We start from the raw sequence: 141718 nt of genomic DNA, 5'->3' as shown, positions 1-141718 counted from the left end.
AAGCCAGGTGCATGGGAGGACTGGGTGGGCCTGTCCAGGTGCTTCCAGGTCTCCATCTGTGGCCCCAGCAGTGGGCGTGAGGTGACAGCTCCCCTGCAGGGGCCTGAGGGTTCATCCGGGGACCTTGCATGGCACCCGGTTCTGCACGGTGCTGGAAGCTGCTCTCTGGTCTCAGTAAAGTGGAAAGCATGCTGGGAAGCCAAGTGCCCGAGGTTAGTTACGGAAAGAATTGCTACACCGTCTGGGAGCCGCTAGCGGTTTTCCCATCCTGCTCATCATGTCTGAAAATGATACGTGGACTGCACTGAAAATATCCCAGACATTCCTCTCTGCCTTAATTACAATCATTAGATTTGGAGAAAGGCTAGCGATGGGTGGGTTTTGTTGGTGGTGGTGTTTTCATGTTCTTTGCTTGGCTTTCATAATAAGCTAACTGGGCTCTAGCCCACGTGGACCAGAAACACTGTGGCCCCTTCCTGACCCAAGGACTCCACATCACATGCCGAGGTCTCTGGTCTGGGGTCCAATAGCCCAGGATGTGTACGGAGAGCCCCAGGAGATTTCAAAGTGAGCCCCTACTTGTAAGTGAACTGCTCCTCCCCAACCTTGGTGCTCCTGACCCACCATGAGTGCTCGGTAACCGTGAGCTGTTCCTTGGTATCATTATTAATAAATTACAGAAGATAACTTCTCCTTCCTTTGTCTGTGTCTCCCCACGCCCCTCTCCAAATGGCGGGGTGCCTTCTCCCTCCCACACCACCGTCACGGGAACACAAGGACTGACATTAGCCCTCGCAGGTATCAGGGGGGCCTCCGAGGGTCGGTGGGGGTGGAGAGCGTCTGTGAGCTCCCTTAAAGTAAATGGCACGATTCTGGGCTTATATCACCTTCTGTGGAGCAAGGGCCATGGCTTTTCTCAAATTTGCAGAGTCCAGAAGCCCTGAGGCACTGTGAGGCTTCACCCCGGTTCCCAGGAGCTGGAGTTTCTTCCCTCGGACACTGAATTCCTATTATCATGCTAATATGTTAACAGAGTAGCGTTGCTCCCCACAGGGAATCCTTAACCCAAATTAATCTGCAGAATTAGAATAAGAAATGGGAAGGCCCCTGAGGGCACCGCTTGGACCCTGAGGATGTGACATCTCATCTCTGGGCCTTGGGTTTTCTCCCCCATCAAATGAGGACCGTGACTGGCAGGGTGATGGCAAGTCCCCATTTGCAGGAGAGGCTGCGGTCATGCATTTCGTCACTTTTAAGGCCCCCTCACTCTCAAGGCAAATCCTTTGCTTCCTCCCTGGGAGGGCATGGGGCTCTGACCCCAGCAGCTCTGATTCAGGTGCCTCTGGGGTGGATTCTTTCAAGGAAACAAGAGGAAGCAGTCTAGAAGGGAGCACTGGGAGGAGGGGTGGTTCTCTGAGCCTGGCTTCTTGGACTTGGTGTCTCCTCCAGGCTTCTCCTTCTTCCCCCACTGAAGCGTCTACTGAGGGCTCAGACCAGGCCCTGGGTTCTCTCTTAACTCACTTTTGGCAATACTAGTGTCTCTGTGAGTGGTTCCCACTGGTGTTGTGCAGTTCACAACCTGTGCAGCAGTGCACGGCGGTCCTGTGCATCTGAGGTTCTTAGTGACTGCTGACCTTTTAAAATGTTTAAGTTGTGAAATGTAATATGCATCAAGAATGGTGCATAAAACACCGCTGCTCCCATTAATAAATAGTGGTAAAGCATATATCCATGTAATCATCACCCAAATCAAGACATGGAATGTTGGCCCAGGAAGATCTCCTGGCTCCCTTCCACAGGGCATCCCCTATCTTGACTTTCAGGATGACTACTTCTTGCTTTTGTTGATGCTGTTGCTACAGTGTTGCCAGCCAAATGCACGTCCCTAAACACCATACCTGAGCTTCCCAGCTGCTGGGAACAGGATACAAACTGAAGCATGCCCTGTGCATTCCGTGTCTGGCTTCTCTCACTCAACATTACATTTGTGAGATTCACTCACGCGTGTCGATGTACTTTCATTCATCTTTATCGCTGCTTAAGTATTTCCTTGTGCGAATATACCATCCTTCGTGGATCTACTCTACCGCCGGCGGAAGTCTGGCTTGTTTCTGGCTCTTGTAATCAGGGTTGCCATGGACAGCCTTGTACACACGACCGGGCGCGTTTATGCACCAGCTGTATGCCTGCGAGTGTGAAATCAGTAGGTCGTGGAGAATGTGCACGTTCAATTTCAGTAGCTAATACTCACCACGTCGAAAAGTAGCTGGAACAATTAATGTGTGTTTCTGTTCTACAGCCTCAACAGACAGCAGATGATATACAATTTTTGCCAAACAGCATAAGTGCAAGGGGTATATTCCGGTATTCCTTTCACATTCCTCTGATGATTAATGATATCGTGCATTTTCTCTTGTGTTTATTGGCCATTTACAGATCCTTCTTTGTAAAGTGTCTGTTCGAGATGTTTGCCCTTTTTTAAAAGGGGCTATCTACCTTTCTAAAAAGTTTTTTTTACTTGTCGATTTTTTAAAGTGTTGGTTCTGGCGGTTCTGGGAATGCAGGAGGAACAATAGAAATGACCATCTTCCAGTCCCCTCCCCACCCCCTTCCTTAACCCTAGACTCTCCATAGGTAACCCGATACCTATGCAGGAAACAGGAGTATCAGGAGCCCCCACCGCATACCCTCCCATCACCAAATATGGATGTGAGCCCATGCCCTGCCTTGGCCCAATAAAAGACCCCCACCGACTCCCTCCCACTGCAACTTCCCCCACTCCCCTTTCCAGAGTTGAGGAACCTCACCCGAGGGTACCCACCTCCTCCCGGCACGACTTTCCTGGCTCCCCTTCTCCTGAGCCCTGAAACCTCCCCGGAGACGCCTTTAATAAATCTTGCCTTGCGCCCGCCTCCTCTGGTGTTGGGTTTACCTCGCCTGCGAAACTTTACATAAAGTATTGCCTCTCCCTCACGCCCCCGCAAATCGATTTCCAAAGCACCTACTTCTCAGTTAACCTGCCTTCTCATATTTGACTTCAGACCCTGGGCTTCTGCACGTGTGGCCTCTTACAATTTGCTATCGGCAGGATGGCCGGATGTGAGCATGAAACCCGAGCCTCCATATGTCAGTCCCTCCATAAAACCCCTCCTCAGCACACCATACAGGAAATGATCTCTTAGCCACGGCCTGAAGGCCTGTTTCTGCTGGCCTCACCGAGGACGGCCTCAGCAGCTTTGGCACGTCTTCTGGCCCAGCAACACCAGAATGCTGATCTGCCGGCAGACGCCCGGGGCTGCGGTATGCTGGTTCACTAGTCTCTACACCGGCTACTCGGCCCTAGAATATACCTCCAGCTTTTGAAAACCAACATTATTGAAGTTAATTTGCAAACAATAAAAAGCAGCCGTTTTAAGGGTAGACTCTGGTGAGCGTTGACAAATGTGTAGGCCTGTGTAACCACTATCCAAAAAACAGAGAGAGAACATTCCAACACTGCAAAAAGTTGCCTCGGGCCCCCTTGCAGCAAAACTTCCCCCTCCCAGCGCCTCCCACCCAGCAAACTCCAGTGGGCTTTGCGCTTCTGGATTCCTGTTCTAGAATTCCACTGACATGGAACCATCCTGGTATGTGCTTCTTACCTTATTTCCCTTATTTTGCTCGTCCGCATCATTGTCTATCAGCACTTGCATCCTTTGCAACACTGGAACATCCCTTAGTGTGGAGATACCACAATGTCCCAGCCCTGTCACCTGCTGATGCACATCTTGGTCTTTCCTGCCAGGGACTACCAGGAAGCAGCTAGGAACGTGCTTGACGAGGCGTCTGTGTGGCCATGACTTCCTCGCCCGGGGGTCACTAGTGGAGAGTTCAGTGCTGGCATCTATGTAAAGTGTAGGCTGACCTTCCTGAGAAGATGCTGAACTATTTTCCTAAGTGTCTGGGTCCCGCCAGCAATGCCTGAGCCGTCCGGGTGCCCACACGGTCAGTACACTTGGTCACATTCAGGATGACTTTAGCCATCCCGGAGGTATAAACTTACACCTCTTTTCACCAATTTTAATTTACATTTTCTGGTGACAAAGAGGCTGAGAGCTTTTCATGTGCTCACCAGACACTCGTCTATCTGTTCACGCATCTTGCCTATTTTTTTTTTTTTAAGATTTTCTTTCTTTGACAGAGAGACACCGAAAGAGAAGGAACACAAGCGCGGTGGGGTGGGGGGGCGGGAGAAGCAGACTTTCCGCTGAGCAGGGAGCCTGATGTGGGGCTCCATTCCAGGACCCTGGGATCATGACCTGAGCAGAAGGCAGACGCTTAACAACTGAGCCACCCAGGTGCCGGCACCTTGCCTATTTTAAAAAATCAGTTTGTCTCCTTTGATTGGGTTCTTTCCAATATATACTGTTCATATTTTCTCCTAGTCTGTGACTTAACTTTATTTTCTTAAGTGTTGTTTTTTGTTTTTTTTTCTTTTTCTGAAAAGCAGAAGTTTTAAATATTGAATTAAGTCCACGTAGAGCTGTTTCTTTTCTGCTTTGCCTCTGTGTCCTGTGAAACCTTTGCTGACCTCAAGATCGTGGATGTTTATTCTATATTTTACTCCAGAAGTTTATACTTTTAGCTATGACTCTTAATTCTGTGGTCCATTTCATATTAATTTTTGAATATGTTATAAAGTGAGAATCAAAGTTAATTTTTTTCTTTCTTTTTTTTTTTTTTTTTGGCATATGGATGCTCAGTTGCTCCAGCCCTGTTTCTGGAAAGACTAGCATTTCTCCACTAAATTATCTTGACACCTTTACTGAACGTTAATTGACCATATAAGTATGACCCTATTTCTTGAATCTCTACTCCGTTCCCTTGATTTATATGTCTGTCCATATGGCTGTATCACACTGTCTTGATTATTGTGTTTTTATAGTAAGTACTGAAATCAAGAAGTGGTAAGGCTCCCACTTTGCTATCTGTCATGGATCCATGTTTGTGTCTGTCCCCCAAATCCGTATGTCGGAACTCTAACCCCTAATGTGATGATGGTATCCAGGGGTGTGGCCTTTGGGAGATAATTAGGTTTAGGTGAGGTCATGAAGGTGGGGCCCTGGGGACTGTTAAGGTTACTGCCCTTCACCAGCGAGCTCTCTCTCTCTAATCCCCCCCCCCCACTCACCAATCCCTGCTCCCACCCCACACCCTGTGACCTTGAAATTCCCAGTCCCCACAACTGTGAGAAACACATTTCTGTTGCTTAAACTACACAATTTACGGTATTTTGTTACAGTAGTGCCGACAGACTAAGATACTTTTTTCTTTTTTATTTTAATCACTTTGCCTCTTCTAGGTTTTAAAAAATTTCAAGGTAAAGTTTACAATCAATTGTCAATTTCAAAAAAAAAGTCTGCTTGAATTTTGATTGGAATTACATTGAATCTGTAGATGGCTTGGGGAAGAATTAACATGTTAACATGGAGTCTTCCAGTCTTTGGACAAGCCATTCCTCTCCGTGTACATAGGTTTTTATTCCTTTCATCAATGTCTGGTAGTTTTCCCCTGATCAGTTCTTGCAAATATGTGTGCAAACATACGTATATTCCCCAATATTTACATCATATATATATGTATGTATATGTGTGTATATGTTTACTATGCTAAGTATATATAACTATGGTGAATAAAGATATATCCTTAAATATTTTTTTTTGTGATGCAATTTTTAGAACCTTGTTTCCCCTTTGTTTGTCGTGATATAGGGCCAAATGGATTTTGGGCTACCGATTCTGTTTTCGGAGAACATGGGAAGTTTGTTTATTTGTTCTAGCAATGCTTTTCTAGATTTCTTAGGATATTTTTTTTAAAGACTTTATTTATATATTTGACAGACAGAGATCACAAGTAGACAGAGAGGCAGGCAGAGAGAGAGAGGGGGAAGCAGGCTCCCCGCTGAGCAGAGAGCCCGATGCGGGACTCAATCCCAGGACCCTGGGATCATGACCTGAGCCAAAGGCAGAGGCTTTAATCCACTAAGCCACCCAGGCACCACCCTTAGGATATTCTTTATACATGACCATGTCGTCTGCAGATAAAGACGTTGAACTGCTTCTTGTCCAATTTGTATGCCTTTTATTTTTCTCCCTGTGTCTTGTCGTAGTGGCCAGGATGTCCAGTGAAAAAGTGACTGGAAATGGTGAGGATAGATGTGGTCGTTACATTCCTGTACATGTTTAGGTTTCACATTAACACTTTGATTGATTGGGGTTTTCTGGGAAGCCCCTTTATCAGCCGATAATGTTTCCTTCTATTTCTACCTTGCTAAGAGTTTTTAACATGAGTGGTGAGTTTTGTCAAAAGATTTTCGCTAATCCACTGACAGCATAGTACGTTCTTTTTCTTCTGTCAATATAATGAGATATCTATTGAGTTTTTGAATATTAAACCAACCTCACTTTCCTGGGATGAACACCCGTTGATATCATCCTCTTTACATGTGCCTGGATGTAATTTCTTGAAATTAAAGATTTTTGCACATACATTAATGAAGATGTTAGTCTGTAGGAAGTTTTGCTTCTCTATTTGTTTGAACTCCACAGAATACTACAGGGTTTTGTTTTATTTTTTTTTTCCAATTGAAACAGTGAAGTATCTTTCTATTTTTTTTTTAAGATTTTATTTATTTATTTGACAGACAGAGATCACAAGTAGGCAGAGAGGCAGACAGAGAGGGGAGGGAAGCAGGCTCCCCGCTGAGCAGAGAGCCCGATGTGGGGCTCAATCCCAGGGCCCTGAGATCACGACCTGAGCCGAAGGCAGAGGCTTAACTCACTGAGCCACCCAGGCACCCCTGAAGTCTCTTTCTAAAAGACAAGATGAAAAGAGTTTATTTTAAGTTTACTCATATTTACCATTACTGCTATAGATCTGAATCTCTGTATTATCATTTCCTTTCAGCCTGAAAACCTTGAACATTAAACCTTTCTAGTATGAACCCACTGGCTCCATGCACTCTCAGCTTTGGCCATCTCTAAAAGTGATTATTTCCCTTTTTAAGCATGTCATCCCGGTGTCTTCTGTCTTGCATTGTTTTTGACGAGACATCTCCGGTGGGTTTTCACTTTGTTCCCCGGTATGGGGTGTATCTTCCCTTACTCTGAATGTTTTTGAGATTTTCTCTGCCACTGGTTTTCAGGAACTGGGTGTCAATGTGCCTTCGTGTGGTTTTCTTTATGTTTATTCTGTCAGGATCTGTGAGGCTGCTTAGACACATGGGCGTAGTTTTATCACATTAGCACATTTTTCAGCCTTTACTGCTTCAGATTTTTCCTGACCCTTTTTCATCCCCTTCCAGGACCCCAATCATACATACATTGCATGTCTTGGATTTTTGCCCTCCTGGTTGCTGCAGCTTTCACAGTTCTTTTCAGGCTTTTTTTTTTTTTTTTTCTGGGTTTTAATTTGATAATTTCTACTTCTGTATCTTCAAATTAACTGATTCTTTCTTCTTAAGCATTTAATCTGCTGCTAAGCTGATCCAGAGACTTATTTTATGTCAGATTTTTTTCAGCTTCTAAAAGTTCCATTTGCTACCTTTTTATATCTTCTTCTGTCTTATTATTTTCATATTTCCTTGTCGTGCCCTTGAACATATTTACAATGACTGCTTGAAACACTGGTTGATAACGCCATCATCTCCGACTTCTGGATCTGTTTCTATTATATGTTTAATCATGTAATTGGTTACATTACCTTGCTTTTGCACATACATAGTGATTTTTTACTGGATTCTAGACATCTTGACTATTACACTGTTGAACGTCTGCATTTTGTTACCGTTGAGAAAACACTGAGTTTAGTTCTGGGTGCAGTTAGGTCACTTGTGGATAAATGTGATCCTTTTGGGACTTGTCTTTAACGTCTTACAGGACAAGTCTGGAGTAGCCTTCAATCTATGGCAGTTCAGCCTTACTAATGAGACCTAACTCTGGCGTGTCTCTGGAGTGTCGCAGATGGTAAGCCACTCCACTCTGGCTGATCAGAGTTCAGGATTCCAGGACTCCTTTGTGGGTTTCAGAAAATACTTGCTTTGCAGGGTCTTGGTAGTTCTTAGAAATCTTACAGAATGCCACCCTATGCTCCTTAGTATTTAGCAGTACACTCCCGAGAACCTCTAGGCAGATTTCTTGAGCTTTTTGTTTCAACACGACTCTCTTCTTTCCAAGTCTGAGCTCCTAGCAATTCCAGCTTCTCTGTCCTCACCTCAGTGAGCCTGCTCTCTGCTTGGCTCCTTTCCCTATACCACAGTATGGGAAATAGCTCTGGGGAGATAACAGTCCCCTCACTTATAGCTTTTTTTTTTTACAGATTATGGTCCCATACTGCCAGTTCTCCAATGTTTCGTACATTTCATCCTGTTTTCTAGTTTCTCCTTATAGGACTGTGAGTCTGATACCATTTACTCTAGATTGGTGAAAGCAGAGATATATCTTCCTGCTCACTCTTGAGTCCGTAAATCCAGCCCAGCCTTTTACTAAATGTCTGGCTTCTCATCTCTAATTACCTAGAAGACATCTTCTGCCCTGCCATTATCTCTGAGTCACGTGTTCCAAGTGAATTCCTTATCTTTCCCTGCCCATCTGCTTTTCCTTCTAGTTTCCTTTTGTTTGCTAAGCTCAAAATCTTGGTCATCTTTAAACATTAACTTAATTGTCCATCTCTTTAAAATCAATTCCAGTTTTAAGCCATGCCAATTCTTCTCGAAATATCTTTTAAATCCACTCTTTTCTCTCTGTTTCTACTTCATCCTTACTGGGAAAGACCCTCATCTTCCCAATAATAGGTTTCTAAATGCAACTGTGTGAGAAGGCTGGGTGATATCATGTATGTCAGAGGCAGAGAGAACCCCACAGTGGTCAAAAGGCTCTTCAAACATCTCCAGTCCCCTCCATATCCTGTGTCTTGGGTACTTGCAGGGCCATATTAATCCCTTCCACAATGTTCTCTCATCTTCCCTCTTACCGTTCCCTCTTCTTGGACCACTCTTCTTCACCCCCCACCAACTGTATTTTGCTTCTAAACTTCTACTCATCCTTCAGTTCTCAAATCAAATACTCCTTTCAGAAAGCCTTCCCTTCTCTCCTCTTCCACAGATGATGTTGGATGTCCTCTCCCTGGGTTTCTTTCCCTGTGGAGCGTTCATCCTGTTTCTCAGTTTCATAATAGTCTACATCCTCCATTGGATCCTAGGATGACACTCATGTGCCCCATGTATTCCTGGTATGGCTACAATCACCATCCTTTCATCAGTGCTTGGCACGGGATCTGGTACCGGCAGGGTGCTCAGTACATATTTGGCGAATAAACAAATGGCCAGATAATTAAACAAGAGTGATGTTTACATTGTAGGTTCTTGATCCTATCAATGGATCCAAAGGAGACTTAGAAACCCATAGAAAGTCAAAGCTATAAAAGACCTGGAAATAAATCAGTTAATTTTCCGTTCAGTACATGTGTCCCTTTGCCACTTCCTAGTAAATAACCAGATAAGCTATGTTGAACGCACTTGTGATTGGGAATTTAATCTTTGTCATAGCAGCCTGTTCCATTTCCAGACTATTTTATTGTGTCAAACTGCACCAGAATTTTCTTCTACACAGCTTGTACCCATTGGTCTCAGTCTTTCCTCTGAATCTGTGGGCAAGGGTTATCTTATATTCTAATAATAGTTATCAAGCATCTGAAGACTTCCTGTAGCCCCCAAATCTTCCTACTAATGACAATGATAATCGCTCTATCAGCTGATATTTCTTATGTGTTTACCTGCTTGTTTGAACTTCACAACAATCCCATAAGATGGTCCATATTATTGGTGCCATTTTAGAGATGAGGAAACTAATGATCACGGAGGGACCACATAGAGATAAAGAGAGATGGATGCCTGAGGAACCCCAGCTGTTCTGGCTTCCCAGCTCAGCTCCAGACACATGAATGAGGATCTCGTAGGCTTCCGGGTCCGGCCACCATTTGACTACAGCCAGGTAAGATGCCTTGAGGGACAACCATCCTGCTAACCAAAATGAGTTAGAGATAAAAGTAAAAGGAGCCTTTTTGTTGTAAGTCACTAGGTTTGGAGTGGCTTGTTATAGAGCAATAGGCAGCCACACCATGACCTCATCATGCACTTCTCCTTCGGCTCAGAGTTGGTATGCATGAGGTACAGGCACAGCATGTGCCACCTGCTGCTGCTACCATCCTTGAGTACTACCATGTCCGTGATAGACACTATTCCCTGCTCATATGGTGGGTGGGGAAGGGGGATGAAAAGACTAGGATGGTAGAAAGGAGCCTGTCCTATCTGGTGCCTTTTGAGGGTCAGGGCAGCTTCCCACTGACAGGAAGCATCCAGGCTTTGGGGACCCCTTCACCTGATTCTCCTGCATAGTGTTATCTTACCCCAGTGTCAGAAATAAGAGGAAAAGCCCCATCTTATCTGAAGAGTAAATGGGATTGATGAGATGCCAACAGAAGGGCTATAGCAGTAAGAGATAGGACACTGATTTGGCCATTGTCCCACCATATTTTCAGAAGTTGATGTTGTAAGGTCTTGCTTGGGCAGATTCTCCTTCTGGCTCCTGCTGTGTTCAGCCCAGAATCCCCAGCTGCAATCCCCAACATGACTGTGTTTCTGGAACACAGCCAGGAAAGAGTGCAGAGAGAGGCTCTCTTTCCCAGGCACCCAGCACCAGGCCTCCCAATGCCTGGCAGGTCAATGTGTATGTTTTTGGTGACATTTGACATTCTTACACCCACCACCAGATGAAGCCCAAACCTTAATAAAAGGGGAAAGAAGAAATCCTTTTTTGGTAATGAGTTCCCCCAGTCAGCTCTCAGACTGGCACAGATGACAGAAGAATGGCTTTGAGAGAAAACCACAGGTCTAACCATAATTGAAGTAGATCCAGAGAATCTGGTTGCACCTGAGGAGTAAGAAGCCACCATCAAGGGGAAGGTAGGAAATACCCCTAAAATAATTAGACTTTATTTTTTACTGAATAAAATATAGCTTCTCCTGGTCATCAATTTCCAAAGAACTGTTCTTTTCTAGGCAAAGAGTGAATTCAAGGGTGTTCATTCCCTGGGTGGGTAGATGAAACAAAACCCCAGCTGTTTCCCAAGACTAACACAAAGACAGGAAATGAATGGGTTTTGGGGGCTCTGTAAAGGTATTTGGAGCCACTGGAGATTTTTGTCAGGAAATATTTAAAGCCAGCTTCGTGATGGGCAGAAGAGGAGAGAGAATGGGCAGGCCAGTGATGGATGGGTGAAGGGCGGTACAGCTTGATCAGAATGATGCAGGAGGGATAGAGAAAGGTGGTTGCAGAGTCATTTCTGAGGAAGACAGATAGCCTGTGGAGATAATGGGTCTCCCCAGTGATGGGGCTTGGTGAGCCCCTTGCCTTCCTCAGTGGGCAGCCCCACAGTCTGCTCTAGCCCCCTCACCTCTGCTCACCCGTACATACCCCAAAACCCTTCTTTACTCACTAGTGCATGTTCCTTCCTTCTCTGTGGCCAGCCCCTGCCAGGCGGAGATAGGAGTCCCAGTAGGTGGTGGGGTGAGAGGTAGGCAGTCTGGGACAATGGGGCTTTCTGGGTCTGCCTGGATCCCTGGTGTTTGTTTACTCCAAGATCATGCCAAAAAACCTTCCACCTCCACCCAGCCCCACCACCTTTGGGATTTGTACCTGATGCAGCCTTGTGTGTGGAAATTTCCAGCACAGACAGCTAGCTTCCTGGTAAGTACCTCAGATGGCTGTGGAGACAGCTCCATGTTCTCTTCCTCCCCTGGACACTCCCCCTGGGCCATGGCTTTGCCTTGGGTGGCCCTTTCCCTTGGCTGACTGCTTTCTTGGGTCTCATTTCTCTCCAACCCACTGCATCCTGTTCCCCAAATTCTGCTCTGTCCTTATGAGCCCTTTGCTCAAAGCCCCCGTGGTTCCTCATCACCTGAAGAAATGATGCTGTCCCAGTAGTGTACCTATGGCTCACCTGGGACAACTTCCCAAAGCAAAGCTATCTAGTCTGAATGTGAACTTCGTGTGCAGGTGATCCAGTGTGTGACAATTGAATGTGTCCCCCTGGTTCTACAGAATGAAGTGTGAATGTCTGCATCCATCCTTCAAGGCCTGGACCTATCTGCATAACCTCACTGAAATCAAACCCTGGACAAACCTCTGCAGCAGAAGTGCCTCCTTCAGGTTGCCTCATGTTGCCACCATGCTGGGAAGTCTTCCCCCTCACCCTCTACACATGGGAGCCATACTTTCCCTCCAAGACTAAGTTTTATCTTCATTTGGATTCCCTAGAAACCAGCCTGAGGGGGACTTCTGTGCTGATGCCTTATTGGAGGGGGTGGATTCTAGAAGTGCGACAGTTGGGGTGAGGGAAGGGAGGGGATGTGGGAGGGAAATGAATGCAAGATGGTGGTGAGTTATCATGTTGGCCATACAATGCTGGCCGCAGCTTCCCCAAAACACACAGTGAGGTTGCTTCATCAGCTAGGGCTTCTCCAGAGACACACTGGGGGAAGAAAGGAGAAGAATTTACCCTCCAGACCCTTCTTTCCTTCCTTCTCCCATAGAGTGTTAGCTCCTGTGTTCTACTAGCAAACCTCGGTCAGGTGACCTAGAGAAGCAAACAGTTGGGGTGTGGCATCCTCACTCCTGTTGGACCCTCGGGTCTCCCAGCACCACTCATCTGTAAATTTCATGTGTGTGAAGCACATGCTGTCTTGGACTTCACATTTTGATTCCATCTGACTCAGTTTCCCTTCAGCATCTGTCAGTGAGTCTTCTTCCCAAAACCTACAAGTCCTCCAGGAATGTTGGTTGAAGACCTCTCCTCCAGAGGACTTCATGCGATCAACAAGTGATATTCTGGAGTGGCCTCCTTGGCAAGTGGCTTAGCAGAATGGTAAGTAGATAGGTGCTAGAGTAGGACCAGGTCAGCATGCATGATCGTGGACAAGTTACTCACCTCTCTATCTCAGTTCCCTCATCTGTAAGACTGGGATGGCACTGAAGCCTCCTTCCTAGTGTGGTTGTGAGGGGTAAATAGGGCAATGCTAGTTGTTGTGGTATGCTTGGTGCTGAATCTGTGGTTAGGGAAGTCTCTGTCCCTCTTGTGGTGGCACCATGAAGGAGTAGGAGGAAATTCAGGTCTCTTTGGAGGGCTACAGGCCCTCTGGCCTCAAAGCAGTTCCTTCTTTCCTTCCTTGCTCCCAGCACATTCCCCCACCAGGATACATGGGCCTTCTTGCTTCTACCTGATAACAGGACACAAAAGGTGAATGCCGACCATTGCAAGATGCTGCTCACTTTGGGAGCTACTTACACCCTTACGGGGTTGGCAGAGGCTTGATTGCCAAAGAGTCCTTCGTCAGCAAGACTGACACATCGACTTTGATGCCCTTTTCAGAAGAACAAGTAGACAATTCTGATTTGTAATTGAATTATCTACTACCGGGTTGGACTGGAAGGCTGGACTACAGGCTGGAAGAGAAGATGTGTCCAACATGGAGATGGTCTGGGGGCCAGAGGAACCCAACTGGGAAAGGTTGGGTCTGACTTGGCGTGTCTCTCTCATGTTCCCCTGGCTGGTTTACCCTTTCCCCTTGGCTCCTGGCCATCTGAACCACCTTTCTCCCCAAATCACAGGAGACAATTCTATGCCTGTTGTCATCCCAAGGGAAAGCCCTGGTGTCATACTTCCCATCCACCATGACCATGGAGCTCCCCTCTACATGCCCTTCCAGATCGACTTGTGCTGGGGTTTCCTTGGAAGATGCAGAACTCCCCACTGCTCCCCATGCTCTCCAGTACCACATCCTTCCAAGTCTGTTTCCTGTGTCATTGATTCCAGAATGAGATGTTCATTTGCTCTTTGAAAGTAGCATTCGGAGCCATTCAGACAAGCCTTTCCAGCTCAGATAAATCACTAAGAATGGAACGGGAGCTCAGAGCTGTTTTTCATTGAGAGGAGCCCCAGTCTGCTGGAAAACACCCAGGGCTTCCCAACTGAAATACAACCTCCTCCTTAATTTCATTCCACAAGCCCCCTGCCCACTGTCAGTTTGATTTAAGCGGTAATTCAGTCCCAAAGTGAGCAGCCCCTTTCAGCGGTTCTCATTACTTTTCTGCATAATGTTATCATATATAAAGACCTGGGCTGAGGGACACTCACACCCCAGCCATTACTCATGCATAGTGCCTGGTCTGGGAACTTGGCGGGGGTCTGGTTTAGGGAATCAGGTGTCTAACTCATTCTTGGGGGGGGGCAATTGTGGTCTGATTTCTTCTCTCATGGGAAGAATAAAGCTTAGCTTATAATAGCACTTCATTATTTTTTTTCTCCATGACCCAAAGCGATATAGTACATGTAATGGGGGCCCCTTGCTGACTGGGGAGGACACACAATACCTCAGGTCACAGACTGAACCACCTCAACACAGAACAAAGACTTCCATAAGACAGGGATGAAGCATTCTCAAAATGCTTGGGTGTCCTCCTGACTCAGCTGCTTTTGGTGATGACAAGCCCTCCAAGCCTGGTGGTATTAATGAGATGAGTTAGAGGTGGTTTGCGTTCGTAGGAAGATCTAGCCATGTACACAGCTTATTCAGTGTCATTATCAAAAACCCATTATCTTGTAGTTTTTCAAAAGCTCTTATTTTTATGGAAGAGTTCTCAGTGACCACACTCTGGTTGGTCGTCTGGACAGCAATCAGCAGATGTCTACACAGCTAGCTCTTGTCAAGATGCGTTGTCAAACCCAAGAGAACAAGTGAACCGACCCTAGCATCTCCAGCACCAAGGAGAGCTCCGGGGGCCTCCTGGATGGGTGATGGGGAAGACAGGCAAGAACCAGAGCAGCTCTTAGAGACCCACTCTGTGCGACAGCTAAGACACAGTTTCCTCCGCACCATCTCACCCCTGCCTCTGGCTCTGGCATCTCCAACCTCACTCCCCAAACCCTGCAAGCCTGGAACCCTGCAGCTTAAAAGGCCAGAGATCTGACTACATCATTTCTACCACATTCAAAGCCCAATAGTTAGGAAGCACAGAGAGACGTGGAGAAGAGGTTGCACAAAGCACAGGGTCTGGACAGAACGGGGAGGAGAGGGTCCTTCCCCTATCCAGACTCTCTTGCCTAAGGTGAACATGTGGGGAAGAGCACTGGATCACAGGCAAAGTTAACAAAAATGTTTGCCTCCTTCTGATCAGGGCAGCAGATCCTAATGGGGTGTGCTGTGGTGCTGCAGGATGGAGTGCACGGGAGAAGAAAGGGAGCTCAGAACGTCGGGGACGAAGAGAAAAGAAATAAGGAACCACAGATGCAGACACAGGGAGGAACCAGGCACATCTCCTCGTTGGCAGCTGCTCCCTATGCAAGGTGATGGATTCAGAGTCTCCCTTTTTCTAAGTTTTATGACCACATATAACTGTGGCAGCTGCTTCACCTTTGTCTGGCAACCTGAAACAAAAACAAAAACACTCTTCTGAGGACAGTTACTTTAAAAAGGAAACCGTGTCTCCTTCTGAAGCCCAGCTGGGTCCCCAACTAGAAACCCAGCTGTCACAGAACAAAAAGGTGGGGCCACCACTGCTCCAGTCTTCCCTTGGACCAGCCCCTAGCCTCACAGGGGGAGAGGAAGGAGCTTGAACCTCCTTCTGGACTCACCAGCCAGCCTCCCTACTCTTTCTTAGGGCAGATACAGAACAAGGAAAGGGAGCACAGATTTCAGATTAATGGTGGCATCTCTCTCTGACTCCCCAGTGCTCTGAGCTAAATTATGTCTCCATCAAATTCACATGCTCAAGTCCTGGCCTCAAGTAGATCACAATTAGACCTTATTTGGAAATAGGGGTACTGTAGCTATAGCGAGTTAATATGAGTTCATATTGGAGTGGGGTGGGGCCCTAAACCAAAATGACTGGTGTCTTAATGAAAAGAGGAAATTTGGACACAGATATAGGCACACACACATGCACACACAGGAAGAATGCCACAGGAAGATTGGAGTTCTGCTGCCACGAGCCAAGGAAAGACCAGAAGCCAGGAAAGCAACCCGGGTCAGATGTTTTCCCAGATGCTTCTGAGGGAGCAGTCTTTCTCCTCCCTTGCTTCTGGACTTCTGCACCCAGAACTGTGAGACTACAATGTCCTGTTCTTCTAGGACACCCAGTGTATGGCACTTTGTTCCAGCAGCCACAGAGAATCAATAGTCCAGGGTCAAAACCAAAACCCAAAACCAAACCAAACAACAACAACAAAAAACAAAGCAAAACAAAAACAAGGGAAAGGGAGCCTGTGCTTCCCTTCTGGGGGTACCTCAACTGCCTCCTGACCAAGTTACTGTTTTAGGGGTGATTCAGTGTGGAGCAGTCCCGGGAGCCAACCGCGGTAGACCAGATGTCCTGAATGGCCAACATCCAGTCTATCTGAAATTACACTCTGAGCAAGAAGGCAAACTATAATTCCCCTAAACAGGGTTTCTCAGTATGGGCACCATTCCCATTTGGGGCCAGATCGTTCTTTGCTGGGGGCAGGAGGACTGTCCTGTGCATGGTGGAGGTGTAGCAGCATCCTTGAGCTCTACATGTCAGATGCCAGCACACCCCTCCCCAGCTGCAGTGACAACCAATGCCAGATGTTTCCTAGGGTGCTGTGGGGGGAACAAAGTCCACCCTGAATGAGAACACTCTCCTAAAGGAGCCTATCACGCTTTTTTAGACCCCATGCTCTTGCTTCTGAAGCTAATGCATGAACTAGAGAGCCCCTGTAGGCTGTGGGATCTAGAAGCATGCAGTCTTTCTCAGCCTGGGTCATTCCTCTGTCTGGTTTTGTAGCGGACCCAACACATACCTTCGATTGTTAGACTCCTGAATTGGTTTTCTTTTGAGGGAAGTGACATGGGGATCCCCAGCTTCCCTCAAACCAATGTTCCTGCCTTCTTGGTCCAGAGTTGGTGGGGACACTTGCTAACTAGATCCTGTGTAGCTCATCACATCCTTGGGATGCTCAGCCCATCTTCCCTGAGCCTGGAGGGAACCCTCCCCAGCCATTGTCCAGCACCAAGAGGCTTCTACTGAGTTTGTATGTTTGGAAACCCATCACAGTCAACTCTACCAAATTCATTCAGCCATTTTGAGTCCCCACATTAATTTTCTTGGCTTCAGTTCAAAAGCAAGAGCTCTAGGCACTGGGAAATGGATACTAGAATCCCAATTTCCTCCTCTCACTGGTGAGCAAATTGAGTTTATTTTAATGGTATCCAGTCTGTTGATTTGTTTAAATCAATTAAATGACCAAAGTGGTATTGTTTTTTCTGCTTGTTAAAGACAGTTATGTATCCCATTGTTCAATGTGTCTCAGGGCATTAAGCCCCTCACTGATTCAGGAGAGGTTTTACCTGGGGAGCCCATGGTCACTTCAGCCATCTGCCAGCTCACAGGCTCAGAAGCAAATGGAAGCTCCCAGGGTCTAAGACAAAGGCACCACTCCAAGCTAAGACGGAAAGGAAGCTTGTGTGTCACCACGGGTCCTATGTGCTGGTGAAGGCAACATGTAAATTGTCTATCGATTCTGCAGGGGTTATGGGATGGGGCCAGGAGACAGAGTGCCACCTGCTTTCCTGAGCTAATTAGGGGGAAAGAATGCTCACTCCCAGAGCTTTCATTTTTGCCCTATCTGCGTCTTTAAATGTTTTCCTTCTAAAAGAATACAGCTGAGGCCTTCTTTCTCCACTCCGCAGACCTTTGGCGGGGGTCCTGATGTGCATGCCAGCTCTTTTGTGTGGACTGATCCCTAGGACTGACTTCCAGTTTCAACCTTCTTGTCTTTCTGGGTCGGGCCTTGGCCTTGGCCATGGTGTCACCCAATGAAGAGAACCAGAAAATTTAGCAACAAGTTCATTGTGCCTTAGACACATTTCTCTGAGGCTGGGTGGAGTGGGTGTAGTCGTGGCTGAATGGGGGTGGCCTGGGTGAGATCCTGGGTCCAGCATGGCCCCAGGCATCCTGGGCTAGAGGCGGTTCACAAGCTACATGTCCTCATGGTGTCTTGGTCTGTCCCACCCATTAAATGGGACACTTGATGATGCGTGTGACTTTGGTGGTATGTTCAAATAATTCCAAATATGTGAAAATGCATCAGACATACGGAAAGGTGCTTAGCAGATGCGGAATGCACCGGGGCTGAGAAGCATGGCTTCAGGGAAAAGAGGCCACTTCTGTTCTTGCTTTCTTAGACTAAGCCTCAGTGCTGGCTGGTCTAGGGGTGTCCCTGGGGGCCCCCACTGCCTGTGGTTAAGGACTGCTGCTCTGGCTGCAGGACCCTTACTCACATAGAAACGGTCTCATCTGAACCTGTCTTTCGCCCTCTGTGAATTCTGTGCATTCTATGCATCCCCTGTTTCCAATAATGGAAGCCTTTGGAATTTCTTGCCTGGGCACAGACACACAATTATAAGCTTTGGGCCCCTCTTTTCCCCAGGAGGTGGTTTCCTCTGCAGACGTGAGCTGGACTCAAAATGTTCATATGTTCATAGAAGTCCAGTGGGAACGCCCAGCCCTGCTCTTCAGATGCTTGCGGTCTCAAGCACAGCCCTGGGGGGTGGTCTCTGTTGGTCCAGACTCAGGTATACCCAACCCCAGGACCCACACGGAGACCCGGAAATGTTTTCTCACTCGCTGAAGTAGGAAAGCTTTGTCTTGAAAATAATGCAGATCCAGGGAGATTGGAGAATCTGTGAACGATGGCATAGAAACACGCGTGCCCATGTTCTTAGAGTTGATCTCAGATAATATTGGTAAAAAAAAAAAAAAATGAACAAATAATTTTTTTTTAAAGCCCTTTTTGAGGTCATGGCCTCAACTCATGGCAATTCTTTTCTCATACTTTTTTTCCATATTATGTTTTTTTTTTAATAGCAACATCAGAGTACTAAATATACACAGGAAAGTTGATATAGGTGTTGCATGTACAATGTTTTCCAAATACATTGCTTTGAGATACAGAAACAACTTAAAAAAATCTGGAATAAAAGTTCACCTGTATGGAAATCACACCCAGCCCCCCACCCCCACTCAAATATATCATGTCATTTCTGTTTATTAACATGATTATGGTATGCATTTAAAGAAAAACACAACAGTAAACTACAATAGTTTAACTTTCAAGAAGGTGGCATATAAATACGTTTATAAGGACAGCTGTGGTATAGATATATGTATAACACTCAAACAGGGAGGCTTTCGTTTTGCTGTTGAAAAATAACAAGTGCTCCATGTAAAAGTATAAATAAACAGTTAACAGTTTATTGTATCAGAAAATAATTTAGGAAAATCAAAATAAAAACCAGCTTTACTATACATGAGGAAAGGGGGAAAAATAAAGTTCTACAACATTTAACTTAAAACCTGTGAAAATAGGCCATTGTGGCCTTCAGCATTTAATTTCTCGTCCTGCGGTTCGGGTTCATGGTCTGTGGACTGTCCAGTTCCACGGGTGAGCTGGGGAGGAGGAGGAGAGAGATGGGCTCGTCTTTAGATTTATGTAACTAGACCTGGCAAATTCAAGCATTATTCAGACGCACTAGGAATGTGGAAACTGGAAATGGATCCCTCTGTTTCCCAGCCATGTGTCACAAAGACGCCCCACGTGAAAAAGGCAGCCAACAATCTGGATGTTTCTCTGGTTCTTTTGTTTATTCCACCCCAATGCCCAGGTACGCCCAACGGCCTGATGACGTGAGAGCAAAACATCCAAAGGGTTGACTGCCTTTTCCTCTCCTGGTGGCACTCATGATCGACGGTGAGTTGAGTCAATGACAGGTTAAACCAGAAAAAAGGCATTCAAAAGCTAATTGGATTTTTTTTTTGTTTCGTTTTTTGTTTTTTTTTTTGTTTGTTTGTTTGTTTTGTATTTTGTACAAAACATACATAGGAGCCAGATTTGTCAACTCTGCAACCAGGGACGGATCTCTGCAACCGGCCCCCAAGGGTTCAGCATTGAACAATTTCCATAAGTGAAACGACAACAGAAGGGTTTCGGATATTTCCCTTCTGTTTGGTTATTGGTAGTTTCTAAATGTTTTGCAGTAAACATTTACTCCTTCTGGGGAAAAAATGTAAAAATAATTTAAGAATATCATCCATGCTTCCTCCGATGTCCAGGTTAACACTCTCTGGGCCCAACTCATGTTTGAGAAGAGTCCTGATCGATAGCACGGGCAGGGAGACTTAACCTCAGTCACAAGTGAAGCAAACGTAAACAACTTAAGCGACAAGCTAAGGTTGTTAAGCTTAGGGAAGGCTTTGTTATGTTCTGCTTTTCACGTGAGTCATTTTAATGGAAGGGAAACCGAGTCTGGATTCCAGCACCCGCCATCTTGCTTTTGCAGGGAAGGCAGGAGAAGAAAATGATCCAAGCGGGGCTGCCAGAAGTAACGGAAAACAAAACAAAACTCTAGTCTTTAAGAAAACAACTACCTTCAGCTCAAGGCTGGTCACGTGTTTCCCCCAAATCTCCTTTTCAGTCTAAAACTTCACAAGTTCCCACATGTCCCTTTCACCACAACCGGTGAGTGTTTCAGGGAGGAACAGATGTCATGGATGTTGTTCTGTCTTCCCACCAAGCAGTACAAACACGGGGGTCTCTGAAACATGCCCTGAACCTCAAGCCACTCCATGTCATCTTGGGTTGGGAATTCATCTTTAAGGATCAATTCTACAGTCAGTTGACTGAGGACCAACTTTGCTAAGGCTCTTTCACCCTTCTGAGGAAGCAAACCCAATGCAAATGAAAAGCAAACAAAAGGTCTATATTTTAATGTGTCTGTAAGTCAGGACAGTTCAGATCAAGGAGTATGTGACCAAATGTGGGATCTGCTATGCCTGCTGACTTTTCAAAACCAGCTGTCTATGCCTGTCTTTAATGCCCTTCACTGGGAGAACAGTTGTGCTTGTATGCGGAAGTGGAGTAGTACCTAAGAGCACCTTAGACCCGTCCTCTCCAGGAATTCCATGTAAGTTCGTGTTTTCCTGCTGTAAACTCATCAAGAGAAACGCTCGTGTTGCCTTGTAGACCTTAAGTTGTGGGCACTCACATAATACATTAGAAATCAGTATGTGTAAGAGAGAAAAAGCTGAGTGGAGTTTCCAGACCAAAATAGACTTTGGAGGCAGAGGGTGAGGGTCCCTTCCAGTGACAGTAGCTACTTCACATGCCGTCACACCCTTCCATGGATTTCAGCAGCCTATGACTTCAGCAAAGCCCCTCTCTCCTACTCCTGATGGTCCCCCAGAGTTTGGAAATGGAGGTTGGATGTTATAATGGCTTTGAGATTGGCCCTTTTGGCTTGTGATGATTGCAGAGTGACAGACGGATGGTTGTCTTAGAAATGGGACAGTGGCCCAGGAGGGTGATATATGTTTGCCTTTACGGTTCCCTGAATAATGATTTGAAATAATTATACGAGGGTCCCTCAAGGGGTTCCCTCTTTCTGGATGTTTGTAGCCACAAGTCTCCATGGTACGTGATGGTGCCAAAAAGTCGATGCTAGGACTGCATAGTGTTCTTGCTTCTCCCATGGCTGAAGTTCTCCCTGATTCTCTGGAAGCAATAACTTGCCAGATCCAGCAAGACTAGAATGAACTGATGCACAAACTGACAGTTGCCAGCCCAAAAGCTACTAGCATCAACACTAAAGCATTTATTGCAGAATTTCAGAAATCTGATGAAAACTAACCACTGTGACTGGCTGAGTTAATGTCCACATAAGAACGAAGCTTCCAGGGATTTGTTATTTGACGTTGCAGATACTTAGATGTTGAGTTATGTGTGAAAACCCGGGTCTCCAAGGGGTCCTATTTTAGGAGCGAGACCACCTGGGACAAACCTAGTTAACTTTCATCCAGAATTTCCTACGATCAGATCCTCTGCATCATTCCCATCACACACTACTCAGCAGATGTTTTGCTGTGAGATTCAAGGTCCTGGCAAGAGTGAACTCAGCCCCAGAAGATGTCTTAGCAACTCTCTTGTTATATTAACCTATTTGATTTACACTATTCATGGCCCAAGTGTGTTCTGATTCTACCCAACACAGAAGAGATAACATGACTATTTATATACCCACTGACCCTCGCCCCACAACTCACTAGCTGTTTGAACTACACCCATCCAAGTCCTCATAAACCCATATGTCCCAGATGGGCAAGGCTGGCCAGTTTAAACCACATCTCTTAAGCTGACGTCATTCCATACATGACTTAGACCTATGGATTCATTCAAAACTATTCCCTTGATTCTGGGCACACTCACTCTTGGAGCACTTAGCAAGCACTCCATCGAGTGGGAAATGTAATGGGGCTACTGGGGAGATATGTTTTAGCATTCCAGCTCCAACAAAGACACATAGCATAACCAAGCTGACTATTCTCTTTGGACGTGGACATGGGTTGGGCACTTAGAAGGGTGGAGTGTAAACCTGTCACTGGCATGGGTCTGAAAATCCATGGAGAGAAGCCCCCTCGCCTCCATGCCCCTGTTGTCCATGCACTGCTGCCTTAAAGAGCCCACGAGAAGCACCTGTCCTCTTTGTCCTGGGTCGTTGTGACACCTCACGGTGTCACGGCTTGCCGAGCTTTCTCATCAGCTGCAGTCTACGTGTTGAACCCCTTCTAGCCAAAGTGAAATGGAGTGGAGGGGAGTGTATGCAGGCACATGAGAGCCCGGCTGTCTGTTCTGGTGGGATGGCTTCTCTGATTCAGGGCAAGCACTGCTAAATGGTCCTTTGGCAGAAGGGGAGGTTGTGCAGAATTCAATTCCTAATCAGGGTTCGCCTGCCCGCAGTGTGACCAATTTGAGTTCCAGAAATTGGCCACCGTGTACTTGCTGAAATCTTTCTAGAATCACTTGAGGTCGAAAAGTTGACTTCTGTTTGCTTGCTGGCCGGGGTGACCTAAACAATGGTGGTTCTCTGCCTACACCTCTATTTACCCACTCCTTATACTCGAATGCAAACTCTAACCCCAGGAAGGCAAAACCACGCACAGCCACGCTCCACACTTTTTGGAAGGGAGGGCTGGCAGCACATTTCAAAATGTCAAACAACTATTGAATACCTCACCAAAACCCCACTGAATGCAGCGCTGAATGCAACGGACACACAAATCTTGGCACGGAGCAGGCGTGAAGAACGGGTCCGTCTTCATAGCCGGAAGCACATCCATGAACAATAAGTCAGGAAGAATAATCAAGAACTCTCAGATGGTGAGAGTTTTGCTCATTTATGTGGGCTGTGCTATTTACATTGGAAAACAAACAAACGATCAAAAAACAGTATGGCATAGCAAATTGACAAACTGCACCAAAATAACCATTCCAAAATTACATGAATCATGGCGTGTTTTGGAGTATCTGCTTCCTTAAAAGCAGATGTTGTTTAAGTGCGTGGCTAAGTGTGATCACTATTGAGGGGAAGCTTTGGAAAAGGCAGCTGCCTACTCTTCTCTCACCGGGAGGGATGACTCTGCCCTGCGAGCTGCATCTCTGTCCTTGGACTCCTTTGCCTTCCTTGAGAATTGGTCGACTTGACAATGTACCTGCGTGCTTGGGAAGGGGTCCATGGAGAGAGGCAGGCCTTGGAGGACAGCAAAATTCATCTGCTTCCCCAGCAGGGTCACTCCCTGCTAGAATGATGAGGGTTTTGGTAACAAGGTGGATGGTTTGTAATGACCGGGGCATCTCCTCCTTGACACTGCAATGCATTTTCACCCAGGAGGTAGGAGCAAGTCGTCCTTATTCTATTCAACCCAGACCAGCCCTCGTTAAGCAAGTGACAGTTCCCGGGAGATGTGGACAACCCCTCTTCTCTTCCTGTTATCACTGTGCCCCATTGTCTTCCTATCACGTATCCCTCTCTCTGGAAATCATTATTCTTTGCTTCTATGTTAACTATCTGCCTCCTCCCGGAGTAGAAAGTAAAACCCAGGAGGGCAGGACCATGTGGCCAACATGACAGGAGTTCAAGTCTTTGCACGAGCAGATGAATGACAAGTTCTGGCAAGTCACAAAGAATCACTTCCAATGGCATTTGTAAGTAGTGTCTTCAGGAACCACGCAGTGAAACAAGAATGGCCCCAGTGCCTTCCCCACTGTGGTGTGTGGGGTGACTCGTTGGAGACAGGGCAGAGGGAAGACAGCTCAGGGGAGTGTCAACACTCACTCGTGCTGGGACCTCCCTGATGAGACAAGATGATGGTCACAATATGGGCAAAGAAAGGTGTGTACTGATGCCCATGCACTGAGGTGAAAGTCATGGGAAGACTCAGCCTGACCCAATAGGGCTGCAGGTCCCAGCCCTGAACCTCAGCCCTGGCTCTTCATCTTATCTCCTAAGAGACTGGATCAGCCCAGCTTCCTGAGCTGCTGATGATACTGGGCCATCTGGGAGAAGAAGAAAGAAAAAAAAAGAGGAGGAGGAAGAGGAGAAGGAGGAGGAAGGGGAGGAGGAGAAGAAGGAAAGATGGATCAACTCCGTGGGCAGCAAGAGTCAAAAGGAGACCTTACAAGGCAAAAGGGTCAATTCTCTGATATGTGCATTTCTTAATATGACAAATGGGAATGGGCATCCTCACACAAAATTCCTGAAGATTAAAGCCTATGCAGAAGACTGCCTGATGTGGGAACGTGGCTGAGACGGAGCAATGTATCTGTGAGAAGGAAGACTGAAGTTGTCAAGGTCACAGGAGGAACTACCCAGTTCCTGGGGGTGACATTCAGAGTTGGTGGGATTTGCTGTAAGTCCAGGTTCCTAAGTTTCAAATGCTCCGTGAAGGACTGAGATGAACACGTAGTCAAATGCAGCCTGAGATGTCCACCCAAACTCCGGTTGGAGAAGGACCAGAAAGATGTGGGGGAACCAAGGCGTTCTAGGTGTTGTCTCCTTCCTGCACAAGAAAGACACTGGTTGTGGAGACTAACAGCCCTCTGTCGTGCCCGAGGGGTCCCTCCACTTCCACACCGCGTGTGGGCAGGCTGTAACCAAGCAGGAAGATGCGGTGGGCACACGGCCTGGCTTTGCCCTGGACGCTGCTGGAATCTGAGCCCGACGGGGAATGACCAGGAAGCTTTCCCGGCCGAGCCTGGGGCCCCTTTCCCTTGGCACTCAGAGCTGGTTAACCAAAGTAATTACACCCATTGTTTCAACCAGATAAAAATGACAAATGCACGAAGACTAGAAGTAATTAAGTCTAGAAAAAGACCGGACTGGACGTCAGAGTGCCCAATGCCCAGCCCAGCTGCTCCGAAAGCTTTAATGGTAGACCATGGACAGAGGTCTGCGTGCAGCAGGGTCACGGCCACGGATTTCCGCCACCGCAGGGATGAGATGGAGGTGGACGGAAGCTGGGGGACTCACCAAACTACAGCGCTCTTCCTCCGAGTGCTTTTCTGGAGGGACAGATAATCTACAGCTAATGTGAGGGCCTACTGTGGCCGCGGAAGGCCGAGGAGAGCAGAGGCCAAAGCGGAGCTCGGCCTTGGGCTGCAGAGCGACGGCCTGGCCACACCGCTCCCCGGACACACAGCGTCGTGCACGGGGCCTGACTCCGGGAACGCCTGTACAATCTCACGTTATGGACCTTCTCACGGGCAGAGCTGAATTCCTAAGGCTGCTCGCTTTCCTTGACGAGCCCCTGTGCGGAGCTGATGCCTCCACATTTCTCGGGGACCATGGAAAAACCAGAATCCCTACATGCACACACTCCCCCGAGCATTCTGGAACACTAGCCTTCCCCGAGGTGGGTTTGTCCTGACAGATGTCAACTGCGAGCAGACTCCCTGGTGGGGAACGTGCGGGCACCTGTCGGCTATGTGTGTGGCGCCCGGCCCAGCCCGGAGAGCTGGCCCAGTGGGCGGTGTGTGTCGGGGGGACTTGGTCACTTTAAGCATCCTTCGAAAGCTGGGCGTCCCGTGGTGCTCTGGAAAGAGGTCAGGTGTCGGGAGTGCAGCCCGAGGCCCGGGGAAGGGGCTGAGCAGCAGTCCGACAGGAGGTGTGGACGCCAGACTGTGGCATCATCAGGAATCCCAGGTTCCTGCTGTGGGTGAACAAACAGGCCCCCTGCCGTCACCTCCTCCTCAGCCGGGCTCCCTGGAGCTCAGGGTGTTGGAGAGCAGAGCGCAGCTTCTGTTGCCCCAGCGGGCGCGGACAGCCCTTGCCTTGCACTCACACCGAGCTGTGCCCACCTGAGTCAGGAAGGCCCCCGCGCCGCCTCCAAAAACCCGCAGGTAATGAGATGCATGAACGGGGTGACGGATGGAGAGAGGTGAGCCTCCCAGCGCCATGCAGGGGAGCCCCGGCAACCGGAGACGCCAGCGGCAGGCGTGTGCCGAAGCTTTGGGGGAAAGTGACAACACCAGATCCAGCCCCCAAATCGGGCTTCCCCACGGGCGGGCGATTCCCAACAACACAGACCTAGCACTACGGTTCCTTCCTCCCCTGGACTCACTTGGTCTCCCACATTCCAAGAGGCGTGGAAGCACATTTCAAGGTGTTGTACAGGGAGACGGAGCCTGATGGAAGAAAGAGGTCACCAGCCTGGCCAGTACAGGGGCTCGAGGTTAGCTGCCCACCTGACCTACAACGTTCTGATCTGGTCTACAGGGCATTTCACGAGACGGGTTCACACACCCTCCCAGTGAAATCAAAGTCACCCGCGGGCCATTCATAGAGGGCAGGCCACACACATCGAATTTGGGATCCCTGTGAGGAGAAAACAGCATCCAACGGAGCCTCCCGTCACTCACAGGGCACAAGGGTGCACCAGGGCACCACTGGGGAGGGAGCTGCGCTCCCCAAACATGGCAGTGTTTCTCATGAATCACGTGTGCTCGTGATCCCCTCTCCCGAGGCTTCAGCCTTGAGCCCCTCTTTCCACTGGAAAACCCCACTCTAGGATTCTTGATGGCAAAAACACAGATGTTGGCCAACCAGCGCTAGCGAGAGACAGGGTCTTTGCTCCAGTCCTCACCAAGATTGTAAGCTGTGCTTGGGCTCTAGAGAGAGCAGGAACCTGTCCACCAACATGCGTGAAATGAATGTGGGGTGCACTCCAGGGCACAGCCCCCGTGGGAGTAGCCTGGGTCCTTTGCACACGGACTTCTTTCTCGTTTTCCAACAAACGGGGACCCTCGTAGATGTCTGAGTTCTGTTCTGACATAGGCACACACATTATAAGGATAGATTCCTTTAATTTTTGGAGCTGGAAAATTTTCTTTAATTCGGTCTACGCTTGTATAACACAAAGATGGTTAAGAATCCGCCCCCCGCCCGGGCTGACGCTCAGCCCATTTGTAAGCAGCCGACTACGTACACGTGTGCGTGGCTGTTAGGTAGCTCCTTCAAACAACTAAATGGGAAAAAAAACAAGGTCATGTTCATGCGTCTCTCTCTCTCCCCCTACATGCCGGTCTGTAAAACCACGGCATTCTCGATTCTGGCCTGAGACAAGAAAGTCTACATCTAGAGCCACTCACCGGATACCAGCCAATGTAGGGTGTCAGGAGGGGTCGGTCTGCAGGGTCCCGGCTGTCCCCGGGGACGGGCGGCAATGGGAGGCCAGGTCACCGGAAGGGATATGCTCACTCGTGGAACCGCGTTTCCAGTGTAGGCGTCTCTATGCGTGTGTGCGTGTGCGCACGCGTGTGGGCCCGTGTGCGCGTGTGCCTGTGTGTGTGATATGTTGCCAAAGTAGAAAACAGTTTATTCTGTTCATACTAAGCATGGTAAATAAACCAGGTTCTGTAACCAATAACATTTTTTTTTAAAAAGGAACATTGAAGGTCTTCAAAAATTGCTACAGTACAAAAAAAGTGTGTGTGTGTGTCTTGTGTATTTAATATTTATATATGTATATTAACCAGAAATAGCGACTCTATTGGAAGATTCCCACCCCTTGTTTCAGTCAGGTTTCTACACGTGGTTTGCTTGGCTTCGCCGCGGTCACCAAGTCCTTCGGGTCACTACATGGCACATAATGGTATTATTGGCAAAGGTTCAGAATCAGTCCAAATCCCAGGCTCCAGGAGCTTCCTGTCGGCCTTTCTTCTCCGTCTGCAGCTGCTTTCTTGCTTTGCTTCTCTCTGTCCTCCAAAGACAACTCTAGCAGAAGGCAGTTCCCCCATAGGCACGAGCATTTTTATAAAAATATATTTGGCCTATAGCGTCCTGCTCTTTGAGCTCCCCACCGGCAAACTGAAGCGGTAGGCATGGGGACCCTCCCCGTAGAGAGTCTAGATTAGGTTGTGTGTGTGTGTGTGTGTGTGTGTGTGTGTTTAATCTTTTTTTATTTTTTTAAATGTTTTTTAAATTATTTTTTTACAGGTTCACCAACGGAATCCTGTGTGGAAAGAAAACAAGAAAAGATTAACTAGCAGGGAGGGGGGGGGGGGGGGGGGGGGGGGGAGGGGGCGGGGCAGATGAGGTCTGCGGCCCCTCTAAGCCTCCATGACCGAGCCCCAGGCTGTTTGCTGGCTCGCAGAGGGCAGGGTCTCCTGCCCTGGGCACTGGGGACTGGAGTGCCTGCTGGGATTCCCAGGGACCTTGTGCTAATCATAGTCACAGATGGAGGAGCTGTAGCTTCTACATCAGGAGTGGGTCTGGGGCTGGGACCACCCCTGCACTCACTCTGCTAAGGGGGCCCTGTCCCCCAAGCCTGCAGCGGACTGAAGGCATCCAGCACCGCTGCTGACTCCCTTTCCAGCTTTGACCCGCCAGGAGTGGAGGGGACGCCCACCCCACTCCTGGATGGTGGGAAGCCATGGGGTCCCCTTCAACCCCCTGGTCAGCTGGAGGCTCCCTGAGGCTGGGACTCGGAGAGGTGAATGGATTGCATCAGAAAAACTGACCCGGGGGCTCCCCAAGAGGTGATCTTGCTGAAGAGGGAAAGAGGGCGCGTCCCTCCTGCTCGCAAGCCAAGTCGGCTGACTGCAAAGAAGGGCGGCCCTTCCCTAGCCCACAGGAGCGTCAGATGATAGGAACGCCAGTCTTCCTGCCTCGGTGACGGACCCCAGGGGTCAGCATCTCCCCGACAGCCAGAGAGCTGCGGCCTTTCTGGGCATGGCTAGGGGTGTGGCAACACGTCATGGCTCAGCCTGGAGGCACTCTTGCTGGAAGGACGGGGCACGGTTTCTCTCTGCTGTCACTTGGAGCCCCTGCAGCCCACAACTACAGGACACGAGAACCCTCCCAACAGTACCCAGGGGGAGGACGCTGCCCCTCCCCTACGCCGGTAAGACAACCAGGCAGGTGACACCAATTCTGAAATGAAAGCCAGAAGCCGCGGGCTGGAGCTCTGGGGTGTCCACTGCGGCTCCCGGCACAGCGGCAGGACTGGCCCTGTCCTAGTCACCGGCAGAGCCCCTCGGAAACACACTCCTGCACTGTCCGCACCAGGACAGTCTCCTCCACCAGGTCGGGGGCGAGGAGGCTCGTCTTCTCTCTGGGAACCCCCCTGGCCTGGACAACAAGGCGGGGCCCCCGCTGCCTCCTCACCTTCCCCTGTACCTGCACATGACACACTTAGCCCACCCTGACGTGGAGCGTCCACGCATCTCCCATGGCACCATGTGCTCTGCTGTGGGCGGGGTGTCCCCCCGCGTAAAGAACCCGGGTGCCGGACTGCCCTCCGCAGCTTTACTCCAACGGAGTCTGCCCCTGCTCACCGCCACTTTCCAGGATGGGACGGGGTGGGGGGGTAAAAAACGAAGCCATCGAAACGGAGAGAACTGTCCCTCCTGGATGTCTGTCCTCACTCTAATTTTTGGAAAGCTAAAAAACGTGGAGACAAGTGCCCCCTGACTCCGCCCACGCGAGCAGCCAAGTGCAGAGAGCCTGGGAGGAGAAGGGGCGCCACGGGGTGGGGGAGGGGCGGGGGGTGCGTGTCTTGGGGGCTGAGTTCCAGTTTGGGACGATGAGGGAGTTCTGGAGACGGGTGAGGGATGCCCGACGTCGTGAATGGGCCTGATGCCAATGGACTGAATCGCTCAGAACGGGGAAAACGGTCCATTTCATGTCCGTTACGTGTTACCGCCATTTTAAAAGTTAAAAAATATACATAAAAAATATACGGAGACACAAAAGCCTGTGCCTGGCGACTGCTGGCCCAGGTCTGCCAGCCCGGGACCCTGTCTGGGGGGAGCAGCGCCCCCTCCTCGCCAGCAGAGGGTCCTGGGTTGGAGCACCAGTCAGACGGCTGTCCCCTCATGAAGGGTTTCCTGAGAGGACTGTCACCAGGCTGCTGTCCGATCCTTTATTCTGATGGTAACCACACCAATGGAGGGGGCAGGAGCTGCCTCGCCCCCTCTCTCGTGCCCGCCATCTCATGGGTGGTTTTCCGTTCGAGGTTTATGTGGCCACTGTCCCACCTGACGTCTTCAGCGCCTCTGACCGGGACAAGGTCCTGCCTCCTCGCCTGGCATCCCTCCGCCTCCAGGTTCCATGTCCTTCGAGGGTCTGCAGACAGTCAGCTCCCTGGGGAGGCCTCCCAGACATCCCCTGCTTTGCTAAATGCAATCTCTGTTCATCCTTGTCTGTTGGAGCGCGCTGTTGTGGGACTTCGCAGGATGAGCCAGGTGGGCTCTCCTCTGAGTGTGTGCACGCCCACATGTCATCGCAGGGGTCACGGGGTGCCTGCTAGGTCCGCCCAGGCTCCAGCTCTGTGCCTTGCCCGGAGTGGGCCATCGGTACTGGATATCGCTTGGGGAAGAGGCGACCGTGAGGAGGTCGCCTTGTCCTCGGCCTCTGAGGCTGACGACCTCCAGGTGCCGCCGGCAGGTGGGTTAGGACGGCCGCATCCGAGCACTGGCGGAGGGGCCCTCGCGCTGCCTGGGGATGGAGCCTCTTCCAGACCTACGGGCATCTACCTGTACCCAAAGTCCCAGGATGAAAGAGGCAGAGGGAGAGGGGCAGGGAGACAGCTCCCACTCTGTGCCCTGGAGAGCCATGCTGACTCTGGCAGAGGCGGAGGGGTTCTCTGCAAGGGGCTGCGGCCAGGGCGGCATCACCCCTTCAGGCCAGGAGCAGGGGCACGGGGCTACCCACGGCCACTTTCCACGTCTGCCCGATGTTCCTGCTACTTGCACCCAGCTCATGGGAGGGCCTGCGTCTTTCTGTTCCCAAGGCTCGGTATATGAACCTCTCGGTGGGGCGCTAACCCTGAGAGGGACCAGAGAAGCAAAGGAGCGAGTGCCGCCCCCCGCCCCCGCCACCGCCCTGACCTGGCTGGAGAAACATGGTGCAGGCATCCACACCTGGTCCCCCGCCAGAAAGGGGAGCTGTGTGTTGCAAAGTGGTCTGAGAGATGGGGACCTGGGATGAATTCTGACTCTGGAGAAACTAGTGCCCTCTGCTGCCTGGAAAGAGATCCTGGGCTCGCCTGGGCCCCACCGGCCGCAGACCACACATGTCCCAGGCTCTAAGATCAGCGTCTGCTTTTGCAAAACAGACAAAAGCCTGTGGCAAGAGCTCCCCGAAGCCAGGGGCTGCAGTCAATGTCCTGCGTCCTGAAGGGGCTACTTTGCCACCAGGTTTTCTTTGCAGCTGGTGCTCCGCTGAGACAGACGGGTCGCCGACGTGCTCTGCACGTTGCTTTGAACACGGCGTTCCTCTGAGTTGTGAAAGCTTGGGTATTCTGTTAATGTGTTTTTTTAGAACAAAGCGGGAAGGCTCAGGTGCTTTTCTCGGTTTTTATTAGTTATGTCTTCTGTGTGTTTTTGAAAATAATAATAACACATGATTTATTTCTTACTGGCTTCAGACGCGAGAACTTTTATTACTTTTCGGGCTCTGTTGGGAATAAAGTGGCCTTGGCCAATGCAAAGATCTGAACACTAATGAGGTTTTCAGGAGTTTACTTGTTGGATGAAAAATGACAGGAAATTAGCCCGAGAGCCAATGGCAGACGCGTGTCCTCAGCCCCTGTCCTGGGCGTGCGGGAAGGTCAGAGCGACGGGGTGCCCCTGTGGAGGTGGTCTGTGTCAGGAATTTGCCGGAATCGACGACAGAGGCCGGATCAGGGAGACCGGGTGGACGTCTGCTCAGGCTATGGAACCGGTGTCTGGGAATGCAGGCACCGCCAGCTCCCTGCCCACAGGGCAACGAACGTGGCCACTCCGGGTCCCCCCGTGTGCGTGGGGTCAGCGTGAGCAGACAAGATGGCATGGCAACAGCGTCCTCTGTCATCGTTAAACATGCATTTGGAGAGACTCAGCAGCCATACAAGAGACAAACACCTCCACTGGCTCTTCAACCTTAATTAAATGTTTTCGTATTAATTGGTATTTATTTAAGGGACAATAAATACCCTAGTAAATCTGAGCCATCTTCCTTGCCTTTCCCCGCTCGATGCTCCTGTCCAGGCATTAATTGCAAGAATCAGGGATACTTAGAATCCGAAGGCTTTCCTCGCAGGGCGTGATGAACGGTCTTTCCGGCACGCGGTGAGGAAACCTGCGAGCATTTATCAAAGGCTAACGAGACTGTGTGCGGAGCCCTCCCGGTCCGCGTCTGCGGGAACAGGACTAGCGCTCCCAGGTGTGGCGGCTGCACCTGCGGGACTCAGGCGGTCCTGTTGGCTCTTCTCAGCTCCCAGACGGCCCGCCCCGGTGAGGGGGTCAAGCTCTTCGGAAGAAGCTGTGTCCCCTCCTGCGGACGGGGGTGGTCCTGAGACTGCTCCTTGGACAGCCTGGCAGGTGGGACGCAGACACCTGGAGAGGAACGTGGTCCAAGTGGCGGATGGGGAGAGCCCACAAACAGAGTGTGGGGTCCTCCAATGCCCTGTGTTGCTAGAAGAGAGAACTGGAACAGGAAACCTTTCTGCAGCAGAGGACTCCATAAAAGCTCTTTTCTACTATTTTCTTTTTTTTTTGTTTTAGGCTGGGCTGCGGCTCCTAGCTCCAGAGTATGGCTGAAGAGGTTGGTGGCTCGGGCTGTGGGGCACGTGGGAGCTGGTCTCCTGCTCTGCAGACTTGAACTGAACGTCCCAGGATGCCAGTGGACTGGGAAAACTTACCGCCGGCTGCCACCGACTCTCGTCTTGGCCGGGACCAGGCTGGGGATGGCACAGGGCGCAGAGGCATAGCGCGGGGGCGGGGTGGTGGCTCTCTGACGACGGGCAGAGCCAGGCCACCTTGGACTGACCCGAGCAACCTGACCTCAGGCAAGTCACTTAATGGCTTCGTGCCTCAGTTTCCCCTCTGTAAAGCGGCGTTCCTGGGAGGATGGTAGGAGTCCCCAGATGTAAAGAGGGCTCCGTAAGTGCCCATTAGGGAAAGTCTACATTAGGGAAACTGCTCCCCCCCACCCCGCCCCCCAGCCCCTGCGCCTGGAGCGAAGGGCGTGTCCGCCTCCAGGCCCGGAGCCTGAGCTCTTGAAGGAAGGGAGCAGAGGCCATGACATGCAGGGCCACATCAGTGTCTTGTGTGGTTACACATTTTTAAAGTCCTAACAGGGATGCTGGCGGTCCTGGGCACCCTGCAGAGGGTTCTCTGAGCCGACGGGAACTCTGCAGATAGTAAGCAGCTCCTTGTTGCTAGAACTCCCCAGGGGACTCTGCTCCGCCTTAGTGAGGTGAGTCACGCTGAGGCAGACAAAGGCTCTGATGGGTGGACCACGCGGCACCTCTGGCCCTGAATTGTCGGGGATGCATCAGGTCTCACCTAATTTGCCTGCATGGTCTCAACGAAGGCCTTTTGCCGGGGGAGGGAGGAGTGCTTTCCATTCTCATCTAATCACATTTCTTGGCCCGACGGCAGAACCTCATGCAAGCTGGTCATTTTGGCTTCAGGACAGGAAGCGAGGGCTGGAGATTTGATTTGGAGCCAACACCTGCTTCATTAGGGCTGGAGGAGGACTGACCCGTTCACTCCTATTTCCAAAAGCTGTGAGCTCCTCCAGCCCTGGCTCTGTGCGGCGAGCCCGGCCCCCGAGGGGCACATGGGTGTCCCCAGGAAACACCTCCTACCCACCCTGACGATGACTTCTGCGTGAGAGGGCGGCGGGCAGAAGGAAGAAGCAGTATTTTCAAATACCGATAACGCAGCCTAGAAACTGGGCTCCCTACTCAGGGAAGGGATGTGATGTCACAGAGCGTCCCCGGATGAGACAAAAACGAGGATCCTTAGAAAACCCAATATCAAAAAGGAAAACAAACGCAAAGAGCCCAGAGCCCGGGTTGCCTGTACTGACTGCACGCAGACTGTGTACAGTCCTGGGGGCAAACGCTTTCTCCCCCAGCAGCCCGAGTGTTCTGGAGACTCGGTGCAGAAGAAAGCAATTTAACGTTAGCATTAAAGTTAATATCACTGAAAGCAAACCAAATGTTCCCATCCAGCAGAGCGTGGAAAATTCATCCTGTTTTGGTGCCGGTCCCTGGCTTCATATTAGTAGATGTCTCAACTCTTCCTTTATCATTTCCCTTCCTATCTCTTATTTTTATATTCCAAAATTGTATTTTAATTCTACTTCACGTCCCCCACCCCGATGTAGAGACGTCCGATGCAGGGGTGATGCTCGCCTGCATAGCCCCCTCCCGGGTCTCCCTGGGTTTTCCTGGTGGCTGGCTGCTCCGGCTGGGGCCTTCCCCGGGGGACGGTGCTGCCATTCCTGGTGTGTCTGTCCTCCCTCCACGGGGGTTATTTCTAACAAGTACAGCAGAGAGACCACAAGCCCAGCCCTCCAGGCTTGCCCTCGGGGCAGCAACACCATCGGAATTCCACCTTCCATGTCCAGAAGGGCTCCCAGTTGTCCCAGAGTGGAGGAGGGGGAGGGGGAGAGGTGGGGAAGGGGAGGCAAAGAGGGAAAAAAAATCAATCGATGTCTATAACGAGAGGTACGTACCATAATACAGACACGTGGCGTCTGCCCTGCCCCCAGGAGGTAAACAAGACTTCCGCCAGTCAGCAGGAGATTTCAAACCATTTCTCAGACACAAAGGCCACAGGAATAAGGTGCCGATCAGAGGAGGAGGGTCTGTGGCAAGCAGAAAGATGGGCTTGCGTGCGCTTGTGCGGAGCAGCTGACCGGCGGGCCGGCTAGCGCGGCCGCCCAACACTGGCCTCTTGAGCCGGGAAGAACCCAGAAAGGTAATGCTCAGCCCGGACCCACTGGCCTTCGGCGGGAAGGGGGCCCTCTCCCTGCGGCCCGCTAACACCCACGTGCACCCTGGAAGGCCTTGGAGGACACGGAGCCTGAGGGACAGTGTGCAGAAGGAAGCTGGTATTCCAGATCTTAGTTTTTTAATTTGTGGGACAAGCGCAAAGCTTGGGGTCTCCCCCCTCCAGGGGCAGGGATCCCGCCTGCTTTGCTGCACGCCCACGATGGAGTGGGCGGGGCCTGACTCCTGAAATGGGGCTCTTGGAATTTGTCACTTTTGAGACCAAAGCTACCATGTCCAAAGGCCAGGGAGAGCCAACAGAGCATTGCCTTAGGCAAAAAAGCAAGAACCTGTTCCACCCAATGCTTCTGAGCCAGGGCTAAGGGCGCTGGCAGTGCCCACCTTGCCCGTGGATGGGGCAGGGCCAGAGGGGCACCAGGGGGAACGGCCATGTGGCCGCTCAGCATCCCACCCCTTCCCCCAAACTGAAGCACTGGTTGGCCAGGATTCACATCCAAACCAACACACGCGCCCTCCGTGAAATGGTTTGAAATCCTTTCGCCAATTCTTTGTGCACCGGGCCTTCTGGAAGGCTGGGATGCCACCAGGAGCTCCCCAGACGTGACAGAGTCAAAGCAGCATGGGCCGGAAGGACAGTCCTGAGTCCCTGCTCTCCACCCTCCTGAGCTGGGAAGGGAGCATCCCAGGGAATACTGCGGAGTCCAACGTAGAGATGCAGCGGGGGGTGGTGGGGTGCGGTTAAGGCAGACCCCCATTCTCACAGCCAGGATGAGGGCCCGTTAACCATGGGCACCACAGCTGGACGTCACCCTGAGTCTCCTCGACCCTGGTTCTGGGAGGAACGCTTGCGGGCCCCTGGGGCATTCACTCCTCGCGGCTACTCCTGCCACTGACAGGGGGCCCCTGGCGTCCTCCTGGTTTCCTATTCGTTTCTTCCTAAGATGTTTAAGGGGTTGGAAACTTCTCTCTTTTAAATTTACAAAATGGTGCATGTGTATGCTCCCTTAAAAAAAAAAATAGCTTATTGATATTTTAATCTAATTCCAGATAAACCCCCGGAAGCTGACTCGAGGGTTTCTTAAATGTTCCCAGGGATGGTTTCAGGGCCATGTCTTCTTTGAAGGATTAACCAAGATTAATAAAAAGGAGCATTTAATAATCAGGAGTCTGGCTGGTATTTGATATTTTGCGAGAAGCGCCGCTGACATCTTCCTGATGGGCGTTCAGAGAGACTGACAGGGAGCGTGTTGATAGCGGAGGCCCAGGGCTACCAGCCAGACAGGACGCCTGCTCGGCCTCCAACAGGTGGTGTCCAGGGCGGGGAGGGCCTTCTGTCAGCTCCCCGAGGGTGCGGCCTGGAGACGACTGCGGCTGCTGCGGGTTCTGTCTCTGGTTGGTACAACACCTCCTTCTGTCTACCCCGCCCCCTCCTTTTGCCAGGCCAGCCGTGTGCACTTGCTCAGCCCCCTAAGGACCCATGAAGGGTGCTCCCGCCCCCCAGGCCAACAGCGCCCGGTGACGATGCTGGGACGTCAGGGTCTGGCCCAGGCCCGAGCTTACCGGTTCCCGTTAAACGTGGATTTGTACTCAGCTGTCGGGTGTAGCGTCTCGTCGGTGTACATGGGCACGGACGCCCGGACACACTCGTGGGAGCACTGCAGGGTCTCATTATAGGCCGTGAATATGTCCAGGCTGCTGGGCACCCGGGCGGGGGTGAAGTCCGTCAGGTTCTGGCAGCTCTCCTCCTGCTGGTTGACCTTCCGCTGGCGGCTGTTCCGACGTGTGCTCCCGCTTTGGGCGCAGCTGGAAGACAGAGGAGTCGGGCTGGGGGTGCGGCGGGCAGGGGCCGGAAGCCAGCACTTAGACAGGGGCACCTTCGTCTCCAGGCATTAATTATGCGTCATTTCATATTAGATGGTAATTCCCAGCCTCTTCACAAAGACCAACCACAATGAAACAATCAGCTCGCTCTCTCTCTTTCCCTGTTTTGTTTTTTGTTGTTGTTGTTGTTGTTAATAAAATTTGAATTTTAATGTGGCCATTATCACAGGGCAGATGAAGAAGAAAGTATCTGAGCTGTGTTATCCCAGAGCTGAGGCCTCGTCTGCCGGAAGGATGTCAGCCGGGCAGTGGTGGCTCAGTTTCCCCATGAAGGGATGGGTACAGGTGGGGCTAGTCTGGTGGCTCATTCTGGAAGGGGCTATGTAACCATCATCGGGGAGAATTATTACATGGGGGACCCTGCGTCCTCAGCCCTGCCCTTGCCCAGGCTCCCAAGCTGGAAATGAACACGGATTGTCCATCCTTCACGGCCATCAGGTCCGTGGGGAGATCTGGTCTGCATGACCCACAGAAGCTTCCCTGTTCCTCTGGACCACACAGCCCTCTCGGTACCACCAAGGATGGACATGGGAATCCTGGCCTTGTCAGCCAAGGGATCTGGGGGAGCGGGCCATCGGTGACCTCTCCCAGTCACTTCAGCAAGTCACAGGAGGGATGAGTGGAAGTCCCATCCCAGTGGAGGAGAGCAGCTAGGAGGAAATTTGGGGAGCCCCAGCTTGGGGAACCAGTTCCCCTTCTCGCCTCCCTGCTGTGCTCAGAGCCAATTCAGAAGGATGTGGTCGTGACAGGCGAGGGTCCATGAGCCCACCTTCCTGCAAGTTACGGACATGCCCTGTCTCATTTTGCAATGAGAGGAGCCCTGCTTCCTGGTGCAGAAGCCCCACCCCATAAATTAGGGTGGGAAGAGAAATGCAAAAGCCAGGGGACACCCCCCCAAGGTCATGGAACATCCTCATCATTGCCTGGGTGGTCATCCCCAGAAGAACTCTCTGAGGCTTTGCTGCAAACCCCAATGTGGGAAACCAAGAGGGGACAGTGTCCCCCATCCCCTCTGCAGGCTGTCAAGATGGTCGATGGCATTTGTCCAGCCACACATCCATGGGATCCTGGGCCCCAGAGTCCCTTCTTCTGCCAGGCCCTGCCCAAGATGCCTCATGGTGAGTTTAGAGTTGTCCTCATCACCGCTCCCAGAAAATGCCCTGGGACTCGGGTTTGCTGGCCTCCGGGAGGCCTCACTTATTTGCTGTGAGGTCTGCTTTGGAGCTGTGCCAGTCCCCACCCTCTCAGCTCTGCTAACCCAGGAGACTGGCTTTCTCTCGGATCGCTGTCATCGGGACACTGGGGAGCAGCTGCCACCCATCAGCCCCATGTGACTTCTGACCACCTCCTGCCGACGACCGCGGGATGGTCTGGGTGTACTACTCTACAAGGAGTCCGACCTCCTTGTAGAGGACACATTTGCTGGAGGGGTGGCTGCGGGCAGATGGGGCCTCAGAGGCGTGTGTGCGGCAGAGTCACCCGGCAGTGCCCGATTTTCCCTGGGGTGTAGCAGGTGTGCTCACCTAGCAAGGCCAACCTCAAAGTAGGCCAGTTTCCAGGAGGAAACAGGCAAAGACCAGCTACCCGGAGAAAAGCAATAACCTAGTTCGACAGACACTCAGCGGCCGCAGGAGGAGGGAAGGGTTCAGTCCGAACACGGCCCCTACACAGCCAGGACAGCGAGGGGTGGGCGCCGGCGCACCCAGGCCGCTGGCGTGTTGGGTGGGCGGTGTCGACAGGCACGCGTGACGCTGACACAGGCTTCGGAGACCAGAACATGGGCTGCCCGAGAAACTGTGATGAGGCGGGGATCGCTCGCCTCCTGCGGGGAAAGCCATGGTCAGGGGCACACCCCGTCCAAGGCCAGTGTCGGGCAGTGTGGCACCTGCACCGGCCAAGCTGCCCTGGGGCTGAAGACGAGTGGGCTGCACCAAGGCCACGAGCTGCCCCCGATTCTCTGGCCCAGATGAGGGAAACAATGCCCTGGGATGCGAGGCAGGCCCCGGTCTGAGAAGTAGGAAACACTCTGCGCACACTTCCCGGGGGACCCCCACAGCCCCCGTGTCCAGGCCAGAGGGGCCGAGGAGCCTTACCAGTTTTTTAAGACAAGAGTTGTAATCAGAGCAGCTATGACCATGATGAGGGAGACAGTGATGGTGATAATCTGATGGACAGCCAGACCTGGAAAAGAGGAAGGGGAAGCAGCCATGAGACCCGGGCACGAGACACAGGGACCCAGGAAGGGCGGGCCGGCTCCTGCACACTCAGGTCTCTCCTTCCCCACGGCAGGTGCCGGCAGGAGCTGGGTCCCCTGGAGTCCATGAAGGGAGGCCCCGGCCCTGGCATCTCTTGGTTCCCCTGCTGTCACCAAGCCCACGGGCAGCTGTGTCCTTTCCTGCACCTGCCAAGCCCTTCACCTGGCCCAGGCAAGCTCTGGCTGAGGCACACCCCCGGGACCTGTCACCCTTCCTCCGCCGGCTCCCACCTGGGTGGGTTCTCCGTTCTGAGCACTAGGCCTTTGAGTGGGAGCAGGTTTGGCCGGATCCAAGAGGGGCCAAAGCAGCCCAGGATTTGTAGGGAAGGGAGGAGAGAGTGGACAAGTGTTGACCTCCTGGCAGGGGTTCACTGGAGGAACCTTCCTCTCTCCAGAGTCCTCTCCCAGCGGCTCATGGCCTGTTGAGGTTCCAGGAATCAACGATTTGGGCCTCGCAGCTGATGCTTCTCAAAAGCCTGGAAAGGGACCTGCAGTCTAGCCTCTCTGGCCTGTGTCTGTTGTGTGTGTGCACAGGGAAGGAGGGTGCAGGGGTGCCCTGCGGGGGGCAAGTCAGGGACAGAAGCAGGGCGGCCTGAGACCCGCCTGAGAGTTGTCTGGGAACCCCACACGGGGAGAACAGAGGCCCAGGATTCTCTCCTACACTGTCCCTCCGTCCCCACCCTTGCACCACCTTCCACTAAGCACAGAGGCAGGGGTGGGAGGTGAGGCTCCCAGCTCCGGTGTTCCACCAAGGCTATGTTCCTCCTGACAAAGCACCTGTCACATCCTTCCTGGAGCACGGACACTGGGGACATGCCCAGCAGACGCTGCTGGTCCATAAAAGCCACGTGCAAAGGCCCTGTCCTCCTCCGATCAGGAAGATCCCTTCCTACCTGAGGAGCTGGGCCATAAAGGTCCCGGGGGTGGGGGAGGGCTGCGGTGAGCCCTGCAGCGGGCAGCACCTTGTGTCACCAAAGGGCTAATTTCCCCGTGTCCTCGCACCTGTGAGGTGTAAGCACTTGCCTCTCGCCACTGCTGGAGTCCCCGGCAGAGACCCACCTGCCACCCCCCGAGGAGCCCAGCGGGTCCCTGGGTGAGAACGAGCGGGTGCACGCGGCCCGCCGTGGAGGATTTCGGAATGTGCGATTTTCCTGGCGGTCTCCCAAGGACACAGTCTCGCAAACAGATGTTACCTCTCCACTGAGTACGATCCTCGTGGGGAAATTGCTAATAAATGATTCAAAGTTGGCATGGCCAGAAAACAAGCTTTCTCTTCCTGTTCGCCCGTCTTCGGGGCTATTTCTGCTGGTCGTGAGGGATTCCCATCCTGAGCCCACAGGATAAGCACCACCAGGAAGACAGGAGAAGACGTGGATGTGGCGGAAAGCCCTTCAGGTGTTCCTTCATGCCCCGACTCCAGAGCCGTTACGGAGCGCCTACTGCATGCAAACGCTCTCCGCTTCGACGAGCTCGGCAGGTCAGCTTCCCTAGTGCCCGTTTCTTCACTTGATCTCAGCCAAAGCCTGAGAAGCGATCTAGCCCCCCCCCCCCTTTTATTAAACGACAGCATCTACTGCTGGTTCTGGCCCAAGAAAGGGGCCTCGTCACCTTCATACCCACCCCAGTCCCGCACACCCTCTAACACAGCCGCCCTCCGACTGTCGCTCTGTGGCTGATCACATTTATACCTGAAAAGGAGAAAAGAAAAACCAGCGGAGCAGCGAGAAACATAACGATAGAGTCCCAAGCTCTGCCTTATTCTGGAGGCGCTTCTCCTGCCTTTGGTGTGAAACCTCCTCCATAGAACTCACCACTTGAATTGTGGCGGAAACGAGAACTGGGTTAATAACCAGGCAAGGTCACGGGCTACGCGTTCCGGGACTTCTTTGTGCGGGACACCTTGCCAAGCTTCCCCTGTGATCCGTCGAAACCATCAGCAGCAGCAGCACTTTCGCACCTGCCTGACCGACGAGGAGCCTGGGCTGAGGAGTAAAGCGACTTTCCCACCGTCGTCCGGCAGAGCCAGGACCAAAGGCAATTCTCTGCTCTGAGCCTCCAAGAAAATCCAGCATCGGACGCCCAGCTAACCCATCTGTAGCTGCCTCCTGGTCGTCAGACTCGCCAGAGGCGGACACCCGAGGACCCCTCCCGTATTTGACTTGCAGGGCAAACAGCCTTCTGCTGCAGCGCCTGACCCCCGAGTTCTGACGGGCCCCTGGGCTCACGCATGGGAGATCCACAGTTACAAGAAGATCTCATAGACCCCATGCTCATGACGGTGGGACAAGGATCAGGCCTTTTGACATGTGGCAAGAATGACACTTGTAAGCAGCAGGTTGGAAGACAGGAAACCCATAAGGATGACTCCTGGCTTCCTGTCTCAGGGAGGTGGGCTACTAAGCAGAGGACAGAACAGCATGTGAGAAGCGGCGTCCTCTTCCAATCATCTGCCCGTTACTCAGTCCTCCCCGAGTGCCAAGAGTCCTTTCTTCATCTGCGAATATCCCTCAAGTCTTTGTGTGGACGCCGGGTGAGTGAACCTTGCTACGCAGGGCCAGAGAGTAAATATTTTAGGCTTTGTGAGCAGTGTGGTCTCTGTCGCAATGTCCCAATCCAGCCATTATGGGGCAAGAACAGCCATGGATAATATGGGAAAAAATGGGCGTGGCTATGTGCCAATAAAACTTTATTTATAAAAACAGACAACAGCCAGATTTGACTCACAGGCTGTAGTTTGCTGGCCACTAATTTAGGTGAATAGCTGAGTGTTTGCTTTATAAATTAAATAGAATATGTATCTATTTTGAAAGATTGATTAAAGCTGGGATTCAAACTGCAGACTTTTGGTTTCTGAAGACTAGAATCTTCCCTCTCCATCATTAAAGGTTTCCTGAGTTCTGAGAATGTCACCAGCCACTGCCAAGGGGATTTCAAGGACAGCCACTGCCTCTACCGTGGCAAGCCGGACGCTCACAGTCAGCAAAGGGCAGCTCTGTCCTGCTGGCTTTGTCCACATGAGCCTGGCTTCAGAAAAGATCACTTCGTGTGACAGTTTCCTCGAGAATCCAACGAGACAGGATTCTTGATTTTTGGAAACCAAACTCCAGGGAGAATTTTATCAGTTTAGTCCCTCTAAGGACCCTCAGAAATATTTCAGCCACATGTCTTTCAATTTTCTCCATTAAGGTTGAAAAGGAGCTGCATTTTGCAAAAAGACAAGAACGTGCAGATCTCAGAACTGGTGTGTCCAGCCACTGGCTCTCCCTGCCCCATACAAATGGTGGGGTTCTTAGGAGGTTATCCCCCCTGATTCTCTCCCTCCTCACTAACTTCTCCCAGCGCTCACACCTTCAACAGTGTTCCCTCAGGTCGGGTCCCTTGTGGACATGACACAGTGCAGGTGGGAACATCTGTCCCACAAACCCTACTGACCCCGGGCAAGGCAATGCTTGAATAGTGTCTACGCCAGCTATCAGGCAGGCCGTGACCGGTGAACAACGATGTCACTGGAGGGAAGGTACACCCAGGAAAGGGCAGAAAACCCAAACTTCGCCTCTCCATTTACAAGGTCAGTACCAAATCCATCTTCAAATTCTCTGTGGTTCAGTCATGGTCCCAGAGAGCACCGCACGCCGTGGAGGGGTTCTTACTTCCCCTTCCTGACAGGTGTTGCCGCTCCTGCTAATTTAGGGGCTCTCTCGGCTCCTGGTAATTGCCACTGTATACTAATGTGCGAGGAATCAGCTGCCATCCAGGTAATGAAAAATTATACCTGGAATGATGGATGGGGACAGATGGATTAGCAAAGTCTGCATCAATCAATAGGGCTTTTATGGTTATATTTGTGGGGGTTTGTAATAAGATCAGGTCCTAGAGATTGATGGGAGCTGGTAATCCATCTCCGGGGCTGGATGACTTTCTCATTAAAAGAAGCCGAATCGAATGCGGGCCACTGTCCATGGCAAAAACCAACCCGCCGAGAGCCTTCTCTCCTAGCGCCCGGGGCGTGTGCGTGGCGCACCGCGCTGGTGCGCTGGGACGGCGGCAGGAGCGATGGCGCTGGGACGTGCTGAGGCAGAGGAACCTCGTAGCTCACCGCGCGGTGCCGGGACCTCATGTGCCTGCACCCTGGGAACCAAGGACGGTGACCGGTGAGTCCAAAATTGTCTGTCTTCACGGGCTTGAGGGGTGAGAGGGCACAGGGGGTTCCCAAAGAACCAATCACACGGCGAAAACAACATTCCTTTTCCACAAAGGCTGCAGAACGCTCGCTCGTGGCACGTCTCTAACGGCCCGGGGAACGCGGGAAGCTCGCCGCGTGTGCTGCACGACACCAGGCGGTCTGGCCCCGCTCTCCGGAGAAGGACGCCCTCTGAGGCTGGGACTTGTTCTGAGCCACTGGGCCACCTCCTGGGACAGGGAGCTGCTGAGGGAAAACGTGTCTTCCCAAACCAGGGTGTTCTCAGAGAAACAGGTTAGTGTCCGGGGCGGGGGAGACGAAGGAGCGTGTCATTTCCTGAGGGACCCTGCCCGGTGTTCCATGCGGTGGGGGGCTGGGGGGGCCCAGGGCCAGGACCCCGTGAGAGCAAGATGCCTCCCGCCGGACGCTCTTTGGCTTAGGGCAGGGCTCTCCCGGACAGAGAAGAGAGCCCCAGCCTGGAAGGAGCTGTGCGAACACCTCGGGATAACATGGGGAAGGCGAAGGTGAGTCCTCGAGACATCCCCCCAGGGACTCACGTCAGACTGTCCTCAGCCGGCGACCGGTGGCCCTATCTGAGACACCTCTGGTGGTCACACAGGGAAGAAGAGGTCCTCCTGGCATCGAGGGGATAGAAGCTGAAGACGCCAGCTCTGTCTTCCTGTGCACAGGACAACCCCATAAGGAGTGACCTGGCCCCAAACGTCATTCACTAACAAAAGGAATGCGTGAATGACACGAGGAGACGGTCCCCATTGCAAACCATCCAAACTGACTTGCCGCGATGCCATCCCCGTGTAGCATGTGGGCAGTGGGTCAGAAATGTCCGGATCACAGCCCCTGTGGCCACAGAGGTGGAAAGCAGTCCTCTGCCCATCAGGTCCCGTTCTCCCTCCAGCCACCTCCTCCTTGGTGACGAGGCACGGCCGGCGGAGGGCCTACAGGACTGAGTCGGCCCCCATAAGGGAGTCAGGCACACTGGAGGGGTAGCAGGTGTCCCGCATTGTCTTTGGCAAATTTGTTTATAATGCTCCCCACAACCTCAAGCAGAGATGCTCCCCATTTCCGCAGGGAGGTTAGGGGACTTTTTCAAAGCTGCACGGTGTAAGGTGGGAGGTCCCCAAGACGACCTTCAGGTTCAAAGATTCACTCAAATGACTCGGAATTGAGCTGTTGCGCTCAGTCTTGGTTTACTACAGAGTAAAAACAGGATTAAATCTGCACTGGGACGAGGTGCAGGGGGGAGGGTCCGGGAGAAACCAAGGGTGGTCGTACCTCCAGCCCAACCAGAGGTGGAGTGGATGCCCTGGGGCACAAGGCCACCACCATGAGTCCCATTATTAGTCCAAGACACTCTCATCAGGCAAGACACTGATCTCCCAGGAGCTGGGCTCAAGGTCATTTCTTTGAGCAAGGATAACCCTTTCCTGCTAAGAAAAGCAGTGAAGACCCGGGAAAGCCATGACTCAAACGCAAGCAGGTTTGCTCTGGGGCCATGCCTTGAGCTGGTGTCGTGCCCGACCCACTGGAGAGCAGTGGTCCTTCCACCCTGGGGAGATGGCCAGTGGCCGTGCTGCTATGATCTGGAGAGAACGTGGGGGTCATCATGCACACCTCACTCCAAAAGGGTCTCCAAAAGGGACCTGAAGTTGGGCTCGCTCCGCCAGCATCAGGTCACTAAAGCTGTCCCACCCACAGGTCAGCCACATCGAGGAGCAAATTCCTCCAACGAGGACAACCTTCTCTGCCTTTGGAGACTCCCCTGCATTGTAGAGCCCGGTGGGGAGACAGTGGGAGCTGGGGGCCAAAAAGATTGCCCAGCGGCCAGGTCCAAACCCCGAGCAAATGCACCGGGGGCCGTGCAGAGTTTGGGAAACTCCACCCACACCAGTGGTGCTGTTGTCATCATCTTATGGGTTGAGCTGTGTCTCCCCAAAACTCCCACGCGCAAGTCCTAACCCACTGACTTGGAATTTCCGGAAACGGGGTTGTTGCAGACGTGACTAGTTAAGATGAGTTCATACTGGGTCGGCGGCCCCAGCCCAGCATGACCGGAGTCCTCATAAAAGGGGCCGATTTGGAGACACACAGGCCACAGGGACAAGAGCGAAGTTGCGCTGTCAGAGCCCAGGATCCACCAGACGCTGGGAGAGGGGCTGGAACACCCTTCCCCGGAGGCTTTGGAGGGCGCGTGGCCCGTCCTTGCTCTCCTCTTCTGGCCTCCACAAGTGCGGAAGGCGGTGACTCTCCGTTGCTGAGCCCACCGACTCCCGGTGCGCTGTGATGCCAACCCTCGGGACCTCACGCTCCTCAGCCGACATGCTCTGTGGGGGCCCAGGAGCTATGGGGGGTCGGTCAGAGTCACGGAGGCCCATGGCCCTCCTTCAACTCTGCAAAGCCACCGTCCCCCACCCAGCTGACTTCGGCCAGCCCGGAGACAGCTGGTGCCGGCTCCTGGGAGCCCAGACCCTGGGCAAGTGACCTGGTCTTCCCCCCACCCCGAATTATGTCCACCTGCCCCACCTCAGAATAGGACCTGATTTGGAAATAGGGTCTTCAGCGGTTTAATTAATTACCTAAGCACCTTGAAATGAAATTGCCCCAGATTTAGAGTGGGTGGTCAGGGCAATGGCAGTGTCCTGATAAAACCCTGGGGTGGGAACAGAGAAACGTGGAAGAAATCCATGTGATGGTGACGCAGGGACTGGAGGTGTGTGGCCATGAGCCCAGGACCGCCAGCAGCCACAGGACCCTCTCCCAGAACCTCGGAGACGGTGTGGCCCTGCAGGCGTCTCACTTCTGGCTTCAGTCCTCCAGAAGCTGGCAAGAATAAACTCCTGTTGTTTCTAGCCCGGGGCTGTGGGACTTGGCCCCCGGCGGCCCCAGGGGATTTGCACACTTGCTTTGTCTCACTTGACTCCTCTGCAAATAAGATCCCAGGAGAATTTATTTGGAGGCCGAGGGAACATCCTTAGCCGCAGGACCTGCACACAGTAGGCCTCTGCGCCGGCGGGCGTCCTCTCCATGCTGCCGTGAGGATGGGCCTCGGGAGACCTGCTTCCCCTCCTGCACACACACAAACCTTCTTGGACGGATGCCATCGGGACTGAGGTTTTGTGTCTCTCCCAGTCCCTGGGGTCACCGACACCACACTGAGTAGGAAGGCCTGGGAGCAGAGCTCCCAAGACTGCAGCCTGAAGGCCAAAGGCAGTGCACCCCCTGATTCTGTAACTGAAGCTTTATGGGCACATGGAATGTCTGAGGCTGCTTTGGGGCTACCAGGGAAGGGCTCAGTCGTGGGGCCCGGACGCCTAAAATATCTGCTCTCTGTCCCTTTAGGAATGAGTTGGGGGCCCCTGCCCCAGAGGTCCCCGAGGATTCCAGTGGTCGCTGCTGTGCATGCCTGGCAGAGATGGGGTTGGGGTGGCTGGGGACAGAGAGGACAGGCCCTCCGTGGCCCTGCTGCCCCCGCCTTGTCTCAGGGCCTCTCCCCCTCCGTGGGACCACACACACAGTCAACCCTCGTGGAAAAGGGTGCATGTGGGATCTGCATTTCTGAGCTGAATTTGACGGCCAGGAGGCCAAATGGAGGCCCAGGAAACATGCCTCCCACCTTGGGCCTGGAACACCCCAGAGGCTAGGTCAGACCTGCTCATTCATAGGCAGCATCATTTCTGAGCAGAAAGGCGGGTCCTGGGTGGAAACCCAACCCCTCAGAGAGGAGGAGATGCTCGACTTCAGGTGCTGTGAAAAAGCGTGAGCCCTGGGGCTCCCTCCTCGCCTCTGCCTCTACCTCTCTCTTGCTTTGTTTGCTGCCCCCTCCCTCCCATGCACGGGCATGCACAGAGAGGCACACATGCACACACATGCACGCAAGCCACCACACACACGCACACACAGGCACACATGGAGGTCAGAAAAAGCACACACATGCGTGCACACAGGTCACACAAGCACACACATTTGCATGCACACACATACACACATGCGTGCACACGCGGGCACACACGCACACACTGAATTTATTGCTCATCTCATTCAAGAGCAGACGCTGCTGTTGCTCAGCTTTGAGCTCAGTAGCCGATATGGAAATGACCCACTTCTCTCACTTAACTCCCAAGATCACTGGGACGTTTCAACAAAGGACGGCAGGCGAGGAAGGAGTGTGCATGGAGCCAGCCTCGCTCCATGCTAAGGAGACGTCAGGGGCAGGGGAGGGACACCCCATGGTGCCCCTCAGCCAGCACTTCCGGCCGGCAGAGGGGCTTCTGCTCTGGCAGCAGCATGGTCCGTGGGCATGGGCGCAGTGGCCAGGGCTCTGGGTCCCACGAGTCAGAGGCTGGATTACTCACCAGCAGCGCCCGCGCCCACCATCAGGGAGGAGCCCGTGTTCAGCCTGCACGATGGGGACCGGGCCACACCCATGAGCCAACAGTGCAGCAGCCCCCAGCCCGGCCGCCTCCCCCGCCGAGCGTCCTCACCACCTGACCTGGGTATTCCCGTCCCGAGGAGGATGTGCCGGTGCAGCCGTGGCGCTCCCAGTCAGGACCCAGTGCCCCGAGGGTGCGCCGAGGGCAGAGGCTACTGCGACGTCGCTGGTGCGCGGGCAGAGGTTGGCCCTGAGCTCGTCGGGCCGATGGCTCCTTTGAACTTTTGGGGTCACAGGAGACTAGGCCCAGGCCAAATGCGGGAGCAGGGCGGACAGCCTCAATGGTGGAACGGCGGCCAGCCCAGCTGAGCTGACCCACAGACGGCCACTCCGAGCGCGTCCTCCCGCAGGCGCTCACCCTGAGGTCCGGGGCTGTTTGTTACGTGCCGTCGTTGCCCGGCCCACAGCTAACTGACACTCTCCCTGAAGAGGGGAGGGGACGGTCCTCCAGGCAAAGAGAAGAAGCTCTGTGGACGAAGGTCACAGGAGACTGCCAGGGGGGCCTCATGGCAGGACGGCTTGGTGGCTTCAGGTCCCGAGAGCTCAGAGTGTCAGACGTCACCGGGTGCCACAGCTCACTCCTGTGCTGTCAAGTCCCACGCAGCTGCTCATGCTTGAGCCACGGTCTCAGGGTCTCCCTGTGGGAACCCAGTTCTGACACGTGGGAGGAAGGGGAAGGGATACGGGACAGACCGGGTTTTCTTGTAGAGAAGGGTTTAGGGAGGCGGCTGGGGCAGACTGAATGCACCTGCCTAGGGGAGCTTTGATGGACGCAGGCCGTGGCCTTCCCTGGGAACCCTTCACAGTGTCCAAAGCAGGAGTTCTGTGCTGTCCTTGGAAGCTTAGCTCCCTGCTCGAGACTCCTGATGCATGAGTTTGAGAACTGTCCGGTCAAGAAGCCTGATTCATGGAGCTGGTGTGACCCAGCACCGCGCGGACAGTCCGACGCAGGCACTCTCCCCCTGCAGCGCGTGCGCGTCTGAACCCCAGCAGAGCTCGCTCCCCACGGAGCTCGGTGGCACACAGGCTCAGGGGAGGAACGACCCCTGTCCCCCGTCCTGAGGGCCTTCTGTCCTCAGCTCCCCCAGGGCAGCACCCACCTGCTGCCCCCGTGGCGCTCAGCAGGCAGTTGTGGGGTGGAGAGAAGAAACTCCACTTAGGATACCCAGATCTGGGGCAGCTGCTCCTTGTTGCCTGGCCCGTGACTTGGACAAGCCCTGCCTCGGTGGTCAGAGGTCAGAGAAGGGCTGTCCATGATGCATGTCGATGATGAGGTCCCCCAGCGCATCCCGGAGCACTAGTCCTGGGCTCCGAGCCGGGTGGCCCCAACGTGTAGAGCTGGTCATTCCTCCAGCCACCACCAAGTCCCTCCCCGCTGCTGGTGTCTGGACTGGGGCCCCGTGCTGGCTGCTGCTCTGTCTGCACGCCCAAAGCTGGAGCTCACCACTGCATCGCTCACCAATGGAGCTGTGGAGACCCATCAACGGCCACCTTCCAGCGACGGGGCAAGCTCCCAGTCCAACCTCCGGACTGACCAAGTCTGAGGGGCAGGGGGGAGGTTCCAGCCTGGTCTCTTCAGAGCACTGTGCAGCCTGCAAACAGAGCCCCGGGGCTCAGCCGGCGGTCAACTCTGCCCTCAAAATTCACTGATGGTATGGACGGAGCCAGCAGGAGGCAGATGCCGATCCTGCGTTCCACTGAAATCCCTGCAAAGCCTTCAAGTTTGGGGAAACTGCAAGGCAATTCTGATGGGGGGGCAGCGTGGCAGAGAAAGGGAAACGTGGGAGTGCCCACCAGCTTCCCACAGGGGTGCTCTGAGCCCTTTTAAAAGCTTCCTGGTGGGGAATATCCTTAACCCCAACAGCAACCACTGGTTTTGTGCCACTGACCGTCATTCTATTAAAACAGTCAACCGGCAAATAGATGCATTTAACTGGCCCAATATTCCCTCCCCGACCCAGAGGCCCTGTGCAGCCCTCCCGTTGCCCTCGGACAGTTGTCTGATCCCCCTTATCCCACTGGGAGGGGCCTTTGATGAGAATCACAGCTGTCCTCACCCCCAGCTCCAAGGCAGGGCCACCTGGAGGGTCAGCTGAGAAGGGCAAGACATGGCAGGTCTGGGCAGTGGTGGCTCCAGGACCAGGTCAGGAGAGGAGGAAGGTTTGCCTGAGGGGTGGGAGGTGCAGGGGAGGGGTGGTGTGGTGGATGATGGAGGCCGACAACGTAACATCAGCCTTTGGCTTTGGTGTGTGGTCCTCACGACATCCGAAGCCGTGTTGGCAAGTCAGCCTTTCAGGGCCCAAGACTCAGGCCCCATCAAAGAGAGACAAGCCAGAACCAACAGAACATCCAAGCTCAGCCTCGGGGACCAGAAGCCGGGAGCTCCCTGTGAGTTTGGAGAACAGGAGAGGCACTGTTCTCCCACCCCCAAGAGGACAGCCATTTGGAGTGGAGGAGGCGTGTGCAGGCTGCAGACAGAAACACGGCTGAAGCCTTCCGAGGAGGAGGGGGCTTCCGGAATGACAGAGACCCAGTTTCCAGTTCTCATGCTCCCAACCTAGTTGGCTGAGGAGCAGCCTCTGGGGCAGGCATCGGCAGACGCTCCCTGTGAAGGGCCAGGGTCAGCGGTTTAGGCTTGGAGGTCTGTAGGGTCTACACCGCAACCACTCACCTCTGCCGCTGCACCTCTGAACCTGCCACAGATCCAGAAAAAGAAATGGGTGTGGTCACGTCCCAGGAAGACCCTGCCTGGGGCCACTGACATTCAAATTTCAAACAATTTTCATGTGTTATGAAACACCATCCTTTTGATTTGTGCTACCTCTTTAAAGAAAAAACAGATTTTATTTATTCATTTGAGAGAGAGAGAGACAGAGCGTAAGCAGGGGGCAAGAAGAGAGGGAGAGGGAGAAGCAGACTCTCTGCTGAGCAGGGAGCCTGATACGGGACTCGATCCCAGGACCCTGGAATCATGACCCAAGCCAAAGGCAGACGCTTAACTGACTGAGCCACTCAGGTGTCCTGATCAGACGCTGTCTATAGCTTTTCATTCACAATGTCCAGCACTGAACCGAAGTTTACCGGGCACACCAGGGGACAGCAACAAAGGACAAAATCCAGGAGGAAAGAGATGACAAAAGAAATGCTCTCATAGAATCACCAGGCATTGGTGTGATCAGGTGCAAGCTTTAAAATTCAAGGTGGTTAATATAGTAGAGACTAGATTGTAAGAAGAACTTCCAGAGGGAATGGAGGCTTACACAGATAATAACATCTTACACATAAATCATGTCTATGGACAATGTACATAGGTCTAGGTAAATTTGAAGAAAACAGAATCGATTCCTGCTAATTGCTGTGGGATGGGCCCCGGGAAGCTGCAGTTCCCTTTCTGGGTCCTGGTGTCCCCTCCCACGTCATGAGTAATTCAGTCTGCATTAGTGGTCCTCCAACCATCCTCCTGAACCTGGACACTGTGCTTTCAGGAGCCATGGGAGACTTGAGGACAGTTTGGGGTTCTCTCTCCCACCTTCACTGTGCTGCCCTACTTCAACCTCTTCTCCGTACCGGGGGGAACAAGATTTCCCTAAAAAGAACGGTGAAAACCTTTGGATGGATCAGTGTGGGGGGCCTTTCCAGCAGCAATGACGCATGATTCTATCAAAGAAGGAGGTTTGTGATAGGCTCCAGCTAGACTCTTCAGAGGAGGGAAGGGACAAGCAGGAGGGGCCCCTGAGGGGGACCTGTCTGGTGCCAGAACAAGGGCCATGTGGCCAAGGAGCCACAAGGGGCTGATGAGCTCTTTGTGGGCCCCCCTGAAGCCTCCCTCCTCCCAGTGCTCCCGCTGTTGTCTCATGCCTTGAGTTTGCCATTTTGGTCCTGGTTTTATAGATGTCTTTGAGAGGCAAACTCCTTGTAAGAATAAATCTTTCGGGTGACAGTGTAATGGGGTGGGGTGTGTGGGAAGGCGTGGGAAGTCAAGATCACTTCTTATTGGCTGAATGATTCAAAAAAGCAAGAGAACCTTGGGTCCTGATGCAAGTGGTGTCGCTGAGAAGCAAGGGACCACGGGAGGCCAGCGCCCCCACCCCCAGAGGACTCCATGCAGAAGCTCTATTAGGCCCTGCTTATGTGTCTGATTTACACTCTGCAACATAATGATCCTATTAGCTTAGCACCTACTATGTGCTACATGGACCACAGCCTTCCCAGCTTTGTAGGATGTGAAATATGGGCTCACGGTGATTGTCCTGTGCTCCCCCCAGGCCATCCCACCTACCCTCAGAGCAAGGGTTACCATCTCTATGCCGACAGCATCTTCTCCTGCTGGGACCTCCCACTGGCTGCCCCCACCCCGTCTGCTGGGGGCTTCCCCTGGGGTAACTGCACCTCCAAGCACAAAGCAAGCCTGCTCCTTCCTTGCCCCCCATCCCAGTGTTCTTCCTCCTCTTCCCCGCTCCCTTCTCCTCTTCCTGCCTGCTCAACTCCTCCCTTCAAGACACCCTTGGCTTTACCCTCCTCATGTGTCTGTGACAGATTCCTCCATGCACTGAGCCCTGGACTCTGCACAGTGGCCTTCCTGGCTAACCTGCCCTGTCTCACTGTGGGCACTGCCAGCACCACCCAGGGAGATGGCAGGCGCATGGCACGGGATGGGGGTCGGTGAGGCCCAGTCCCGTAGCCAGGCCCCCCCCCTTCAAGCCCCTCAGGCCCTGTGTCTCCAGTCACCTGTGCACCCGGCTTCTGGCCAGGGCTGGCTGTGTGTCCGTGCCCAGTGACCCACTCTTATCATTCTAGAAAGGGATGCGTGCTTTGCAGAAGGCAGGGATGCTTCTTCCCTTGCCTTCATCTCCGCTGCATCCTGTCCTCTTGGACAAAGTGTCACCATTTGGTCTGCTCACCCATCTGTCTTCGGACGACAGGCTGGATCCTGGGTGAAACTGGGGAAAAGACCCCAGGCAGAACATGCAGAGCTGTGAGGACCATGGCACACGTGGCTGGGGGTGGGACCCTTTCCTTCAGCTCCCACAGATCCCAGCACCGAGGCAGAGCACGCTGCCCCCAGGCTCCTCACACAGCCCACTTTCTGGAGCCACAGGCAGTCCCAATGCTCACTCCCAGTCACCCCACATGCCCTAGGCTGTGATGGACCCAGATGCCAAAGTCCTTCCCAGGCCACACAGTGCTCGGCCAGATCCATAACCATGTCATCCCTGGAGGACGGTGAAGAAATGGTTGTGACCAGGAAGAAACAGGTGGTGTGCAGGAGAAGCCCCTGGGGCACTGGCATGGGAAGTCCCCTGGGGGCAATGGAGGGCTGCCCTCGGGACCCCCAGCCGGGCTCCAGAAGTGGCCTGGCCAGCGCCAGCTCGGGGACCCTGGGCAAGGAGATTGGCGGACCATTAGAGACTTGGGTTCTAGAATGGGAATCAGGAAAAGCTGTTCGCTGTCTTCCTCACCCCTCAAGCCCAGGTCAGGATGGTTGGGGTCTCATCCCTGCCTCCTGGCTGCCCCATCAGATATGTCTCCTTCTCGCTGGGACCACGGACGGCGCTGTTGGAGAGGAGCACGCACATCATTTCTCCCCCTTTCCTCCCTGTCCAGCTGTCCCTCTGTCTCTGTCTGACCCTCTCTCTTAGAAGTCTGGATCCCTTCCTCTCTAGTCTGGTCAGACCAAATGGGGGCTGCGAATCCCTCTTCCTGAGGTGACAGCAGGGGTCCCGCTGCAGGGAGGGAGGGTGAGGGGGTTTCACAGGCGATTTCTGAGCTTTTCTGGCCCCCCCGCCCCCACAGCACAGGCCCCACTTCAGCCCCATCCTAGGGGACCCACTTGTCCCAGCCGGCGGGGGATGAGAGCTCTGCCGGTAATGGCAGGGACTGCCAGGTATGCCGTTCCTGCCAGGCTTTCTCGGAATCCATTTTTAAAAGAGTTATGAAGGTGGCAAGGGCACCTGTCAGGTCCCTTTGGCCACTTCCTGTGTCCTTCTTTAGCACAGATTCTCAAGGGCAGGGAAGCCGTCCAGCCTGGACAGCGTGACGTGTGTCCATACCTCCTGCCTCCCTCTGCCGCAGGTTGTGCACGCACATGGGCAAACACAAGCACACGCACATACAAACACACCCTTCTTACACACCTGACCCCCTCTGCTGCAGGCGTGTGCACACACACCCTTTCCTTACACACGGCTGCTGCACTCCCCCCACAATTGGCCGCTGTGCCCCCTGTGCACACGCCCCTGGTGGTGAGGGGGACCTGCCAAATCCTGTTGTACCTGGACTGCCTCTTACAGCTCACACTTCCCACACCTCCCTCCCTCCAGGTCACCCGTCCTCCGTCCTCCGAGAACCTGCTCTGGGAAGGGCAAATTCAAATGCACAGAAGCACCTGCGGTCCCCGCGGGGCCCCACGCCCTGGGACTACGGTGTCCCTGCCTCCCTCCGCTCTTTGCAGAGGCCCCATGGGTGGGGAGTCAGATGCCATCTCTGCTTCCCAATGGAAGACCACGGCTGCAGGACGAGGTGACTTCTCCAGAGCCACCCCTCAGCTGGAGCACAGTGTGGCTTGCGGGTGCCGCTGGGCCCCGTGCCCGTGGGAGGCACAGGTGTGGGGCCTGGAGGTGTCCTGTCAGCTGCTCAAGCTCCCCCGGGTCTTCATACCCATGCTGGGGATACCAAGTTACTGGGACGGAGCTACCAGGAAGCTCTGAGGCTCAAGGGCACAGGGGAGGGTGGATGGGGGGGCAGGGACATGTGAGGAGAGCAGTGCTGTCACCCGTTGTGAGGGCCCCCCAAGAGACGGGCTGGAGTCCCCACCCCGGAGCCTCAGAACGTGACCTCATTTGTACACAGGGTCGCCGCAGGGGTGATTAGGTGAGATGAGGTCACATGGGGGCAGGGAGGCCTCCGGTCCAGTGTGTCGGGGGTCCTATAAGAACAGGAGCAGACACCCAAGATGCACACAGAGGGCAGAAAGCCACACGAGACAGAGGCGAGGACAGTGTGACTTCCAGGACCCCAGAAGTGGAAGAGGTGGGCAGGATCATCCCCCAGACGCCGTAGGGAGCCCAGCCCTGTCCACTCCTGGGTCCCAGACTTCCGGCCTCCAGACTGTGACAGGCCAATGTTGCTCCCAGCCCCCAGCACGCAGGGCTGGTCACAACAGCCCCAGAGGCTGACACAGCAGTGAAGACTGGGTTCTGTGGGGTCAGGGGGCGAGTCCTTATGGGAGGGCTTGTCCGCGGCAGAGGCCGGGCTGGACCAGCACAGCCTCACCCTGCCCGCCCTGCGGAGCGAGAGCTCTCCGTAGACAACTCGCACCGTCTGTACCAGCAACGCAGGGACCACGGGGATCCAGCCCCCTCCTGCCATGGTGTGTGGTCACCGCCGTGCACCGCTGTCTCCTCTGAGACGCTAAAGGTCACCAGCTGCCTCCCCAGCTCAAAGCCCCACGTGTGGGCGGCAGCTTGGCCAGACTGGGCAGAACCAAGCAAACAGACAGCACAGAGCCTGCTGTTCCTCGGGCCGGACCGCCGCCCCCGCTGGCGCCCACCGCAGCACAGAAACTCTGAAGTCTGGAAAGCAATGGAAACAGTGTGTGGTGAACACGACTGCTTCCATCCCAAACCATAGATGTCTTTGCTGTCATGGTGTCAAATGAGCTTGGGAGCAGGCCTGGCGGGGTCAGCGCTGGCCAGGTGGGTCCCTGCGCAGAGGGTGACAGCCCGCCACCGGGTGCTGGGCAGCGCAGGTCCCATGGGGGCCGGGACCCACAGCATTGCTCACCGTGTGGTGATAATCTCAGGGAGACACACTCCACTAGCAGGCCCGGAGAGTGGCCCAGACGCACCCGAGTCCTCACTCCCTGGACTCTGAATGTGACCTTGTTTTGAAGCACAGATTCTGTTGGTGTCACAAGCTAAGGACTCCATCCCCGGGGGACTTAGGGTGGGTCCTCAGTCCCATGGGGTGGAGACTAGAGTGGGGACTAGGACACACAGAGACACGGGGACAGAAGTTGGAGCTGCGCCCTGGGACAGGAGGAGGCAGGAAGCTTCCTGGTGGCTCCGGGAAGCTCATACGTAGACTGTCATCTTCACTGCACAGGGAGGACCCGTCCAGGTCCCCTGTAGTCCCGTAAGGGGCGGAGGCCGTGATAGACACAGCTCAGCCTGATTCCAAAACTCTCCCTCTCTCCACGCGTGCTCAAGTCCCAGCCAGACACCGAGGGAGGCCACTCAGCCCAGCAGCAGGGGACTCGGGAGGCGGACACTCTCCCAGAGAATGTGAATCCCAGTACCCAGTGGCCTCCGCTGGCTGGGCTGCACCTCAGATCCCCAAGTGATCCGCTTACCCTGGACGCCAAGCCAAGCAGAGCACACGCCTCACAGCTCTCAGAGACGGCCTTTCGTCCCACCCTCCATTCGGGGAGCTCTGGAAGCTACGAGATGAGCGTCACTCACGACAGAGCTAGACCAACGCGGGAAGCTGACTGGCAAGGGAGGGTGGCGCATGGGTCTGGCCGAAGGAGGCGGGGGACCCCCGAGGGGCGCTCCCTCAGGCTCCCTGCCCAAGGCTGTGCTGAGCTTTCTTACCGTCTCACCAAGGCACCTAGACCTGTGTGTGCTGCCATCAAAGCCGGGACGTGGGGGAGGGACTCCTCCCAGAGGCACAGGGAGCAGCCAAAGCCTCGTAATGGGGGGAAGAAGACAGCAAAGTCGGGTCACCTGCTCCTCTTGGGCAGCGGGGAGCCCGCAGTCACGCCCCAGTCTGCTTCAGCCCCAGAGCCCACGCCGGCCACTTCCGGGTGCTGGTGGAGCCAGAGGCCCTGGGGCAGTTAACTTAGGAAATTGTCATCCCAGACTCTCCAACAGACGCCGCGCTTGAGCATGTCTCTAATGACCATTGTTGTCTAGCTGGATCGCGTGTGATTATTTCAATTCCAGCTGTGCAGGAGGAAGCGCAGCTGCAAGTCCCACCAGGACCGCCTTGCTTCTTCCCTTCCTAGGACGCTCTAAGGGGCCCTCTCCTGGGCGTGGTGGTGTTGTTGACCCGGGATAGAGGAGGTGCAGGTAGGGTCTGGACCCCTGGGTCCCTTAAGAGCTACCGAGGGCAGGATTCGGGGCCCGTATAGGTCGGCCTCTCTCCCATAACTCGTAACCCACAGATCTTACTTCTGCTTTTGGTAACTCTTCATGGTGCCATCACCACCCCCGAGGCAAAGCACTGTGCTTGGCTGGCAGCTGGAATCTGTGTGTGCGCACGGTGTGTGTGCTGCATGTGGATGGCTAAGCAGGGAGGCACGTGTGCCTAAATGCACACAAGTGTGTATGTGTGTGCACACACGTGCCTGTGTATGTTGCATGCATATGGCCGAGCATGCCAGCGTGCATGCGTGTGTGTGTGTGTCTGCATTCAGATCCAGCCTCCGGCTGAGCTCAGCCAGGCTTGTGTCCCCTCCATGGGGCCTCTCCCGTGGCACTCAGCACATGCTCTCTGACGGAGCTTAGTAATAGCTCTGTTGATTGATCCATTGACCTTGGACAAATCACTTAAATTCTCAGCCTACTCATCTGCTAGAGGGGGAAAAATGTGAGTCCTTTAAAGATCATGAAGCATGATACAAATATAAGGATTACGTGTGAGGCTGAAAACAGGGGGACGACCACATTCAGCACTTGGAGCCAAGGCTCCTTCTGGGCTAAACCCACACACAAGGGGCTGCACTGTGCACTCCAAAGCTCTGGCCTGGCCTCGCTGCCCTTGACAAATGACTCAGGCACGCCCAGGGCCCATCTGGACTCAGATGTCCCTTGAAGTCACAGTGGCACTAACCATGCGACTCTGTGTGTCCTCTCCCCTACGCCCTGACTATAACCCCTCTCAACAGCCCCCTACCTGTCCATACAGACCCCATTCCCTCCCCGTGCCAAAATGCAGTCCCAGCCTCGCGCTGTGATTGTCCAGGGCACGCCGCAGCCCCAGCTTCTCCTGTAATTATATCATCAAACCTGAATCAGCACATGAGCCTTATTGAAGTCAGGAGGCCAATTATTCCCCAATCAATTTTGAGTAGGTAGGTCAGGAATTGTTCTTGGCGAGACCTCCTATAGATGAGGTTGAGCCAACCTGACCTTCACTTTGCAAATCTGTCCCAGCTGCATTGAGCATTTAAGGGCTCAGGTCAAAATTTAAAAGACAAATTCACTGGGGGGCAGGGAGAGAAAGAAATGAGGAAACCATTCAGGCCTATCTGGCTGTGAACTCTTGGCAAAGCCTCTTATCAGTTTGATGGCCTGTGGCTGAATAAATCAATGGATGGATAGATAGATGAACGGATGGCTGGCTGGCTGGATGAGTGGATGGATGGGTGGATGGATGGATGGATGAGTGGATAGATGGGTAGATGGATCGAGAGATAGATAGATGAGTGAATAGATGGATAGCTGGATAGCTGGATGGCTGGATGGATGAGTGAATGGATGGGTAGATGGATGGATGAGTGGATGAGTGGATGCGTGGATAGGTAGATGACTGGATGGATGGATGGATGGAAGGATGGATGGATGGATGGATGGATGGATGGATGGTTGGTTGGAGGGGTGGGTGGTTGGATGGATAGATACATGAGTGGATGGATGGATGGATGGATGGATGGATGGATGGATGGATGAGTGGATGGATAGGTGGAGGGATGGCTGGATAGATGGATAGATAGATGAGTGGATGGATAGATGGATGAGTGAATGGATGAGTGAATGGATGGATGGATGGACGGATGGGTGGACAGATGGATGGATGAGTGGATGGGTGGATGGATGGATAGATGACTGGATGGATGGTTGGTGGATGGATGCATGGATGGATGGATGGATAGATGGATAAATTGACAGATGGATTAAAGTATGGATAGATACACAAAAAAAACTGGGTGAGTGGGTATTCAGGAAGTGTAGGCACAGATGACAGCTGTGGCTTCCACAGTTTGCTTTTGGTGCTTCTGTACCTGAGCTGAGCTTTCTGTTCTGAATTTCCCACAATTTTATATGTACCCTCTTGCCCTTTAACTGCCTACTTTCCCCAGTCCTACCTCAGCCCCAGATCCCACCATACATGGCTCCATCTTGGCAAAGCTGGATATTCAGATCTTTGCTTTTACAATCTCTGTCCCATGTCCTGTGTCCAAAGCTGAACTTAGGGAGGAACTGAAAAGGGTGATGGGCTTTTAGATGTTCTGATTTATTTTACTTTACTTTGTATTTTGAAATAATTTCAAACTTAGACAAAAGGAGAGAGGATGGATAGAGACCCCTGCCCCAGGTTTGCCAACAGTCTCAGCATTACCCAATCCCAGACCACACGTCCTGTTTGCCAGCTTCTCCTAGACTTCTGCAGCCTCAGCACTACAGAAGTACCAGTCATTTGTACATTTGTCCATGCTTCCTCATGGGTGGAGGGTCAGAGAAGGGAATCCATGAAGCCAGGCTGTGTTCTTGGGGGCTCCTACCAGCTGGAGCATATGGGTAACCTGTTGCCTCCTGGGTGGGGTCACTGGGAGTAGTGGGTCCCAGTCATATCTTCCTGCAAAGCGATATCCCCTCTTTGTGGAAAGAAGTATCTTCCAGGAGACAGCTTGAGGTGTAAAGGCCCACTCCTGGCCCAGCTATCACCCACTGGTTTTACTGCCCGTTGGTGTTTCTTGCCTGACTTAGTTGCTGTGATTTTAGTGGGGATTCATCAATTCTCCCACACTGGTGCCATTACCAGGCTCCCTGCTGTCCAGAGGGTCTTCTCCTTGTCACGTGTTTACTCACTCAGGGATCCCTACTCTACTCCTTGGGTCACACCTCCATTCTTACTTTGTGCCTGAAACCACCTCCGATTCCTTTAGCAGGGGCCCCTGATGTTGGCTTCTGGTCTCTGGGCCATGTCCCCAGGGTTCTTCAAGTATTTCCTTCCTTTCTGGACAAGATGCTACAGGCCTGACTTGTTATCTCCCTGCCTAAGCCCTGGAGTTGGCCACTTCTCCAAAGAGTTCTGGTCTTTTACAGGGAATGCTGGAAACCAAGGCCCGAGTGTTCGTCACTTTCCTTGTTCCTGGGGTGTCTGTTCCTCAGGCCCCTCCGTTGGAAAACCAGGAAACATCTCCATGAACACGCATCTGAAAACCCATGAGTGTGCACCAACACTGTGCAGTGGGTTGAACAGTGCCCTAGCGCCCCCCCCCCCAAAAAAAATTCATCTACTTGGAACCTCAGTTTGGAAGTAGGGTCTTCTAAGATGAGACTGAGTTAAGGCGAGGCCATATTGGGTTAGGGTGGGCCCCAACTCCAATGACTGGCATCCTTGTAAGAGGACAGAACACAAAGACTCACACTGGGGGTAACGTCATGTGAAGACAGAACTGAGGTTGGAGGGATGTGGCCGCCAGCCAAGGGACGCCTGGAGCCCCTGACACCGGAAGAGGCAGAGCAGGATGGTCTCCTAGCACCCCAGAGGGAACCCAGCCCCGCTAATGCCTTGGTCCTGGATTCCTGGTCTTCAGGACGGGAAGAAAATACAATTCCGTTGTTTCAAGCCCCCAGCCTGGAGGGTTTTGGTGCAGAAGCCCCAGGAAAGCAATATGACTTCCAAAGGCAGCCCCACACCATGAGGTGTTTGCTGGCCCTCGCTGTGTGTTTACTGACCCCCTGGGAGCGGCCATCCATCCTCCCAGCTCTGCCAGCCACTGCCCTGCTGTGATGTCCTCCCGGGACAGTGGGATGGCCTTTGGCTTGCAGGTGACCCTCCTCGGCCGTGGGGACCCCTGGAGAGTCTCTGCTCAGATGCTTCCTCTCGAGGATGAAGGACAGGCCGGAAGCGAGACGCCCCTGGGCCTTACACTGCACGGACCTCTGCCAGAGCTTTTTTCCCCCTTAATTTGAGAAAATTGTGATAAAACATACACATCATGTGGAATCTATCCTGGACCATTTTGGGGGCACCGTTCTCACCCGCAGATCTCTCCTCATCCTGCACATCCAAGGCTCTGCCCCCGTTAAACACGCACCGCCCACCCCTCCTCCGGTCCCTAGGTGCTCACGTGCCCTTCTCCTCCCCGTCTGCACGGACTGCCTCCTCTAGAGACCCCAGCGGGGCGGACTCCTATGGTATCTGTCCTTCTGCGCCCGGTTCACCCTGCCCAGCGTCCTGTCCTCACGGTTCCTGCGCGCTGCAGGGTGAGGCGGAATCACCTTCCTTTCTTTGTTTTTTGTTTGTTTGGTTGGTTTGGATTTAAAGACTGAGTGATATTCCATCATGTGGCTCTGCCGCATTTGGTTTATCCATTCATCCGTCGATCGGCACGTGGGCTGCTTCCACGTTTCGGGGGCTGTGAAGAATGCTGTGTAGACGGGTGGACACGCATCTGTTTGAGTCCCTGCGTTCTGTTCTTTTGGGCAAAAGACCTGTCAGAGTCTTTTCCCCTCCGGAGACGAGAGTCTGGGAGCTGCACGGGGATGCCCGCGGGGCTGGGGGCCCGGAAGCCCTCTCAAGGGTGGGGGCTGGGGGGCCTGGCATGGGGGTTGTGCGGCAGGGGACCCCTACCCTCAGGAGCCGCTGGGAAGCCAGACACCCAGGAAGACACCCCAGACTCCGGCTGTGAAGCAGAAGGAAACGTGCATTTGACTAAATACACAAGTCAGGGTCGGGGTCAAGGGCTGCTGCATCAGCCACTTCCACGCACAAAGGAAAATGGAAAAATTAAAAAACAAAACAAAACAAACCCCAAGAACAACCGACACACAGCAACTCAGAATCTGTTGCCTCCTCCCGTCTCTCAGATGGCGTCTTTAAAAAAAAGAAAACGCGGTAAGGGTCATGTCTGTGCAGCGAGAGAACATGAAAAATACCAAGAACCATGTGAAATACCAGCCAAGATGACTAAGTCAGAAAAGACTGGATGCAGATTGGCTCTGCCTCCTGGGAGCTGACTCAAGAATCCGTTCAAAATCAAATTAACTTTTTGACTTATTTCCCCAGAAAGCTCGAGAAGGCAGCAGCGAGACCCCGGGTTCACATTCTCGCGGGGGAGACACAGAAGCGTGGGGACCCCATTGCAGATGCATTCCCAGAACCGGGCTCTAGGCTGTCCCCCGCCGCGGGTGCTGCGTGGACTGGCTCCCGAGCGGCGGCGCCCGTGGCCCATCACGGCCTGCCTCGCCAGCGCCCCGGGTCATTCTGATCTAGGTGGTACCAGGATGCACCCTGGTGAGGAGGGGAGTCTGGTCCCCCGTGAGGGAGGGGATCGGACAGCTGTGCCCTCCCCACGTCTCAGCTCTGTACCCGGACGCATCTAAACACTGAGGTGTGCCCCACTTCACGAGCCCACGGCTCGGCGGGACCTCAGCGTCCTCCCTGTCCTTCCCCTGGGCCTCCGTCACAGTAGACCCTCATGAGTCACAGAGCTGCGTGCGGGTCCTGCCCACCTTCCCCTCTGCCCTCCGCCTGGATCCCAACAGGCTGCCCTGGGCCCACGCTGCTTTGAAATACAGCAGCCGGCAAAACCCCTCAGAGCAGCAATCAGACCCCGTCTCTCCCCAGCTCAGACCTTCCAGTGGCTTCTCCTGGTCTCTAGATGCCTCAGAACCACCCCCTGTGCTGGCCCTTACCACCCCACTCACACCTTCCTCTTCCCTGCTGCCCCACGCACACAGCCCCCGTGCAAGCTCAAACACACTACAGAGGCCTCCTCAGGCCCTGCCCCCACATGCCGCCCCGGGGGCTGGGTTCTAGGCTGCCCACTGGGCTCTTTCTCCGGATTGCTGACCAACAGTGCGTACCCACATCACAAGGATTAGGTGAGGAAAGAAACAAATCTTCAGGACTGAGAGGACTCTGTCCTCGGCACCAGGGAAAGGCTCTCGTCTCCCTGGGTGCGGACCCTGCAGGCGGCCAGAGTCCAGCCAGCTCTGGGACGCTGTGCTGTGGGTTCCGGCCAGAATGCAAATGGAGCCTGACTCCTAGTCCCCAGCTTAGCTCCCCTGGGCCCGTGGACACAACCAGGCAGCTGGTGTCTCCCTGGTTACGCCCAAGCCCATGGACACGGGCCGCAGAAGGCCAGGACCAGCACCCTAGCCTGCCTCCCCCCGCAGCACACCCAAACCAACGGCCATACCCCTGTGCATCTCACGACAGTCAGGGTGTGCGCCCCTCCTACCCCACCCCTGCCAGGGGATCAATATGGCTCCATTTCTGTAACAAGACATGAGAAGCTGGCCGGAGGAGAGGTGGGGTCGGCTAGGGTGCCCTGCAGTGGCAAGGAGCAGCAGAGCTCCCCACGGCCCGCCCTGGGGCTCTGCCTTCGAGCCCCCCCCCCCCCACCAGGCCTGGGCTCCGATGAGAGCCCCTGAGTCTCAGAAGCGCTCCCTCTATCACTCCAGCAGGAACTACCGGGAGGAAGGGGATAAGCTGCGCTCAAGAAACAACTTAGAATAACCCTGTTCCCTTCCAACCATGCAAAAATGGGCAATAATCCCTAATTGCCCAGTGCACATCACCTGGGGTCTGGCAGGCTTATCCTGTCCTTCCCAGGACGGCTTGACCAGAGCAAACCCACCAACCAGCCCAGGATGAAGCTCCCGGCCTCATTCCACCACAAGAGCCCACCCTTGGACACCAGGGAGGGACCCAGGGGGAGCCCATCTGAGCTGTGCATACCCCAAGGGTAGCGAGGCCCCCCCGCCTGCACCCCGGGCACACGGCTGACTGGGAACCTGCGGCGCGTCAGGAGCACGAGGGAAGGGAGGGACTCCTTCCGGCCGCAGGTGCTTTGGGATGATTTGCATGGGGGGGGTGGTGTTCGTGGTCGGGGGTTCTGGAGCAGGGCAGGGGTAGGCCAGCCTGCGGGAAGGAGCAGCGCCGACTGCAGAGCAGAGGACGAGGATGACCCCGGGAGGCCACGTGTGAAGGCTGTCACAGCCTTGGAAGCAGAGGACAGCCCCGGGCCTCAGGAACTGTGTACAGAAGGAGGGGACAAAGTTGCCTGGCCGCCACCAGCGGCTCTCTTCGAGCTGCCCTCTTTCCCCTTCTGACGACACCCACGATGTCGGCTCACACACAGCACCCAGCGTTACCCCCGGGGCTCACTCCCCCAAGTCGAACGTGGTCTGAGATGGCGTGTGGCAAGGTCACCCAGGCGAGCTAATGTCGGATGTCTCGCTGCGTCCCCAGGCTGCTGGGAAGAGACAGTGTTTCTCAAAGCTGACTTAGGGGTGCCGTGATGTCGGGGTGCAGGTGGTTTTCCTGCTTCTCACACTATTTCTGCCCCCTTCGCATCAGAAGCTTTAAGCAGGGCCCCCGATGCCCCAGGGCGGGCAACCCTGGGGAGTCCCAGAAGCTGTAAGCGGGAGTGAGGGAGACCAGACAGGTGTGGGTGGGAGTGGGGCCAGGACTCCCCGGGGGCGGGTGCGCTCCAGGCTTCAGGGTGCGCTCCCTCGGGGTGCTGGGAACACTCGGCCTGGGGGGCCGCTTCTGCCCCAACACAGGTGCTCAGGCACCTTAATCTCTCCTGTTCTCTACTTCCTCATGTGTAAAATAATTGAAAAAAATATATATATATAGTAGACACCCCAAGGAGCTGTGGCCGGGACTCAATAAGATAAGGCCCAGGCAGTGAAGTGCACTACAGTGACACCCCCAAAGCCAGGCTCAAATCACAATCCTACCCTTTACCGGCTGTGTGACCTTGGGCAAATCACTTAACCTCTCTGTGCTTCTGTTTCTGCCAGTGCTGAACAGGACATTGTTCCAGTCTCCCAGAAGCGTTGCACGCGTGCGTGAAGCACTTAGAACCGGGCTCGTGGGGAGTACGCCGCCGGCCGAGGTAACTGTCCACAGGCAGGCAGGAATCACAAACCCGACCGCCCTCTATTCTCCTGGGCTCAGGGGACAGTGCTCCTTTCTTCTAAGAATGCAGCCTCTGAGCAGCCGCCTTTTCCCTCCACCCAGAACAGGTCTTGGGGTTCAGGAGCTCCGTGGGCTGCATTTGGATCGGAGCCGTCATGACCGAAGGGGACGTCTGCAAACCACTCCCGTCTTTCCTGGGCTGATCAGAGTCCAGGCGCGGGACGTGACCGCCCACGGACGCGGCTAACTGGAGCGCGGCACGGCCCTGCTCCCACCGTGCAGACCTCGCGTGACCCGCTCCCGCGCTCTCCCCCACCAGATCTTTGATCCACATTTCGTAAGGGCATCTTGCCCTAGAATTATGAGCACAGAAATCAGAGCAAGAATCTTCCGTGTTCTATTTCTGGCTCTGACACACGCCAGCGTGTGGGCAGATCAGAATGCCAGAATTTTCTCTGGTCTCTGGGAAAGAGCACAAGTCACAGTGGCCTCCTCCTGCCCCTGCCACCCGAGGGGGACAGGGCTCGTCCTGGGCGGGGCAGGGGGCGTCAGGGCGCCCTGGACCTTCCCCCTGAGGCGCGCCCACTGGGATCTCCCATGCGAGGAAGCAGGGTCCGTTCTCCCCGCCCCGTTCTTCCGGATCGGCATCAGAGGGGCTCGGAGCGGGGAAGGCCGCCGTCCGGCCGCATCTGGCTCCCGCTGGACGTGTCTCGGCGACAACGAGGGGCCAGGAGGCCGTAGCCGCCAGCACAGGGCTGGGCACGGGTCTATTTTCCTTGGTTGGATGAATGGAGGACGGGGCACATGAGCGAGCCCACGGGACTGTCCTGGCAGCTTCTCCCTCCTGTGGAAACTGCTTCCAGACCCGGGGTTTGGAGATGATGATTCTCAGAGCAGGTGGGGCCTGGGGCAAGTGCAGACCCATATTTCCCTTGTGTGATCCAAGCTTTAGGGCAGCGTGCGGAGCGCGTACTCTTCCTATAAACAGTAAATCCACTGATGAGCCAAGTCTGGGGGCCCTGCTGCCTCCCGGCCTTAACAGGAATGGAGAGAAAAGACTGGGGAGGGGGCGCCCCATGGCCACAGGCCGGGAGATCCCACAAAGATTCCCTAGGTGAAAGTAGGGGTCTTAAAAGCTTTTCAACTGTCCCCCACGCTAACACGCTCTGCGGTGGCCCCGCTGGGCACAGAGGAGTCCAGAACCCCAGTTCAGCCCATCTGTAGGAATCTGGAGTGGGGGGTGGTCCACAGGGAGGGATCCAGGTCAGATCCCAGTTGCATGATCTGTGTGCCAAGGGACACCTCACATTACAGATGTGACAGAAGCTTGCCCCGGGTCTCACGGGGGGGGGGGTTAAAAGGCCCGGAAGGGGCAGAACCACAGGGCAGGGGTAGGTACCCTTGTCCCCAGCATCTGTGTGCTGCTCCCAGACCTGCGTGGTTTTCTCAGTCCGCTCAGACCCTGGGGTCCTACTACCACCCACAAGCCTCCTCAGGCTCTCGGGGGAAGGCAGTTACCTGCCCTCCCCGTATGTTAGGGGCTCTCTGAGCAGGAGTGGGGTGGGGGCAGCAGAGGACTTGTCCCTGGACCCTCAGAGGCTTGTGGAAATGTGCTCGCAGGCCCCGGGCGGGGGAGGCACGCTTACGTTCACCCCTTCCTGCTGGAGCCTCTCTGTCCAAAGGGACACCCTGCTGTTATTCCAAAGTTGGCTCTGGGCCCCGCCCCCTCTGTCGCCATCACAGTGAGACACCCTGGTCTCTAGGGAGGGTGCTGGGGGATGCAGCACTGCTGGTGACGGGCCCCCAGCCTCCCCCGACAGATGGAACCAGGGTCGAAGGGGGACGAGGGCATCCTCCCAGGAGCATGGTGTGACTTTGGCTTTTGTCTAGAAACTGTCAGGCAAAGAGGCCACCGTGCGAGGGTCCCAGCCTTTGTCCCAGAGCTTCTCGCCCTCCCGGGCTCGGTGCAAACAGCTCCCAAGTCAGAATGGGGCCTCTCCACCGGGGCCTCCATAAGTCACATGCTTCTTCCTCCTTCTCAAGCTGTCCCCACAAGTCTGACTTGTTCACAGCTGACCAGATGGATGCCTTCCCCGCAGGCTGACCTGCCCCCGCCCCACAGCCCCTGCCGGCTGACCCCATCCTACACTTTGCTTTGCTTTGCTCTGCACACTCCCACCATTTTTATGGGGGTATAATTAACAAATAAAATTGTATCTATTTAACATGAACAAAGGGATGCTTTGATCTCCTCATGCAAAGGGGTGGCCTGTAGCAGGGCTCAGAGACAGTGGCATCTGAAAGGAGTCAAAGCATGGCAGCTCTTCAGTTACTTTAAAAAAAAAAAAAATACAAGCAAGCAATAAAATGTTCTCAGGGTAAAAGTTTTGCAATCTCAATCGCCTTTTAATTTTGGGAGTTGAATCTGGGCGAGACCAAAAGAAGATTCCCAGGGGAGAAATGACATGGTTTCTGCTTAGAATTAGGGATGCAGGCAAGGTTTGATCCAGCTGCTCAAGCACTGAATACAGGAGGGCATTAAGATGAGTGTCAAGAGTTGCTCAAGAGGTTTTTTTTCCTCCTTGTGCACCTCTGGGTGCCCAGCTCCTGGCTGCACCTGACAGGTGTGCAAGAAATGCTTGTCTCTCTGGGGAATTGGCTGCCCCAGCCCAGCAGCCGCAGGCTCAGTGCCAAAGGATAGAAAGATCTAGTGCTTTCCCCCGGGAGAGATGTGTCTCCCCTGGACTCTGGCCTGAAAGGCAGGCCTTGGGTTCTGTGGTGCCACCTCTGGCAGCAGAGCCTGGCGGGATCACAGAGTTCCCGAGGTCTGAGTGAGCAGGGAAGACGGCAGGCCCACCAGAAATCTATCCACACGGTCGACAAATCCAGCAGGAGAAGCAGAAGCTTATGCTTTTGCTTTACTTGTAAAAATGAGACAAGATCAAGAGGGAGGTAAGCACTTCCCTGCCGCCCACCTGCTCCTCCTCCTCTCCCGGCGCCCGGCTCAGTGTGCTGACGGCTTCTGGAACAGCCCTGCCAAGCTGCTGTCCGCACTGCCTTTCAGGGTCTCGTGAGTCATTTCTCTCCCTGAAGCCAAAGTTAACAATAACATCAAACTTTACAAGAAACCTCTGCCATAGACACAGCAGCGGCTTGCCTCCCCTGTCCCCCATCTCCACCTCAGATAAGACCTTAAATGATCCACGTGCGGTCAGGGAAAATTCCAGAAACTTCTCTTGGGGGAGAAGAGCCCCTCCCTGCACAGGCTCAGGCTTTGCTCTTTTGGGGCCCACGGGAGGGGACCCCCTGGTGAAACAATATCTTTGGTCAGAGACGAGCCAGAAGAGCTGTGTTTTGTTGGCGGTAGGGTGCGAAGGAAGGGGGGGTGCTCCCAGAGTTGAACTCTGTCCCCCCCAAAGATGCTAACGTCATGCCGCGCAGACCCCGTGGAGAGTCTGTATTTAGAAACTCGGCCTCTGCAGATGTGATTAACAGTCTCCAGATGTCGCTATCCCGGGTTATCTGGCCGGGCCCTAAGTCCAAGGACACCTGTTAAGAGTTGAGCTGTGCCCCCTCCAGAGCGGTATTGAATTCCAAGCCCCCCAGACCTCAGAATGGGGCTTGACTTGGGAAGTGGGTCTTTACAGGGGTCGTTAAGTTCAAGTGAGGTCATCACGGGAGGCCCCGACCGACCGTGACCCATGGGAAGGGGAAACTTGGGCACAAGCACGCGCACAGGGAGCACCACGTGGGGACACAGGGAGGGGACGGCTGTCCACAAGCCCGGGAGCTCTGAGGCACGGGGAGGAGACGACTGGAGCGGATTCTGCCTCATGGCCTCAGAAGGAGCCCCTCTTGGACCGCTGGGCCCCAGGACGGGGACAATAAGTTTTGGTTGTTCAGCTCCACAGAGACTCCGAGGTCCCTGCACAGAAAGACCACCCCCGCCCTCCCACCGCACGGAGCTCTTGTTAAGCTCCTAGTGACCCTCCGGGGCACCACACTGGGACTCAGCACACAGGCGCGAGCACGGTGTGAGCAGCTCATCCAGAGGGGGACACAGAGCACAGGAGCCAAAAGTCACCGCTGTCCAGGAGGGTCCTGAGCGTGCCCGGTGTGCTTCCCCGAGGGTCCGGGCAGGACGCCGAGGCTGGACAGGCATGGCGTCCGGGTGAGTGGAGCAACACCTGTGGGGACACACACCCCGTCGAGGGTCGTTCCCGCTCTGACCTGCCCTCCCGCCACAAGGCAAGGGAGGGCCTCTCCATATCCGGGCGGGGAGCTGGGCTGGGGCTTACTCGTTCTCGGCAGGTGCTCTGTAGGGTGGGAAGCCGAGTGGCTGAGTCTGTTATCAACGATCCATCTGTGGTGTGCGTGTGTGATTCGTTTCAATGATCCTTCCCAGGACACGGCACAGCCGTGGGCCCCGTGCTAGCCCACGCTCCGAGGAAGAGTATGGAGGGCTCTGCATACATTGGAGCTATGGGAAGACCAGCAGGGGGTCTGCGGCCAGGGCTGGAGGGCCAGCCTGAGAGCCCACATGTCTGGTGACATGTCCAGCAAGGTTGGTTCCTATGGAGACTGACAACAGAGCCCCCGGGGGGCTGGGTCAGAGGAGGAGTAGGTCCCCGGCTCCCAGGCTTCATTATCTGTGCCCAAAACAGAAGCTTCCAGAGGTTGGAGCTTCTCTCCATGCTGGCCAGTGAAGGATGGCGACGGTCTGACGGCCTACCTGGACCCATCACCCGTGACCAACCACACACTCGCTTGTTGGCACAAATTGGCTTCCAGACGGTGATGGTCATCTACCCTGAGTGGCCAATGACCACAAGCTCAGAGGTGCCAACCTCTTGATGTAGTCAGTTTCTGGGGGTCAGTAGTCCCACTGTGGCCTTGCTGGGTCCTGTGCTTGGGGTCTCAGAGACCCTGGGCGCCAGAGATCTCTGCCATCTGAGGCTCCTGGCATCTCCCATGGCTGGGCTGTGTTCTCATCTGGAAGCCCAACAAGGGAGGGGCCTGCTCACAAGCTCATGCCAGATTCTGTATCTTCGCGGCCATGGGATGGAGAGCGATGGCTTCTTGCTGGCCGCTGCTGGGGACCGTCCTCAGCTCCCGGAGGCTGCCTGCAGTCCCCTGGGCTGTGGGCCTCTCCAAGGCAGTCCCAGCACAGAGCAGCTGCTCTGTCCTGGTCAGCATGAGAGCGTCCCTCGTGAGTCTGTGGATTCCGTAGGATGGAAGGTGACCAGAGGACAACGTCACCTGTCTGCTTTGCCTTATTCTACTGGTTGGAAGCAGGTCACAGGCCCTGTCCATACTCCAGGCACAGAGATCCCACAGAAGCACCTGCCAGAAAGTGGGTGGGAGTCGGGGGCAGACAGGCCAGGGCGGGGAGCGGCCAGAAAGTCCCTGCTGTGTGCTGTGCCAGAGACAATGACTAAGAGAGCCACGAGTTTGCTCAGCCAGGGGAGGGAGGGCCACAGGGGTGACGCATGAGGGAGCCCTGAGAACACCGAGGGCAGGACGTGGGGCCATTTGGTTCCCCAGGCAGGACGGCTCGGGGCCCAGAGGGATAGAGCACTGTCACGGCACATCTGCACATCCGCAGGGCGGCCAGTGTCCTCAGAGCTGCAGGGACCCCAGGTCCGAGCAGGGGCTCAGTGTGGTGCAGCCCGCTGTCCCAGGCCATGCTGTGCAGACGGCTCTGGGGGTAGGGGCGCCGGGGGCCCTTCTCAGGGAGTCTCCCCGACCCTGGCCCCAGGGGACGGAGAGATGAACATGCTGGGGAGGCCGCCGTGCATCTCATCCATCTTCCCTCGCCATCACCGAAGGGAAGCAGCGCTGACAGAGCCTTTGAAACGCGCCTTTGGAAACGGAATCTGACCGCTTCCCCACACCCAGATGGTCCACCAGGAACCCCGTGGCTCCCAACCTGCCACACCAGCCAGCACCCACCGCACGGACCAGCCCCACTCAGCTCCAGGAAGCAGACCGCCAGCCCCTCCTGGCTTCTGGGGAGGCGCTTCCCTGCCGAACGGGGAGGAGGAACCCTGAATGGGGATGGGCAGGACACACGCCAGCCCTGCATGCTGTGAGCTCCCGACGCGGGCCCCGGGGCCGTGCACCCCACACGCACACAGCAAGCCCTCCTAAGCGTCTGCCACGGGGTTCCATGGCCTGCCCCCAACTTCTCTTCACCCCCCCACACAGGGCAGTGTGTTTTCTCTCCACCCAGGACCGTGGACTGAACTGTGTCCCCTGCAGGACCCAAATGCCCTCTTTAAGGAGGAAGCCAGGATACACAGGGTCATATGGGCGCGGCCCCAAGCCGGTGGGACTTGCATCCTCCAGAGAACGGAAAGGGTCACCTGAGCCTTCTCTCTCGACGGGCACAGCCGTGCCACAGAAAAGACATCCCTCTGCGCTGCTGCTAGTGGGGAGCTGCCCCGGCCTGTCTGGTCCCGAGAGCCCTGCCGAAGAGGACCTCACCCCTGGGGGGACGCCCCACCGCAGCCCGCACCCCAGCTGCAGGGGACCCGTTAGCCTGGGCCAGGCGGAGCGGCCCCCAGCGTGCGGGGATGGCCAGCAGGACCGTCATTCTCTTCTCCGAGACACGCTGCCCTGCTCAGTCTGGAGGCGCCGGAACGCGTGTGTGGCAGTGGACGTGGGCGGGTGAGCCCCGGTGGGCACGTACCGCGACACCAGAGCGTGGGGCTCTGCACAGGACAGCGGCGCCTTCTCGCGGCCTAAGCTCGGGCGACTTTCAAAGGCCCGGGGCGTTATTGCCCTGTCTCTCCTCTTCGTGTCCTCTCTCCCTCTCACCAAACGTCGAAGACCTGGTGTGTCTCGCCCCGATGAACACATTTGCCCAGAAGTTGCATTTTGTTCAGAGAAGCAGCGTGAGCCAGCTGTGGGCTGGGCACTGCACCAGGAGCCGGGGGCGCTGGGGATGTGGGCCCTGGGCGCAGGAGGGTTGCTTCTGCCCCCCAAGGAGCAACCGGGCTGGGTGGTCACCCAGGGAAAGCGCTGAGCACGCAGCAGGTATGCACCGCTCTTGGTCCAGGGGGAGGGGGGCGGAACAGACGTCCAGGCAAGCGACGATAAAATGACCGGAGTCAGGGTAAACGCCAGGACTGGGGAGGAAGAATCCAGGGGCCCTGGAGGTGTGGGCATCAGGAGGAGGAGGGGGCGGTGGCCACTCCGGCTGAGGGGAGAGCATGAGCCTGGTCAAGGAGATGCCTCCCGGACGCTCCGGAGAGACAGAGAGGCCCCCTTCCGCCGGCCCTTCCGCTGCCCGTTTCTCAACGCAGGAGCCAGAGCGGTGCCTCTCCACCTTGGGGCAAGGACCGGGAGCTTAAGTGCCCTGGACAGTGACGAATGGCCCCGAAAAGACAGAGTACAGTCGGAAGACTCGAGAGCGGGGGTGTGGCCCGGACGACGGTGGGGCATGAACCTTCAGGACTTTCCGCAAAATGCGAGACCTTCTGCCTCCCCGCCTTGCCCCTGTCGTGGCTCTGTGCCCCACACTGTCCCCCCCACCCTTGCCCCCGTTGTGGCTCTAAGCCCCACACTGTCCCCCACTCCGTGGAAGTCTGGGACAATGGCAGGGCAGAGCGGAGTGTCTGCTGAGGTGCCTGAGGTAGCCTGTACCCCCTACACTGCATGGCTCCCGGCCCCGGCTCCCCTGACGTGTCAGCCTTCCGCCAGCCAGAAGGCACTGCCCAGTCCTGCTGACAGCAGGCAGCTGACCGCTGACCTGAGCTCTGGGGGCAGCACCAGCTTCCTGGGTCTGGGTCTGGGGCCTGTAGACCCTAACCGGCCACACGTGTCCCCATGGAGGCAGACGGAACAGGCCCTCCCAGAGCCGCATTTCCAAGTCTGGGTCTTGGTGTCTGCCAGGGGCAAGGCTGGTCTTGGTTCAGGTGAGAGACGGTGGTGGGTGTCGTCCCCATGGCCTCGCGGGGGCTCTGAAGGGGGAGAGGCCTCCGCTGCCCCTGGGAAGGGGCGGACGGATGGCTGAGATGCCCGGCGATGCCCACTGCTTCCAGTGAGGTCCGGCTGCCCCGGGGGAGGGGACTGGGCGCAGGCCAGCGTGGGGGAGGTGTTCTTCCAAACCATTGGCCCGTGACACGACCCGGTGAGGACGCCAGCTCCCCTCCCCAGATGAGGGGCCTTCGGTGAGGCCTGGAACATCGCCAGAGCCAGCGGGGACAAGGCGGGCTTCCACGTTCGGGGCGGGGGCAGGCCCTCCCACAGTTCCTATGTGCTCTTGGGGAGACACACAGCTCCTGCCCCTGGCCGGGACCTCCACAGCCCCCACACTGGCTCCAGCCCCACCACCTCCTTCTGCCCTTACACACCCAGCCTCCCTCATGCTAGGAGGCCTCTGCGCATGTCCCGTATCCCCGGGCCCTCATCCTCCCCTTCCCACCGGTCAGGCCCGGCTCCCATGCCCTCACCCGCATCTGCTATCGCCCGTCCTCTCCTGCAGGGCAGGGCCCCTCCACGCTGTCCCTCAGGGGCACGAGCCCCCCAGCTCACACGGAGCTCCCGAGTGGAAAGGGGAAACGTGTGGTGTGAGGAAAGCGGGATTCCCAGAAAGGCCGCCTTCTCCTCACCGCCTCCTGCTCCCTCCACAAGCTCAGCCCGTCCCGCGTGGAGCTCAGCTGTGCCGGCAGGCGTGGGCCATCCAGCAACCAGCCGGGGCCGCTGGCGTTCTGCACGAGGCCCTCACTTGCGTACTGCCAGCACCGCATTCATCCTGCCCGGGACCCTTCACGCTGACGGGCGAGCCCACCTCCCGCTCCCTCGCCGGCAGCAGCAAAGGGTCCTCCACACCACGCCTTCCCCATCCCTGCAGCCTCCACTGTCTCACCTCCAGCCCCCCCCCACACCCAGCGGACCTTCTCGTCACGCCTCCAAGCCTGCATCTCCCTGGGGACAAAGGTGATGGTCACCTCCCTGCTCGTCCCTCTTGTCTCCTCGGAGCCCTGACAAGGACCATGCCCTCCCTGTCCCACTTCTCCTCTCTCCCTCCCTCCCATCTGCTCCCTCTTCCTCCTCCCCTCCTCCCCTCCTCTGTGAGGTGCTTCCTGCCAGGTCCCGCCCTCCCGCACCCCTCCTCCCTGGGCACACTTCCTTGTGCTTCAGGACGCTCTGGGGCTCTGTCCTCTGTCCCTGTCCCCCTCGCACACCATCTACATCTCTCCAGGTGATCTCAATTAGCCACAGGACCTCTGACACCACCCAGACCCCAACGGCTCTGGGGTCTCCACCGCAGGCCAGACCTTCCCCCGGCTGCAAACATGCAAGTCAGAGGGGGCCCACAGATGTCCCCTTGGACAGCTGGTGTGGCCACTGCAGCGAAGCCGGGCCCACGGGGCTGCCAGCAGCCCTCTCCCATCCACGCCGACCCCAGCTCAGGACAGGCGCCACCCACGTCGACGGCACGGGCCGCTCAGACCAAACACTTAGGAGGCCTTCCAGATTGTTCTCTTTCCCTCCTGTCACCCACCGAGTCCTCGGCCAATCCCAGGCACCCTCATGCCCCCCCCGACCTGGTCTCCCACCCAGCTCTGTCCTCTCGGACCTGCAGGGCTCCCAGAGGGCTCACCAGGTCAGCCCAGGCTCTGCTCGCCGCACCATCCTCAGACGAAAACCCGGAGCCGCCACGACGGCCTCCAAGCCCAGTGCAACCTCGGACCTCCCCTGCCCCCAGCCCCATGGCCCGCCACACCACAGCCCTTCTGTGGCCTGTCACACTCCCGCCACCTTGGCTCCTGGCTGCCACTCTCTTTCTCCGTCCGACCCCCTCCTCTCACCCACCGATCTCAGCTCGAGGTCAGCTCCCCGCCCCAGGCCGCAGGCATCGCCCCCACGCCTGGGGTGGCCTTGCTCGTGTTCTGGCTGTGTCTCTGTCCGTCTGCTGCCCCTGGAGGGGACAGGGACCACGGTCATCTTCTGAGGTAAGCGCACGGCCCGCACACAGTAGGTGCTCAGGAAACGGTTCTGGTGGACACACACATGAGTGAAGGACGGATCTTCAGGGCCCGAGGGTGACCCGGAGGCCAGACATTTCCAGCTCTGACCTGTCTCTGAGGCTCAACAGATACAAAGCATTTTTGATAAACGGAGGTGGTGTTTTCTCCAAGCCCCAGTGGCTCCCAGGCCTCGCGAAGGGCGGGTGGGTGAGGGCTGGGCCATGCCCTCCCCAGGCCCACCTTCTTCTCCAGCAGGACGGGCAGGTGAAGGGTCCACAGTGCTCCCAGCTTTCGGAGAAAATCTGTAGGGGCTGCCGACCCCCCACCCCTCCCAGACCAAACGGCAGCTCCAAGGAATAGCGGCGACTCGGTCCTAAAGCCCAGCCTCGCGAGCGCGACCTTATTCCGAAGCAGGCGCTTTGCACGTGGTGACACGAAGGATCTCGAGAGGAGGCCATGCCGGGTTCTCAGCCTGGCCAGTGTGTTTCTAAGAAGCGGGGAGACACCGACAGGGAGGGAATAGGCCGTGTGAGCACAGAGGCAGAGGCTGGGGTGCGGCCAGGAGCCGAGGAGCACCCACCATCACCCCCAGCTGGACGAGGCAGGAAAGACCCTCCCCGGCCCCGCAGACTGGGGGGGGGGGTCAAATGCCTGGTGTTTCCAGCCCCCAGCAGGTGGAAGCTGGTCCTTTCTGGGCAGCATGCGGCCGGGGGCAAGGCCACCTGTCTCCGGGGTGGGAGGCTGCCTCCGGAATGTCTGGGGCGAGAACGGGGCTTCTCGGGGGCCAGGGGCATCCAGGAGCGTGGGGGACGTTCTTGGTTGTCACAATGACGGACGTTATTTGCGTAGGGACAGGACGCTCCCTGCCCCACCGTGTACAGGACAGATGTGCTCACCCACGGCCGGCCCTCCATTCTGCGTGACTCCCGACATCCTTCTGCTTGCTCCTGCTATAAATGCTCCAAGCCCAGAGAGCCTCCTTCTGTTGCACGTACAGACCCAGAGTATTTTTTGCATGGTTTTAATAAGCACCAAAGTTTCCAAGAACACAACCACCATGTAGATCGAAAGGAGGCTGGATTATTTTGGTCCCAAATGTTGCCGGGAGTTGTTCACCATTTTCCAAAAGCCAGCTGCCCCCCACGCTCAGACGGCACACCTGTCTTAGCACGCGTTGCCCTCGGGTTCCTGACGAAGCCGCACAGGGCAGGGGCTGAGCCTCCGACCACCTCGCCACACCTTCCGGTGAAGCCGTGCGCAGGTCACAGTACTGACCACATGTTCATGTCCGTTTCCTCTCCGTTGCACCGAGGGCATTAGATGAGTCTGGAGAACGGTTATAGTTTCTCAAAAAGAGGCACTCACGTCAGTAGAAGGGGATGGCGGGAAGCTGGCCCGAGCTTGTTAGCCTTTCTTCCTGCCCCACCCCATAGACAACGTCTCTTGGCAGGGGTGGGAACAGGGATGGGGACCCAGGTGTGGCTCTGCCTCTGGCCCCAGGACACATCCACATCCTTTCTGTTCAGCTTGGGAAACCGCACAGGGGGCATCCAATGCTTCCACCCACCTGCCATGAGCTCTGCTGATGGACAGGCCTCTGTGGAGCTTCTAGAAGGTTCCTTCTTCACTGGACCTCACACCTGGGCCAAGAACTTCCTCTTGGATTTAGGTCCCACTCAAAATCCCCGGACGCTTCAGGCGACAGGGGTGTTGGGGGGGACGGACCCTCAGGGTCACAGAAAGGGCCCTGGCCCACCTCCTCAACTCCCAAGAGGTTGAGCCTCCCTGAGTGTCAGCCCCACCGCCTTCCAAGGGCAGTTTGGAGAACACGAAGAGTGAAGCTCGAGTCTGGCCACAGGTCACTCGAAGGGACAGTCTGCAGAGAAGCCAGCCGGCCCCTGGCGGAGGACATGCTGACCAGCACTCCAGAGGACAGCCCTCCCCTGGGCCGGGCCCCTGGACGTGGTGCTCGCACAGGGCAACCTGGGGGCTGCTGACCTGGAGAGTTACGGGGCTTCTGCGGAGGGTTTCCTGGATGGGTCTAGCTGCCTGCATCCTTTAGGGGCGGAGAAATCCAGGCAACTGCATGTGCTCACCCTGGCCCCAGGGGAAGCTGAAGGACACAGGGGTCCCACTTTCCCAACACAAGTGCCCTTCCCTCTCCGAGGCAGAGCGAGGGGGCCTGCACATGCCCGGGGCCCCCGACACACCGTGTGTGCCCAGGTTTCTGTGCGGGTGAGCTCAGCCATGCCTCAAAACCACCCCGCGAGGTGGAAACGGTTTCCCAGTCTGCTGTCAAGGAAGCCGGCACTCCCTGAGGTCGCAGGGCTCAGCATGGGCACACCACCAGCCAGGGACGGGGGAAGCCAGGGCCTGGGTCACGCCTGGGTCAGGGCAGGGGCTCCCCCCACCCCACGCCACAGCACCGGCTTCACCGCCCCCGTGTCCCATCCTCGGTCAGTTCGGCAGACACCTCCACCTCTGCTCCGGAGACAGACGGGGCATCCCCACTGCCGACAGAAGGTTCTGGAAGAGAAACGTCCTCCTCGGTGCCGCTAACCGTCCCCTCCAAGCAACAGACTCCAATCCAAGGCGGAGATTCACTGAACCACATGGGAAGCCAAGATCGGAGGCCTTGTCTTCCCGTCTGATCGTGCGGCACAACCATCGTGCGTCTGCCTGTGATCCTGGCTGAGCCTCGGGAACCGGGTGGCCACCCAGGAGCTGGAACCCGCCCGCCCCGGGGCTGAGGGCAAGGCCTCTCCCATCAGGTGCGTGCACGTGGGGCCTTTGCACATCGGACACCCACCACGCAGGGCCGCTCCTGGGTGGGGGTAGGTGGGAAGGTGACGTTTCCCCCACACCTGGTAGCTCAGAAATCCTTGCCACGGCTGCCTGTCCTGCCGAGCCCTGAGCTCGCAGTGCACGGGAGCTGGGGCCCTCCCTGCCTGGAGCGGCGCTGGAAGGGAGGGGAGGGCCAGAGCCCGCCAGCCTTCTCCTTTCACTGATGACGAAAGGGCAGGGCAGGCCATTTTCCTAGCTGTGTGCAGAAGGAACACTGAGCCTCGAACCTTCTTATGGACCTTCGGGGGCCTCAAGGGATTTTCCTCCTGTCTTTCTAGACGTGAGGAGACTGCGTCCCTGGCCACCTACTCTGATCCCCTCCACCAGGCAGGCCTCCGGGCTTCTGGTGCCCAGAGTGCTTAGTGTGCTCTGCCCTCCCCGGTGCTCTGTCCGTGCACACCCTCCCTGTCAGTCAGGACCAGCCTCCTTCACTCTCCAGGAAGCCTGGCGGGGCCGTTCCCCCAGGACCGGCCCCCTCTTCCTTTTACGGGGTTTTTAGAATCCCTGTGCAGCCGCCCAAGCTGCAGTTTTCTGACATTTCCGCTCCCGTCCTTAACTGTCACTTCTCTCTCGTGACGGCGTGTGTCCTTACCTGTCTGACTTTCCCAGATAGATTTTAAACTCCTTGGAAAGACAGCCAGGGCCCCGGTTTTGCGTCCTTTTGCCCCTCCCCCACCCCGCAGCCCGGTATTTCCTATCCACCAAGTACGGAGCTGACAGTTGCCTGCACGACAGATCAGATGCTAGAAATTCCAAAACCAGTCCTCTTCACATCGTCAAATAATTCTAAAAATAATGTTCTGTCTAATATTTAATCTCTACGCTTAGAATCATACCCCTGCGAGTGGATGAAAACCATAAATTCAATCCACCGTATATCAAACGGGTCCGTTATCCATCCAGCGTTTGGTGAAGCGCTGGGTATCAGGAAGGCACCTTCTGCAGGGGCGGGGGGTCGCCTGCAGCCCCCTCCCCCGACACCTGCATGGCCAGCAACCCCGCCCGGCACCTTAGAGGAGATGCATGTCAGTTCACGCCCCTTCCTGCAGCTCCTGAGCGCTGGGCAAAAGGGAAACAGAGAAAGGGCACCGGGACAGGCATCGCGATCCCGCAAGAACTGAGGAAGCTTCCCGACCCCTGACTTGCTCTCAGGGGAGGAGAAGGTTCTGGTGGAAATAAGAAGTGTAAGAAGCGCTAGATGCAAAAAACTGGGGCAAGGAACACGTGGAAGAGAAGCAAAGGTGAGCCGGTGGTAGGGTCGTCTCCAGAAGGCTTCGAGGCCGGCTCGAACGCATCAGAGCTCAGTTATCGGCTTGGTGTGAACTTAGCTTTGCTCGGCAAAAGCAGAGGAGTGCCCTGGGAGGTTGAGTGGTGCACAGGGCTGTGGGCAGATGCACGCCCTCCCATCTGTGCCATAACGGGTCACCAGGGGAATCCAGGTGTATCCTCTCTAAAGTCCCAGCTAAGGCCCTAAAGCCCAGCCCTGCTGGCCACAGAGGGCAGGGTGTTTAGCGAGCTCCAAACGCTCATTTGTTCGTGGATGCTCTTATCCCAATTAAAGTCATTCAAAACTTTTGAAGTTCATGAGTCATTTGCTTCAAATATCTTTAAATTAAGGACGGATTCACTTCCCTGGTAGCAAATACCCAGCAAGTTAATTAAAAGGGGCTCAGCATTTAAACCGCCATCAAGCCTTAAAGGGGAGAGGAGCTGTCACAGCTGCTCCTAACTCCCTTCCACCTCTATCCCAGCATTTTGAAAATATTTCCCCACATGAGACGTGCTCCCAAGGTTGCTGTGCTGCTCAGCTCAGCTGACCATCAGTGTGAGAGAAGAGGACACCAGTCTGTCCCTCCTGCTTGCAGTGGGACACACCTAAAGGACACTGAAGGCCCCCTGGTGACAAAGACAAAGCAACTTGGAAATCATCCTTGGAAACGAACTGAGTGCATCCCAATGTAAAAATTACCAGGCAGGATGGGGATGACCTTGGAGCCCTCCTCAAGCTGCTGGGTGTCATGAATACATGATTGATCCAAATGGGAACCCACCTTGAATGATCAACAGAGACCCAACAGGGCTTCATAGCCCCTCCTCAGTGGCGTACCTTCGAAAGCTAGGAACATGGACAGTTGAGGAAAGCATCAGAGGTACCTGAGCAGGCTGCAGAATCTCAGGGTCCAGGGGCAAGAGGGAAAGTCTAAGAACATTGGGTCCCAGAAATCTTTACTGAGCACTAGCTGTATGCCACGCACCCACAGCCTAGGAGATCCGCAGTGGGCAAACACAATAACTGAAATCAGCTGCCTTGAATTCCCCACAGCTCCCTTTACGAGTTTTAAGATTAAAGCCCAGGAAATGACTTTGTGTTTTTCTCCCAGGAGACTTTGTGATTCCACACTCAGAACATGACCAGCAAGAGAGCTGTCACAGGAAGATGGTGCTTCACTGTGGGGAGTCCTCTTCTCTCGACCTCGAGTGAACTCCTGTCTCATCTGACACTCACCCTCTGCCAGCACCATGTGAGGCTGGAGCTCAATGCCTCAGTGAACCTGAGCCAGGTGATTTTCCATCCCAAGTAGTTCCTAGCTAGTGCCACCTATACCTCAGCAAAGAGCACCAAGGTCAGGGATGAGGATGTGGGACGTCATCAGATGATCTCATCAAATGACCTCATCAAATGACCCCACGATGGATGAGGAAATGTAGCAGCTGCTAGTGGTAGCAAATCATCACAAGGACAACAATCATTATTATCATCACTATCACCGTCATCACCATCATCACCACTATCATCATCACCATCACCATCATCACCTTCATCGCCAGCACCATCACCATCATCATCCCCATCATCATCATCATCTCCATCACTATCATCACCATGATCACCACCACCATTAGCATCATCATCACCACCATTATCATCACCATCAACACCATCATCACTACTATCATCACATCAACATAAGCATCAGCATCATTACCCACCATCATCACCATCATCATCACCACCATCATCACCAGCACCATCACTATCATCACCATCATCGCCAGCACCATCATCACCAGTACCATCACCATCATCATCGTCACCATCAACATCACCACCATCAACACCATCACCACCATCACCATCAACACCATCACCATCAACACCATCAACACCATCATTATTACTACCATCATCATCACCGTATTAACCGCAGCAAACATGTAATGAACAGCAGTTATGTACTAGGCATTGACCCCTGGTCCATACTATCTCACTTACTCTTTGCAACATTATAAGGTGGTTAATTATGTAATTCCCACTGAGGAACAGAGAAGATAAGAAAGTTGCCTGAGTTCACAAAGCTAATACAAGATGAAGTCAGGGATTTGAAGGCAGACACTCTTACCACTATACTAAAACTAGGAGAGACTTCCCAGTCACTTCATTTATGGGGTGGTCTCTAAGTTCTAACTTTCCTGGTGGAGAAAATGAAGCCAAGAGAAAAGAGAACTTCCCAGGGTCACACAGCCACGTGCAGCAGAGCCCAGATCTGCAGGCAATCTGTGGCTTAGAAGTGTGTATGGCACACCCAGCCTCCTGGACCACCGCTCTGGGATCCCCAAGACCACCCTTGCAGCTTTAATCCTATCTGAGAAGGGTGAGGAGTAGTTGTGCACCACAAGGAGTCGGGAGCCCAGGTCTATGTGTTGTGACAGCCAGGACAAGGAGAATTTACGGGGCTCCCATCAGGGCTCTCGGTGACTTGGGTCGCTTTTGTGGGATCAGCTGGGCTGTGATGGACCCAGTTAGAGGAGTCATCTCAGCACTTCCTGTCTTGCCTTGCCTTGGCCTGGATGCTGAGGGCCGCTGGCGTCCCTTCTCAGCATCCGGCATCACTTCCCAGAATTAGCATTTCTCTGCACTGAAAGCAAACATGCGTGTTCCCCCCCCCTTTAAATTTGTTTTGTTAAACAAATTAATCTAGCACCAGATTATATTATGAAGAACCATAAATCTTTTCCAAGATAAGCATCTGTCGAGTTGGATTAGCAACCTCCAATGTACTGTGAATTAATTTGCTGAGCCTTCTAATGCCGTCCCGAACATTTAACTTTAGTAATAACAAATGTAATTTGGAATAAATGGGAACTTGTTTTCTCGTCCGTGCCTATACAGTAAGTGACGTGTGTAGAGGGGATGACAGTAAACGAATGTAGCACTAAATTCTATTATGATGATGGCTTGTGAGTACATTGAGGTAAAGACAAATGCTTCCGTAAACTGCTCTCGGGCATCCGGCACAGACGTGGTGGGCTGCAGGCCATGTGTGCCCTGGTCCTGTACAAAGGCTGCCTGGGAGACTGCCCGCGACCGCCTGCAGACCTTCTCCCGCCGTGCTCCGAGCTCACAGCCTCCATCCCTGGGCCTGGCCCCGGCCCCTGGCTTTGGGATGAGGCTGGGTTTGCTTTCACAGATACGCTGCTCTCTAGGGAAGAACTGCTCGGAATATACAATCTGCAGTTCTCTCGTCCAGGTGAAGGAAGGAAGTAGGTCATGGAATGAAAGCCGCTCACTCTCTGAAAACCTGTCCAACTCCCGACCACGGCCAGACGCAGCCTCGGGCGGACGCAGCCTTCAGGAAGACCTGTGTTGCCGAGAGACCCAGGGGAGCAATTCTTGTCTGTCCAGGGTCATGAAAGGGGCCCCTCGGGGCCTGCAGAGCCCAAGGCCTTAGGATGCAGAGAAGCAGATAAATGGCACGGAGGAGGCCACGTGGCCCCCGCACCACTTCGTGTGGACACCCCGGACTACGCATCCTGTTTTAAGATCTGGCCGATACTGTGGCCCTTCTGGGATGTGCATGCCCAGATCTGATCTGTGAACATCCTGGTCCTGGGGGGCGTGGGGTCATGGCCTGTTCACAGAGGCACAGGGAGCCAGAGGCGGCTGGAGCACAAGGCTCCCGGACTCCGCGTGCGCCCTCAGCCAGCTGTGATGCTGGGGACGTGCCTGTGGCCGGCCCTGAAGGGACGAGCTGGGGCCTGGGAGGTTTTCAAGGGCCACTCCTTTAGAAGCAACTGGGCAAGGAGGTGGAGGAGAAAAAAATATAAAGCTACTTTGCAGTGGATGCTTCAAGGTAACCGTCCGGAGGCACCCGGAGCCAGGGGTGGAGGGACGAGAGCCTTTCGTTCTGACCCCCATCCTCCAAACACCTGTGATGCCGTCTCCGGGCAAGACACTCCCCAAGCCCTACTCAGTCTGCAGAGCCTCAGCCGGCAGCATGGGAAGTTCTCCCTTCTACCCGCCCGCAATCTCTTCTGCTGCTTGACGCGATCCCTAATTCTGGGCCAACGTGGCAGTCACCCTTCCACGGGCCACGGCCTGGAAGGTTTTTGGAGACTCCACCTGGGCCTTAATTCCACCAGCAGGCATGTCCGCATCTCCCTCCCAGGCTGGCCCGGAGTACCATTTGGGAAGAGGTGGCCCTGTGCCTGGTGGGGTCCGGACGCCTGTGACACAGGCAAGGTGGGCACAGCATCCCCTTCTAGGCCACCATTGAGGAGACATTTCCCTTCTTCCAGCCAGAAGGGTCTGGCTAGAGCACAACCTATATTTGCCAGGACCCAAAGCCCATGGATACATGTGCCGCCTCGGCCCCCAAGACCACGGCCCAACGGTTTGCTTTTTGCTGTTGCCGTAGCCGCTGAGAAACGGGGAGTCCCGCCAAGCACCGTCACCAGGCACAATGTGGCACCCTTCACGAGCCCCTCCCCAGAGTGTCCTCCCCCAAACCGAACCCCAAACAGAAAAGAGGTGGGTGTACCTGAGGTCTCCCCCAGGATCCGCGGGGGCTTGCCGTCTTCGCCGTCGTCTTTGCTGGGACTGGTGGAAGGCTCTGTTGTGCTAACCCCAACCGGGATCCTATTCCTGGGGCCCAGGGGTTCCGTGACCCCCTTAGTCTGCAGTGTGGTGGAGGTGGCCGTGGTGGCTGTGGTGGTGGTGGTGGCGGTGGCCACCGTTGTCTTCCGTGTCTGTGAGATGGAGGCCGTGGTGGGGCCGTAAAGCCCTGGGAATGTGTTGGATTCCGGGGCCTCCTCCTCCCCCGTGGGCCCCCAGGCGATGAACTCCGTCTCCGTGGTGGGCCTGCTGCCCCGGAAATCAAAACCGCTGAAGCCGGCCCCCTGCAGGTGCCTCTTCTCCCTCCGCAGGAGGGCCTGCGGGTCCGTGGTGGCCCCGCTACCCGCCGCGGGGGACGGGGACGAGGAGGAGGAGCCCAGGGAAGGGCTGGATTTGGCAGCGGCTGGGGGCTTGGCGAGTCCCCCTCTGGGCACCAGGGCGGCCACCTGGTCCCTGGGTCTGTGTGCCCGTTTGGCGCGTGGACTCGGCACCTGCCCGTGGCTGCGCTCCACGCGGGCCGGGCGCGGGCTCCACACGGGCACGGAGAGGCGTGCCGCCTGTCCGCTCTTCAAACTCCACAGCCGTGGCGGCCGCTGCGGCGGCCGGGGCAGGAGCCGGAAGTCGGGGCCCGGGCCCAGGGCCGCACAGGAGGGCAGATCCATGGCGAGCTGGAACACGGCTATGAGTATCCAAGCACGGCCTCCTCGGGAGCGGCCCGGCCAGCGGACGCACATGGAACTGCGTGGAAAAGAGAAAGCAGGGTCAGGGGGGCCCTGGGGGCGGTGCCGGCAGTCCCCCCATCCCCGCCGGGACACCGAAGCGCCCTTCTGGTAAGGAGCGCCAACCCTCACCTGAGAGGCGCAGCCGGAGCCCTGCATGAGCTGACTTCACAGCCCTGCGGCCGGCCGGGGGAGGTGGGGGCTCCTGCTCATCAGCACCGCAGCAGCCCCGTTCCCGCGCCCTGCGCCGCCAGTCTCTTCCCAGGAGCGTGCGACGCACATGACTGCTTGACGTGACACGGGACGGAAACTGGGTCTCAAAACCCCCAACTCAACCGACAAGATGATCTCAAACCCCTTCTGTTCCCCACTCAGCTTCGGCCCAGAGTGAGACAGACACACGTCGAGGATGTGCGGTAACAGGGGGGCGAGGCGGGAGACTCAGGCTACCCCTCGGGTCCAGGGCTCCATGTCACAGAAGTTATGGACCCAAGTCTCGGCGCTCACAACCTCCCCTTCCTGAGGCCTGGAGGGACGGGGTCCCGCCGGACTTCACGGGGGGGGTACGGAGGTCGGGCATCTCCCGAGCCCCACCCAGGCTGTAGTGGGCAAACCCTCCCCCTTCCCAGGCACACGTGCGAGTCTCAAAGCAGGCTGTGGCCTTGGGCGCTACACGCTGGAGCACTTCTGACTTGGGGCCTCCTCTGGGATTTGTTCAGGAAAATGAGATCTGCTGTGGGTGAGCGGGAAGTCTGCCGGCGCGCCAGCCCGGCCCGAGTGCTGCTCTGTTGGCACTCTGGCTCCCCTATTTCCCTGCAGCGCAGGTGCCCTTTGAAGCCCCACAGTCCACCTCCTTGGCTCAGGCACGGCTGGGGGAAGGGCAAAGCCCACGCGACCGGGGGAAGACACGCCGGTGCGTGCACGGGGCGTCACGTGCGCCCTGAGAGCACACTGGCAGCCACGTGGAGGGCTGGGCTTAGGGGACCCGGGCCCACACTCCTTCTCCCACCAGCTTAGGTAACAGAGCACTGGGTACAGACACTGTTCGGAGCCGGCCCTCGTCACCGGCGTCACGTCTGAAAATTGACACAGATCCAGGACGTTAGCGATGGCTGTGGGCGGGGGCGGGTGGGGGTGTTTGGTGCGCGGAGCTGCCAGCCTGGAAAGCTGCTCAAGACCAGCCCCGCAGAATACAAGGCAGTTTTCTTTATGAGGTTCGCGTGACTTTAAAAGGGAAGAAATCAGTGAGTGAGCAGCGTGTGGTGTGTGAGTGAGTCATGTGTGCATGCGTGCACGGGAGTGTGTCTCGGGACCGCAGGCCAGCGTGGGTGACTGCTGACGTGTGGCGGTGCACCAGTGCCTGTGAAAGACCAAATGTAGAGTGGGTGTGAGTGTGTCAGCAAGTGTGTAAGATCAAGAGTCCACATGGGGTGTGTGTGTCAGTGGGTGTGCAAGAGTGTAAGTCTGTGGGGGTGCCTGTGTGCCCATCACATATACGTGTGTGTGCATATGCGGGTGTGGCTGAGCGTGAGGTCTGATGTTGGTGCACACATGTGTGTCAGTGACTGTGCAAGACTGTGAGTCTGCTGTGAGGTGGTCTGTGTGCCCATCTGTCGTATATGTGCATGTGTACCTGTGTGGGTGTGGCCCAGTGTAGGGTTCATGTCAGTGAGTGTAACTGTGTCATTGAGTGTGCAAAAGCATGGGTCCACTGGGGGTGGCTGTGGGCCCATTTTTCACATGTGTGTGTGCCTGTGTGGGTGTGGCCCAGCATGGGGTCCATGTCAGTGAGCATGTATAAATGTGTCATTGAGTGTACAAGAGTGGGAGTCCGTGGGGGGGTTTGTGTACCCATCTGTCGTGGATGCGTACGCATGTGTGCACGCAGCCGAGTGTGGGGTCTGCATGTCACTGTGTGTGTGAGTGTGCACAAGTGTGAGTCGTGGGGGGTCATCGGTGTGCCCATCCATCGTAGATGCACACGCATATGTGCCTGCAGCTAAGTGTGGGGTCTGCGCGTGTGTGCGTGTGTCTGTGTGCGAGCCCCCCCTCGTTCTTCACTGAGCCCCGTGTACCCGGGGTTGCATCTTCCTCGGGGGGTACTCAGGCACGTGCCGCTCCCTGCCTGTCCTCGGGATGTGGAAAGGAAGAAACTTGTATTAATGAGCGCTAATTACCAAAAAGGACTAATCCCCAAATAAAAAGGGCCCAGTTCTTTAATCAGAATGAAAGTGCTTTGCTGCAGAAATTAGGAATCGCTCATTATGCTAATGCCTCTGCACTGAGCTCCTGCCGGTGTACAATTTCTCTGCACAGCCCGCCAAGCTCCATGCAGGGACCAGGGCCTCCGTCACCGCACACAGAGATTTAGGTCAGTGTGAAACATCCCGTGCACACGGTAAGCACAGCTTCTATGGCCACAGGTGCCTCAGGGAGGATGGACGATTTAGACCCCCAGGTTCTCCCACCACTCTGCATATTTGGATGGGAGTCCAGCGCCAGAGCAGTGCCTTACCCCAGAAGGCCCCACCAGGCCCCACGAGGTCCTACCAGGCAATGTCAGGCCCCACCAGGCCCCAGCAGTCCCTGCAAGGTCACTGGGGAACCTCAGGCCTCAGCAGATCCCACCAGGTCCCAGCAGGTCCCACCAGGCCCCACCAGGAAACACCAGACCCCATCAAGCCCCACCAGGAAACACCAGGAAACACCAGGTCCTACCAGGCCCCACCAGGCCCCGTCAGGCCCCACCAGGAAACACCAGGAAACACCAGGTCCTGCCAGGCCCCGCCAGACCCCACCAGGCCCCGTCAGGCCCCACCAGGAAACACCAGGAAACACCAGGTCCTGCCAGGCCCCGCCAGACCCCACCAGGCCCCATCAGGCCCCACCAGGAAATACCAGGAAACACCAGGTCCTACCAGGCCCCACCAGGACCCACCAGGCCCCATCAGGCCCCATTAGGAAACACCAGGCCCCACCAGGCCACACCAGGCTCCATGAGGCCCCACAAGGTCACCAGGCAACCTCAGGCCCCGCCAGATTCTTCTAGGTCGCACCAGGCCCCACCAGGAACTAGGTCCCACAATATCATACCAGGCAACACCATGTCCCACCAGGACATACCAAGTCCCACCAGGCCCCATGAAGCCCCATGAGGTCAGGCAAACTCAGACCACAACAGGCCCCACCGGAAACACCAGGCAACACCAGGCCCCTCAGGCCCCATGAGGCAAGGCCCCACCAGACCTCAGCAGACACAACCAGGCCCGCATTGGCCCCATCAGGCCCCCAGGACGGAAAGCAGACCCAGATGAGCCGGCATGCCGTCAGCACCGGGGAGAAAACTCCCCGGGAGGTTAAAACCACAGCATCTCAGCCTGTGCTGCTCGCCTGCCCAGCAGAACTTCACACACAGGGTATTTCTGTCATTTCTCACCAGTCCGGGGCTGGAATTCGTTACCATAGAAACCCCCTCCTTTCCAGCCACCCGCTCTTACGCAGAAAAACCAACCGATCGCAAGAGCGGGAGTTTGCCTTGTTTCCCTTCGAGTCCGGTTTCTTCCCTCTTAAAGTGGCGGACGGTCCAGAGAGGGACTATGAGGAGCGCAGGGGACAAGTCAGCAGCCGGGACACGCCAGGCCAGTGTCGGGGGCAGAGAGAGCCCCTCCCGTAGGGGGTTCGGGGGGCCAATCCCGTGGCCTGCAGGGACCAGCGGTCCCTCTCTGGGGTCGAAGATCCCCAGCCTGGACCGTTGGGCTCCAGGGGTACACGCTCAGCACGTGTCAGGATGACGCTGCGTCCCGGTGTCCGGGGACCCGGCCATACGTGCAAGGACCACATGCGGGGCGATGTGGGACCTCTTGCTCCATCCTCCCAGCGGGCCCAGCCCCAGGAACGCTCTTCCCTCTGAGCCCGTCCAGCACGGGGGTGGGAGGCCTCAGTTCTGCCCACAGCCCTCTGGCCCCAGGAAGGCGCCGTGGCACCGTCAGTCCCACAGGGCTGGAGGCCCCTCTGAGGGTCAGGAGGGAGGCCCAGCGGCCATCAGCCCCACCGCTAGCTGTCAGCGTCACCACGGGACACACCAAGGAGGCCACAGTACAGTGCCGACGCCAAGTCCCCCGAGGGCATCCACGGGCCATGACCCCCCACTTCACACCCACGAGGACGACGACAAGCACAAAGCCAAGTCCAAGTGTCGGCACGGACGTGGGGAGACGGGAGCTCCGCCCAGGGTCGTGGGAATGTAAGAGGGTGTCGCCGCCGCACAGAACAGCTGAGCAGCTCCTCGAAGACTTAGTTCCCGCTGACCCCGATGTCCATTCGGGTGGACACCCAAGTCCACACAAAAACGTGAGCACGAATGTTCCCCGCAGCCCTCCTGGAGCAGCCGAGAGCCGAAGCCACCAGAGTCCATCAGGTGACCGGATGAGGACGACGCGCTCTGTCCCCGCAGGGGACCGTCCTCTGGCCTTTGAAAAGGAAAGCAGCAGCGACACACGCAGCCGGGTGGACGGAGCTTGGACGCAATCCGTGACGTAGAAGCTCCGTGCTGCCGAGACGCCCAGAACCTGGGGGCCCGCAGAGACCGAGAGTAGAGTCCCGGTTGCCGGGGGCTGGGGGAGGCGACTGCTGATGGTTATAGGGTTTCTCTTAGGTGGGACAGGGACCTTCTGGCATTGAGAGTGCTGACGGCTGCACGACCTTGGGAATACATTGAAACCACTGGAGCGGGGGTGACTTTGTGGGGGACATCGTAGCTCAAGAAGCTGATGCGTTCAAGGGCAGAGAGACCAGCCTGGGGGTGGGACGCGGCACGGAGTCCTGCTCTGGGCGCGGGTCCCGGCAGCGGGGACGAAGGAGACGGTGCCCAAGCTGGGGGCAGCGTCGGAGCTGCCAGCACGGGGCAGGGAGCACGCACAGGCTCCCTCAGGCTCGCACACGGTCCTCGCCCGGCCGGGGCAGGGGCTCGTCGCAGGTCGGAGCGCCCGGCTGCCCGCCCCCAGCCAGCGCAGGGCTGCGTCCCTGCTCCCCCACCTCCACCCTGCCGCGTCCACATCGGGGCTGCGGCGCCGTCCGCTTTATTTTCTGGTTCATGGCTTTCTTGCTTCTCCCCCTTTTAAATTTTTATTGAAATCTTTTTTTCCCCCCTAAGAACACGTTCATAGGATTTGTGGATTGAGACTGGATTTGCTACCTTCTGTGTATTTTCTTCGCAGAAGAGGCCCGTGGCTAATTACACACGAAGACTTGTCTTCCACTTAGGGTCCCCCTTTCCCCAGGGGGCTCGCAGGCCAGGCCTCCTGCAGGTGCCCAGATCCCGTGTGCAAGAACCCCCAGGGCGGTGAGACATTGGGCTGGGCGGGAAGATCCTACAAGCCCTGGAATCTCTCTACGGGCGGCGAGGAGCCCCTCTACCCCGTCCCGGTGCTGCACCACCTGGGAATAGCCCTGCCCCAGCGTGCCCACTCCTGGGCTTGTCCTCAGCTGGCCTGGGACACCAGCCACAGCATGTATGAGTGGCATACACCTGTCCGGGACGGTGACTCCCTCTGACACGTCCCGTCCCATCTCCTCCGGCTACAAATCGGGTGAGTTTTGGAGAGTTATGAAAAGCGGGTGTCCCCCGACCACGTGTGCTGCGCTTAGTGACCTGCTTCCCAAAATTAACACATGGCAAGGGGGGGGTGCTTCTCTGTGGAGACACCTGGCACGCAGGACCTTGGCCAGTGTCAAGGTCACGTCCGCGGCGTGAGTCATGACAGCAGGCGCTCCCGACATGATGGGAAAGGACCGTGCCTCCTCCCGAAACCCATCACGCCGTCGAACCGTGAGACAACCACCAGACAGATCCCGCTGGAGGGACATTCGACAAAATCCCTAACCAGTCCTCCTCAAAACTGCCAAGGTCATCAAAAACAAGGAAAAGTCTGGAAAACTACCACCACCGAGAGAAGCCTACAGAGACGTACATGTCATGTGGTGCCCCGAGTGGGATCCTGGAGGAGAAAAAGGAAGTTGTAGAAAAACTCGGGGAATGTGGACCAAATGCGGGATTTCACGAATGCTAAGGAGCGGTGTTTCCCCTTAGTGGAGACGCACATGGAGAATGAAGAGGTTTACATGAGGGACGTCTGGGGGCAGAGAACGAAGGATTTCTGTCTGCTTTTCCTTCTTTTCAACTTCTGTAAGTTTAAAACTATCCTGAGATAAAAAGTTTATGGAATTGAACACCCCAACAGAAGTGGGGTGGACACAGGGGTCATGCTGAGGGCTGTGGGGGACCCCGCCAGGGCTCTGTGGGGTCCCTGGGCCCCAGGTGAGAGGAACTCCACCTCGAGGGGTGGCCTGGGGGTCACCTGCAAAGGAGCACAGCCTCGTCACGGTGTTTCCATCAGAGAAATGTGGCTTTAGGTGGGAGGGGAGACCCTGGCACCTGGTACAGAGAAGACCCTGGGTTCCCCCACCCCTGCGTCTCCAAGTTCTCCAAGCTGCAGGTCTGCACAGAATGGGGCTGGCAAACTGCCCTGTCTTTCCCTTTCTCATGCCCGGGAGGCTTTCCCCCGTCACCCCCAAACGCCAACACGGCGGTGCAGGAGCAGAGACCCGCCTTCCCCACACAGGCCAGGACACCCGGCCGCGGCTCAGGAAGGGAGCACACACACACTTCCTTCTGGAAGGCAGTCGCTCGTTCAATTTTCCTAATGAAGAACGAGGGACCCGTGACTCACTGGGATGTCCTCCTGATGTATTAATGTCCTGTAGAGCCACCCCTGACTCGCCCTACCCCACAACTTACTATGATTAAAAGCGTCCCTCTCTTTCAGGAACCGTGCTCTGGGTTGCCTACGAGGCTTTCATCTTCAGGGGCTCCACGGATGTCAGGCACACACGTGATATTTGATGCGCAGGGAAGGAGCAGCGTGGGAACCATTCATTTGCGTGGGATAGAAACCTCTGGAACGGCACGAAGTTTCCGGCTACTTACCTCCCCCAGTGCAGGGGAGCCTGCAGCGGGATTCTGGGGTCTCTTAGCACCCTCCCCTACTGGATTGGGTCCCACTCCTGGGCAGGCTTCTGGGTCCCATCCAGGGTGGACCAGGGGTGGTGGGTCCTGCTGGCTCGGGTCAGAGCCCTGCAGAGAAGGTGGTGCGCTCACTGTAACGTGGGTTCCTCCCGGGGCAAAGGCATTGCAAGGCAAGTGTGAGAAGAACCTGCGTGTGCCCCAAACGTGTGTCCACCTAACCACCCTGCTGGCCTTCCCCGCTGCCCCCAGATCCCAGGAGGTCCTGGCTGGAAGGAACAAAGACGGTCCTCGGCTCCAGCCCGCTCCAGAGCTGGACTCTCAGCCCCGTAGTGCTTGGGACCCGAGCGGGTTTACCAGCCTTAGAGCAGGGCTCCGGGTCAGGCTGCTGTGACAAGCGGCGGGCAGGATGTGATACTGGTCTTCTGGCTATGGCGGTTCTCCTGAAACACCTGTGGATGGGTGTGCATGGGCCCTGGGCTGGCAAACACCAATCCCGTCCCAAACACTCAGTACCCACGTAATGCCAGCATGAGACCCACCATGAGGGGGCCTGCCTGCAGTCACAGGGAGCTGGCATCAGCCTGGAGTTTAGGACTCAGGGACTTCAGGTCCCAACAAGCCCAGACCTGGGGGAACCGGGGCATATGAAGCAAAGGAAAGCAGGCAAGACCTCCGTGACCCAGAGCCATGGTGGCCCCACTGCCTGGCCCAGCGGCATGGTGGCTGCGCCCGGCGGGGAGGTGCCGGGGTGGGTGGCAGGTGCTGCTCTGCGCCCCCGCTGACCTCGGGCAGCAGCGGGACCCTGTGGTCGCAAGGAATTGCCTCACATGCTCTTGCGGGAGCGGACGACCGCGGGCTCCCCAGAAGCGTCCTGTACGTATGAGCGAAGCCCCGGGAGTGAGCGCACCCCCAGTGGACACCCAGTGAGGTCTGGAGACGGGTCTGGCCGTCACTCTCCAGAGCTGCCGCCGGCATTTGGTGAACGCCTGGACACCAAGAACACCCCACAGAGCTCAGGACGGCCCCACAAAGTCTTACCGGCCCCAGCAGCCCCAGCGACCATGGGGCCGCGGTGAAGCAGGCTTACGGCCCGCATTCCATTCACTCCTCCTGGGGCCCGGTGACGGGAAACGAGCCTCTTTATCCTGAGAGGAAAGAGGCTCAGACATGACCCACCCACTCACGCTCCAGAAGCCGCACAGGATGGGGGAGACACGGGGGCTCAGGGCTGGCCGCCTGGCTCCCAGCCTGGCACTGCAACATGCAGGCTTCATACCTTCTTTGTGCCTCAGTTTCCCCTCCCCACAGGGCATCACCGGACTCCGCGGGGAGTCCTTGGGGCTCGGGTGCCCAGAAGCACGCACAAGCATCAGCCACCGCCCCACCCCCACTCCCTTCGAGGCCGTCGTGGTGCCCGGGGGCCCCACTGCTCTCCCTGGCAGCTCTGGAGCAGGGCGTCTGCGGGACCCGGAGGCACGGGATGCTCTCGACAGCCTTCACAGGTGCCTGAAGGAGACCGAGGGATAGCAACGCGCTGGCGTTCTGGTTGCCCGGGCGACGTGCCCGCAAGCATTCCGGAGGAGTGAAGTGGTGACAAGCAGTGGGTGGGCGGCACCGTGGGCAGAATGTTCTCTCCCCAGGAGCGGGAGCAGGGTTTCTGCACGTCTGACACGCAGCCCCGCTGCTGCGGCCAGGTCCCCGGTGCCCTCCATTCTGTGCTGGGACGGCAGGCACAAGCCATCCGGGACCAGCAGGTCCCTCAGCTCAGCTACTGTCCCTCCTGCGTCACAGGCTTGTCTCTCTGGGGAGTGCCCAGGATGTGCCCAGCAGCTGCCCCGGCGCCGGCCTCCCCAGGTCTGCCAGCCCACCGTGGCAGGTACCCTGGGCCCCACCTCCCATGCTTCCTCTGCAGGCGGGGACAAGGGTCTAGATGGGCCCCCAGCCCAAGGCGGCCCATCCCAGGGACAAGTTGTATCCCTCTGGGCAAAGACTTGGCTAAGCCAGACAGTAACAGCCACGGGACCAGAATCCTGCTGCCTCGTGCCTGAACCCCACGCCAAAGTCAGCACAGAGCGAGGACGCTCGGAAGGACCCTGGAAAGGCCAAGTGGCCTCTGCAAACTGCCCCCGGGCGCAGGCTCTCAGCCTGGGCCTCCCGTGAGGATCCCCCGGCTGGGGAGAGGGTGGTGAGAAAACGTGGAGACCCAGGCCCCACAGTGGACCCACGAACTGGCATCTTCGGGGGACAAGTCCAGCATCTGTAATGTTTCAAGAAGCTCCCACGGGGGGTTAGGACGGAGAGCCGAGAACACAGCCCACCCCTTACTTGGACCCCGTTCAGCCTGACTTCACCAGCACTTGTAACGAGAGACCCAGGCCAGGGCGGCGGGGATGAAGGCACGCGGGACGCGGACGCACGCCCGGTGCTGGGTGACCCCTCAGCACACAGAGGTCCCCAGGCCCCAACTCTGTCTCCTTCCGGAGCTCAGCGGCCCTCAGCCAGCCTGAAGGTCACGGGCAAGTTCTCGCGCAATCCTATGGAAAGAGCAGGGGTACAAACACGCATTTACGGAAATCCAGACTATTTGCACAAGAAAGAGAAACACAAAAATAGCAGCTGTGTGTTCTCTGGGAAAAGGTCTCTCGACACAACTGAAAGCGGGGAGGAGGCAAGCAGTCAACCTGGGAGCGGGTGCAGGCAGCACACGCTCCTCCAGTCCCCAGGGCTCCAACCGGCCCGTGTCCTCCCTCTTACGCCTAGAAATCTGCATCCAAGCTCCCCGCACAGCTACCGGGGCACACGGCTCCTTACTGGCGGTCCCGGCCCCAGGACGCGGACTCCTGAGAACAAACTCCCCGGCTTCCACAGCTCCTGCGGGAGGCCCGTTGCCTTTCGGTTCTGCTGCCATCATTATGTTGGCGTGGACGAAAGTCACTGTGCATTCAAGGTGCCGTTGAAGCCACCCAAGGATAAAGGAGGACAGTGACAGGGTCGCCGCCTCTCAGAACACTGAAAGCAGGCCCATCACGGGCTCCACGGGGTTCGCAGATTGGCAGAGAGGGCAAGGATGGTGTCGATGGTGATGCCGAGGGCTTGGCAGGGGGAGAAAGAGCGAGCCGCCCAAGTGGAAGCTGGGGCCAGGGCCACTGGGGCGGAAAGCCCAGATCCGCCACCAGCTCCCCAAGCACAGGGGACAGGGACCTCCCGAGGTCGTCATGTGCCCACCTTGTGTGAGGGGATGGGATGATGGCCAGATGTCGGCAGAGCTCTTAGCAAAGGGCCTGGGGTAGCCGAGGCTGGGACCCCTCTCTCCAAGAGGTCCTCAGAGCCATCTCCGGCCTCCAGAACTCCCAGGAAACACTGGGGTGAAGCTGGAGACCTTCCCAGGGCAGCCGCTCCAAGGGACTCAGTGTGGTGGGAGCACATGGGTCCTTGCACATCGGGAGGTAAACCAAGGAAGACAACATGAGGACGCAGGAGCTGAGGGGGTGCTGTGAAGGAGGCAACGTCACAGGGACCCAGAGAGGCTCGGAGCCAGCGGTGGCCAGGAGCACTGGCAGAAGCAGGGACCACCGTCCGTTAGGCAGTCAACCGGGGCTGGGAAGGGCAGACAAGGTCCTTCTAAGTCTGGGATACGCAGATGTCAGGCAGCACGGGGGGGAGGGGGGAGTGCACCTTCCATGGCCGCAGGCCACTGGGAGGCGCCCTGAAGCCCTCCATCTTCCGCATGCTCTGCCACAGCACGCCACAGGCTCCGCCTTCACACCTGAGCACAAGTGAGGCTGAGGGAAGTGGCCCTCCCAGGGCATCCAGGGGCTCACGCAGTGGCCATTGCGGGGAGGGGACAGTCAGGCCTCCTCGTGGCCCTGACGTCCCACCGTCGGTCCACGGATGGGGAAAACAGGCAGTGGTAACTTGGAAACAAGCCGGCCGTGCCCAGAGAGCATGAATCACCCATGCAAATCCCACAATGTAGGTCACAGCTCCATCTCGCCTCCAGCTCCAGAAAGTGCCCACGTCCCCTTCAGGAGAGGATGTGACGAGGACAGAAGCCATCTCCCTCGACCCCGATGTCCCGCCTGGGCCCAGCCCACAGATGGGAGGGCACCTGACCACACTGAAAGGGGCTGCAGGTGAGACCACAGAAACGCTGCCCCGGGGAAGTGCCCCATGGGGCGTGGGGGGGGGTCCAGCGGCCCTAGGACAGCCCCCCAGGCCAGCTCCCATCTGTCTACCCGCCCACACCCCCTGAGAGGCAGCCCCTCTGCCCCGTTACCAATGAAGAGGTCATTTCAGAACTGGAGCTGGGCCCGCCTAAGGCCACCACCTAGTGCATGGTGCCCTGGGGACCCCTTTGTGGCTGCCTGCCCACCCCCAGGCCCCCAGGCCTGGGTGCAGAGTGAGGCGGGGCTCAGCCTCCAGCCAGCTTCAGAGTCACAGGGTGCTGGCAGGAGCTCCAACCTGACCCAGACATCACCGCTCCAACTACCAGCCGAAGTGCCCCAGCCTCTGAACACAAACGGAGATGGAGGGCTCACCACCTCTGCAGAATGACCACGCAGGTGGGGGGCAGCCCGCCCACGCGAGCCAGACCCTGCTCTGGGGGGCGTCTGCGGCCCACTCCCACCGCGTCCTGTGGGGGACTTGGGACTGATCGTGTCCGTGAGCTGCTCTCCCACTTACTGGTGGCCCAGCACACGCACGCACACACCAGAGACACACAAACACACGTGCGTGCACACTTGCGAGAAGATCCACCAACCCAGCCACCTCCACGAGACACACGCCACCGTGCCTGAGTCCTCCGTGGAGTGTCCAGAACTTAGCTGCAAACACAGCTTGGCACAAAGCTGCTGTGACAGCTACCGCTGGCGTGGGGACAAAACACTGTCGTTTGGGGAAATTCTTCCGAAAAGAACCCAGTGGAGCTGGGCCAGCTGGGTCAGAGCTTCAGTTCTTCCTGACGAGGTCATCCCATCTGGACCCTGTCCGGAGAAACAGATGTCATGGGAGTTCTTGCTGGAATGTCTGGGGGGCATAAGGCCTTTTCCAGAAAGACCCATAGCTTCTGGGCAGCCACTGTGGCTTGAAAGGGGAAGAAACCCTCTGTTTTCTGGGAAAGCCAAGTCCCCAGGGCTGGGCTCTGACAGACCAAGGGCCAAGAAGGCCTCTGCCCCTATCCCCCCACCCAAAGCACCTGGCTTCGAACTCTGGTCGCTTCTGTGTGGAGGACCCTGACCAGCTGCTGGTTCCTTCCAAGAGGAGTTCCGACTGTCCTCTCAGAGAAGGTTTCCGATGTTTCTCCGGAACGTTCTCCACCTTGTGCCCCAGCACGGACAGCCACGGCCTGCAGACAAGCTCCCCAAAACCACGGCCCTCTCTTGTGGCACCTGTGACCCGCAGTTCTGAGTCTGCGTCGTATCTCCGTCATGCACCTGAGCTCCGCGCTCCAAGAATTCCCATCTCAGGTCAGGCAGGAATGACTATTCCCGCGGCACCGATGGGGACACTGAGGTTATGCGGGGGACAGCGGAGGAGGTGATTAGGGGAGGAGCCAGGACCTAAATCTGCCTGGTCCACCAGTCACCCACAGCACCCTCCACTGTCTCTGGGAATGATCTCCCTCAAGGGTGCTCCCCCCACCCCCATGCAGAAATCGATGATCAATTATCTTCGGTTGTCCCTCAACATCATTCACCAAGAACATGAGACTCCAGCTCTGGCCCCTGGGCCACAGGGTGTAGAGCTCGGCGCCCCCTCCCTGAGGACCACGGACCTTCATGGGAGTTGGAAGGAGAGAACCGCTGCCCCCAGAAGCCGGGAACCATCTAGATGCGAGCTGGGCACTGAGCCGTGCCCTCACGGGAACACCGTCCCCGTGTGAACACACCGTAGCTCGGGAGCCCAGGCTCCTCATCGTCGGCTGTGGGGGGCTCAGGGCAAGATCTTCCACGAAGGGGCCACTTCCACACCCACCGGGGCATCTGGGGCCCCTGCATGCCGCCACACCCCGCTCTACAGACGCCACCAAGATGACCTGCCACTGCAGAGCTCCAGACACGTGAACGTGACTCCCGGCAGTGCTGACGACAGCCGTCCCTCCACAACGCGTGGGTTGAAGTCCTAACCCCGGGACCTCAGAATGGGACGGTGCTTCGAGACGGGGCCTTTGGAAAGGGGGTTAAGTTAATGAAGTCACCAGGGTGTCACCCAGTAGGACCGGTGTTCCTATCAGAAGAGGAGATCAAGACACAGACAAGCCCAGAGGGACCACCCCGTGGAGACACAAGAAGGGCACAGCTGTGTACGCTCCATGGAGACAGGCTCAGAAGAAACCAGCCCTGCCCACAGCTTGAGAAACAGACGGGGGGCGCGGACGCCGCGCGCCGTGGCACCTCGGGAGGGCGGGAGCTGGTTCTCCGGGCACCTTCCCTGCCTGGCGGCTCCTGCCTCAGCTCCACCGGGAGGCGGTCAGGCTGCCTTGGGCTTGTCTCCAGGACAGCCGGAGCCCTGCGTCTGGATCCCCCGCGGGCTGGGGTTCCTCACAAACGCGAGCCCGCCCCCTCAGTCCGGACCTGACTGGCTGCCCCCGGGAACCCCAGCACAACCCCACACGGCCTCCGCCAGATCCTTGCCCACTTGGCGGTGGTGAGCCCCTCAGGGCGCTCGGGTGGCGGCGCGGCCGGAAATCTCCTGTCAGCTCACCCAACCGCTCCCCCCACCTCTGAAAAGTCCTAGAAACACCCGTTCAGCGAGTCCTGTCCCTCCCTCCCTCCCACACAGGGATTCTCAGCCTCCCAACACGCACGCTGGGGCAGAACCGCCCCGTGTCGGGGGCTGTCCTGCCCGCTGCCTCCACCAAGATGCTAATAGCACCCTTCCCCCGGCGTGTGACCACCAAAAATGTATCCAAACCCTGGCGTGCTTCCCCAGGGAGACCCCCCGGCCCGTTGAAAGCCAGTGCTCTGAGACACACCTTGATTCCTCCCACGTCTCACTGGCTCTCCATCCTCCATTCTCCACCCAAAGCGGTGCTAGAACTCCAGGGGACAATGTCCGGCTCCTTCCTGCTCGGCCTCCTTCCCCCTCTGTCCCTAGTTCTTCACAACCCACCCAGAGCAGGGCCCCCTGGGCTCACAAGCTCCCCGCGTAGGTTTGATTATTTCCCTGGGGACGATGCCCCATGAGAACAGGAGTTACTCCCATCTTCCACACCAGGGTCTCCCCAATGAGCAGGGCAGCTCCTGGCACAGAGCAGGAGCCCCATAAACATTGGCTGAAGGAATTAATGACGGGGGGAACCAATGATTGAGTGTCCCCGAGCTGCCAGCAGAAGAACGAGCTCCAGACAGTCACGTGGCCACTGTCCCTAGAGGGGCTCCTGATCGTCAAGGCTCTCTGACAGGGTCTAACAACCCCGACCCCACTGGCGCAGGAACAGTGCTGAGGGCCTGCTGCCTCGTGGACGGAGCCCAAGCCCGCCAGCTGGGAGGGGCCTCACCTTGTCCCCTCCCAGGCCAAATGGTGGATCTCCTCCAGACACTGTCCCTGTGTCCCCGCACCAGGGGCCGAGGCTCGTTTCCCTCTGGTACTAATTCTGGACACAACTTGACAATTCCCTTTATCTCTCTCGGTGTCCAGAGATGAAGAGGTCAGCCTCACTGGGGCAGGAAGGGCCATTTTGCAGATGGCGGGAGTTGGGGCTCTGGTGCTTCAAGGAGGGCACCCTCCAGCCACAATGCCCCACCACCACCTCCAGGAAGCCCCCCCCCCCCCTTCCTTTAGCACCCTCTAGTTCTCATCCCCCCCCACCTCCAGGAAGCCCCCTGCCCTTCCTTGGGCACCCTCCAACCCCCATGTCCCTCACCACCTCGAGGAAGCCCCCTGCTTCTCTTTGGGTGCCCTCCAGCCCCTATACCCTCCTGCACCACTTTCTAGAAGCCCTCCATGACTACCTGCTCTCCCAGGGGGCTTCCTCTGATGCCCAGAGGCCACCCCCACAATATCTGTCTGTGGTACCACATCCCACAACCTCAAGGGGGATTCTCTGAGGTTCCCTCGGAAGCTTCCCCCCATAAAATAAGAGAGGAACTTGGCCCCAGAGCTGTGGTGGGGAAACACAGGGCACAGAAAACTAAACTGCAGCCTGAGGTGGGAGCCAATTAAGCTTGATTGTTATTTAATATTAATTACACTTTAATACGAACGTTAACTGTGCTTCACAATTTTAATTTTTATCCAATTATTCCGCAACCATTGATTAAGCAACGACAATGATGGGCGCTGGGGACTGAGGAATGAGGAGGTAACGTCCTCACCTTCTCCAACCCTACGTGCAGCTCAGGCTGGCAAACGGGCCCTCGGCGGTCACGGATGATGGAGGGAATGAACGCAGGCAGGAATGAAGGTGGGAGTCAGGGGCGTGCAGTTCACTTGGGGAATACGCGCTTTGGGTAACAAATGACCCGGAGGCAGGGCAGTCAACGTGCTGGGGTGGATTCAGCTCTGGGCAATCCCGGAGGACAGCTCGGAGGTGGTGGTGGGTCTCCAGTGCCCTGGACTGTTTTCATACCCGGCCTGGAAGCCCTTGCCTGTGGCTCTCTCCCTGCTGGGAGCACCTGGTCATCGTGTCCTCGTGCCTGGATTCTTCCTCCCACACCCACGCCTGATGCCCTGAGTGAGCTGCTTAACTCTTTAACTGGCCAGCCCGTGCTCCTGTCTGCTGAGGGCACCTGTGGAGGACCGGCGAACCCCAGCATTTCCTGGGCTTCCAGTGGAAGTGGGGTTTGAAACCCACACCCCATCTTTCTCTCCAGCACACGTGTCCAGGAATCTCCCCAGATCTGCTGTGTGTCCGGCACTCTCAGAGCAAATGGTCAGCAGAGGACCAAGGGGGCAAGGCCTCTGTCCACCCGCAGCACTGGCCCCTGCTGACTGGCCGGCAGCACAGAGCACCCCGTCTGTGGCCCCCAGGGGCCAAGTCTGCTGCCAGGGCTGGACCGAGGGCTTAGAGAATACTAGACACTCTGCAGCCTGGGTGTGCCTTCTTAGCAGGAGTGGGGTCACGCAGAGTGGAGACGGCCCTTCTACCAGAAATGGCTGGAAGTACCCTAAGAACTTGGGAAAGTTCCATTGCTCCTTATAGACCAAGAGGTCTTGCACAGCTGTTTAGGCTGTCAGTGTGCCCATCTGTAAAATGGGCTAAAATACTTTGTCAAGAGAACTAAATGAAACAGCGGGTCTAGGACCCACCCTCCTGTAGGGGACCCATAAACAGAAAGGAACCACGTCTCTTTCTGACCGGGACAGCATCCCGTGCCCACCAGGCCCAGAGGTGCAGACGGAAACAGGGATGTCCTCTCTCTCGTGGGCCTCCATGGGGCTCATGGGGCAGCGCCTGGATCTGGATCCACAAGGACAAGGGGATGCAGCCATGGAGAAGGCCAGCCGCCACTCCACCCGGCTCCTGCCCTTGAAACGGGACCTCATGGAGTCATAATGTAGGAAAGATCCGGACGCCTCAGGTCAACGCTGCAGACCCAACCCAGAACCCCAGACCAGTAGCTACTGACGGTGGCGTCGTGGGCAGCCCTGGCTAGGAGACAAGGAAGGGTCCAGCGGGGCTGACTCCAGACCCTCCCGCGGGACCCGGCTGGGTGCAGCCTCCCAGAGGAAGCTGGAACATTGTCTGGAACGGGCGGCCGGGGACTCGGACACTGTACCGGGCCTGGTAGAGTGGCGACGCCTTCCTCTAGCTGCCAGGGAAGAAAGACCTGTCTCCACCAGGGGCTTCCACCCCTAGGTAGGGGTGCTTCCCACCAGCCCGACTCCCCGCCGCTCTCCCCGTCCACACATGAGCCAAGCACTCTAGAATGTGAAAACCACATTCTCTTTGTTCTGGACGCTGGAGCCCCATCCCACTCCGTGGGCCGGGGAGCCGATGTCAGAAGCCCAGGAACTTGCCTGGGAGCTCCCCACACAAAAGAGCTGAAACCCAGCCTTAGGTCTCTGGGCCGCCTGGGTCCGCATCTCCCCCTCCTCTGAGGCCACTTCCTGCGGGAATCTACGGAGCTGGTCCCAGAGCCAGCCAGAGCCCACCCCAGAGTCCTCAGGACCAGTGCGTCGGGCACTCCCTCTGCCGTGTGCAAAATGCCACCAGGGTCACGTCCCCTTCTGCCTGGAGGGCAGCCTTAGTTCTGCACCCCACGGCACCAGGGCGGGCTCGGCCAGACCCCACTCGCTTGTCATACGGCAGAAAACACGCACTTTGGTGTAAGCAACACCTTGTCTGGGCGCTGACGGGGTAAGCCTTTGGCAAGGGAAGACAACTTAGCCACCTTAATTGGCTGAATTCCTACCAGGGCTGTTCTGACTTCTCCGTAACGGTCTCGGGAACCTGTTTGGTACAGAGGATGTCGAGGTTCTCCGGGCGGCCTGAGCCTCCGAGGGGATGGGCCTCCAGCGTGTGCGGGAGAAGCCCCCAGCGGTGGGAGCTGAGACCGCCAACGTCAGTTCCAGGCCCTTGTACCCAGAATTCCATTTTCAGGTTAATCACTTGTTTGTTTTTAAGTGAGAAGCTACACCTTGAGTGTTTTCACTAAATAAGTCTGTGTTTGCATGTCGACCAGCGTATTTAAATCCCCCGCGTGCAGCATTTCAGACCAGGACTCCCGCCTCTGTCCCTCTCTGTCCCCCTCTGTCCCTCTCTCTGTCTCTCTCTGTCTCTCTCCCTCCCCACCCTTCTCCCCTCCCCCAGTCTCTCCACTCTTCGGGGTCCATCGGCCAATCCGCTATCAGGCCTGCTCCACACTGGATCCCTTTGACCCTGGGGTAAGACACACCCAGGGGCCGTGAGGTAAGGAGAGGGGCAGACGAGGACTGTCGGTGGGGAACATGCCGACCGAGACCCGGACACTGGGACATCCTTGCAGCACCCAACATCTCAGGGACTGAAGCGACCAGACAAATGGAAGAGCCATGCTTCAGCCAGGCTGGCCTCCTCCCAGCCCGCACACACACATGGCCAATTAGAGTCCAAGTCCACACTTGCCGTGGCTCAGCCAGTACCCTGGGCCACACACCACCCTCTCCTAACCCACAGCCATCTTCGTGGGCCTCACAAGGTCACATTCTGGCCACCTCTCCAGCCGCATCCAACAGAACCTAGCCCCACATCCCTGTCCCTGTCCTGGCCACTGCTCCTGCATCCCTGGCCTTGACATAAAGGTCCCTTCCTCTGAATGTCGTCCTGTCACCTCAAAACAGGTTGGGCCTCAGAGAAATGTTCTCCTAGGGGCAGCCCCTCATTAGCCACCACTTAAGAGCCATAGTCCTTCCCTCAGCTGATAGCCTCAGAGTTCCAAGTCTCTGTTTTGTTGGCCTCCCCAGGACTTCACACAATGCCCACACACAGATGCCCCACAAATGCTGATGGATGGAGGGATGGATGGCTGGACGGACGTGTAGATGGATGGACACATGATGGACAGATGGATGGACAGATACGCAATGGGTGGATGGATGGATGGATGAATTGATGGACAGGTGGATGGATGGGTGGACGGAACACTTGCTGACTGATGGAGGGATGGACAGATGGATGGATGTACAGACAGATGGTCAGACAGATGTACTGAACAGATGGATGGATGGATGGAAGGAAGAAAGGATAAGTGGATGAGTGAACGGAAGTATGAATGGATAACTGGCTGACTGAATGGAGGGATGGACAGATGGATGGATGTACAGACGGAAAGACAGATGGACAGATGGATTGAACAGATGAGTGGATGGATGGATGGATGGATGTGTAGGTGGATGGATGGATGGATGGATGGCTGATGAAAGGGATGGACAGATGGATGGATATACAGACAGATGGAAAGACAGATGGACAGATGGATTGGATGGCAGATGGATGGACAGCACCAGTGCTTCTCCCCTCTCATGGGATGTCTCACTGTATTTGCCGTCTGCACTGACTACCCTGGCCCTGGGTGCTCTCCCTTCTCTCAGCGACAGCCGTGCTCATCACATAATTCAGCTCGGCACGTAGCAGTGTGGCCGAGCCGCCTATTCCAGATGCGAATGTCCTCTTTTCTTAAGCCATAGTTGCAGAGGGCAGAAACTGCCACCATCCCACGTGTGTTTTTGCCTGGCTTGGCAACATTTAACCCATGCCCCCCAACACGATAAATGCAGTGAAGATGTTATTTAGGTATTTTATTTCCAATCAAAGAGGAAACTAGCACCACGGGGAGAAGATCTGGCACATAAACCCCGGGGGCTCCACCCCCCACCCAGAGCAGGTCCACCAGGCTGCCGCAGCCCTGGTCTGCCCTCCCGCTGCGCATGGGGCCTTAGGGCTGAAGCACTGTGTTGTGGCGCTGGCATTTCTACAGTTTTCTGCACTGGGCTTAAAGGAAACCTAACTCCAAGTTCCAGCTGAGACAACGGATAATTATGGGATATTGCAAAGAGCTCCCCCCAGGATTCTGCTATATGGCGAGTGCCCATGGTGGACTTCATGAGGTCTTCCAGCCCTCAATCCTATAATCTCACTCTGATGACGGTTTTAAAAAGTAAACACTTTCTACTTTGTTGAGTAGGTTCTGTAAAGAGAGAGAAAAGAGAGACAAACACTGAGCTGTGTTTCAGGAGGAAGGTGCCCCGCCCAGGGTCTCAAGGAAGGACCTGGACTCCCGGGTCCTGTCACCACCCACTGTCCCAGTCCTGACACTTACAGGAGGGCCCTTATGGGGGACGCGGCTGATGGCTGAGTGGCTGATGGCCACTGTCCCGGCCAGCTCAGTGGCGAGGAGTGTGCAGCAAGGACGCTGGTCCAGCTCAGGGGCACTGACCTTCTGTTCTGAGCCCTAGGCAGAGCAGAGACCACCCTTTGCTTGGAGGCTGAAATCCCAAACGCCGGTCGACGTATGCCAACACGTGACACTGAGGGACCTGAGGGGCCGGTGACTGTCAGAAGGACAAAGGGGACAGACAGACCAAGGGGCTCATCTTTCCCCAGACCTAAAGGCTGGGGCCAGGAAGGTGTGCTGACCATAGCTGGGAAGGGCAGGCAGAACATTCAGGATTAGTGGTCTGCCCACATTAGCATCTCAGCCAATCTTCTTATTAATTTGCTGGCGTTGAGATTGGCAGAGTAGCAGGGAGGGAAAAAATTCCTTACTGCGTCTTGTGACAAGAAAGGCTCTGTGGGGGCCTGCAGTGCCTTGCCTTCTCCCTCAGAACCGGTGAGGGATCATGGAGAACTGAGGTCTAGCATCTCACCTACTTACTAGAGTCGGGTAACCGTGCTGGGCGTGATCTTGGAGATGGGGCTGTTCTGGGGGCACAAATGGATCAAGGGACTTACACACAGTCTTGGGGAAGAAACAGAACTTGAGGCCAGCCCCCTTTGAGGTTCTGGCTGCGGGAAGGGAGACGGAGCAGTCAAGGGTAGGAACCTGGACCCTGACATTCAGGGGGTTCAGCTGCCTGCTCCCCTGCTGTAGCGCACGGCCTCTGGTGCACACGCACCACCGTGGGCTATGTCTTCATCTGTCAACCACAAACGGCAGGGGAGGTTTTCAGGAAGAGGGAGGTGAGGGATGCAAGTCCCTGGCACACAGTAGGGCCTCCGAGGGACAACAGTGCTATAGCGGGTGAAACGGCAGCCCCCAGAGACATCGACATCCTCACCCCCAAGCCTGAGGATGTGACCTTATTTGGAAAAAGGATCTTTGCAGATGTGATGAAGTTAAAGATCTTGAGTTGAGACTCTCCCAGACTACCCGGGTGTGTGCCCTAAATCCAGGGACAGGTGTCCTTCGAGGCGAAGGCACAGGGAGGCCATGAGAAGGCAGAGGAAAAGAACGGAGTGGTGTGACCACCAGGCAAGATGCCACAGAGCCGTCCAGAGCTGGGGATGAGGCAAGTTTGTCCCCTGTGTCTTTAGGAGGAAGCACGGCCCTGTGGACACCTTGATTTTGGACCTCTGGCCTCCAGGACAGGGACAGAATACGTTCCTGTTGTTCTGAGCCCCCCAGACCATGGCGTGTCGTTCTCACGGCCGCAGGAAACACACCACTGCGATCGCTGGATTCGGGGTTGAGGGCTGGAGACAACCCTACGGCTATAAGGATGGAGAGCAGGTGGGGTTCGATCATTCCGCCAGTTCAGCAGCGAGCAAGCAGCAGCTGCCTCGTGCCCGGCGTCTGCTTTGTGGGGGAGAACCTGAGAGAAGAAGAAAAAGGCCATCCAGGACACAGTCTGGGTTTACCCAGGGAAAACAGAAGGCAATCCCTAAAGGAATGGGTCCTGCCAAATTAGGTGTGCTGCCCGGGTCCCTCTGTCTGTCCCCTGACACTTCCTGTCATCTCCAGCCTGGCAGAGGCTGCAGAAACCAAGCAAACAGACCTTCAGCCTGTGGCCTCGGGTTGACCAGATGGCTGATCTCCGGCCGCCAGCAACACCTGCCCACACAGTTGGGTGTGCACCGGGGGAGAGGAGAGGTGCCCACGGTGTACGCTAAGATGACACTGATGAGCCTGTCTGTCCCCTGCCTGGCAGTGGGTGGCAGGCCTGGAGTGGGGTCTAGATCTCTGGTCCCAGGAAGGAGCTCCTGCGAGCAGCGGCTTGAAGACAGAGATGCTGCGTTTGGTGATCTGTCAACGTTATTAGTTGGGATGGTGGCTGCCGCCAGGCTCCCACAAATTGTGATATACAAATTGTTAGCAGCTTGCAGACCATTTGCAAATAAACCATCGCAGCGAGGCATTAAAAGATCCCCTAAATAAGCATCCTTGCGGAAGGTAGTGACACAAGAGCTTGTTTATATCCTTTCTGCTTGACACTTGTTCCATCAAAGGGAGGCTTCGCTCGTCCTGTGGAGAGGCTGTGCAGGCAGCATTTAAAATGCAAAGATCTGCTGATTTTTCATACGGAATTATACAAATGGAACTGCTCTTCCATTTTATGATTGAATTAGGTAATGTATTGATGGTGCAGAAAGAACCAAGGTTATGTCCTTGTTTTTCATGATTTATGGGCTTGGAGAATTTCACAGTTCCTGGTTTTGGACACAATCTCACCAGCCTGCGCCTTGGTGCCCAGCACGCTGGCTGTCACGGAGACGCAGGACGGCCACCGGCCGGACAGGGTTCGAGGCCATTAGCATGTCCTCCAGAAAAGCCCGGCTCGGAGGGGAAGGCCCCAGCAGCAGGAGGCTGGTTTTGTCGTTTTGTCTTTTTTCCTCCTGCCGTGGTGACTTATGCTGCCAGGGACCAGGTCTGACTCCATCCTCCTAGGTCCTCGATAGCCAGCAGCCTGGAGGCTGGGGGAGCTGAGCTCACTGGATCCCATCCTGTCTCTGTTCTGTTCAGTCAAGGCAACGACTGTCCACTTATTAGCTGCCCTTGGCAAGCTGCGGCCCCCGGCCTGAGCATTCCCACCCGTGAAACCTGCGTGCCCGTCTCTGACGGCTCACACAGCTGTACTGAGAACAAGCAGTGAGCCAGAGGTGCTTGCAAAAACCTTCTCACCCTAGGATTCTACCCAGAAAAGGCAACGGACTTGGAATGTCTAGGAAGCAGGAGAGAAATCTCCCTGGAATGAGGATGAGCCGAGAATTTGCTCAAGTTGCTCCCCTCCCCTCCCAGGCTGCCCACCCCCCTCCCCCCCCCCCCCCCCCCCCCACCCTCCCCACCTCTCCCCCCCCCCTCCCCCTCCTCCCCTCCCCTCCCCTCCCCTCCCAGGCTGCTCACCTCCCTCCACCCCCCCACCCAGTTCTCCCACGGGCAACCAGACAGGCCTGGAGCTGCCCCCGCCTTGCTCCCTCAACTCTCTCTCCTGCAGCTCATTAAGCTGATGGCCGGGGAAAGCCCTCATAAAGGTGACCATGTAGTCCCTTGCCCCAAGCTCGAGGGGAGTCTCATGGCCGATTCCTTCCTGCCTTCCCTGTGAACTCTTAAACCTACAAGATGTGCTGAGCCAAGAGCAAATGGAATGGAGGATGGTTTCTGTGGAGGAAAATCATCAGCTCCTTCCCAGCTGCCCTCTGAGCCGCTGGGGTGCGTTCCTAGCCCTGCACGGGCACGAGTAGCAACGTTCTCTGCGTCTCTGCGTCCGAGCTCTGCAGACCGCAGGAAACTAAACCACTGTACTGAGCCCGCCACACCCAGCCCTGGCCTCCCCAAGGGCCCTGCCCTTCCTGGTCTTTTACCGACTGTGCCTCGAGACCTCCTGCCCAGCCAGCCTCCCTCCACCCTGTTCCTCTGGTTCTGGATCCTGACCCCTCCCTCGAGCCCCTGCCCCCCTTCCTTCTGCCCCTGCCCCCTATCCCCCACCCCTGCTCCCTTCCTCCTACCATCCTGCCCCCATCCCTGCTTCCTTCCTCCTGCCCCCGCCTCAGCCCCTTCCCCCATACCCCTGCTCTCCTTTCCCCTTCCCTAGCCCTCTTTCCCCCACCCCTCTCCTCCTGCCCTTCTGCCCCCCACCCCGCCTCCTTCCTCCTGCCCCAGCCCCTTCCTCCTGCCACCCTGCCCCCCTTTTCCCTCCTCAACCCCCTTTCCCCTGTCCTCCTGCCACCCTGCCCCCACCCCTGCCCCTTCCTCCTGCCCCAGCCCCTTCCTCCTGCCACCCTGCCCCCACCCCTGCCTCTTCCTCTTGCCCCATCCCTCTTCCTCCTGCCTCCCTGCCCCACCTTCTCCTCGCCCCTCTTCCCCCTCCCCCTCTGCCCCTCTGCCCCCCCATCACTTCCCCCTGTCCTCCTGCCCCCCTGCCCCCTGCCCTCCGCCCCTGCCCCCCTTCCTCTTGCCCCAACAAGTAAAGTTCTCTGGACCTTTCCCCTGCTGTACGGCCCAGGTCCCAGCCCTGGGGCTTTCTGAGGGCAGTAACAGCCCTGCCTTCTCCCCAAAGCCCTGGTACCCATTCTGGGGCTGGCATGCAGGCTGTGACCTCAGACGCCTGGAAGCAGTGGGGAGAGGGGGTGTGGCCTCACATCCACCAGGTGCCTCCTGGAGGTCAGCCAAGCTCTGAGGCCAGGGAGAGCCAGGGCAGAGGGTACCCCGCACGGGAAGCCACAGCCCCTGAAATGCACGGAAAGGGCATGTCTTCTGTCTCCCCACTGTCCTAAGTCAGTGAACACACACCTGCTTTCGGTACACACCAAGGTCACAGCAGATCTGCTGGAACAGGAGGGAGGGGCTCAGAGGTTCTCATTGGGGGTCCCCAGGCCAGCATCCCTACCTGGGCACAGACCTGCTGTATCAGACACTGGGGCCAGGAAAGCACGTCCCACACGCCTTCCAGGTGCCTACCATGAGCTCTGCAGGCCGGGTGGGAGTCTCCAGCGACCCTCACCGACTGTCTCAGGCGGGCTCTGTGCCAGACACTCTCGGCCTCGGCCATCCCAATCCCCCCACAGCCCTGAAGGACTAGACGCTGGTTAATCCCTGTTCTACAGATAATGGGGGTGGGGCTCAGAGAGGGTGAGTCAGGCACCCAAGGCCACACAGCAGGTTAGAGTGCAGACTGGAGCCATGGCAACCTGACTCGCCGTGGCGAGAAGCAGAGGGAGTGCTGGGGACCCGGACCCACCCGGGGGCTCATCACCACACGCAGCACGCCGGTGCCCACACCCCACGGAGGGCTCAGTGTGGCTCTGGATGCCGCAGGGCTGGGGGAACAGGAAGTGCGCAGGCGGGGCCGTCCGGGGTTCCAGATTGTGCAAAGCCAGACCCTATAGATGCCACAGACCGCAGAGAAGGTGAGCCAGGAAGAGGCCCGCGAACCCAGGAGCAGGTCTAGATGCAGGCGGGCCTCGAAGGGCTGATGTGTGTCCGGCGAGCGGGAAAAAGGCGGTCTGGGTGGAGGCTCAGGCAGGTGAGGTGAGGCTGGAAGGAGGCAGCCAGGTGGGGGGGGGGGGCAAGGCGTCCCTGAGTGTCCCTGAGCAAGGAGAAGGAGCCAGGATGCCCACGGTGGTGAGGCGGGCTCCCCAGCTGTGGGAGCCCCCATAAGCCGCACAGCCCTCTGCCTGCCGCAGATTCTCAGACACGCTGCCCGCCCTGTCAGCATCGCCAAGCTGGCAGATGGGGACGTGTCGCCCACTCCTGGCATCGCAGTGCCAGTCGACCGTGGCATTATCGGGGACTCCGGGCCGGACTCCCTAGATGCGGCCTGGCCCTGGCACCTCCTGGAGTGGGGCCTCAGGAACTTACTGACCCTCCTCTGTCTCCATTTTGTCGTCCATGAAGCGGGGCTCCTCACGGGGCGCTGAGGATTGCCCGCGGCGCGTGTTCAGCATGCAGAGCAGCGCCTGGAACCCGCGGACCCTCGCAGTTGGGGAAACCGAGGCAGAGAAACTGAGGAACCCGCCCCAGCTCACAGAACGGATGCACGCTCCCCAGGCAGTCCCCGGGACCCCGGCACGCAGCCTCCCTGCACGTGGCGGCCCTCCTCCCCGCGGGAGCCGGACGGGAGGTGCACATTCAGGACGCGCCGTTACTGAAAGGCCCTGCTTGTCTGGTGCCGAGACAGAGCGTCGTCAGGAGGCAGAGAAGACGCCGACTCCTGGGCCCTGGAGGCCATCAGCCTGGGCGTGTCGCCTCTGCCTGGACGGGCTTGTCCGGTGAGGTGGGCAAGAATGCTCAGGAGAGGACCCAGCCCAGCCTCCGCCCGACTCCTGGACTCTGGCAACAGGCCGTTCCCTGCGCCCACTCTCCTGCCCGTGCATCCTCCCAGAGACCCGCCCTGGGGCAGGGTGCGGGCGGGCGTCTGGCCTCCTCCCCGCGGCCCGCGGCGAGCAGACCGGGACGCCGAAAGTGTGGCCCAGTTGACACCCCTCTCTGCCGCAGTCTGTGGCAATTTTGCACACTGTCCGTGCGGCTGAAAACACGGGCTTCCGAAGGGTTTTAGCAAACACTGCAGGCATTTAGCGGGCTGCGGGTTAACAGTGGGGCGTTTCATCAAACCGTCTGAAATAACACTTCGTGTTTGTCCGGTCTAGACAAAGGGATTTTGTAAGAGTTTAGCTGTTTAATCTGAAACTTGCACCTGTCTCTTTGATTTATTTAACTCTTCCCTCAGGATTTTAAGCCAGTAATGGGTGCTGGAAAACACTCCGTTTCAAATAGAACTCGCTCAGAAGTTTATCTTTGCAATATTTCCAAATCCTCTCGCATTCTAATGTCAAAGACCTATTATTTAGCTCATAGATCGTATAGGTTATAAGACACTAAATTGCAACCCTGCAGAGAAATGTTCCATTTCTATCCCCGTCAGCCAAAACTGTGTAAAAACACCTCTAGAAAGAGGCCACGGTTGGGTCAGAGCTGCCAAGTGGCCACGCACCATCGAGCCTCCCCATTCTGACTGGGATGGAAACAAATTCAGATGTCTAACACAGGAAAACTCCAGTGCGCCTGAAAACACAGCCGTGATCCCCGTCCTGGGACAGTCATCTCTCCCTGCTGCTAGTACCAGAGTCAGGGGGACTTTGCAAGGAAGCAGAATTGACAGCAGTGATCCAAACGGTGGCCAGAGATGGGGTCCAGCAGGACGGGGCACCATGCAAGCCCATGCTGGTCGATCATTTGTAAGCATCTACTGACATGGGGCATCCGGGGATAGAGGGAGGCAAAGCCCACAGACCCACACCCCAACTCCTCCCCAGCCTTTGCCTCCGCAGTAGGAAGGTGTAGTGAGAGGACGGTGTACTCCCCACATCAGTGTCCACCTGGAACCTCAGAAAGTGATCTTATTTGGAAATAGGGTCTTTTAAGAAGTAGTCAGGACGAGGTCCTATTGGATTATATTGGATCTTAAATCTAATAGTTGGTGTGATGACTACTCTTATATGTCAGCAGGACTGGACTAACAGGGCCCCAGACAGTCGGTCAGAGGTCATCCTGGGTGTGTCTGTGGGCTGTTTCTGGATGAGAGTAACACTGGAATCAGTAGATCAAGCAAAGCAGAGTGCCCTCCCTGATGCCGGTGGGCCTCACCCAATCAGTTGAAGAGCAGAACAGCACAACAAGTACAAAAACCCAGATCTCTGTCCCTGACTGTGCTGAGCTGGGACAACAGTTTTCTCTCGCCTTAAGACTTGGACTGAAGCATCAGCTCTTCTCTGCATCTCCAGCTTGCCGAGTGCAGCCTCCGTAATCACCTGACTGAGTGCCTTATAATAAATCTATGTTTACTCATGTACAGACACATCCTCCTGGTTCTGCTTCTCCGGACAGCCCTGGCTAACACACTGAGATGCACAGACAGAAGAAGGCCTCGCTAAGACAGAGCCAGACGCTGCAGAGATGTAGCCACAAGCTAAGGAAGGCTGAGCACGGCCAGCAGCCAGTGGAGACCAGACAAGGCAAGGACGGATTCTTCTCTGGAGACTTCCGGGGCAGCGCAGCCCCACGGACCCCCAATCTTCGACCTCTGGCCTCCGTGACTGGGATGGAACAAATTCCCCTGTCTTAAAGCCCCCAGCCTGTGGTACTTTGTCATGGGAGCCCCAGGACACCAGTCATCCGGGGTCACTTAGGACCTGAGGCCCTTACCAGAGAGTCCAAGACACGAGGAACATCCACTCATTCATTCATCCATTGAGTACGTGAGGGTCTCTCTTCTAGAGTCTGGAAACACAGGACACAAGTTGCTGCTCTCGGGGAGTTGACCTTCTAGGGACAGACAAGACCGAAACCAGACAAAACGCACAGCGGATCCGGGGGTGATGAGCTCTCTCGAGAAGGCTGTGGCAGGAGGCAGGACGTGGCGTGCTGAGCAGGGAGAGGGTTTGAAACAGGGCAGTTCTTCTGAGACTGGGGGAGCGGAGGGTGCCTGGCCCAGCACCGTCTCCCAGAGCCTGGGTCCTCACGGGCAACCCGCCTTGGGTCTGGACGGCTGATGCAGACAAGGGCGTGCACAGCTGGTCGTGAGTTTCAGATCCTCTGTGCGGCCTCCGCTGAGCTCCTAAACCCGCCTGGGCTGGTCTCCTCAGCTGAGGGATGGGGATAATGGCAGGTCCCTGGACTGTTTTGAGGATGAAACGAGATGTCCCGAGGTAGGTGCACCCGGCCTGTGGTCCTCTTGAGTCCGTACTGTTAGTGGTGGTTTTGTCTCCCAGGTCGCTGTCTCCTGGTGTCCACACCTTCTATAAGCCACTCCTGAGTGTGGGTGGGACCGGATGCTCTCAGACCAACAGGAGGCAGCAAAGGGGGCGATGCTCCTTCCGGGATAACCGTGCGTAAGATCACAGCATCCCGTCTTGCTGGCGGGCTCTCTGCCTTCCCGATTTGGGGACAGGAGCGGCCGTGTCAGGAGCCACCACCTGGGGAAGGCCCCAGAGCCGGCAGCCGACGGCCAACGAGAGCTTGGCCAGCGGCTTTGGGGGACTGTGCGCTGCAGAGACCCCTCCCCAGTCCAGCCTCAGAGGAGACCCCAGACCTACCCGACGTCCTGAGTACCTGGGCCCCGACCGTGGAAGTGGTAAGGAAATGAATGTGTGCTGTCTCCGGCCACGGAGTCTGCGGCTGTTCCTCACATAGCGGTGTACACAGTCACTGACTGACGCAAACGCCGCTCATCTTCAGAGACAGCCGGCACCGCAGGGCACAATCCGGACAGACGGGCTGACGTTTCTGTGCCGGACACCTTCCTAAGTGAGTCACTGATAAACATGCCCCTCGGCTGGGCCCATGGGAATCCCGTGAATTTCAGGCAACGGGAAGACCCGTCAGGGAGTCATTCCACGTGGCCCCGAGTGCTGGACAGAGGGACACGGTGACATCTGCTGGCAGGGTGTCCCTCCTGGGTGTGGAGGACGTCTCCATCTGCCCCAGGAAGGGCCACGGAGCCTGGCCCCGGCCGGCCCGCCAGGCTGACCCACAGGTACAGAACGCATGACCCACGGGAATCACACGTGCTCTGCTCCAGGCAACGTCTATACGTAATTTTACTCGATGTTTACTTTACATATAAATAAATATATTTGTACATTTAAGTTTCTTCTCAAAGTTCACGAACTGGCATTCCCGTGTGGGCCGACGTGGGGTCCCAGAGCACAGGGTCGGAGGAGGGCAGTGTCACGTTCCTCACCCGTGGGCGATGGGTAACCACGGGCTCTTAACGACCGGAACACAGACTCACACATACACACTTTATTTTACTTCATCTGTTTTCTGAGCTCTAAGGCACTTTCCTTTGGTGTGTTTCCATGAAGCGACTTTTCCAGCCGGGGGGAACGTCAGCGGACTGACTTGGAAAGAGCTTCTCCTCCAAGCGGCGCCCTCGCACCCTCGCACCCGCGCCGCGGTCTCGGATGTCCATCCTCCCTTCCGTCCCTCATCCCCTCGGGCTGCTGCTTGGCACCGCAGGGCAGGCCAAGAGAGGGTGAGATCCCCAGTGGGAAGAGGAGGGAGAAGCCTCGGGCCGGTTCCCGGCGAGGCCCTCCTCTGTCTGAACAGCTCATTTACTACAAATGAAAGCAATTACTCTTAGCCGCGTGCTCGGCGGGCGGCTGCGCACCCGGGACGGCCTCTCTATTAGCAGGGCCGGGTGCGTGAGGTCAGAGGACTCAGGGCCCAGGAGCCCTCCGAAGCGGGAATGTGCCCGGTTCACAGCCCACCCTGACTCTCCGCTAGGGTGTCCCCTCGACAACACGCCTGCCGCCTGTCACTCAACCCGGCTTACACACCTCACCTGGCAGGGAACTCACTCTCACCACAGGTGGCTCGTCTCAGCCGGACATCTGCAACCAGGTCCACACGCACCACTAGACGGCCTTCCTGACCTGTGAGCTCCGTTCTCCTGGCATCTTCCTGGCTCTCCCGAACCACCCCTGCTCCTGAATGAGCCGACAGCTCCGGCGTGACCACGCCTCAGTCCATCCGTCACCCCCTCTCCCTCCACGGGGTCAGCAAACACTGTCTAGACACACACTGGGGACGCGCAGGGTCTGTGCCAGGCACTGGCCTGGAGCACCTGGCCCAGGGGACGCGACCAGAGGGCCACCATGGCCATTTTAGAAGGTCTCAGAGGCCATACGAAGACGGGCGTGGCGGGGTCTCAGGGAGGCCCTTTGAGAGGAGACGGCGGGGCGCGGACGTCGGAACAGGGACCTGCAGCGCCGAGAACAAACGAGCTGAGGAAACGCTGAGCGGCGGGCGCTCCCGGGCGTCACTCCAGCTTCCAGGACGTTTCCTCCACGGCTCCTTGTGGCTCTGGCTTGGCCTGCTCATCCCTGCATGGAGCAGCAGGTGGTGGATGTGGCTCGGGATCTCCACAGCCATCTTTCCACCTGTCCCGACGGGGCTTCCGCAGGCTCATCCCCTCCCGGACGCGGTCCAGCCCACCGCCGCGGCCGGCGCGCTCTGCGGAAGGACCGGCGTCTTCAGGCCCAAGGAGCCAGAACCGGGTAAGGACCCCAGCGTCAGCCACTCCTCCATGGGCCGGAGAGCTCTTCTCCCGACTCCCTTCCCCCCCAAGCTTGGGGAAGGCCCAGCCTCCTGCCCACGTCTGCTGAGAGCAGCTTCCGTAGGGTTCTCTTGAGCTCCTGGAGCCAACACCATTGCCCTGGTGCCTCCTACTCACAGCAAATCCGATAACACAGTCATCGAGAGGCTGAAATTCTCGTGTTTCTGTTTTTTTGTCGCGTGGTCCCTGGTGCTGACATTGGTGGAGACCCATTTCCAGGCCATGTTGCCCCACAGCTTGGATGCCTGATGGGTGGGGGGCCCAGCATCCTCGGCCTCCCTCGCCGTCGGCCCAGATCAGAGTCCAGGCGCTTTGAGGACTGGATTCTCCAAGGAGCCACCTTTCTTCTCTCTCTTTCTCTCTCTCTCTTCCCCTCGTACATGTGTGTTACTTGGAAGCTGACTTCACAGAGTCACAGAGTGCACATGAGGGGCCCGGAGGGACAGCAGCAAAGGACAGGGTCTCACGCAGCCAGTAGGAGCACAGCTTCATATAACGACGATGAAACCAGGCACATTCCAGAAGCCAGCGGCCTCTTCTGGAATCCTGGGCCGAAGCTTGCATTTGTTGTAAATAAACTCAGTTTTTACTGCCTTCACACAAATCATCTTTTTTTGGAACTGCTTAAAAAAAAGGAAGGAAAAAAAAAAAAACACGAGCAAGTGCATAGGAGATGAGGAAATTGAAGGAGCGTGACTAATACACAGGCACCGGGACTGAAGCGAGGGGGCAAACGCTCGGGCCCACTGATCTTGCGGCAGCAGCAGGACCTGGAAAAGCATCCTCTCCTCACACATGCCGAGTGTCCAGAGGCCACAGAGGGGGAGGTGCCATGGCGGCTCTGCGGGACAGGCCGTCCCCCCACGAGGACACGGAGCCGGGAGCCATGGGGCGGGCCTCCTCACCGGGCAGGTGTCCGGGTCCCAGTGGGAAAAGCGACCCAGATGCTTCTTCAGCAGCAACTGCGCCAAATGCCCGGGATGTCTTGCTGATGAATGGAGACGCTCCTCTCTACTCTCTCCCATTTTTCTGCCCGGAAGACCTTTGGGGCAGTGTTCTGCTGGTTTGATCATCATCATCAACGAGATTGTGCGAGATCCTGGACCCGGTGGAAGGCACGTGGGGCGGCAAAGAATTTAACTTTGCCCGAAGAGGCTTGACCTTTGGCCTTGGCCACCAGGACGTGTGACCAGGCCTGTGAATGTCCTGTCTGATAAGAGGGTCTGTATTTCTCTGGGGGGGTTCTTGGCCACAGACAGTCTAGCAGCGTGATGGGCGGTGGAGGCTTTGGGTCACATGGCATCTGCTCGGCCTCCGAAGGCCCTGAGACTGAGGTCAGCCACGTGGGCAGTCAACTTGGTCTCTGCGCCGCGCTGTGGTGAGAACCTCGCCCCCGAAGACTCCCCTGAGCTTCCCTGGCCCTCGCTGGGCCCTGCCACGCAGCGTCACCGGGAAAGCAAGGCGTCCCGACTCCACGGGGGCCGAGGGCTGGAAGTCTGTGTCCAGTTCCTCCCGGACCCCACTCGGTGCATCTCTTCCCTTCGCGGATTTTAATCTGTATCCGTCCCTGTCATCAACCCTAGCTGGGAGCACGGGCTCTTCTGAGCTCCATGAGTCCTTCTACAAATTACTGAACCTGAGGTTGGTCCTGGGAATCCCCAAATGCTGAAGCTGGTGTGAGAGGCGGAGACGCCCCGGGACCCCTGAACACCGGAGTTGGTATCAGAGTGAGGGTACCCTTGGAGACAGCTGTCTCCGACATCACAGAGGCACGCCGCCAAGGCTTGCCCTTGGGGGGCTCGGCGGGGGAGACAGTGGCCCGGGAAGGAGGGTGCAGGCTGTGTGTGCGTCCTGTCCCCTCCCTCCAGTCCTGCTGCTCTGACGCCTGGCCCCCCGGGAAAGAATGGCACCCTCCCGCCCGCAGGAAGATGCTCAGGCCGGCACCCAGGACAGCATCTCCAGAGCCACACGGCACAGTGATTCATGCCCCACACAGAAGCTGTGTTTGAAAATGCTGAATGTCGAGAAGGAACAGCCCAAGTGCGCAACATGACAGCATAGGAGGCCACAGATAAAACGAGGCTTTTGTTTGCACAGAACTTTCTGCCAGAGACCCCAAAATACGGAGGTGGGGAGGCAGAGAAGGTGGGGGCCGCTGCCTCTGCCCTGCCCCCATGCCATCCAGAAAGGAAGCTCTGAGGGCCTCCCACAGAACCGGAGCCCCGGGAGCGGGGGCCCTGGGACCAGCGGCCAGGAGCCTCTGCCCAGTGCCCTAGGAGGCCAAGCCAGGGGCCCTCCAGGTCCGACGGAGCAGCCCCGCATCTGACTTGAGTCCTTCCTTCCATTCCCAGCACTTAAACGCTTTCCTGCTAACTTCTGACCACACAGCAGGGATCGGTCAATATTCCCAGAAAGGCCCAGAGAGCACGCGTCTTGGGCTCTGCAGGCTTGGCTGGGGTCTCGGTCACACCATTCAATTCTGTCTTTCAGAGCACAAAAGCAGTCACAGACACTAGGCAAACGAGTGTACACGGCCACGTGCCAATAAAGCTTTATTTATAAAATCAGGCCGTCATGGCATTTGCCCCTCGAACCACAGTTTGCTGACCCCTGACCTTGAGAAGGGTTGATAACCGCACAGCTCCCCTGAATCCTGTCTCCAGGGCCCGCTCCCTGTCTACGGTCTGTGCTCTAACCCAGCCTCTCAGCCAGTTTGCCATCTCTGGGAACAGGGCAGCCAAATTCAGCAAATAAAAGTACAGGATGCGGGGCGCCTGGGTGGCTCAGTGGTTAAAGCCTCTGCCTTCGGCTCATGTCATGATCTCGGGGTCCTGGGATCGAGTCCCGCATTCGGGCTCTCTGCTCAGCAGGGAGCCTGCCTCCTCCTCCTCTCTCTCTCTGCCTGCCTTTCTGCCTGCTTGTGATCTGTCAAATAAGTTAAAAAAAAAAATTAAAAGAAAAAAAAGTACAGGATGCCCAATCCCATTTGCATTTCGGAAAAACAAGGGCTTTCTTTTCTTTTTTCCTTTCTTTTTCCTCTTCTTCTTCTTCTTCTTTTTTTTTTTTTTCTTCAGTATAAGAACATCCCATGCAGAAACTGGGACATGCCTGCCACGAAAAAATATTTGCTGCTTGTCAGAAATTAAATGATAACGGGGCACAAATTAAAATAACCGGGCATCCTGTATTTTGTCTGGCAGGCCTATCCGGGGGCCACGCGATTCGACGCCTCTCACGGAGACCTCAACTTCTGGGCTCCCCCTCGGGAGCCTCCCCTCCCCTCGGTCATCCTGATAAAGCCTCGACTGGGGCAGGAGAGGCCAGAGCGCGGGTGGGGCGTCCACTCAGTCCCTGACGACGCGTGAGGCAGAGCAAGAACTCACACCCCAGTGGGTCCACTGCGAGGCCAAGAGCCACCGGTGCACCCGTCTCCGGGGACGGCTTCCAGCTACAGCTGTGTGTCCACAGCCCACAGTGCCGAGAGGTCTCGCGGACCCCCCACAACACCCCAAATCTGGAACACAGAGTGCAGAGGGAGGAAAGGCGACAGGGGGAAAACCAGACGAGCAGGGCCACCTCATTGATGTGTTTGTGCCCGTCACCTGCCGCTGCGCCACAAGAGACCGTGGACTCAACAGCCCAGAGCAGCGCCCACTCACGAGCTCCCGGTCCATGGGGCTGCACGGCACAGCACGGCCGGCCCTTTGCTTGGGGTCACAGCATTCACGTCGGGGCACCGCTGAGCTGCGTCCTCTCCTGGTGACCCCAGGGAAGCCGACTCCAGTCCCTCCGGCTTCGGGACCGAGGCCCTCCACCCTCCGAGATGCATGCCATCCTTGCCGTCTTTGCCATCTCTGCCCTCACCCCTGAATCTCCCCAGCTCTCTTTTGTCTCTGGGTTTAAGGGCACATGTGGTCATGGTGAGCCTCCTCGATAATCCGGGATCATCTCCCTATTTTCGGATTAACTGATTAGTGACCTTAATTACTTGGGCTTCTGCCCCTGTTTTGAGTCAGGGGACGGATTCAGGACGCGGTGTCACCCCACAGCCAGCACACAGGAACCTGGGGTAGGACCACGCAGGGTTCACGGTGCCCCCCACCCACCGCCTCACCCATGAGACAGGGACACAGTGAGCACTGGACAGGTGTGACCCCAACCCTGGAAGTGACTCTGCAGAGAGCCGGTGTTTGTGGTGGAGGACCCTCCCCTCTGGGTTCTGGGCCCCAGCAATGGCTGCTCTGGGGCCTCCTGGGGAGTCTGTGCTGGACATTCTGTCCCCAGACTCCTAGGCTGAGAGGTTTACCGTCATTTGGAAGCAAGGCAGGGTCCCCAAACCCGCTGCATGTCCACGGCACATGGGTGCAGCCGGCAGGAATAGCCCCCATCTATAATGTACCTGAGACAAAGATATCTGGCTGAGTGTGGCTCTCCGAGGCTCCTCGGGGCCAGGCTGGTGCATTTCTGTTTGATATGCTTGGAGGTCTTTTACGTCCCAGTGATGGGGGTCTAAGAACCTCAGGGACACTGGCAGCCATAAGGGAAGGCCCATGTGACCCCTGACAGCTCCTTCCACACCCCCATCATCACTTGATTCACAGGCAGCCCAGAGACTCCCAGACCCCCTGCACCCAACTCCAGGGGACCCCAGGACAGAGGGTGAGGGGGCTTTGAGGACTTTACCAAAGACGGGAGAACAGGGCTCACGAGAGCACTCGCTTCTGAAAGTCTCCGCTCTTAGCAGGCACCTGAGTGCAGGTGGGAGGTCCACACCACAGGTCCCCGGTTAGATCATTACAATGAAAGCAGGCTCTAACCAGCTTCCTTGTGAAAGTCTGTGTTCCATTAATTACATTTTCTGGTTACCCAGGGATTCAATTTTGCTCAGTTTCTGGATTTACAAAAGCAGGAAAAATAATGGGCAATATCTTTTAGATTAGAAGCACAGTTAACGGGGTTTCCATGTCCAATACCATCGTCCTTTGAGGAACGGGGATGTGACGGGGCACAGACCAGGAGAGGTGCTCAGAAAGGGCAGCAGGACCTACAGGAGGGCCAGTCCCTCCATTCCCGGGGTGTGCTCAGGAGGGCAGACCATCCTGAACCCAGGGCCCCTACACCTGTTAGACAGGGGACCCAGGCTCCAGTGCTCTGGGCGGGTTTGCAGATAAAGCCGGAGGAGGCATGAACACTACGCAATACATCGTAAATTCCTCCTCCTGGTTAGGTGTTGTACCACTCTTCCTTTTAAGATCGTATTTACTTATTTGTCAGAGAGAGAGAGCATATAAGCAGGGGGAGTAGCAGGCAGAGGGAGAAGCAGACTCCCTGCTGAGCAGGAAGCCCAACACAGACCTCGAACCCAGGACCCTGAGATCACGACCCAAGCCAAAAGCAGACGCCCAACCGACTGAGCCACCCAGGCATCCCGGTGCTTTGCTACTTTTCTGAGAACCGTCATCGTGATGTCGCTACATTAGTATCATTAGTATACTTTGGGCCTCAGTTTCTTCCACCATACAAAGTGAGCAAAACCACCCAAGTCTCCTCACGCTGTGAAGACAAGCGGAAACAATGCATGGGAAGTGTGATGCACACTTCGAAATGCCAGCAAGTGTTACTACTACCACCATCTCCACCGAGAAGTACGGATGGCTCAAGTTCAGGGTGCTCTCAGATAGCGCTCACGCCGGGACGTCCCTGGGAGCTGCTTTCCAGAAACTTTGATCCTCAGTACGGACTAAGTTTGTGGTCATTTTCTTACCCCCCTCCGAAAAGGGAGAGGGCAAAAGAACATTCTGGAAAACCGTGTTCCAGTTCATGTGGGTTTGCTCCCGGTCTCACATGTCTTCCTGAACAGGGGGCCCAGTGGGTTCCTGGGACAGGAAACCGTGGAGGGGTGAGGCTGGCGGGGAGACTCCACGGGGACCGGGTGCCGGAGGGGAGGGCAGCAGCTTCCCCAGAGCCGACGGCAGGCGGCCCGGCACTGCGCTTCTGTGCCAGCAAGATGCTGCTCTCAATGAACAGCGACAGGCTCAACACGCCGGGCCGTCACCGGAGAAGCTGCAAGTTCACGGCACGTGGCTGGGTCACAGAGGTCCCACGCTCCCTCCGGGTCTGGGCCGGTATCTGGCTAAAGGGATAAACGTCGGCTCAGGTGGTTTTCAGTCGACCGTACAGCTCAGCTTTGAGGTCCAGGAAGAGGGGAAAGCAGAAGTCACCGAGAATAAGATTCATCCCAGGGGCAATTGCTTTAATCCATTCCCAAAATGGCTCATAATCCCTCTTTAGTGTAGAGCTTATAAAAAGTGCCGCTTCTCACCCGAGCCTCCTCCCTGGGGATGTGTTAGGAGTAAAGACAGAACAGCTGCTCCTCGCCCAGCGCCCGGCCCACAGGCAAAGCAGAGGCCTGTCTGCTCGGTGACGGGGTGGGGGGCTGGGCAGGCTGTCACCGAGCAGACACCGCACCGGCGCGCACCAGGCCTGGGCTGTGCTTTTCCTGCAGTCCCATCCCCCCAGCCCCAGGCGGGGTGGCACCTCCACACCCCCTCCTTCGGATGAGGAAGCCAGGCTGGGAGGGCGCAGGGGAGCCTCCCAAGGCCAGGCGCACGTGGAGCGGCTGTGGACAGAGCCAGTGCCGGAGGCACGAGCACGGAGGCAGGCACCGCACAGCACCCACACGCAACCACGTTCACGGCAGCCAAAAGGTGGACCCACCCAAATGTCCACCGTGGACGCGTCGGGAACAAAGTGCGGTCTGCGCAGGAGGGCACAGTGCTCGGCTGCTCAGAGGAAGGGGACATACCCCGAGGTGTGCTGAAGCTCCAAGCCGCCCGCGTGCGGATGGAAGCCGGGCACAGAAGGTCCGTGCAGCGCTCCTCCACTCGCAGGGCTGTCCGGAATGTGCAGATCCAGACACAGAAAGCAGACTGCGCAGTGGGGAATGACAGCGAACGGATACCAGCCTCCCTGTAGGAAGAGGAAAGCGTTCTGGAAGGAGCAAGTGCTGACGGCTACACCACAAGGCCGTGTATGTACAAACCGCCCCGACGGGGACACTTCAAAACAGTTAATTTTATGTTACGCGAATTACACCTCAATGAAAAAAAATAAATAAACAGAATAATTGGCTGAGTCTGGATCCCACCTGCTGGCTGAGTCTGGATCCCCCCTGTTGGCTGACTCTGGGTCCCTCCTGCTGGCTGAGTCTGAGTCCCTCCTATTGGCTGAGTCTGAGTCCCTCCTATTGGCTGAGTCTGAGTCCCTCCTGCTGGCTGAGTCTGGGTCCCTCATGTTGGCTCCCCCCATCAGTCTGAGTCCCTGTGAAACCTAAATATGTCCATGGCCACTGACATGAACTCTACCTGCTATGACTCAGTAGGACTCTGGAATTCCTACACAAGACAGGGTCTCAGATTGATAGGAGGGCCTGGGGAGATTGTGGGGGGGTATGAAGCCCACCTCCCCATTGACTCTCAGGGATGTCCTGGACTTTTTTCTGTCACTGAGAAATAAGTGAGTGATAATAAAGTGCAGAGCCCAGAAAGAAGGCCTGCCAGTGAAGGCTGTTCCCCAGGGACATCAGCCCTGGACACAGTCCATCTCCCAGGTGGGGGCACCTGGCGCCAGGACACACACCACATGCAGAACACAGGAAAGATGTGCCTGTGCTCCCCAGGTGTCCCCACCCAGGACAGTGGCACGACAGCAGACCGCCTGGGGGTCTGGTCAGGCCCCTCTTGGAGTCCTTGGGTGCCCCTCTGCTGACCTTTCATGGCCTTAGAAACACTGCTGAACCTTGCAATGCCTCAGTTTACCCATCTGCGAAATAAGGCTAATGACACTTTCTGACCTTGGAGGAATATCAAGAGATTTTGTTAATCAGGTTCTGAACTACTTGGCGGCGACGGATGAACGGGCACAGATTCATTCGTAGGTGATTTCTGAGTCCACTGAAGCCCCTCACCTGCCCAGCCCCAGTCACTCCGCAACACAGACATGGACACACACACCTGCACACACACACACACCACACACCCCACAACACATGTGCACACATGCACATATACACCCAGATGTGGACTCAGACACACTGACACAGACACACTGATACCCTGATACAAGCCCCACGACGCACAGACACAGACACACAGACACACAGACACACAGACACAGGCACAAAGGCACCTTCACACATACTCCACACACACAAATACCCCACAGCACATGCTAACTCCTACACACACCTGAACACACTACACACACACACACAACCCTATACAACACCAACACCCAGAAACTGAGACACAGTCACTGACTCACACACACACCTCCATACACACACACACGCTTGCATGTACACACCTTCCCCACACATGCACACACACCTGCATGTAGGGACTCTCCCCCCCACACAGGTTCCCACACGTGCACACACACTTGCATGTACATACTCTCCCACACACATGTGCACACACACACATGAACACACATGCCTGTGTGCACACACTCTCCCACAAACACAGGTGCACACCACACACAGGTACACACACGTGCACACACAGCTCTCTTCCTAAGCTACTTTAGGTTTTCTACCGCACATGTTTGGAACCAGAGGTGAGAGAGGAAGCTGCCACCCTGATCACATTACTTGGACAGGAGACAAACCCCCCCCAGAGCCTCCCCTGCTCTACTGGAAACTTCCACACTGACTTGATGGTGTTGTTTGATCACCCGGCATCTCGGGGTCCTTTCTCCACATGCAAACGTACATCCTAAGGGTGGGCAGGATGAGCTGGGCATACCCCAAGTGGGTGATGGGTTTCTCCAAGGGGAGGGGCAGGAGAGGTCTCTAAGAGTGGAAAAAATGCAGGAAAAGGGACAGAAAGAGGAGTGGGTGGTTGGAGGGAGTTGTGTGCTGTCCCTGTGTGGTCTCCAGTCAGTACTTTTCCTAAGAGTAATTTCGAGTGAGGACTGGCTGAAGATCGCCAGGCAGCCACCTCTCCGACTGAGGGATGTGGCCAGGTTGTCTGCCTGGCCTGAGCCCCTCACCACCTGGGGTCTCCTGGGGCCTTCGCAGGGGCTGGCACAGGACCCCACTGACCGGCCAGGGCAGCAGGCTCTGCCTGGGGGTGGGGGGGCTTCTGCAGTCAGCCGGCACCCCTGCCTCTCACGGGTCACTCTCCTCCCCCACCTCACTCCCCAGGGTCTTTCTCCTTCCCACCCGAACACAGCAGGGCACTGGAGCAGCACTCCCCCGGGGCCTCCAGCCTGTGGACCGAAGCCCGAGTCCTGGGCTTAGCATTTAAGGTGCCCACGCTCTAGCCGGCTGGCCTGTCCAGGCTCCTCCCTCTGGTGCTCCACAGGCACCTCCCTCCCCAGCTCTGCAGCACCTGCAGACCCACCGAAATGCACCTGCTCCGCCCACGCCTCGCCCGGAACCTGGCTTCCCTGCTGAGCCAAGAGGCGGGAAGCCTTCAGCAGGTCACAGAGCTGCTGGGGGCCTCCGCATCCCTGGGAGGCACCCGAACCAGAGGCACTCACTAAGCAGCAGCCACCCTTCTGCCTCTGCCTGGATGCACCCTCCTTCTTGAGCGCACCTAGCTTCCTCCCACTCGGCCTTCCTGATGGGGTCGAGTGTCACTTCCTCCAGGAAGCCTTCCTGCTTACTCCAGCACACTTGCTGCATGCTTCTTCCCCTCGGCTCCTGAAATCTCATTTGCACCTCTGCCCCACGCCCCTTAGAAGATCCTGCAGGGCCAGGGGAGGGTCCTCCCAACCTCACGCCCAGCACAGCCGCTGCACGCCGGGGGCGTGCCATCTTTGTCTGCTCAACGGAGGCAACAGAAACGACCCTTCATCAGCCCCACCAGGTGCAGGGCCAGCCTCAGCTGCAAACCTGGGCAGCCCCTGGGGGGTTGGCACTGGGAAACCATAGCCCTGACCCCCCCTCATCGCCCTAGACAGGAGAACCTGAGGGACAGATGCCATCGGAGCAAGCTTGGGGTTCCAGGTTTCCAAGCATCAGGCTTCTGTGAAGTGAATCAAATTCGCCTGGAAAATGCTGAGGGAAGAAGGAACCTGGATGTGTGGGAGCTAAGAGACCTCTGGGGTAGTAACGGGCAGTAAATCAGCCCAGTGCGGAGCTTTAACCACGAGCCTGCAAATGCCCCCCGCAAACCTGCGGGGTGTAAAACCACAGCACGGGGAGGGGGGACCCAGGCGCCTAATGGGGCCACTCCATCAACATTTTCTGGGATTTTGAAATGCGGTGTCATAAAAATAAACATGCTTACTCTTGTCTTGCATAATTGGCTCCCTAAAGAATCCTTGCATTCTGAAAGCCACCGTGTCCCTCAGCAGGAAGTGCAGCTTTTTTCAGCATCTGGGCTCAGTCCTGCATTTTTCCGTGCGGAACAGGGGGATGAGGGGAGCGAGGGAAAGAGGACTCCTAGGTGGGCTCTTTCCCTCCTTATTAGTACGTAGTCCTCAGCGAGTGTCGGAACAGGGTTCTCAGCGGGTCTGGAGGCTGAGGCCTTTGTCACAGGGTTGGCCTTGGGGTTTTGGGAGGTTCATGGCAATATGGGAGAGAGAACGGTCCCTGCCTGGTAACCCGCTTTAGGAAAAGTCTGTTTTAAAAAATAGTAGTTACAGGTCAGTGAAGCCTATCAGGCATCCCTGGGCAATTTCTTCACCTTTGCCTAATACGGCTTTTTGCAACAATGTGGGAGATGGAATCCAGAGTGGGAGGTTTATTTCTGGTCACAGGTCTAGGAGGGCAGGGACTGGACTCTCACGAAAGGTGAGCTACGTGACTTAGACGCCCGGACAGAAGCACAGAGAGCCAAGTGGGGTGTCACCAGAGGCTTTCTAGGAATAAAGAAGTGGGTGTGGACCTGAGCTGCTCCCCCCACCCAAATCACCCTTACGTCCCCAGGGCCTTCCTTGACCTGTATGAGGACAGTGTTCCCAGCCCACCCCAGCAGGAGAGGAGAGTCTGGAGGTCCCCCGCCCAACCGTGGGGCAGAGCCGATGGGCTGCACTCCTTCCTCCGTGGTTACCCAGCTGGTCCCCACGCAGGCCTGACTGCGGGGAGGGGCAGACCTCTGTGGCTGGCTGGGCCCTCCACAAGCATCACCTTTCCTTCCAGACTCAGGGCACGTGAAGGTCAGGACGTGCCATTTCCAGCTCTGTATCCTAACCCCACACTGAGCCAGGCAGAAAGGACCCTGGCCCTCCATGCTGGGCTCCAGTCCCCCGCCCTGATGCCTGTCGGGGCCTGGTGGACGTCACCCTCCTTAAATACACCCAACACCCATGCATTGTCTTCTAGAGCAGGAAGGGCTGGGTGTAACGCCGAGACGCCAGAGCCCTGCGGCCTGGGTGGGAGTCCCAGCTCTGCCGTCCCCTTGCTGTGTGACTCAGACAAATCACTCAACCTCTCTGAGCCTCCTCAGGGCACAGGACGCCGTTCAACGCCGCCGTCAGAGCAGTGTCGCAGGGATAAGCACGGTGCGTCAAGCGTCGGAGTGTGCTGGCACGCTGTGATCCCAGGAGCCTCCGTGAAGATGTTCCGCCCATGGCCGCTCCCCAGCCCCATCCTCCGTCCTCCTCGGGGAGGGGGAGTTCGCGGACGCCCCCATCCCAGCACAGACACGACAAACAGTCGAGGCCGCTTCTTCTCTCTAAGCCTCAGGAGAGCTCAGAACCCTCCTCAACACGGGGCTTGGAAGGAACGACCCATCCGCTCACCAGCCTCAGGTCTAGAAGCCCCTGCTCTCAACGCCAGCTGTTAAGTTGGCACCCGGGAGCCAAGACCCTCCAGGGCCAGTCCGGCCACAACTCCTGTCGCTGTGCTGGGGACCAGCCCGGGAGGGCTGCCAGGAGCCCAGCTTCCTCCAGCCCCAGCCTGAAACGCAGGCTCGGGGATAACCAGCAAGTGTGCTGTCTCCCCCATAGTGGTAAATACCTGCTTTATTTTTTTTTTCCTTTTAGCAAATCAGGTTCTTCAAAGCTCCCGGCTCCCCTGGAACTAGCCCCACCCGGCACCTGCACGGGGCATCCTCCGTCCAGTTACCCTCTCCCCCAGGGAAGCTTCCTGTGAGCACGTCCTATGCTCATGGACTCAGCACAGACTCTCTCATCTAACAAGACACCCTAGAGCCCTCGGCTACAAGGCACCCCGTGAGGGTGGGCTTCCCGGCACCACTGGCCACTGGAAGGAAGCCCACGGTCGGAGATAGGCACGGGCGCCTCCCTCAGGCTCCGTGGGCCGCGCCGCCCTCGAGCAGCAGAGAGAGGCTCAGGGGCCGGGGAGGGTGTGCAGGACCACCTGCCAGGCCCCTCCGCTCGGGTCCCTGGCCCTGCACGGCCCTCCTCCTGCCCGGGCACTGCGCCCAGGGCCGCCCGGAGCCCTTCTGACGGGTCCAACGTCCCCCCCCACTCGCGGCACCTCTACACCGAGGCAGAACAGAAAGCTTCACACTCCTCCTCATCTCACCATGACGCAGCGCCACGGCGAGACGCCACTGGCACTCAGTAAACGTTTATCAAATGAAAAATGAACAAACAGGCCACGGCCCGCGTGTCGCCAGCTCTTCCTTGAAAGCGAAGAGAAGGAGCAAATCCAAACCCAGAGGTGCAGTCCTGGGTCCCTGCCCTGAGCACTCCCACCGACCTCGTCAGGCGAAGGGCTTCTCTGGGCCCCTCAGAGCCTTTCCATCTGCGGCAACCGAGGACACTGGGCGGCAGGGGCACGGCGTGCACGAGCAGCGAAGTCGAAAGGAGCCAAGCACCTTCTCCAGCCAGGGAGGGGCCCGACCGCCTGCCCGTCCACCAGCGCAGGGCCCCTCAGAAATAACGCGGAAAGCGAGGAAGACCTCAAGGACGTGAGGCCACCTGAAGAAAGCCACCCATACCATCAGCACGTGCCATGCTCCCAGCTTCAGGGAGGGCCCGGAACCAGCAGATCTACGGAGATGAGAGTCCCATCGGCGGCTGTGTGAGTCTCGGGGCGGAGATGGGGTTAACTGTGCACGCCACCGGGGATCCTCGCGGGCGCGACGAAAGCGTCCGCACACGTGCCACGTTTGCTGAAAATCACTGGATCCTACATTTAAAATGGGTGAATGTCAGGGAATATAAATCGTCCTCCAGTAAGCAAGCACGCACACACACGCGGGCACACACACACGTGTGCCTGCTGCCGATGACCCTTCGGCCTCGACATCGGTCGCGCGAACCCAGCCGCGTCACCGTGCTCATTCATTAACGTTGGCGGCATCATCCCACAAGCGTTCTCAAGAGGGGCCCTGTGGATTTGATGACACACTTACTTTTGATTATCAAGTAGCCTGAGTAACAGTATCTGTGCCACAGACATGTTTTCATGCCTTCCTGACATTTCATCAATTCTTTGCTACAAAGTAATCTCTGCTTGAGACCAGGAAACTTCTGCTGAAAACTCCGGTTGCCAGAAGGATCTGCGACTCCAGGAGGAGCTGGACACAAGGACCAGACCCTCAAAGTGCTGGCCTGACGTCACAGCCGATGGGTCCTCCTAGTTTCCTGCCTTTTCCTTGTTTGTTTGTTTGTTTGTTTGTTTTTCCCAAAAGGGCAGTGCGTAGCTTAACCACAGGAGTGAAGAGGAGATTTCAGATAAAACACAGGAGCCACGAGGGCAGTGGGAAGAGCACGAAAGGGCCTGGGAGTCCACGAACCTGGGTCCACATCTCAGCTGTCCACTACTGCCTGTGCGACCTTGGGAAAATCACTTAGCCTCTCCGATCTTCAGTTTCCTCTTTTGCATTCGTAAAACCAGAGCTACAATAACCGCTCCACGGGCTCATCATGAGGGTCCTGAGGCCGGACTGGGAGGAGGCACAGTGTCTGGGTCACCTAGCACGAAGTTCTGGGGTATGAGAGCTTCGACAGGGTCGGGAACTACTGTGGCCCGGCGCCTCCCAGCCGGACCTGCAGGGACAGAAAGACACAATCAGCAGGTCTAGTCCATGGGGTCTCAGGAGCTCACAGCCGAGTGCAAGGCAGAGCTTCCCACTGCAGTAACCAGCCCCATCCAACAAGCATTTACAGAGTGTGCACGCGCACACGTACACGCGCGTGTGCACACATACGTCCACACACACACGTGTGCAGACACAGCACCCTGCAGTTCTTTTGTCATAAGGACCAAAAGGAAATGAAGGCAGGAAAGCCACAAACCGATGCTCCAGACCTCCACGAACTCGAGGCCCGTGTCTTCCTGATCTAGTAACCAGAAGCCAACTGTTCCTGCATCTGACTTAAAATCCTCAGAGCACGGTCTTGAAGCTACCCTATGTGCCGGGGTAGGAAAATGGGACTGTCCCCAAAAAGGCTGCTCTATTTTCAGAGCTGACCTGATTTATAGAAGGATCTGGACAGCTCTTCTTATCCAATAATTAGGCACCAGGTCATTTATTACTGTCACTGGTGGTGGGTCTGGCAACATTAGCAACACCGAACGCTCACATGCTGCTGTATCTCGCATTCGGAAAAAAAGTGGCAGAACCACAACAGAGCAAATTCCGTAGAGGCATGTTTTTACCCCCTCCCCCCTCCCACAGTGCCTGACTGTCATTAAATCCCAGTACACAGTGCCTTCAAGTTACACAGACACACCCCCACACACAATCGGACGCTAACCTTTGGCAGATAAGTAGAGAATACCCGTTTTCTAATTACATTTTTATTTTAAGTTAATTGTAGATTTACAAGCCCCGTAATGGTAACACAGAGCAATCCTGCACCACTAACCTGGACCCCCCAGCAGTAACATCTTAGGAAACCGGGGTACGAAGATATAGCAGGACATCGGCACCGACCCCTCACCGTGAAGATCCCCCGTGCTGCCCTGACGCACCCACACCGTCTCCCCCAGCAGCGACCACCCTGTTCGTTTCTCTTGTTTTACCCTGAGGCACATCAGGGAGCCGTCCTATACCGCACAAACTTCTAGACCATCTTTTCTACTTAGCGTCGTTCTCCAGGTACTCATCCAGGTTTCTGGGCATCCCAACAGTCCTCTCACTGCTACCGCTGAGCACCGCTCCACGGAGTGAAGGAAGCACTTGCCCACTGTAGGGCATTTGGGTTCTTTCCAACTTGAGACGAGGACACATAAAGCTGCTACAACGCGGGTGTGTGCAGGTGTTGGGTGAACATGTCTGCATGGTTCTGGTCTCAATGCCCAGGAGTGAGAAGCTCCCCTACATGGTCCCACTTCCCACGTGACTGACAGCACGGGAGGGACCAGGTTCTCCACATCCTTGTCAGCACTTGGCGCTGTCAGTTTTGTTTATTTTAGCCACTTCCTGTCGTAGACGAGTCGTGCTATTTGTGGGTTTAACCTGCATTTCTCTAACATCCTTCCATGTGCTTTCTGACTACCTGACTGCCCCCTCTGGGGAAACGTCCCTTCATGGCTTTCACCTGTTTCTAATTGGGTTATGTTTTGAGAGGTGTTGGTTTTTTGGATGCTGGCCCTCTGTCACTATGCTGTTTGCCAATATTCTCTCCCAGTCTATAGTGTCTTTCTACCCTCTTGGATGAGTCTTTCACGGAGAAAATTATAAATTCTTGATGACATCCAATCTATCAGATTTCTTCCTTTTATGGATCACGATTTGGTGGCAAGTCAAAGAGCTCTCTGCCTAGTGGCACATCTTGAATACCTTCTACTTAGTTTTTTTTTTTTCCTCTCTCTCTCTTTTCTGAGAGCTTTCTAGTTTTACATTTTACATTTAATCATAGGACCAATTTTGAACTAATTTGGTATTTGGTATTAGGTATGAGACTTAACATTGAGGTTCTTGTTTGTTTGCTGTTGGCTGAGAATGTCCCATTGTTCCAGCACAGTTTGTTGAAAAGGCTATCCTCCCTCCACTGGATTAGCACCTTTATCCAAAATGAGCTGGGCATATTTGTAGAAATCTGTGGATTCTCGGCTCTGTTTCGTTAATCTATCTATCCCTCCATCAATGTGACGCCGTCTCAATAGGACAGCTACATAATATGTTGATCATCAGACCGATTCCTCTCATTTTATTATTATTTTATAATTTTACCAAGACTGTTTTTGTATTTCTAGTCCCTTTGCTTGCCTATATGCATTTTAGAATAACCTTACATATGCAAGCAAATATTTCACTGGGATGTTGATAAGAATTGTGTTAACCGTCTACATCACTTTGAGAAGCGACTCCTTCCTTGGGTCTTCCCATCCATGAACATGGTATGACCTTCCATCACACAGACCTTCTTTCATCTCTTCCACCAGTACCACGTTCCTCCAAGCATGTGAGTCAGCAGCATAACATGATTTGTTAGGTTTACACTGAAATATTTCATTTTGGGGGTGATTGTAAAAGGCACTGCACTTTTTATTTCAGTGTCTATGTGTTCATTACTAACAGATGGAGACAGAATTCATTTTTACACATTTATCTTGTCTCCTCCAACCTCCCTGAGCTCATTCATTAGTTCTAGAAGTTTTTTTTGTTTTTTTTTTTTAACAGATTACATGAGATTTTCTATGTAGGCCATCACATCATCTGCAAACAGGGACAGTTCTATTTCTTCCTTTCTGGATGTCTTTTATTGCATTTGTCACCCCAGCTAGGACCTCCAGCACACACTGAGTAAGAGTGGTCGAAGCAGACATCCCTGGTTTGTTCCTGATCTCAGGGGGAACTGCTTCCAGTTCTCAGCATTTAGTGTGAACGTCGTTGTAGGCTTTTGGATATGTCCTTTATCAAGCTGAAGAAGTACTCCTCTGTTCCAGTTTTTCTGGCGGTCCTTCTCGTGGACAGGTGCTGATCTTATCAAACACAGAGGATTCTACGATATCTCTTCTTTAGCCTTTCATTTGATAGATTGCTGTGATTGATTTTCAATTATTGAACCATCCCTGTATCCATGGCCTAAACCCCACTCAGCCATGGTATATGCTTCTTTTTATATATTGCTGAATTTTGTGTGCTAATATTTTGTTAAGTTTTCTCATTTTCTGTTGGTCGGCAGCCAAGTTCGGATGCGGCGCCCTCCATCCTTTCTCACTTGGACTCTCACTCCAGTGAACACAGCAAGTTTCCTTCTACAGGAGGAATTTTGTTTTAAAGACTGTTCTCTTCACCTAGACTTGGAGCTCCTAATATAGGAGCACTTTGGGGACCCACCACACATGGGTACACACTCATACTCACGTCCCCACACACCTATATCTTGAACAAGGTTCCTAAATGTCTCCACAGGAATCAGACCTTGGCAATTCACATGTCTCCTACTCCCATGAGGCCCAGGGTGGCACAGACCCTTGGCATCATGTTGGTGGTAACTGCTGAGTGCAGGGAAGAGGACAGAGGCCCCATACTCAGGTGAGGTCTGGTGCATGTACGCTGGCTCTGGGAAACCCTGAGGCAGAACCCTAGAACTGTCCCTCTAGGAGGTCAACTCTCCCTTCTGGAAGGTGACCTGGCTTCTTGTTCTTCCATGTGCTGGTCTTACCCCTCCACTGACTGTCCCCCTGACCTCTGACACCTGTGCGGTAAGTGAGCAGGCTCTGTCACTCCCTCCTCAAGTTCCCCAAAGTGCTTCATGACAGCCCCGTCTGGGAACTACTCTGGCAGGTATGAAGAAACTTGGTCTTGGCCTGAACCAATGGCATGAGACCGCTGGCCTGAAGCAGGCGGCTGCGGCCCTGGCTCAATGTTCTGTCTCTGGCACTGGCATGACCAGGCACAGATCTGGCACTCAGCAAATGTCAAATGTCCACTGTTGAATGAGGAGGAGCGCTGGACCGCCTGGCCCTTCTGGGAGCTCACAGTAACAGCAACGGTGCCAAGCCTGATCGGCTGGGAGGAGGGGCAGCAGGCTTGAAAACGTTTACTTTTCTCACTTCTGTGTTTCCTCAGGAAAGTGTCCAATATGACAACCAGCAGCCCCACGAGGCTTCTGAGCACCCCAAATGTGGCCCATATAATATTTCTATTGGCCACTGCTGGTCTCCACTCCGATAACAGCATTTTTATCCCCGCACATATTCCCCCTCCACTACTGCACGGTGGGGTCTCCCGGGGCAGAAACCCTCTCATTTCTGGGTTTCTGCACAACATCCACTCACAGTCACCCATCCCCAGGCATGCAAGAATTGAGCAGGGAGTCAAATGTGTGGCTAAAAGATCAAGTGAGTAAACTCAGAGATCAGAGCATCCTCTCCACGTAACACAGACCTTTGAAGCAGACGTGTGTGGTTAACCAGAGGCCCCAACCTGTGCCCGACACCCCCTGACTTCTTTCCTTCATAACTGCAGGTCTGAGTCTTTTGACCGTTACCCCTTTTGCCCACCCCACCCCCCATCGCAGCAACCGCCAGCCTGCTGCCTGTTTTGCATACTTGAAAGTGGATGGGAGAGCAGATCTTAAGTTTTTATCACAAGAAAAAAAAAATTCTGTAACTGTGTGGAGGGATGGATGCTAGCTAGGTATCACCGTGGAGATCATCTCGCAAACTGTTAGGTTACACGCCTGAAACTGACGTACGTCGTGTGTCTGTTACAGCCCCACGTGTAGTTAAAGCAGACGTGTTCCCCCTGAGGACCACGCGAACTCTGAGCTCCCATCTGGGGCGGGAGCAAAGGTGCCAGAGGTGTGGACGTGTTGCTGCCTGTCCTGTCCTCAGCATCTACCCGCCTGCCCACCTGTGCACTCCCGCCCATACTGACCAGAACCTTCTCTTGCAAATGAACTGTCTCTGTCTCGAGTTAACCTCTTCCTGGTCCCGGGTAGGTGTAGGAACTGTCCCAGTCCCCAAGAAAGCCAAAGGGAAGGGAGAACTCAGTCCAATAGTTGGCATTTGGCTTCAAGCCACCCTCCCCCCACTTCTCCTTGTCCTCCCTTTCTGGTCCTTTTCCCCTCAACCCCACACCTGTGCCACCTGCCTCCACATTCTCTTCCCATCTAGACCCATTCTTCCTCCTAAGCACTTAAAATTCAGGTGCTTTCACTCCTGCTGAACTGATCCTTTTTCCTAAACACATCTGCATTCCAGTCAGGACTAAATCTCACAGCAAAGGAAAGACTCTCTAATGGTGAAAACGTGAGCACCAGTAAGGGAGGTGGAAGAAGCACTCTGTCTGTCTGGGCCAGGACAGGGCCTGAACACAAGGTGGGCCCCGGCAGGGAATTCCTTGCCCAAGCCTCAGTGTGGAGTTAAGGACGAGTGACCACAGGGCAAGACTGATGAAGCCAGGGCACTGTGCCAGGCAGAAAGCACATTTGCTCCTGCACACACATCTCCCGAGCAGGGACTGTACCACGCTCTCTTCTCAGGGTCTAAGGAAGAATGAGACTCCGTCCCTGCCCTCTAGGGCCCACAGTCCTGTTCAGCGTCAGACAGGAAGCCTGAACACAGGTTTCTGGTGGACACACCCCCTGGGTCTCCACCGCCAGCTACCAGGTCCTGAGGTCACCCACTCCAGAAGGCCCTGAGGTCATGCACGGGGAGGGCCGGCGGCAGCCGCACGGCCCAAGCAACCACCCACACGGGCTGGAAATGGTGGGAGAGGGCAGAACGGCAGGAGGCCCTGCCATGCCAGCCCTCCTTGGCTGGCCACCCAAGGGAGAGTGCGACAAGTGGCAGGCGTCCCAGTGAGTGGACAGAATGAGCACAGGGAAGGGCAGGCTGGGAAGGCGGACGCACAGATGGGCCCAGCACGGCTGCCACCAATCTGCTCTTGGGGGGAGGGAAGCAAATGAAGAAATAAAGTGACCACCCTTCTGCAGAGTGCTGGCAGGAGCTGGAAACGCAAACGTGAGCCCCAGCCCCTCCCCCGCCATCACCAGGTCCCCTTGGTCCAGCAGCAAGACCCTGGCCTCTGCCAACACGAGACTCCAGCACACTGTCCCTGCTCTGGGCTCTCTTTCAGCCCCGTGGGACAGCCTCATAATGATGAAGACTCCCTCCCCCCCAGGAATGTTGGGTTTCTGGCTTCTCACTGTCCCCGGGGCCCTTGCAGAGCTCAGCCGGCCACTTCTCTGCACCTGCCAGGCGTCCCAATTATTAACTCAGCCTCCCCAGATGCTGCTGGGGGTAGTGAGGCAGCTGCCCCCCACCCCAGCAGCGGCAGGGCCTGAAGCCCGCACCCTCTTCCAGAAGGGGCATCGGGGACCTGGCATTGAAGAAAAAAACCCACCTTTTCTCCTTGACTGCTGGAGGGAGGGGGCAGGAGCAGCCAGGCCTCCCCAGGCAGCCAGATCTGCTCCAGCCCTGACATGGACAGAGAACTCGGGGAACTGGGGGCGCCCCCCACACCAAGGCCCCTGATATGGGCACGCGGCAGCCTCTGACTTTCTATTAACTGCGAGTTAATCTGAGTTATGTAACTGCCACTCCCCACTCAGCGGCCTTATGACTCACCGACTCCTTTGAGTTCCTGGAAGGGGGTCTTAGAGAGTCAGTGGGCCCCAAGGCTTGTCGGCTCCAGCTCCAGCAAGCCCCGGCTCCTGCCTCCCCCTCGTGTCTGACTGGCATCGGGCAGGAGAAACCCTCTCGAGCCAGACTTCAAACATGGAAATCTAGATCAAGGATATATTTGGCTTTCCAAGCTAATCTTTACATCAATTTGGTCTCTACTGACTTGTAGCCCTTTGAAGAAAACTTGGCAACCACCCATATGGAAAAGCGATGACTCTTACGTAACCCCAGACAGGAGCCCCTGGGCTCTGGAAGGTGCGGCAGCCCCGGGTGGGTGGGGCCTGCTATTTACCCATGGCGCGGTGGCCTGGGGAGCGGCTTCTATCCACATGCCCAGGCAGCGGAGTTTGCCTGGGAGAAGCCCCGGGAAGTAAAGGCATCAGGATGCAGGCCGGCCCACCTGTGCCAGAACATCTTGCTGGCGCCCAGGCCAGTAAGCTGGGGGACAACAAGGCCAGGCTGGGCGACCACCACTGCCACGGACACCTGAACCACCCCAGCGTAGAGGATGCAGGTCACAGTAGGGACACGGCTGTTCCCTCTCCGGAACCCCGGAGCCAGACACCTCGGGGAGGCCTGGACCTGTCTCCACTTGTGAGCTGGCTGGCCTTGCTCCCTGCTTACCGCCCTCTTGGACGCACAGAAGAAAAGGAAACAGGTGATGACAGTAAACCAACAGAAGGGCGAGGAGGAGCCTGCCGGCCCCTTCTCCTCTTGGACTGTGGCTCCCCTGGGTGGGCGTGGCAGGAGGGGAGGGGGACGTGCCCCAGTGCTGGGAAGATCTGAGCTGCCTCCCCGAATGGACCTTCATTCCAGCATCCCTGTCCCCAGTGAACATCCCCGCCGCTGACAGGCGATGGATTCCGGCTGCAATCAATTTGGTAGCAGCAGCTGGAAATGGGCACGAGCCAGGTTTCACCAGGAGGGCGATGTCTGTGGACAGAGCGTCTGACTCCATCCGTCCTCTTGAAGCCTCCGCACGGCCCGGCTGCTGGACTTCAGAGGCGGGGATGGTGGCAGCCCACCCGCTGGGTCCGGGTGGTGAGGCCCGAACATGGTACCGCGCGCTTGGCCAGAGCTCTGGGGACTGCAAAACACCCCATGGAGAAAGAAAGTCACATGACTTTGTTACACACCCACCCCTGAGCGGACCCACACACCCAGGGCCTCGGTGGGTGGGAAAACGGGCAGAGCGGCCCTCAGGAGCCCGGGCTGGGAAGCAGCCGGTGCGCTGGGGGGCCGTGGCACGCCGGAGGCCTCCTAGCAAACGCCTCGCACGCGCCCAGGCTGACGGAGCTGCGGTGCTGTGGGCTGCAGGCTCCGAGGCCACTTGAACGCAAGGCAGCCGGACTGAGCTGCGTGCTGAGTAAGCACCCCTGCAAGCCGGGCCCGGCCTCGTTCATGTCTGAGCTCTAGAGCAGCTGGTCCAGAGACCAGGCTGCCTTCAAGGGATACCTTTATCCATGCTTGGGGCTTTGATACGACTCCCACCAAAAAAGGCATGAAAACAGCTCCGTGAGACAGAAATCTGTTTCTGCCTCGTGAGAAGAAAAGGCTCCATGCACAGGTCCCGTCACACGCGGCAGCAGAAAACCCAGCCCGGACCTTGTCGCTCAGGGTCCCGAGCAGAGGGCTTGTTGCTCAGGCACTGCTCCCCGCTGCCTTCCACAGACCTGGGCTCCGCGCTCTTCATCTGCCTGAGAAATCAGCTTTGAAGCCGGGGAGCGGGAGGTGCGGGGCTCACCCTGGGAGCTACAGAGTGGCTTGTAAGCAAAGCTGACGAGCTTTCTCCAAGGAAGAAGTGCATTTCCAGGGCTGGGCAAGCAGTCCTGGCTCCGTCACTGTTACCCTTGCTTGGTGTGAGGGGGGAACAGCACAGACCCCCCCCCCCCCGGCAAGACACCTCTGCTGGCCAGGGGATGGCTTTCACAGACATGACAGAGCTCCCTCCTATCAGCCTCCTAGACAGGTGACAGCTCGTCCGTAGAGGCACACTTACAGAAAATCTCTTGTGCTAACACTGAAGAGAAAGGAAAAAAAAACACACACACACACAAAAGCTAAAGGTCAAACTTCAAAATCACCAACAGAACTATTTCCTACAACAAAATCCCAAGGAGCTCTCACTGGGGGATGCTTTAGAGAACTGTTCTCGTGAATTCTGAACCAACTGAGGTTTTCTTCCATGGTATTTACTCTTCTCTTCCCCTTACCAAAATGTACTAATCTCTCAATCTAGCATCTTAGTAATAAAAACAAAAGAAAAACCCACGGAACTTGCCAGCAATCAGTCAGAAATCAGGCAGCCAGAAAGTAGCTCAGGAAGAAGCATCTGGGAGCCAAAGGTGCACCCAGAGCCAGGGCGGGGACCCCCAGATCTTTCCCAAGGCCCTCCGGGGCTGGCCAAGCCTTGAGAGGCGGATGGCAGGACTCCGGGAGGGGTCACCAAGCGAGGCAGCCCTCGCTCCATTTTGTCTGCGTCCCAGAACAGGAGCCTAAACCTTATCTCGTCCAAGCACACGGTATCGATTCAGGACGCGCCAATACCCAACAGATCCGCTCCACCATTAACCTTGTAAAGCCCACGCTGGCAAACAAGATCCAGCCACCAGGAGAAGGAACGCCACTTTCCAGAAAAAGGCTGATAATAACATTTGACAATTTTCACACGATGTTTTAAACAGTCTTTACCCCCGGGATGGGGGACTGTCTCATAAATCAAAGGCTGCTAGAGAACGCGTGGTGCCTCTGTCCGCTTCCGATTTCTCAAAATCAGGACGCGCACTTGAGTCTCTCCCGCTCACTCCCCCCAGCTCCGATGGGGCGGCGGTGGGGGCGGCGCAGGCAGCCGCTCCAGTACCTCGCGGCCCTTTCCTCCCCAGCACGGGAGCGCAGTGCATCCCAGTGGACAAACTTGAGAACCGCACCGCTTTCTCCGCCTCCGCCTATGTCCTCCTTGCTTTGGCTTGCAACCCCGGACCCAAAAACGCACAAGCTCCGCGAAGCCCCCCACTCTCCCCTCCGCCCCACCCGCAGGCGGGCGACGGTCTGCAGGCAGCCTGCCCGGCCACGGGGACAGCTACGCACGACTGGGCTTTAAGCCGCCCCTGGCACGGATTGAAAGCCCGAGCTCCACAGCAAGCGGGCAAAGTTTGCCGGAAAGGGTCTTCCTGTGTACCCCTGCCGCGAGTTCCAGGCTCGACCCCCTGGCTCCAGCTGGCCCTGGAGTCTGGACTCAGACAAGCCCCGGGGCGCTCCCGCGGGTGTTTGCGTGCGTGGGTGGGTAGGGGGTGCCCGCCCGAGCTCCCCCAGAGCCCCAGCGTCTCCCGCCCCAGCTGCCCGCCAGCTGTGCGCGCCGGTCGGGCCCAGAGGTCACCGGCAAACAGCTGGATGGGCAGCTGGGAGCCCGGGAGGCCCCTGCTCAGCCCTGGGGCCCCGAGGAAGGGGAAGGGAGGGCGGAGTGGCTGTTTGATTTTGGTTCCCTCCAATTCCGCCTTCCAAGCTCTCGCCGGGAGCCGCGAGCCGGCAGCCGGGAGCCGGCAGCCGGGAGCCGGCAGCCGGGAGCAGGGGGAGCTCTAGCTTTCTCCGGCAGCCTCGGCCCCCGCCCTGGGTCCACGGCCCGCCGGGCCCCGGGGAGGAGACGCGCCGGGGCGGCAGGCCAGGACACTGCGCTGCTGGCGCCGGGAGCCGCGGACTTGCCGGGCCAGCCTCGCCGCACGAGGAGCTGAGGCGGGCGCCCCTGGCCGGACCCAGACGCGCGCAGCCCGGGAGAGCCGGCCGCTCCCTGCGGGGACGCGGAGCTCCGAGCTCCGGACTGGCACCCCGACCGACTCCTGGGGCCCCTCCTGGCAGCTAGCGGGGAGCGGGGAGGGGTCCCTTTATTTGCAACGTTGAGGAGAGCGCCGCTCCAGCCCAGCCCGGCACCCACGCACCCACGCACCCACACGCACCCCGGCGCTGGCCGGGTCGCTCACCTGAGTCCTAAAAGCTGTTGAATCCACATGGTCACGTTTCGGGGAGCGGAGCCTCAGACCTTGCTCGCCCCGGCCATCTGCGCGGCGCCCGCGCCCGCTCGCTTCCGTCCCGCGGCGCCGGTCTCCGGCTCTCGGTCTGCCGCCGCCCGCCGCCCGCCGCCCGCCGGCCGCGGGGCGCAGAGCGAGTCAGAGCACGGCCGCGCGGGGCTCCATGCCGGCCAGCGCGCCGCCGCCGTTGGGGCGCATGGCTCAGGCGGGGCGGCCCGCGGGGGCGCACATCCTCCGGCCGGGGCGCGGGGCTCGCCGCCCCTCCGGGGGCGAGCCAGCGAAGGCGGCAGCGAGGCGGGGGCGCCCACGGCCGGCCCGGGAGGGGCGCGCTCCGGCGCTGCGGCCGCGCGGTGAGAGTCGGAGGAGACGCGGCTTCGCCCTCCGGGGCGGTGGGGAGGGAGGCCGGGCGGCGCCGCCGCGCACGGTGCGTGTCTCGTCGCGCGGCTCTCGCCTCCGGTCCGAGCCCCGCGCCGAGGGGGCGGCGCGGTCCGGGGGTGCGGGCGGCGGCGACGCGGAAGGACGCGGGTCGCCTCCGCGCGGCGCCAGGTCAGGGGGCTCTGCCGGGGGTGCGCCGCCGGCCGGCACCTCTCAAGTTGGCCGGGGGCTCCGTCTGAGCGCTCGCTCTGCAGACGGCCGCGGCGCCGGAGGCCGGCAGGAGGCGGGCGCGGGAGGCGCGCGGGGCGAGGGCGCCGTGGAGCGCGGGGCGTGGGGACGCGCGGCGGCGGCGCCGCGCCGAGGAGGCGCGCGGGGATCCCGGGGCCCCGCCGCCCGCGCCCACCGCGCCCGCCGCAGAGCCGCCCGCGCCGCTCGGCCACCTCCCTCCGCGCGTCTGCCTCTCCGCGCGCTCACCCCCGCCTCCCCGAGCGGGTCCCAACTCCGCCCGCCTGGCCCGGCTCACGTCACCCGCCTTCCCCGCCCCTCGAACTGGAGCCCGAGCCCCCTGCCCGGCGCCGGCTGCCGCTCTCTGCCCCCGCCTCACCGCGCGGAGCTGTGCCCGGCCCCGGCGACACATCAGGCGGGGTCCCCGGCCGCCCTTTCCCCATCCCCAGCCTCGTCCCAGTCCCCACCTTGGGAAAGGCTCGGGAGAGGCCGCGGGCTCGGATTGGACCGCCGGGCGCCGCCGGATGGTGTTGCCACGGTAACCGGATGGCCTGCGAAGCAGTTTGAGGTTCCGACCCATTTACGGGTGCGCCGGCTGGACCTGGAGAGCTAATTTGGGGAGGGGGCGTTCCCGAGGGAGCACTGGCGGTGGGGGGCGCCTGGAGCGAGAGGCTGCGCAGAAAGTTTCCTCCAGGCGGAGCTGCACCAGAGGCGCCGCCAGAGTCGGGGATGCAGGAGGGTCTGCGTCTAGGGGTCCCTCTCTTCCCGCCTCCTCGCCCCCCCCCCCCGCCTTGAGCCCCGGCGGAAGAAGCCCCTGCGTTCCAGGTCAGAGCCCAGCACTTTCTGCCCCAGCCCAGGCCGGACCTGAATGTCCAGGCTCCGGCAACCTCTGGGGCTGAGCGTCAGGCAGCAACCGCTGCTCGGCCAGGCCCTCGCTCCCGAGGTGTCGTGGAGAGTTCCGAGTCCTCGGCCTCTCAGAGACCCCGTCGCAGCGAGTAACCCGGCCTCATTCCCATCCCACGGCTTCCCCTTGCCTTCCTGGTGAGGCTGTATTTGCTGGACAGTGGCTGGAGGAGGAAGGGCCCTCGCTGCTGGCCTTTCACTGAGAGAAGTGACCTACAGTGAACCGCTCTGCCAAAGGCCAGACGTGGTCTGCCCCCCTGGGAAACCACCCGCAAAGCCCTGGGTATCCACTCGGTGCTCCCGAAAGCCCTGCAGCGTCGCAGGCCTTCGGGATCACCTGCCACAGCTCTTCTGTGGCAACCGTGGAAGCTGGTCCCCGGAGCAGAAGGAAGGGTAACTAATACCAGACCTGACCCACGCAGTGGCCTCCCTCAGCCAAGCTCCAGAATCCCCCCAGTCTTGTCAGCACAGACACCCCGCTTTACTGGTGGGGCCTCCCCGAGAAGGGGCAGCTGGTGGGGGGGCAGATCGGCCCTGTGTGGCTGGGACTTGGACTCCCAGGCAGGCCCTTCATCCCTGGGCTTCGGGTCTTGAAAGCAGGAGCCTGCTGGGCCCAGATAGCAGGTGTGGGTGACCGGCGTCCCCACGAAGATCCCAGAGGGCAGAGGCAGGAGGCAAGGACCTGTGGTGGCAAGAACCCAAGGTTTGCCATGAGCACACCAGCCAGTGCTGTTTACTCACTGAGGGGGCCAGGGTGTCTGCTCTAACTCTCTGACCTCGTTTCCTTCTCTGCAAAATGGGTTTCATTTTCGTGGGGAGTAAATGATGGGCCCTCACACAAAGCATCACTATTAGTGTTCACAGACGCACCAGGCTGAGTCGGC

At 56.6% G+C, this 141718-nt stretch overlaps 1 protein-coding gene across 2 annotated transcripts; it reads right to left on the bottom strand.

The window, feature by feature from the left end:
• Positions 1-28412: 28412 nt before the first annotated feature.
• On the bottom strand, positions 28413-139357 carry AJAP1 (adherens junctions associated protein 1). Of its 2 annotated transcripts, none has more exons than XM_032863244.1 (6): positions 139284-139357; positions 83509-84320; positions 39200-39287; positions 36786-37028; positions 34949-35080; positions 28413-28451 (listed from the first exon to the last, which is right to left on the bottom strand). In XM_032863244.1, exons 1-5 carry the CDS (start codon positions 139310-139312, stop codon positions 35008-35010), a joined length of 1245 nt encoding a protein of 414 aa, XP_032719135.1. In that variant the 5' UTR covers positions 139313-139357; the 3' UTR covers positions 28413-28451; positions 34949-35007. The 2 variants fall into 2 exon arrangements, with proteins under 2 accessions (XP_032719135.1, XP_032719136.1); XM_032863245.1 differs by lacking the exon at positions 139284-139357 and adding an exon at positions 91098-91129.
• Between the last annotated feature and the right edge of the window lie 2361 nt (positions 139358-141718).

The sequence above is a fragment of the Lontra canadensis genome, unplaced genomic scaffold (assembly GCF_010015895.1).
Source record: "Lontra canadensis isolate GAN:19392208 unplaced genomic scaffold, GSC_riverotter_1.0 scaffold25, whole genome shotgun sequence".
Taxonomy (NCBI): domain Eukaryota; kingdom Metazoa; phylum Chordata; class Mammalia; order Carnivora; family Mustelidae; genus Lontra; species Lontra canadensis.
The sequence above is the reverse complement of the archived record's forward strand: the minus strand, read 5'-3'. Positions and strand labels throughout refer to the sequence as shown.

What these genes read in the sequence shown, in the direction of transcription:
- AJAP1 (XM_032863244.1), bottom strand. Translation starts at nt 139,312, where the DNA reads ATGTGGATTCAACAGCTTTTAGGACTCAG. An exon ending in GATCCTGGGGGAGACCTCAG is followed by an intron (nt 39,288 to 83,508) that starts GTACACCCACCT and finishes CCTCTTTTCCAG; the next exon opens with GTCTGGCTGTCCATCAGATT. An exon ending in ACTCTTGTCTTAAAAAACTG is followed by an intron (nt 37,029 to 39,199) that starts GTAAGGCTCCTC and finishes TCTGTCTTCCAG; the next exon opens with CTGCGCCCAAAGCGGGAGCA.